The sequence below is a fragment of the Schistocerca cancellata genome, chromosome 12 (assembly GCF_023864275.1).
Source record: "Schistocerca cancellata isolate TAMUIC-IGC-003103 chromosome 12, iqSchCanc2.1, whole genome shotgun sequence".
Classification (NCBI taxonomy): domain Eukaryota; kingdom Metazoa; phylum Arthropoda; class Insecta; order Orthoptera; family Acrididae; genus Schistocerca; species Schistocerca cancellata.
In genome coordinates, this window is record NC_064637.1 from 14,464,185 (window position 1) to 14,608,363 (window position 144,179).

At 41.1% G+C, this 144,179-nt stretch overlaps 1 protein-coding gene across 2 annotated transcripts; it reads left to right on the forward strand.

The window, feature by feature from the left end:
• The first annotated feature begins 19,457 nt into the window (after positions 1-19,457).
• LOC126109805 (uncharacterized) lies at positions 19,458-88,498 on the forward strand. 2 transcript variants are annotated; one of them, XM_049914865.1, is made up of 6 exons: positions 19,458-19,577; positions 35,079-35,220; positions 51,581-51,702; positions 63,860-63,981; positions 74,240-74,310; positions 87,266-88,496. In XM_049914865.1, exons 2-6 carry the CDS (start codon positions 35,094-35,096, stop codon positions 87,388-87,390), a joined length of 567 nt encoding a protein of 188 aa, XP_049770822.1. In that variant the 5' UTR covers positions 19,458-19,577; positions 35,079-35,093; the 3' UTR covers positions 87,391-88,496. The 2 variants fall into 2 exon arrangements, with proteins under 2 accessions (XP_049770822.1, XP_049770823.1); XM_049914866.1 differs by having other exon boundaries at positions 19,464-19,573; positions 87,266-88,498.
• Positions 88,499-144,179: the final 55,681 nt, after the last annotated feature.

Consider the following 144,179-nt stretch of genomic DNA (forward strand, 5'->3'; position numbering starts at 1 on the left):
TGCAACAACAAAGTAGAGCTCCAGAATTTACTGAGTTCCTACAATATTATATCGGTAGTTGACTTTCCTACTAGGATCACACCTGACTGTCAATCTCTGGTAGACAATATATTTTTAGATGTAAGTGTATACCAGAACTGTCACACTGATCTTAAATGGCATATCAGACCATCGTGGACACCTCCTCACTCTACATGACTACAGACCTCTCAATAAAACTTCCTGGAAGGCAATCAGACTTATGAACAAAGAGTCCCTGGAAACTTTTAACCATACGCTGCAGCATGAAGACTGGAATTCGGTACACAGAGTAGATGACGTTGATACAAAGTTTCACATATTCATAAATGAATTCCTATCCTGCTTTGAAGAAGCTTTCCCCAAAAAGTTTGTTAGGAACAATATTTCCTCACCCTTAAAGAAGCCACGGATCACAAATACTATTAGAGTGTCATGTAAATGTAAGAGGGAACTTTATATTGCAACCAGAGGGTCCAGGGACAGAGAATTAATCAGCCATTATAAAATGTATTGTAAAATCCTAAAGAAAGTTATTCAGACATCAAAAGCACTGTATTATGTAAAAGAAATTGATAACTCCAATAATAAAATGAATACTGTCTGTCAAATACTTAGCAAGGAGACAGGGAACAATAAAAAAAGACCTGTAGAAAACTTCAAAATCAAACACAAAGGGAATCTTGTGCAAAATCCTGAGATCATAGGTGAAATATTCAATAAACATTTCCTGTCATGTCTGAGCAAATATGCTGCAAGGGTTCTGTGAATGTTGCCTTGATCTTTTTGCAAAATGCAATCCCTAACAAAATCATTCAAATGCATATTAGACCTATTACAGTATCAGAAATTGAAAGAACAATTGACTCCATGAAAACCAAGCACTCCTGTGGAGTAGACAATATTTCTAGCAAATTGTTAAAAAAACAGCATTGTACTTCTGTAAGCAGTATACTGTGTCATATTTTCAATGCCTCTTTGCAACAAGGAATTGTTCCTGATAGTCTAAAGTATGCTGTTGTGAAGCCTCTCTTTAATAAAGGGGAAAAACTGACGTTACAAATTTCAGACCAATATCTCTCCTGGCTGTGTTTTCAAAGGTACTAGAAAAACTTATGTATTCTAGAATTTTAGAACACCTACATAAAGTCAATATCCTTAGCAAACATCGGTTTGATTTCCAGAAAGGTATGTCAATTGAACAAGCGATATATGTCTTTATAGATAAGGTTTTGGAATCTCTAAATGAGAAAATGGTGACAACAAGGTTATTTTGTGATTTATCTAAAGCCTTTGACACTGTGAACTGCTGAATACTATTACTGAAGCCAGACCATCAAGGAATAAATGGTGTAGTAAATAACTGGCTTCAGTCATACCTGACACATAGGAAACAGAAAATAGTCTTAGATAAGTCAGATAATTTGTGTGGTGGAATGATTTCATCAGAATGGAGAGACATAAATTGTGGAGTGCCACAGGGCTCTATTCTTTGTTCTTTACTGTTCCTTTTATTTATAAATGATTTACCTTATTCTACCATGATGCAGTGTAAATTTACCATCTTTGCAGATGACACGAACATAATGGTTAATGGTCATAAATGGGAAAATGTTCAAGAGTCTGTTAATATTATTCTTATAGATTTAATGAAATGGTTTACTGCAAATGGTGCTTCACTAAACCTTAGTAAGACTAATTATATTCAGTTCACACCAACTGCCTAAACTGAGGAAGAAATGACTGTTAAATATGCCACACAGGTCATAGAAAGAGTGGAAGTAACAAAGGTTCTAGGCATGAAGATTGACTGTAGAGTAAACTGGTCTCCCCACATTTTAGGTCTTTACAAGAGACTCAGCTCTTCAATTTTTGCAATGTAAATCATCTCTGACAGTGAAAACTTAAGCATTAAAAAAGTAGCATACTATTGTTACTTCCATTCTTTTATGGCATATGGAATTATTTTCTGGGGAAATCAACCACTTGCAAAGAAAATATTCGTTGCTCAGAAGTGTGTTGTAAGAATTATGTGTGGTGTAGACTCTATATGCAGTTGCAGAAGCCTATTCCAGAATCTGGGAATTCTTACAACTACTTCTCAATAGATATATTCACTTATGTGTTTCATTAGTAAAAACACTCATTTATACAAATGTAACAGTGAATATCATTAGCGCAACAGAAGAAGGAAACACGATTTCCTCAGTGAAGGTAAAAATTTGAAGGTTGCGCAGAAGGGTGTACAGTACTCTGATATAAGGATAATTAATGCTCTTCCTCTAGAAATCAAATCTGAAATATCCAACACATCTACATTTAAGGAGCTTCTGAGGCAATTTCTTTTAGCCATATCATTTTACAGTTTCGAAGAGTTTATGAAACACAATGAGAAACTGCCTTAAAATAAAATAAGATGTATTATCATATAAATAGAACATTAACCTGTACATTCTTGTCACATATGTAACTCTTTTAGTGTTAACTGCTTATATTCAACTATCTGGGTTATATGACCTTTTCATATTTAATTTACTATGTTTTATACTTTGTAATCTGTAGGCCTAATGTTTCTCATTTCATCATATTGTGTTATGGATCATTGTAGTAGTTAAATAACTTTCTAATCTTTACTTGTAAACATAATGTATAAGTAAAAATTGACACACACTACATCCTTGTGAAATTCTCACAGTTGGATCCATGGTGTAAGAAATAAATAAATAGAAATACTGGGTCTTGAATACCAAATTGTGAAAGTGAGAATTTTGACAATGAAATGCAAAATTTTGAAGTTCTAAACCAACTTACATTCAGTGATGAAGCTGTAAGTGAAAGCGATCCTTCAAGTGAAGAGCAAAATGTGCTGGAAACAATAGCTGATGATGAAGTTATATGGGAGCAGTTTTCAATATACAAAGGTTTAAAAGAGTTTTGTGATGATACAGGCGCTGACACTGAAGGGAAACTACCTTTTCGAGAAAGTAATTGTAGATATGAAGAATGACTATAGGACACCCAATATCTTTCAGAAGTATATATGTATCTAGTCATTGTCAAGAAACTTAAACTTGTCAGCAAACACATGCAGATTTAGATTCAGTGTTGCAAGAAAGGCTAGTCTCTCTCTCTCTCTGACTCCGCACCCCCCCCCCCCCTCTCCCCCCCCCCCCCCCCCCCCCCCAATCACCAAACATACATGAGGAGCCAGAAGTAATCTTTCACGGAATATTGGCTTTCACACCTGGTGTTTACTTTACTAAAAATGTCTGGGTTGGGAGGTCATGGCCAAAATATTTGTCTCCAACTGCAGGAGACGAGACATCTTTGGAGGTTGACGTTTCTCCCCCAAAGATGTCTCCCACAGTCTAACAGTAAGAGATGAGATGTCAGAGATTAGTTTTATATACGAACTGTGGCCCCGAAATTTTAAGTAAAGCATCATTTTCATCCAATGTCCCAACTAGTAGTTGGAGATTTTGGATGAGCAAAATAAATATTATCATGTGTGGACCTGGTTGCAGCATGAATTACCATTGAAGGTACGAAGAAAATCTGCACCTCGAATCTTGGGGTCCAGCCGCTCTGTGTAGCAGCCCCTACAGAGAGAGCATCAAGTCTCTGGTCCCTTGTTGCAATCCTCATCATAATTCTGTAAAACAAACCTCACCAGCTGCTGTTATCCGAGCCAGAATGGGCAAACATTCTTGAAGAAGTTGTTGTTCTTACGCATTACTTTTCTTCCTGTTTTGTGACAGAGAGAGGCTTCTGAAAGGAATCAGGTTTTCAACAATTCAAACAGAAGTCACATCATTTTAAGGTAGCGCCCCTGCAAGAGACAAAAAAATTAGAAAGGAACAAAAAATTGAATGGACAAGTGTGCACCATTTTAAGCATAATCTGGGAAGCATATGGTCATCTTTTCTTATTCATAAGCTAAAAATTCTTTGGCTTGTTAAGGAACAATATTTTTTCAATGTTTGCTCCTGGAATAGAAAAAACTGTGTAATAACTATTCAACACATAAGGTGAAAACTTTGAAGCTTCTGCTCCCAACTTAAGTAGCTTAAAAAACATAAAAAATTTCTAACAGTATGCATGAAAAGCAGCACACGCTGTTCTTCATGCCGATGGTAGTTATTGCAAAGATTATTTTAGTTATGAGTGAGAAAATTGAGAGAATTCTATCCATTGGTGTACCAGATGTCTAGTTATTAGCATTTTTTAAAATAGTGGAAGTAAGTTCTTAATTTTGGTTGCCTGGAAGTCATATTAATGTGCCGAGAAGTAAGACTGACATGAAGTAGGGCAGTGGTAGTTGTGGCATTGTGGTTGGTGGTAGTGTGGGGCATAAGATATATACTATAACTACTACATAGTTCAACCGAGAGGTAAAGAAGAGGTGTCACATCACTTAAACTTCCAGAAGTATATTCTGAATGTCTTGAGTCAAAAAATCTAATATTCTGGCTATTCTGTGAATTTATCTTCCCCATAAAGAACAAAGAAAGTGTTGGGTAATGCAGAGGAGAAAACTTCTTCAATTTGACAGCAGCAGCTAATACACACTACAGCCATGTGTCTATTATGTCCAGTGTACTCTATTAAATAAAATCGTCATAAATTCTGAATGGTCTGTGTTAGGTTGTTCAATATGCACAGTTGGCCACAAGACATGATGGCAATTAGTATGTGCATTCACATGCGCCTTGTTGTCATCCATTTGCACGTGAAAATGTCACTGTACAGCATGCTTAAGCTTATAGCACTTATGAAGGCCTACTATGCAAGCAACGACAACCCAACTGTAGTTCAAAGCAAGTTTGTGACCGAGTTCAAGCTGAAGGCAACTGGTCCGAGTGTGCTAACAATCAAGAATTTGATTCGGAATTTTGAGAGAATGGGTAGTGTTCACGATGACAGTGTCAATCATCCGTAAAGGGTGAAAACACCTCGATGAGAAGACACGTGCTGTGTTTCAGACAAGCCCCAGGAAATTGAATAGACGAGATACACAACAGGTGGGAATCAACTGGGAGACACAGCGACAAATTGTTGATGAAGACCTGCATTCCTTCCCAAAAAAGATTCAAATCCATCAGCCATTAAGCCCCAGGATCACGGAACACTTGTCGTGTTTTGACATCACTATTGTCCACAGAATTGACGAACTGGAGTTTGGTGTGAATACTGTTCAGTTTAGCGACAAAGCCCACTTTCATTTGGACGGGTTCGTCAGTAAGCAAAACTGACAGCAGCATCGACTGCATTTGGGGGACTGAGAATCCGCATTTCGCAATCGAGAAGTATCTGCGGTGTGCAATGTTCAGTCACAGAATAATCGGTGCAATATTTCTCAATAGTACGGTGATTACCGAACGGTACACGAAGGTTTCGGAATGTAATTTCATCACCATTATCTAAAGTGACACTGATTTTTTGACAAGATGTGGTTCATGCAAGATGGAGCTCGACTCCATCGATGCAGGAGTATGTCTGATGACCTGTGGAGCTCTTTGGGGTTGCATTCTGACTCTGAGGTACTCAGAGGCCACTGGCACGAGCATCGATTGGCTGACACGTTCTCCAGATCTGAACACGTGCAACTCCTTTTTGTGGAGGTGTATTAAAGACGAGGTGTACAGCAATAACACCGACACCACTGCGGATCTGGAAACAGCCATTCGGGAGGTCATCGACAGCATCAATATTACGACACTTCGGCAGGTCGTGCAGACTTTCACTATTCATCTGCTCCACATCATTACTAATGATGGCATGCATATCAAACATGTCATAACCTAAATTTGAATATCTGTAGTGGTGTTTATATGGTCAATAAAGTATGTGCACATCATAGGTTTTCTCATATAGTTCAATAATTGTCACCCTGTATTTGTGGCCACGTAATGTGTTTGGCTTATAACTTTTGCAATGGCCAGTTATGAAGTCATCAATGAAACTGATTGCTAACAGGCGTGTAAGAAAAGCATAGTTAAATGTAAATCAACCTTTAATACCACACTTGTGACTGATTGCAATGCTCAGGTTATAATCCTTATAAGTAGATTATTGATTTGATAGTTGAAATAATGAAGCATTATCGAGACTGAAGAAAACAGTTGACTGTATTGTGAACAGTGCATGCTGTGAATTCAGTTCATAGAGTTTTGACAGTCTGGATATCACGACCCCTAACCACAGAATTGTTCGTGACAAACTTTATTCGAACATCAGCTGCACTGTAGAACATGGAAAGCAACACAAAAAACTAAATGTGCTGTTACATAAAATAAAGGGAGCCCATTGACAGTGTAACATCACTAAAACATGTACTGATGAAAGAAAAAGTGAAATTTCTTCTGTTCAAGATGGAATCTTCAAACATCTTTACTTTCAGATACAAAAAACACCTCAAAAGAATGTGTAGCATTATTGTGTGAAACTTAGAGGAGCACCATGAGAGTGTCACAAGCAGCTGTTAACAATGTCATGTCAGAGAGTCAGTACCAAATCAGCTGCCATGTTATGCAGACCTGACTGATTTTTCTCAAACTGACATCCTGAAGACTGGATTTTTTCACATTCACTGTTTTTTTGGTGTCAGGAGGAGGCAAACACAAAAGGGTAGGCCTCTGTTAGTTGCCGGCAGTTCAAACGTATGGCAAATGGTGGTACCCCTTACGGAAATGTCAGCAAGGGGCAGGAAAGGACACCAGGTGCACTCACTGTGTGTACCTGGAGTCTCATTCAACATGTTGAAGAGACTATTCCAGCAGTCATTTATGGATCAGGATGCAACTAACTGCACATTGTGATGCACATTGGAATAAATGATGCCTGTCGTCTGGGCTCCGAGGTCATTCTTGGGTCATTCCGGTGAGTGGCAGTGGGGGTTGAGAAGACCAGACTTGTGCAGGAGGTTTCAGTGAAGCTCACAATTTGCAGCATTGATCCCAGAACTGATCATAGCCCTTTGATTCTAAGTTGAGTGGGAGTACTGAACTAGAGATATCGAAGGTTCTGTGACGAGCTAGGCTGTGACTTACTGGACTTGCACCATAGGATTGAAAACTGTAGGGTCCTCCTAAATGGGTCATGTGAGCATTACACATCAGAGGCCACTACTCAGGTAGATGATAACTGTAGTGAACCCAGAAGTATCAGTATAAGGCTGAAGAAATGCCTCCCAAAGGTGACAGTATTAAAATCATAATGCTAGGCAAGCAAAGCATTTGCAACAAAATGCTAGAGTTTGAAGTGCTCATGGAAGGTGCTGAAGCTCACATAATACAAGATACAAAAACCTGAAATTGACAGCAGTGAGACTTTTGGGGAAAATTGAAGTGTATCTCAAAAGAATAGGCAAACGGGTAATGAAAGTGGTGTATTTTATTGCCCACTAAACTCATCTTCTTATGTAGCTCAAAACTTTAGAGAAAACCTCCATTCACTTGTATGTCAGTTCCCCAATCATACTATAATTGATGGCGGAGACTTTAATCGTCCAACAATTAATTGGAAAAATTACAGTTTTGTTAGTGGTGAGCATGATAGGACATCCTGTGAAACATTACCAAATGCCTTCTCTGAAAACTATATAGAACAGATAGTTTGGAAACCCACTCATGATGGAAATATATTGGATCTAATGGCAACAAATAGACCTGACCTGTGTGATGATAGCCACACTGAAACTGGTATCAGTGACCATGATGCAGTTGTGAAAACAATGATTATCGAAGAACAAAGGACAACTAAATCATGCAGAAAGATGTATGTGTTCAGTAAACTAAATAAAAAATCAGTAGTGTCAGAGCTAAATGAGGAACTCGAAATGTTCAGCACATGGGAGGAGCATGTAGAGGAACTCTGGCTCGAGATTAAAAGACTAGTTGACCAGGCACTGGATAGATATGTACCCAGTAGAACAGTATGTAATGGAGGGGGTCCCTCCATAGTATACAGTCACTGTAAAGAAAATTCCAAAGAAACAGAGATTACTGTATAATAGGTGTAAAACAAAGGATACGGCTATAGATAGAGAGATACTGAATTAACTGTGTTTGGCTGTCAAGAGCAGTATGTAATGCCTGCAGTGACTATCATAGCAGAATATTATCAAATGATCTTTCACAGAACATGAAGAAATTCTGGTTGTTTGTGAAGGTCGTAAGTGGCGCCAAAGTTACTTTCCAGTCTCTAGTGAAAGAGACAGGAACTGAAACTGACAGTAGCAAAGCAAAAGCTGAAATGCTTAACTCCATTTTTGAATGTTCCTTTACATAGGAATATTCAGGAGAGTTGCCCCAGTCTAATCCTTGTACCATTGTAAAGACAAGTGTGATCAGCATTGGTGTCAGTGATGTTGAGAAACAGCTGAAATCGTTAAAACTGAACAAAACTCCAGGCTCGGATGGAATTGCTATCAGGTTTTACTCTGAATTGGCAGCTCAGTTAGCCCCTATTCTAATTATAATCTATCATAGATCCCTTGGAAAAAGAGCTGGTCCATTTCTTGTAAAAAAACGAAGGTCACATATGTCTACAAGAAGGGTAGTAGAAGTGATCCACAAAACTATTGCCCATTATCCTTGACATCAATTTGTTGTAGAATCTTAGAACATAATCTGGGCTCAGACACAGTGAGGTATCTTGAACAGAATGATCTTCTCAATGCCAACCAGCATGGATTTTGGAAACATTGATCACATGAAAACCAACTCTCACATTTCTCACATCACAAGCTAAAAGCGTTGGAAGGGGGTGCACCCAGGTAGAAGCTGTATTTCTTGATTTCCGAAAAGCATTTGACTCGGTACTTCACCTACACTTATTGTCAAAAGTGCTATCATATGGGATATCAAGTGAAATTTGTAATTGGGTTGAGGATTTTTTGGTGTGGAGTACACAACATGTTATCTCGGATGGAGTGTCATTTTCAGATGTAGAAGTAACTTCAGGCATGCCCCAGGGAAGTGTATTGGGATCTGTGCTGTTACTGTTATATACTAGTGATCTTGCAGACAATATTAATTGTAAAATCAGGCTTTTTTGATGATGCATTCATCTATGATGAAGAACTATCTGAAAGAACCTGCATAAATATTCAGTCAAATCTCGATAAGATTTCAAAGTGGTGCAAAGACTGGCAACTTGCTTTAAACGTTCAGAAATGTAAAATTGTGCACTTCACAAAACAAAAAAGTGTACTATTTTATGACTATAATATCTTGGAGTCGCTGTTGGAATTGGCCAACTCATACAAATACCTGAGTGTAACACTTTGTAAGGATACGAATTGGAATGATCACATAGGCTCAGTCGTGGGTAACTTTGGTTTATTGGTAGAATACTGTGGAAGTGCAATCAGTCTACAAAGGAGATTGCCTATGAATCACTTGTGTGACCAGTTCTAGAATATTGCTCAAGTTTGTGGGACTCTTACAAAACAGGATGAACACCAGATACTGGACGTATGCAGCCAAGGGCAGCATGAATGGTGACGGGGTTGTTTGACTTATGGGAGAGTGTTACAGTAATGCTGAAGAAACTGAACTGACAGGCTCTTAAGGATAGACATAAACCATCTTGAGAAAGTCTATTAACAAATTTCTGGAACCAGCATTAAATAATGCCTCTAGTAATATACTAAAATTTCTTATGTATCAGTCACATAGGAATTGTGAGGACAAGATTAAAATAATCGCTGAATGGACAGAGGCATTCAGTCATTCTTCCCACACTCTATATGTGGATGGAATGGGAAGAAACCTTACTAACTGGTACAGTGCGCTGTACCTTTTCCATGTACAGTGTGGTTGTTTGCAGAGCATAGATGTAGAGGAAGATGTATACATTATTACATTTTCTTTTACTGATACTGCCATGTTCTCACATACAGTATAAGCTATCTTTGCAGCCAGTGGTAGTAATTATAGTGTAATAGATGTAAGTGCTTTCAGCATTGAGGGTGTAATAGAACTAGCAGCAATTAATTATAAGTGAGGGAAAGAGAACTTAATTATTATAGGCCTATATAGACCTCCATCTGGTAACCTAGATAGTTTCTTTGATGTTCTTAATGACCTGCTTGTTGACATTGACAGTAAACACTGCAATAAAAATGGCTGGGTTAACATAATACTAACTGGAGACATAAACATTGACATGCTGTCCAGTGACTCTGTATCTAAAAAACTGATGCTAATACTAGCTCAATTTAACTTAACATTTCTGATAAACAAGCCCACTAGAGAGGTCAATAGTGTAAAATCATGCATTGACAACATTATAACTAACATGTCCCACTTCACATGCAGTGCCTCAGTTTTGAAGATTGCCATTACTGACCACCACGCAGTACAGGTATTGATAGAAGCTGAAAATCTTCATGTCAATAGAAAAGAGAAACAATATGTGACAAGAAGAATCACCAATGACGACAATGTTAAAGATTTCAACAGTTTGCTGGAAAGTTTACAATGGGGTGAAAAAAACAGCATTACTTTCACTGATTTTTCATCAGATTTTTATTATTGCTTCAATGTCTCATGTCCAGAAATGACCTTTACAGTAAATGACTGCAAAAAGATACAAAAAAATAACTGGATAAATCATGCAGTAAAAACAGCAAGAGAGAAACTTAGACTTTTCCAATATGCAATGACAAATAATAACAATAATAATAGACTAAAGGTAGAATTTAAGAACTATCAGGATTACTATAAAGATCTTCTGCTAGAAACTAAAAGTAAATATGTAGCCACAATGTTAAGAAACTCTACTAACACAGGTTTAGCTGTTTGGAAAGTAATGAATAGCTTTAGGGATTGTAAGGACAGATCAACAAGTGATTTTACTATAAACCATAAAGGGCATATCATGAAATGTCAATGTCAGATTGCAAATGTTTTTAATGAGTACTTTTCTTCTGTTGGAAAATCTGTCAATGACCATTTTAAGAATCTTCAGCATAGATATAGGGGCATTCCAATCAAACAAAGCATATACTTGGCCCCAACCAATAACAAGAAAGTCAAAAACATTGTAATGTCATTAAAAAATACAAAATCAGAAGGCTATGATGGATTGTCTATCAGTCCACTGAAAAGATGCATAGACAACATATCTGATGCCATGGCCACAGCAGTAAATGATGTAATTGCATCAGGTTGTTTCCCATGTAGTCTAAAGATAGCACAGGTAACCCCGATTTACAAGAAAGGTGATAAATCTAAAATTGAAAACTACCGCCCCGTCTCAATCTTACCTGCATTTTCTAAGGTAGTTGAGAAGTTATTTATACTAGACTAATGACATTCATGAGTCAACACAATTTAATATTTGAAAATCTACATCTACATCTACATTAATACTCCGCAAGCCACCCAACGGTGTGTGGCGGAGGGCACTTTACGTGCCACTGTCATTATCTCCCTTTCCTGTTCCAGTCGCGTATGGTTCGCGGGAAGAACGACTGTCTGAAAGCCTCTGTGCGCGCTCTAATCTCTCTAATTTTACATTCGTGATCTCCTCGGGAGGTATAAGTAGGGGGAAGCAATATATTCGATACCTCATCGAGAAACGCACCCTCTCGAAACCTGGCGAGCAAGCTACACCGCGATGCAGAGCGCCTCTCTTGCAGAGTCTGCCACTTGAGTTTGTTAAACATCTCCGTAACGCTATCACGGTTACCAAATAACCCTGTGACGAAACGCGCCGCTCTTCTTTGGATCTTCTCTATCTCCTCCGTCAACCCGATCTGGTACGGATCCCACACTGATGAGCAATACTCAAGTATAGGTCGAACGAGTGTTTTGTAAGCCACCTCCTTTGTTGATGGACTACATTTTCTAAGGACTCTCCCAATGAATCTCAACCTGGTACCCGCCTTACCAACAATTAATTTTATATGATCATTCCACTTCAAATCGTTCCGCACGCATACTCCCAGATATTTTACAGAAGTAACTGCTACCAGTGTTTGTTCCGCTATCATATAATCATACAGTAAAGGATCCTTCTTTCTATGTATTCGCAATACATTACATTTGTCTATGTTAAGGGTCAGTTGCCACTCCCTGCACCAAGTGCCTATCCGCTGCAGATCTTCCTGCATTTCGCTACAATTTTCTAATGCTGCAACTTCTCTGTATACTACAGCATCATCCGCGAAAAGCCGCATGGAACTTCCGACACTATCTACTAGGTCATTTATATATATTGTGAAAAGCAATGGTCCCATAACACTCCCCTGTGGCACGCCAGAGGTTACTTTAACGTCTGTAGATGTCTCTCCATTGAGAACAACATGCTGTGTTCTGTTTGCTAAAAACTCTTCAATCCAGCCACACAGCTGGTCTGATATTCCGTAGGCTCTTACTTTGTTTATCAGACGACAGTGCGGAACTGTATCGAACGCCTTCCGGAAGTCAAGGAAAATGGCATCTACCTGGGAGCCTGTATCTAATATTTTCTGGGTTTCATGAACAAATAACGCGAGTTGGGTTTCACACGATCGCTGTTTCCGGAATCCATGTTGATTCCTACATAGTAGATTCTGAGTTTCCAAAAACGACATGATACTCGAGCAAAAGACATGTTCTAAAATTCTACAACAGATCGACGTCAGAGAGATAGGTCTATAGTTTTGCGCATCTGCTCGACGACCCTTCTTGAAGACTGGGACTACCTGTGCTCTTTTCCAATCATTTGGAACCTTCTGTTCCTCTAGAGACTTGCGGTACACGGCTGTTAGAAGGGGGGCAAGTTCTTTCGCGTACTCTGTGTAGAATCGAATTGGTATCCCATCAGGTCCAGTGGACTTTCCTCTGTTGAGTGATTCCAGTTGCTTTTCTATTCCTTGGACACTTATTTCAATGTCAGCCATTTTTTCGTTGGTGCGAGGATTTAGAGAAGGAACTGCAGTGCGGTCTTCCTCTGTGAAACAGCTTTGGAAAAAGGTGTTTAGTATTTCAGCTTTACGCTTGTCATCCTCTGTTTCAATGCCATCATCATCCCAGAGTGTCTGGACATGATGTTTCGAGCCACTTACTGATTTAACGTAGGACCAGAACTTCCTGGGATTTTCTGTCAAGTCGGTACCTAGTATTTTACTTTCGAATTCACTGAACGCTTCACGCATAGCCCTCCTTACGCTAACTTTGACATCGTTTAGCTTCTGTTTGTCTGAGAGGTTTTGGCTGCGTTTAAACTTGGAGTGAAGCTCTCTTTGCTTTCTCAGTAGTTTCCTAACTTTGTTGTTGTACCACGGTGGGTTTTTCCCGTCCCTCACAGTTTTGCTCGGCACGTACCTGTCTAAAACGCATTTAACGGTTGCCTTGAACTTTTTCCATAAACACTCAACATTGTCAGTGTCGGAACAGAAATTTTCGTTTTGATCTGTTAGGTAGTCTGAAATCTGCCTTCTATTACTCTTGCTAAACAGATAAACCTTCCTCCCTTTTTTTATATTCCTATTAACTTCCATATTCAGGGATGCTGCAACGGCCTTATGATCACTGATTCCCTGTTCTGCACTTACAGAGTCGAAAAGTTCGGGTCTGTTTGTTATCAGTAGGTCCAAGATGTTATCTCCACGAGTCGGTTCTCTGTTTAATTGCTCGAGGTAATTTTCGGATAGTGCACTCAGTATAATGTCACTCGATGCTCTGTCCCTACCACCCGTCCTAAACATCTGAGTGTCCCAGTCTATATCTGGTAAATTGAAATCTCCACCTAAGACCATAACATGCTGAGAAAATTTATGTGAAATGTATTCCAAATTTTCTCTCAGTTGTTCTGCCACTAATGCTGCTGAGTCGGGGGGTCGGTAAAAGGAGCCAATTATTAACCTTGCTCGGTTGTTGAGTGTAACCTCCACCCATAATAATTCACAGGAACTATCCACTTCTACTTCACTACAGGATAAACTACTACTAACAGCGACGAACACTCCGCCACCGGTTGCATGCAATCTATCCTTTCTAAACACCGTCTGTGCCTTTGTAAAAATTTCGGCAGAATTTATCTCTGGCTTCAGCCAGCTTTCTGTACCTATAACGATTTCAGCTTCGGTGCTTTCTATCAGCGCTTGAAGTTCTGGTACTTTACCAACGCAGCTTCGACAGTTTACAATTACAATACCGATTGCTGCTTGGTCCCCGCGTGTCCTGACTTTGCCCCGCACCCGTTGAGGCTGTTGCCCTTTCTGCACTTGCCCGAGGCCATCTAACCTAAAAAACCGCCCAGCCCACGCCACACAACCCCTGCTACCCGTGTAGCCGCTTGTTGCGTGTAGTGGACTCCTGACCTATCCAGCGGAACCCGAAACCCCACCACCCTATGGCGCAAGTCGAGGAATCTGCAGCCCACATGGTCGCAGAACCGTCTCAACCTCTGATTCAGACCCTCCACTCGGCTCTGTACCAAAGGTCCGCAGTCAGTCCTGTCGACGATGCTGCAGATGGTGAGCTCTGCTTTCATCCCGCTAGCGAGACTGGCAGTCTTCACCAAATCAGATAGCCGCCGGAAGCCAGAGAGGATTTCCTCCGATCCATAGCGACACACATCATTGGTGCCGACATGAGCGACCACCTGCAGATGGGTGCACCCTGTACCCTTCATGGCATCCGGAAGGACCCTTTCCACATCTGGAATGACTCCCCCCGGTATGCACACGGAGTGCACTTTGGTTTTCTTCCCCTCCCTTGCTGCCATATCCCTAAGGGGCCCCATTACGCGCCTGACGTTGGAGCTCCCAACTACCAGTAAGCCCACCCTCTGCGACTGCCCGGATCTTGCAGACTGAGGGGCAACCTCTGGAACAGGACAAGCAGCCATGTCAGGCCGAAGATCAGTATCAGCCTGAGACAGAGCCTGAAACCGGTTCGTCAGACAAACTGGAGAGGCCTTCCGTTCAGCCCTCCGGAATGTCTTTCGCCCCCTGCCACACCTTGAGACGACCTCCCACTCTACCACAGGTGAGGGATCAGCCTCAATGCTGGCAGTATCCCGGGCAACCACAGTCGTAGTCCGATCGGGGGATGCGTGGGACGAGCTGGCCGTCCCCGACAAACCCCCATCCGGACCCCCACAGTGATGCCCATTGGCAACAGCCTCAAGCTGTGTGACCGAAGCCAACACTGCCTGAAGCTGGGAGCGAAGGGATGCCAACTCAGCCTGCATCCGAACACAGCAGTTGCAGTCCCTATCCATGCTAAAAACTGTGCAAAGAACGTCTGAACTAATCTACAGAGAGCGCAAACAAAACGACACAAAATTGAAGCGGTTATTAAAATACAAGATTGCCTAGTAAATGCAGTAATGCTGCCACTTGTGCACTGCTGACACACTGCTCGGCGTCGGAAGGAGACTACGCGATTTAACACTATTCGAGTACTAAAACGTGATGCTACAACTCTCAAATACTATAATACGCCCGAAATTTATGAATTAAACAATGGCTTTATGAAAAACAAGTCAACATCAGTAGCAGCAGCACAATTAATAGACAAAATAATGACAACCACAGAGAACAAGGAGTATGTAACTGGAGTGTTCCTTGATCTAGAAAAAGCTTTTGATTGTGTCAACATCACCATATTACTTGACAAGCTGTGGTACCTGGGTATCAGAGGAACTGGCTATGAGCTAATAAAATTGTATATGAGCAATAGAAAACAATTTGTCTTGCTTAAAACAAACAGTGGGTCTTACAAATCTAAAATTACTGATATCAAATATGGGGTGCCTCGAGGTTCTGTCTTGGGACCTCTTCTTTTCTTGATTTATGTTAATGATATACAGTATTGTTCTCCTAACTGTACAAAAATATTGTATGCAGATGACACATCAATAGTGTGTAAACACAAAGACTATGAGAGTCTGGAGGTACTGTGCAACAGTGTAACTAATGCAATAGTCATGAATATAATAGAGGGAAACATTCCACGTGGGAAAAATATATTTAAAAAGAAAGATGATGAGACTTACCAAACAAAAGCGCTGGCAGGCCGATAGACACACAAACAAACACAAACATACACACAAAATTGTAGCTTTCGCAACCAACGGTTGCCTCGTCAGGAAAGAGGGAAGGAGAAGGAAAGACAAAAGGATATGGGTTTTAAGGGAGAGGGTAAGGAGTCATTCCAATCCCGGGAGCGGAAAGACTTACCTTAGGGGGAAAAAAGGACAGGTATACACTCGCACACACACACATATCCATCCGCATATACACAGACACAAGCAGACATTTGTAAAGGCAAAGAGTTTTTTTTTGTCAATAGTCAAGTACTTTAATGAAAGCCATCTAAATGTAAGTGCTTCAAAGATTGCAATGAAGGAATTTAACACAAGGAAACAAATAGAATTTGACATGAAATTATCCATAGGAAATGACATTGTAAAAAAAGAAAAATGGACAAAGTTCTTGGGAATTACAATCCAGGACAGCCTCAAATGGGACATGCATATTGATTCCTTAGCATGTAAGCTGTCGAAGAATGTGTTTACTATAAATATGATTAGCAAATATTGTAAGGACATGTGTGTACTAAAAACTGCTTATCATGCCCTATTCTCATCAAACTTAAACTATGCTGTAGAAATATGGGGTGCAACAACTCAAGCCAACCTAAGTACATTATTAGTACTACAGAAAAAAGTTATCAGAATTATTTGTGGTGCCAAACCTCGAGAATCATGTCGGAATCTGTTCCCAAAATTAGGTGTGCTTACCATTATAGGTGTATACATATTGAAAGTTATATTGCTTGTGAAAACAATAAATCAAAATTTCAACTGTGACCTGCACCAGTACGATACAAGGCAAAAGTTCCGATATCATGTAAATAGCCACAGAACAGCTTTATATGAAAAAAAAAAATGCACTTCATGCTGGGCTGAAGCTAGCCAATGCCCTACCAAAAAGTCTCACAACCCTTCCTACTTACAAATTAAAAGATCAGCTAAAAAGAATTCTAATTGAAAACCCTTTTTATTCCCTAGACGAGTACTATATCTGTATGAAAAGTGCTTCATAAATATGTCAAGCTCATAGTTTTAAGTAACCTACAGCTAATATAATGATGATAAAAACAATATTTGTAATATTGTGATTGTATACTACCAAATGTAAAATCCATCAAAATGTAGAATTTATTAATGCAAACAAATCTTTAGTTTGTAATTTATAAACTGATGTATTCAGAAGAATAATCTGTATGATGTCCTGAAACTGTATTATTTCTAGGGATTGTATTTGATTATTCAATGCAGAATAAATATTATTATTATTATTGAGCATTAGTGGAGGAAGTTTTGAGCCTTGTGCTACAACATGTTTTACTACTTGAAAATCAGAGTAAAAAGTTTCCATTGTATTCTTTACCTTTTATCTTAATTCTACACTTTGTTCTTTGTTTTCCACAAGTGGTTTTATTAGACTGGCTACTTTCCCCCGATACTATATTTATGCAATGGCACACACAGACAAAGGATTTTGAGGGAATTAGGAATACTCAATAAAATTTCTTCTTTTCTTCCAAAGGTCTGATTATGTGTGTCATCAAGCTTGCTACTGCTGTTTTTGTACTGTTTCCTTTCGTGAATCCATGTTGCGCTTCATCCAGGACATCCTTTTTCTAATAATTTCGTAGCTGTTCCTACAGTTTTTTGATAAGGTAGGTGTAACTTATATGTATGTTCAACAATGGAAAATCCAGGATGGAATGTAACAATATTATGAAAAGGATAGTTGCTACTCACCACATAGTGGAGATGCTGAGTAGCAGATAGACACAAAAAAAGGACTGTCAGAAAATGAGCTTTCAGCCAACAAAGTCTTCATCGGAGATGAAAAACACACACTGGCCAAGAGCTCATTTTATAACAGTCCTTTCGTTGTCCCTATCTGTGACTCAGCAGCTTCACTATATGGTGAATAGCATCCTTTTCATAATATTGTTATATGTCTATATTTTCAGGATCCCCCTTGTTACTGACTTTATAAATCAGACTACCTTACTCTTTCCCAGACATGTTTGAAACAAACCTCTTTCTGTTACCAGGTTTACTTTGAATGTCAGAGCCTTTGCTAGATAATGTGAGCAGTATTTGCTTACTTTTGCAGATATTCTATCTATGCTCTCTTTATCATTTGTTAGTAATCTCATAATAGTTTTAACTTGGTTGATCTGTTGCAAATAGGAATAGGCATTCTGTTATTTCTGGTTAAGCTATACTCCTTTTAGTCAATGCTTCATTTCATTTCATTTCATTAGCTATTACATCTATAGCTATAGTATGCTAACTACTGTGAAGTGAATGGTGGAGGGTACATTCCACTGGACCAGTTATAAGGCGTTTTCCTATTCCGTTCAGGTATGGAGTGTGGGAAGAATGATTGTTTAAAAGCGTCTGTGTGTGCTGTAATTAATCTGCTCTTGTCCTCATGATTCCTTTGGAAGTGATATGTTGCGGATTGCAGTAAATTCCTAGAGTCATCTTTAGAAGTTGGTTCCTGAAGCATTGTTAGCAGATTTTCTCAGGACAGTTTGTGTTTATCTCCAAGACTGTCCTAGCTTCTGAACTGTATTTACATAATACTTATTTAAAGTCGAACACACTTCACATGGGTCAGTCAGTTTGTTCCCTTGTGCTGTAAGTACTACGTCCCCACTTTATGTCTTATTTAATTCATTGCTTTTTGTATTTATGCGTATGGAACATATAACTAACCAGCCTATCTAAGAAATATTTTATGAGGTTCCAGTTTATAATAACGATATTTTCTAGCTGCTATATTCATTTTTTTTTTTTTTTTTTTTTTTTGTATCCATACATTTCACAGTGTGCCTGAGTATTAAACATCCCACACCTTTCGTTCAGATCTAGCTTTCATGATTTCTCTGTTGATCCATTTCTTACTGTGTCTTACATTTATGTTTCAGGGGACCTTTGGAAAAGCTGTGTTTATGAGGTGACTTAAGGCTGAGATGAAAGTTTTCCACCTTTCTTCCACATCATCGCTACATCAGGTCGTCTGAATTGAGTAACATTCCAAACATTACAGTTTTGGAAAAAAAATCTATAAATTGCTACCTTTATCCATTTTCGACATTTGCGCGCTGCTAATATGGCTTTACTACAATTAGATAACGTTCAGCTCAGAGCTATGTATTCATATATAATAATGATAATAAAGTAATATTTTTTAAACGAAAAACATAATAGCTACGAAAACTTTCCTCCAAAATTTGTCCACAAATGATAATGTAAACCATGTATTGGCATTTTTTATTTAACCAGACTACAAAACAGGCAAAATGGCCAGAGAGAATGAATTCATTTACAACATTTATGTGTGAGGCTGTTTAATTTGGCGCCATCGCGTTTATTTTGTTTACGATAGACGCTTTATCTGTGGTCGTTCCCGTGAGCTGATAGGTCGCTGCTCAGTGGTCGCAGTATGGACTATGGAATATATGGCGGTATTTACGTATTAAATGATCAACGCTGACACATTCGCGCTCAGGCTCTACAGTAGTCAGTAGGTAAGTTTCATAATTATGACACATATACCACAGATTTTATTTTCTGGTTAACGAGTATTTGCATTTAGCAGGACTGTGAGTAGTTCGAAAGATTCCTTCGTTGTATGATTTCTGGAGGGTGTCAGACCCGAAAAACTAGAGTTAGAGGGTTAGTGCCAAATAACGGAAAAATACCTATGGTTTAAGAAGTTTTCTGAAAGAAACTAATAAATCTAGTCTTATAACATACAGATTTTGGCCCCAAAGATACCTCAGATGACAGTCCTACAACTTCGCGATATAAAGGAGGAGATGTTATTCCTTGAAATACACATGCATTGGAAAAATTCTGTATTCTGGACATGCACGTTTTATTGAAATTCACCGTACATTACACCTCCTTTATCGTGTTCACATTAACTATATAATAAATTTTCAAATGATCACCTTCGCTTACGTTTATACGTTGTTGGCTGCAGAGGAACTCACTCGACGTGAAAAGTGAAATGAAAGTGTTTCTGGCAATGATATTTAATGTTATGGCCGTATCAGTATCACTATAATCCTTCGAATAAATTAAAATTACCTGCTCGAACTTAAGTGGGAGTTTGTATATTATAAACTGGTATTCGCGACTGACCAATAACAAATCTAAATGTTTGTGTTCTGAGAGGGAACCCGTTTATATCTTCAGTAAACGATGTTTTCTAATAACATGCTACAGTTCGTTGGGATTCAAAATTACGTTAAGATTTCGATTTGTGCTGGCAGAGTGGAAGACAGATTCTGTGTGTTAACTGTTCATATATTAAGACGGAATACAATGCAGTCATTCTATTTTAAGACATTGTAAGGCTTTAGGTCTATATCATACCAAGCTACCAATATAAGAAGGAAAGAAATTGCGGAAATAAGCCTCTAAAATTAAGCGGTTAGATTTTGAAAATGAGTCTACTGGCTGTAAATTCTCACCCATAAAGAACTTTAATCTTTTTCATAATAAATTAACCTTATAAAATGCTGTTAATAAAGTTTCTTTAAAGAAATATCAGAAATTTCTTGAGACTGGTCTCACCTTCATAAATGACACCTTTGGTTAAATTAAGGTTACTTTGTTATGTAGACTTGCAAAGAGGAGCTCCTTGAGGATGACAAAAATTTTGAAATGTTATCTCTGTGTATTAGAGGACTGACTTAGTCACAACTACTTCGCCATTCTGGTTTTCTTTGCATTTCTGCCTGTTTGCCTTCTTATTACTGCCAGTAAGACTTCAGTTTTCAATTGTGATATTTTTCATGGAAGTCAGTCAAGTTCTTGTGTACTGTAAAAGATGTGGAGCTGACATTCATTAATGGGTTACATAAAGAAAATGTTGGGATATTTGTTTGCATTATTTCACTGATTAAATGATCATGTATGTCGGGGGGGGGGGGATATATAGAGAGATAAGCTAATTTAACATTTAATGTTAGGGATACAGCTGAAACACATTTAGCACATGTTGTCATTATGTTATTAGCTATAATCTGGATATTTTTCAATTTTTTTCCAAATTATTTTATCAGGACATTGATGGCTACTTTAGAACATGTTCAATCATGTGAGGACCATTGTCTTAATAGTTTGAGTTGGTTATGTTTGTAGATCTTGCCTTGTTGTGTTTGATGGTCTCTCTCTCTCTCTCTCTCTCTCTCTCTCTCTCTCTCTCTCTGTCTCTGTGTGTGTGTGTGTGTGTGTGTGTGTGTGTGTGTGTGTGTGTGTGTGGTTTTTTCATATCAGTAGTTATAGTTAACCTATATAGGTCAAGGGAAATGACAGTTTCTAATTTTCGTATTTTTATATGCTGGTATAGGTGTTTCGGTATTGTCAGCTGTGGTCAAGGGACATGTCGGATTCCAATTTCCGTAGTTTTTGCTGTAGGCGTTGGTGTTTTGGTATTGTCAGCTGCCATTGATCTATATAGGTCAAGGGAAGTGTCAGATTCCTGCAGATTGTGTAATTATTTTTTTGTTCATCTTGTGTGTTTTGTGATTGTGTTTTTTAGCTTGTCCCCTCCCTAAAACCCCCAATTACCTGCGGTTGTCCCGTTTGTTTGATTGTATTTTTGGAAGATGTTACTGTCTTATTTATATATATTTTCATGTTTGTTGCCGTGTGTATGTAGTGATATCATAGGCGCCATATTGGAGATGCTTAGAATAGCCATTTCCACCATATTGATGACATCATGGGTAAAAGCAGATGGGTGGAATCTGACACTTGCATATTCGCCTCTTAATCATATATAAAAGTGTCTGCTGTCAAGTGAGATACCAGTTTTCATAGGAAGTTCATTTCAGTATGCTTAAAATTAAACACAGTCCACAAAGTATTACACACTGTCAAACTTTTCCTGTAAAGACTAGAAAGAGCTGTCCAAAAGAAAAAGTTTAATCAGACCCTCACTGACTGATTTTACGTAAACAAGTTTATTGTATTTATACCTGTATGATTGAATAATGTACTGTTTTTTGTCCTATGCTGAGAGTTTTGTATCTTTGTGAAGATCACATTTACTACTTGCATTGCGATATTTATTTGGTAAATTATACTATTCTTGTTGACAAAGCACATAAGTGAAAAAATGTACTGGCATTCATGGCGAGCTGTTTGAATAAATTTGTGCAAGAGTGTCTAGGGTAGATTCTACTCATAAATCTGATGACCTCCATTGGTGCCATAAAGACTTTGGGAAAAAAGTCATTTTTAAATGTTTAATGTAAAAGCTTTGGTGCCAAACATTTAAAGTCTTTTCTTCAACATTTGAGTGCTGCAAGATGTGCCATACTGAAAACTTCTTTAAAGACTTTGTTTACCCGTGACTGATTTCACTAGAATATGATGTCATACATCATAAATATCCAAGGTATGCAGCTTTGATTGTTTGCAAACCACAAAGAGTTGTAACTGAACAAACAGCTTCTGCTGTCGAATTAGTCTTTTTCATAGGTTGAGGATGTGGACTGACAGTTGAAACTGAGTGAACTGAGGCTTGTTAACACTAAGGACAGATGATTTGAAGTGAAGTGAACCAGTCTTGAGCTTCATTGAATATTGTGGGTGAAGTGTTCTCTAGACTGCAGTTGGTTGCTTTGTCAACCATAATGGTTGTGCTGTCTGCAAATAGGATAAAGTGTGTTTTTGGCTCACACACAATGGCAGCTCATTGATAAAGATTAAGGATAGGAACCCTACAGTATATGACACCTCACTGTGCCCAAGTCCTGACAGGCAGGAGCTATTGCAGAATTATTTGACACTGCCTTCTGCTTGCTGCCCTCTTGACTCGTGCCACGTCCCTGCTGTGCCTTATAAGCCATAGTAGAATTTTATTACGGATATTACATTTCTTAAGATGGTCCATAATCCTCTTGTACATAAACTTAGCCAGTATTTGAGGATGACTTGTTAGCAATGGAATTGGCCAGTTGGAAGCCTCAGCTTTATCACCTCTTATGAAGAATAGTTCGACAATTGCATATTTGAATCCAATAGGAAGAGCACCTTGATTTAAAAATTCATAAAATATTTGGCAAAACTCTAAAAATAAATTAATAGCAGTGCTGTAGTACTTTGATACATTGTCCACACCAGTGCTATTTTTGTTTTTCATTTGTGTTATCACCTTCCCAACCTCATTTGTTGTGATGTGGTGTAGCCCTACTGCATCTGGCTGATTTTGTTCTCCACAGATTTTTGTAGAAAGTTCACAGCATCAACCACAGACCCTCTACTATCAATTTCATGAGCTATTGTCCAAAAATTGTGATTGAAAATATTGCCAACTATTTCATCATCTACCATGCTACCATTATGATGCACTTCAGTTGTGCCTGTATCGCGTGAACTTTACCTGTACTCCTTTTTTGCCGTCATCCAAATTGTTTTTGGTTTTTTTATTTGAACTGTTGGTTTCAGATTTAATGAACTTCCTCTTCGGTCCTTTAATCACAGTCCTTAGGATACTACAGTATAACATTTAGAGCTCCCTATCCTATGGTTTATCAGACTTGCTGAGTGAAGTATAAAGCATTTTTTCTGCTGTTTTGATTCCCTTAGTGGGCCACTGTTTCCTACACAGTTGCAAACAGGGTAACACATTCATACGTAGATAGGTTACAGTTATCACTGCCGTTTTTATCCTTTTTGTGTGTCCCAATCCAACTCCTCCAAATGCTTGTTAAAGGTTTTCAGACCTTCGCTATTGATTAATCTAAAGAATGAATTGATAAAACTACTTTTGCTATCAGAGCTTACATCGTGCGTTATCAACAGCTGGCTGTTACATTCAGAAAGAGCATTTAAAATTTGTCTTACACTTATGTTACCGATTCTGTTATTATGTACAAAATATCTTTGTCACTCTTGTGAAAAAGTCAACTGTCCTCAGATTAAAAGAGCTCATTACACTCTCAGAATGTGTCCTATCATTATTGCAGGTAGGAAAGTTTACATTAAAATCACCAGGCGTGTTAATTTCCTTGATTCTTGAGAACAATGGTTAAGTAATTCTGCCTGCTTGAAAAATATACTCAGATTGACCATTCATTTCATATAAATGCTACTTTACATATTTCTCCTGGAATATTACTGTTTCCTTTGAGAGTAACTATCATGCTGACCATTTTACATGTTTCTAACTGCCTTTTAAACAACATTTTTCTCTGCGAACTGTTTTAGTGCTGGTGTCTTGCATTTGAAAAATTATAGTGTGTCTTTCAAGAGAATTTAAATTATTTGTCCACTTTGTTGTAAGAGTTATGCAGTGCATTCTTCAGCATACAAAATTGTTCATAATATGCGTAGTAATATACATTGGAGATTTGTCTATTGTACTGGGTGGTTGTAATTAAACTTCCCCTATTTAACATGCTATAATGCGGAAACTAATTACCATACGAGTACCAGGCTTGGTGGTGTTAATGTCCAGAGTTTGAGGTGCATGATTTCCATGTGTAACAGTGCAACTGTCCTGAAGCAGCTTGCACCGCAGGACACACAACGAGGTGTTGACTTTGCTCTTCTCTTTCTTGCAAGGGTTGAAGTCGACAAGGGCTAGTCGTGGACCATCGTACGGACAGACGAAGCTCATTTTTCTTTTATCGTACGAGGTGAACACACAGAATTGCCGGTGTGGGGATCTTCACCACCAGTCACTGTGCCTGAAGTTCCTCTGTATGGTAAATATGTTACCATATGGTGTGGCTTCCCAGCTATGTTAATCATTGGCCCATACATTTTTGCAAAGGCTGGTGCTCAAGGGCCAAAGATGTGCAGTGTGGCTGGCCAGCATTACTGCAGTATGCTTCACCAGTGTCCCCACTGCACATCACTCGTAAAGTTCACCTGCTTCTCTGAAACACATTTGGAAATGATCGAATTATCAGCCAATCGTTTCCAAATGCTTGGCCGACATGATCACCTGATCTCACTCCTTGCGATTTCTGGTTGTGGGACTACTTGAAAGATAGGATTTACCAAGGAAACATCCACACACTTGCTGATCTGAAGTGCAGCATATCAAGAGAGATAACCGGCATACTTATGGACATACTTCGTTCTGCTTTGGAGAATGCAATCCTGTGCTTGCAAACTCATCTGATGTGCACCATATTGAGGCTCTTCTGTAGCAATAACAGTTCCAGTATGTAATGGTATAATGTACCGTAGCACCACATTAAGTGTTTCAGTTGCATTGATTCTGCATTATTTCTCTTCCCCATGTCCTCAACATTAATGCTACCAAGTTTGATCCTCATTTATGTGTTAGTTCCTGTGTTTTAATGTGTTAAGGGGTGTAGGACGTCAAATGGGCCGACTTGGAGCAGGAGAGGCATCACGGGACATTTTAATTTCCAGTGTCTATACTTTTACAAATAAATTCATAAAACTTTGTCAGCATCACTAGGCAGGATTCAGGATTCACACTCGTTGCAATGGAAGTTCGAAAACATAACGAAGTAATTTTTTTTACATGTCAAATTTCATCATTTTTTCACTTACTAATTTGTTGCTATAGGTAAACTTTTCTTCATATGTTAGATTCTTTCTTCGATGAATTTTGCGCACCATACATTCCATACTTACAGATGTACGAAACTCTAGAATTTATTTAATTTATGAAAAAAACGAATGAACTATTATATTTAAAACGTCATGTTTACAAAAAACACAAATTTTATAGTTAATTACCTCAATTTTTACCACAGTTTTTAATAGATTTGGAAAATTTTAGAGTTTCATACACCTGTAAGTATGGTTTGTGTAGTGTGCAAAATTCATCGAAGAATCTCTCTTTCTTCTGAAGAAAAGTGTACCTACAGCAACAAATACTGCCATTAGTAAGTGAAAAAAAGATGAAATTTCACATGTAAAAAAACTCATTTTGTTATGTTTTCGAACTTCCACTGCTATGAGTGTGAATTGTGAATCCTTCCTGGTCATGCTGGCAGTTTTATGAATTTACTTGTAAAAGTGTAGACAGTGGAAATTAAAATGTCCTGTGGTGCCTCTCCTGCTCCAAGTCGGCCCGTTTGACGTCCTACCCCCCACCCCCCCCACCCCCCCTCCTTAAATAGGGAAAGTTGAATTATAACTACCCAGTAGACAACATATTTTCTTGATTTACCTTACACAGTTTTAGCTTTTACAGTGAAAAGTGCTCATAATATGAAGCGAACATATACATTGAGTTACTGTACAGTTCAATCCAATCTGTTACCACAACCTTTTTCACATTTGTTGGCTTCACCAACTCTCAACCAGTGTTACCTTCAAACCTAACCTAGATCTAGTGATGTGCTATGTATGTATGTATGTATGTCACGACAACCATGACTTAAATGGGAAAAAGGCACTATAACACTCCAGCCTTCTTTAGAAAAAAGAAAGTAATGTGTTTATTTCATGCTGTATCTGTTTGGGTGTTCCTGAAGTGTACAGCTTGTTAGACACTGTCCAGCACAGTGGTGTGCAGTTGGCAACTGGACACCCCCCCGCCCCCCATATGTGTCCTGTAGACAACCTCCTGGTGGAAGCTGGTGTCCCACGAGGGAGTGATGGTAAGACGACACCAGCAATTCTTGGCGACTATGCAGTCACAATCTGTCAGATGCCTTTCCATCAGTGTTACTTCACTGTTTCATAACCAGCTGTTCTGACTGCTTACAAATCACCCAAAATTGATTAGACCCGCTGAGATACGATTGGAGGCTCCATGTGAGGACCTCCAACTGGTGCTCTTGTCTGTGTGCACGGAGTTCCCTCTCAACATACCCTGTGGTGAGTACCCAGTACTCCATTTTAGATGATCCTCTTCTGTGTCCCCTAAGAAAATTGTTGACCCTACCTTCCTCAGACACCTATTCTGTTCAGTTCTCTGCAGTTACCCAAATTAGACTTCCATCTACACAAATGGATGAAAAGTTTGTGACAGTTTTGGTTGTGCATTTGCATATGCAAGGTGGCATGCAAAGCACTTTCTGCCACATTCATGCAGTGTACACATGGGCTCTGCAGTACAATACAATAAAATTCTCTCCACAAAGGACATTCTGATTTGTAGCGAGTCTGTGAGCATGTCGTAACTCAGTGCTACCACATAAACTTTTTGGTCACTAAGGTCCAAGACCAACCAGTTAACCTTCACAGTTCCAGAACTGGACTCTTCTGCAAGTGGGGTATTCTGAGAAATGTACATGCTGACAAATTAGCTAAATTAGCAACCACAGAAGACATGAGCCCACAGTAGCCAGACATACAAATAAAACATCAAATTTTGGAAATCTGGGATATGGGATGTCAGGCAACCACAACCCTCTACAAGCTGAGAACAAACGAGGTGACCACCAGGGCCTGGTATACTTCACTGCAAGCCTCTCACAAATCTACTTCCAGGTACTCCATGTCAGTGACCTCAGTAGTCATTAGATATCGTGATTGTGAGAGAGCAAATTGGGGCACTCCGCAGAACTCAGGGACTTGGAACGTGGTCAGGTGATTGGGCGTCACTTCTGTCACATGACTGTAAACGAGATTTCTAGGCTCCTAAACATCCGTAGGTCCACTGTCTCCGATATGATAGTGAAATGGTAATGTGAAGGGACACGTACAACACTAAAGTGTACAGGCCGACCTCGTCTGTTGACTGACAGAGACCGACGACAGTTGAAGAAGGTCGTAATGTGTAATAGGCAGACATCTAACCAGACTATCACACAGGAATTCCAAACTGCTTCAGGATTCACTGCAAGTACTATGACAGTTAAGTGGGAGGTGAGAAAACTAAGATTTCATGGTCGAGTGGCTGCTCATAATCCACACATCACACCAGTAAATGCCAAACGACGTCTCACTTTGTGTATGGAGCGTAAACATTGAATGATTAAACAGTGGAAAAACATTGTTTAGAGTGATGAATCATGGTACACAATGTGGCAGTCAGATGGCAAGGTGTGGGTATGGCGAATGCCTGGTTAACGTCATCTGCCAGCGTGTGTAGTGCCAACAGTAGAATTTGGAGGTGGTGGTGTCACGGCGTGGTCGTGTTTTTTGTTGAGGGGGCTTGCACCCCTTGTTTTTTTGCATGACACTATCACAGCATAGGCCTACATTGATGTTTTAAGCACCTTGCTTCCCATTGCTGAAGAGCAATTCGGGGATGGCAATTTCATCTTTCAACACGATCGAGCATCTGTTCGTAATGCACAGCCTGTGGCAGAGTGATTCCACAACAACAATATTCCTGTAATGGACTGGCCTGCACAATGTCCTGACCTGAATCCTACAGAACACCTTCATGACGTTTTGGAACGCCGACTTCGTGGCATGCCTCACCGACAGACGTCAACACCTCTCCTCAGTGCAGCACTCTGTGAAGAATGGGCTACCATTCCCCAAGAAACCTTCCAGCAACTGATTGAACATACTCCTGCAAGAGTGGAAAGTGGAAGCTGTCAAAAAGGCGAAGGGTGGGCCAACACCATATTGAATTCCAGCATTACCGATGGAGGATGCCGTGAGCTTCTAAGGCATTTTCAGCCAGGTGTCCGGATACTTTTGATCACATAGTGTATCTTAGTAATTCTGACTACAGTGACTCTTGTTACGAGATCCTTCAGTGACCGGATACAATTTTTAGCTAGCTGGATTTTGTTTCAGTTTTGACCAACTGACTGAAGCTGCTGTCACAGAAGTCTTCAACAACGACGTCAAGGTCACAGGTCCTGGAGCTGCCAGTTCTAGATGTTTTGCTTGTTTGCAACACCGTTTGGATGATGATGACTCACATGTTTTCATTGCTTTCTTGCATGCAAACACTAACAGCATGTGAATTCTTACTCACCTTAACAGACCCACTACATTGAAATTGGTGAGAGAACTTGCATGTAGCCTGTGAATGTTTGTTCACTGTTAGCCGAAATCGACATGAAAAACGTATGTCACTATCATTCACTTTGTTTCTAAGAATAGTAAAAAACCTTTGCCTTCTGTGCAGTTGTCGACCTTCCTCTGTCAGTCACCATTTGAAATAAATGCTATGGACCTACGATGTTGCATGCGCAATTTCAAAACTGATAACTCATTAATATAGCTTTTGTTGTTCCAGCCTTCAGTTGGAAGGTTTGTCTGATGCAGCTGTCAACAGTAGTGTATTCTGTGCACTCTTTTCATCTTTGCATAACTATTGCATCTACATTCACTCTTGTCTATTCTTGGTCTCTCACTACAATTTGTAGCCCCACACTATACTCTGTTACCTAATTGACTATACCTTGATACCTCGGGATGTTTGCTATCTACTGATCACTTCTCTTAGTCAAGCAGTGCCACAAATTTCTTTTCTCTCCAATCCGATTCAGGTCATCTTCTTTAGTTCCGTGATCTACCCATCTAATCTTCAGTGTTCTTCTGTTGCACCACACTTTAAAATCTTCTGTTATCATATTCTATGTACTGTTTATTGTCTGTATTTCACATCTGCATAGGGCTACACTCTAGACAACTGTTTTAGGACAACACTTCGTAACAGTTAAATTATTATTATTGTTGTTATTGTTGTTATTAGTGAATAAGTGCATTAGATTACTTAGATGTGGGCATTTCTCTTCATCTGTGCCCGTGTTTGTTTCATTCTCTCCTGTGTACCTGCTTTCTCACTTCAGAGCATGTTATTCCAGTCTTCTTCTTTGGTTTTTTCATGTGGTCAACTTGCCATTTGTGAAATTTGGGTCTGAAGATCTGGCATTTGTGAATATTTTCTGGAGTAATTCCTGCCAAATTCAGGTCAGTTTTGATCTTAGCAACCCATTCCATTGTGTCTATTTTGGCTTTGCTCCTGTTCTCGTAAAAGAAGACAATTTGTTTTGTTAGTTTGTCTGGGTTCATTCTTCTAATGTGTCTATAGAATTTTAACCTGTGTTTCCTAATTTCATTATGGGTATTTGTATATTGTTGGATTTTCTGATTGCTTCTGAGTTGGTATTGTTCATGCGCAAGTTTTGGGCATAGAATTTTTCTTAAGATTTTGCGTTCCTTTTTCTCAGTGTTTTGCTTGCATTGTTTTCTCATTCCAAATTAGTGTTTCTAATCCAAAGAGGCTTTCTGGTTGAATTACCATATTGTAATGTCTTAGTTTTGTGTGCTTGGAGAATTATTTCTTGTTGTAGATATTTTGGATGAGTCGGTGTGCAGTTCCATCTGTCGGCATCTAATTTTGTTTACTTTTGTTCTGATTCCATTTTCCTGAATGGTTTCACCAAGATATTTAAATTGTGGAACTCGTTTAATTTTTCCATATTTTGTCTCCATGAATTATGGGACTTGTTGTTTCAAAATATATCTGCTGACCGACTTTTTGTGCAGTTTCTTTCTGCATCAAGATCTTCATCTACACTACACCTACATACATATTCTGCAAGCCACTATATGGCGCTTGGCAGAGGGTATGTTGTACCACTACTGGCCTTTCCTTTTCTCTTTCACATGCAAGTAGAGCAAAGGAAAGAAACTGTCTCTATGCCTCCATATGAGTCCCAATTTCCCTCATCTTATCTTCATGGTCCTTTCGCAAAATGTACGTTGGCAGCAGTAGAATCATTTTGCAGTCAACTGTAAATGCCAGGTCTCTAAATTTTCTCTATAGTGTTCCTCAAAAAGAATGTAGCCTTCCCTCCAGGATTTCCTATTTCAATTCCCCAAGCATCTTCGTAAAATGCAGTCTTCTTTACAGATGAACCACACTTAACTAAAATTCTCTAAACAGAATCTGACAATTCGGCTTCCCTACTACAATCTTTACATGCTCATTTTATTTCATATCACTTTGCAACATTTTGCTTAGATATTTGAACAACATAACTGTCTCGAGCCTCACACTTCTAATGCTGCATTCGAACCTTATGGACTTGTTTTTCCTACTAATCTGCATAAACTTACATTTTTCTCCTTTTAGAGCTAGTTGCCATTCATCACATCAACAAGAAATATTGTCCAACTCATCTTGTATCCTCCTACAGTTCTCAATGACGACACCTTCCTGTATGCGCATGACGTAATAATCCTCATAGAAGCTCTGACAGCTATATCCTTAGAAATAAACAGATTTTACTCACAACCTATACCAGCAACACAAGGACCAAGAGGACAGTCGAAATGAGGAAGTTCCTGCTTTTTCAAGCCAAAAATGGGAAAATTACCACCAGAATCAAGACATACTTGTGATGAATTTCGAAAACCTCTCCGTAATAGCCATGGACATAGAACCACTAACGCCAGTAGAAGACATAATAGCAGCCATTCTGACTGCTTTAAGACACGTGATGCCAGGACGAAACAACATCGTACCTGGAGATCTCGAGTCATGTTTTTCCAGTCATGGCCAACTTTCGCTTCCCAAATGTGAAGAGCAGAGTAAAAGCCACAGCAATTAAAGCCTCATGGCAGCAAAATAGCCATGTACTAAGTCAGTAGACAGAAGAATGGAAAGAATTTGAGAACCACTTAAAGGGAAATGACATTGAATCGGCTGCCATAACCCTGGCAAAAACGATTCAGTCTGTCCTAATGTGCAATCCCAAAAGGAGAGTGCAGAAATGGTTCGACGAAGAATCTTATGGAAAAAGAAAGATCACCCTCCGGGCACTACATACTGCAAAATCCAGCCAGAGCCTAGAGGATGTAAAATCCTACAGCCAAATCAGAAAAGAATACAAAAATCTTCTGAAGACCAAACAAAAGAAATGCATGGAACAGGAAACAATCAATATGGTGGAGGAAGCCATAGAGGACCCATACTTAGCGTTGATGCTACGAAAAGCTCAGAGCAGCGGACAAATAGATACAGTTGGGGAAGAACATTTCAGCAATATTCTCAACATAGATAAAACCAGCACCGCATGTGAAATGATCAGTATGGAGACAGACCTAACGGAAACTAACCCCTTCATAATGGAAGAGGTACACGGGGTAACATAATCTCTAAAACACAATAAGGCTCCAGGCCCTGACAGAATATATAATGAACATATCAAAAGTTCAACTAGCCTACTGCTCGAACCAATAATAGATATATGAAACTTGTGTCTACAAGAGGGCAACATACCAGAAATATGGTGGACGTCGACAATTAAGATGCTATTTAAGGGGAAAGGCAACCAAATGGATCCAAACTCCTACAGCGGAATTGCCCTGGAAAAATGCACATTGAAGATACAAACAAGCATTAGCACAAAAGTGAGTTTTTGAAGAAGTAGACCAGACGATCCCATAACAACCATTCAGATTCCGGAAAGGCAGAAGCACACTACACACTATTAGCAACCTAAAAGACGACAGAGGAGGCATTAAGACATCGCCAAGGAAAATTCCATGCAGTCTTTGTAGATTATACCAAGGCCTTCAATAAACTAAACAGGCACATACTAATCTCAAAACTAGAATTAATAACAGGGAAAGATAAACTTAGTGTTGATCTATAATATGCTGATCGCTAACTTCATTCAGATCACAGGTGACGTAAGTACGTCGAAAACAATAACACAAACCAATGGCGTATTGCAAGGGGACCCAGTAAGCCCTGTACTTTTCAGTAGTGCCACATTCGATGTTGTACAGAAGATAAGACAAGAAATGGAGGACATCAAAACCTACATATATGCGGACTACGTGGTCATCGGATCAAATGCCAGACTCAACTGCAAAGAGTAACGAAACAACTCAAGACGTGGGCGCAGGAGATCAAAATGGAAATTCACACGGAAAAACTGTAAAGATGACATTCCGTAACGGAGGTCGAGAAGCTGTGGAGGACAGAATATTTCTTGGGATGAAAACAGCCATGGCCTTGTTCACTGCAAAAATAGTTCCCATCACAACTTATGGAATAGATCTCATGTGGGGAAAGTTGAGTCTGTAAGACCTAAGGACTCTGGAAGCAGTTATGTCATGCTTCTTGAGAGCCGCTCTAGGTGTTTAAACACACACAAAGTCGATGCTTGTGTACGAACTCGCCAGGGAACCCTTTTTCATAGAGGAACTGCATATGAGGCTCACATCCACCGACAACTCGAATAAACTCCTACATGAAAGGGAGAAGAGAAGAAAAGGGAAATTTGCCTGTGACGGTTACCATGTGACTAGCTGGAAAAGAGAGAGAGAGAGAGAGAGAGAGAGAGAGAGAGAGAGAGAGAGAGAGAGAGTGTAAAATCACTGATAGAACTCTGTAAATAACAAACAATGTGAACACAGAAATGTGATGAACTTATGCAGAACTTGGACACATATATTCTAATAATAATATAAACTAAATAATGTATATGTATTGGCTGACAAAAAAAAATCAGGTATTTATAATGTGTGTACACTATGCCTTGGTAATTACAAAATATAAGGGGCTGTCAAATAAAAATGAGACAGATGGAAAAAATTTAAGTAAATTGTTTATAATTTCAAAATTAATTACACTATGTGATGAGACAGTCAGTGCTAGCATGGAAAAATGCCTAAAGAACCATGATACATTCATGCACTTCTTTGTCCAAAGCAAATCAACAGCCAAGAGTATCTTCTTTCAGGGTTCCAAAAATATGGATTATAAGTGATTTTAAGGGTAATGATTCACTGAAGTCCCACAGCAACACCCACACTAATATCGGTTGTACGTAAAAGCCTTTAAGATACCTTTTTATTTCTTGCAACACTAGCCGTTTTTCAGACTTGTAGTAAATTTCTACCAGATTCTCCTGTGCCACAGCCAGAGCATCATTAGAAGTTTAAAACATTAATTTTGTTTCAGCAATTTGGAAAAAATTGTAAACTTTACTTCTAGTACCCCTATGTAGGTGGCATAGATACCAAAATTTGTTTCATGTAGAATAATTGCATCTAACAGACAACTGATTATCTTTCTACAGTTCTTAAGTGTCTCGCAGTGTTTTACGAAAAGCGTAAAAATTCTGAACCCACTCATCAAAAATTGCCATAAGCTGGTAATTGATAATAGATACCTATGTTTATATTCATATGTATGGGTCTTAGAATTTCAAACTGCCTTTTCTTTACTGAGCTTATTTTGACCTTGTTTGAGATTTTATTAAAATTTATCTGGTCACTGGGAGGGAGGGAAGGGGGGGGGGGGGCGGCTATCATGAGGCCTTCAAGATTTGGAAGTACTCCATGACCAGAGGCCTGGGGCAGAGTGCACACCACCACGCCCCTTCCCATCTCCCTAGCCCAGCACTGCCTCGGCTCCATTGGACAGACTCAGTACTGACTGTAATGCACTGATTTGCTGCATTTCATTTTCTTCTTTGAGCCTTGCTTCAGCCTGGATTAGAATGATGGCAGAGTATGACACTGAAAGGAGGTGAACACTTTGCATCAGTGCACTTTGCATTATCCTTAATAATACTGTACAGATCATAATATCACAGAGTAGCTTGTTACTAGTATGTCGCAGAGTAGTGGTTATAAGTGCCATGAGCAATTTTTTGCATGCACCCAAACTATGGATTCTCTGAAAACTATTTGCCACAGCGGTGAAGTTAACGAACTTGAAATTTAGTTAATGAATGATGACTCATACCTACTACTCTGCATATGTTTTGACTTTATCAGTTTTGTTCTGATAATGTTGAAGATAATAAGAAACCGGCCAATAAACTTGCCATTTAGCCAGAAAAAAAATCATTTTGTAGAATGTTTACATGTTTCTGATATTTCGCGATATCTTGCCTAAATTAGAAATAATTTTGGACTGCAAATACAGTTGACTGCCTCTAAAATATGCAGTACTTCATATATCAAAACATTTGTTTGTCAACATTGATATATATTTGTCATGCATTTTACATAATACCATGGATAGCAATAATTTATTTCTAACACAATGTTGGCATATAATTTGAAGCAGAAATACTGATATTGCAATCTGTTTAGTTGTCACCTCTTTATGTGTAAAATTTCCTCTTTGTATTTTATAACAGCTGCACTGCCTCAATATGGCTACGACTGAAGTGAATGGAACTGCAGATTGCTCCGAAAAGTGCCAGAGCCTGATTGCTCGTACTTTCGAAATACATGAACAGTTTTTAGAAAGAGAGGCCAATTTGATGAAGAAGCTCAAAGGTATTTATTAACTAGTTTATTCTTTTGTGAAGTGAAAGCTTTGAATATTGTTATTTTCACAAAAAATTCTAATTCACACCGCAAAACATAATCAAAACTAATGAAATTCTGACAGTTTATCAGCAAAGGAACGGCATTGTGTTGAGCCATTATTTCCAGTAGTTTCCTACGTGCTGTGTACGGGTGAAGTTCTGGTTTCCTGTACCAATCAGTATTTTATGGACTCTGGAGTCCACTCAAAAGAATGCATCTGGAAGAGTGCTGTCCAGCTTTAAGGATTTAGATTCTTTCATAGTTTCCCTAAATTGCTTTAGGAAAATGCTTGGATTGTTTCTTTTAAAAGGATGCAACCTATTTGCTTCTGATATGTGGTTATGCTCTGCCTCTAATCACATCACCAACAGTCTGTACACCCTAATATTTCTCCATTTCTGTGCATCTAGTATTGAAGTTGGTCCATTAACCTAAATTTGCACTTAGCCACAAATACCAGGAGCCTTGTCTGAGAGCAGCAAACAAAGATGGCGGGAGACAAGAATGGGGAAGAGATGATAGCACAGAGGGGCTGTAAACTGTTGGTTGGATGGTGTGGGGACAGTATGTTAACATAGGTTGTGGCCGAGATAACTGCAGGAGCACGGAGTGTATTGTAAGGATAACTCCCATCTGCGCAGTTCAGAAACGCTGGTGGTGGTGGAGGGGAGGAACAGCTGCTCAGGTAGTGAAGCAGCCATTGAAATCGAGCATGTTCAGCTTGCATGTTGTGCCACTGGGTGATCTACTTTGCTCTCGGTCACAGTTTGGCTGTGGCTGGTCATCTTGGAGGACAGCTGGTTGGTAGTCATCCCAATATAAAAGGCTGTGCAATGATTGTGGCAGAGTTGGTAAATGATATGGCTGCGTTTGTAAGTAGCTCGGCCCATGACGGGGTGGGATAAACCGGTGACAGGAATGGAACAGGAAGTGCTGGGTGGGTAGATTGGGCAGATCTTGCACTTGGATCTTCCACAGAGATATGATCCTTGTGGTAAGGGGCTGGGATTGAGAGTGGCATAGGTACGGACTAGGCTGTTTTGGAGTTTGGGAGGGCGACGGAACACCACTTTCAGGGGAGGGAAGTATCTTGAGTAGGATGTCCCTAATTTCAGGGCATGATGATAGGTAATCAAAGTCCTGACAAAGGATATGGTTCAGTTGTTAAAGTCCGGGGTGGTTCTTGGGGATGGTAGGATGATTGGGGGGGGGGGGGGAGAGGGGGGGAGTGGAAATGGCATGGGAGATCTGTTTGTGGACTAGGTCTAGGGGATAGCACCTTTCTGTGAAGGCCTCGGTGAGACCCTCAGTACACTGAGCAAGGGAGTTCTTGTCGCTGCAGACACTCGATGCTTAGGTGGCCAGGCTTTATGGGAGGAATTTTTTGGTGTGAAAGGGATGACGTCTGTCAAAATTCAGCTACTGTTGGTGGTTGGAGGGTTTAATGTTGACAGATGTGCAGATGGAGCCATCAGAGAGGTGGTCAACAGGGTAGGTAGGTGGCTCACTGAAGTGGATAGGAGAGGTGACGATACGGTTGAGAAGGATTGATGGTAGGGTGTCGTGGCCCTGCGTCCAGATCATATCGTCAATGAACCTGAACGAGACCAGGAGTACAGCATTTTGGAAGGCTAGGAAGGTTTCCTCAGATAGTCCATTATGAGTTGGCATAGGAGGATGACATGCAGGTGCTCATGGTTGAGGCACGGATTTGTTTCTATACCTTCCCGTCAAAGGAGAAGTAATTGTGGGTTAGGATGAAGTTAGTAACGTGTATCAGGAATGGGATTAGTCTGAAGGACGTTGGGAAAGGTAGTGTTCAATGGTGGTACAATCATTGGCGTGAGGGATGTTGGTGTATAGGGTATAGGGAGTGATGAGTAGGTATCCAGGAGATAAAAGGGTGGGATAGTAGAGTCGGTGAAGGAATTGGTTGGTGTCTTTGACGTAGCAGGCTAGATTACGGGCAGTTGGTTGGATGTGTTGGACAAAGAGGGCAAAAATTCTTTCAGTGGGGGCACAATAGCGAGACACAGTGGGGTGTCCGGGATTGTTGGGTTTGTGGATTTTTCAAAGCATGTAGAAGATGGATGTGGAGTGTCATAGGGGTGAGGAGGGAAATGGATTCAGGGGAGAGGTTCTGGGAAGGGCGTAAGGCTTTAAGCAGGGATTGGTGGTTGTATTGGACTTCTGGGATGGGATCATTCTGGCAGAGTTCATAGGTAGAGGGGTCAGATAATTGGTGGAGACCATCTGTCATCTAGTCACTGCAGTTCATAACGACAGTGGAACCTTTTTCTGCAGGCAGGGAGATTAGGCAGGATTTGTTTTGAGGTTGTGTGGCTATTCTTTCTTCTTCTTAAAGGTTGATAGTCTGAGGAAGGGACCTGCGGAACGATGGTGATGCTACGTTGGAGGTAAGAAATTCCTGGAAGGTGACCAGTGGTGTTTAGGTGGGATACAGGGGGGAGGGGGGGGGGGGGGGCGGCTGTATCACAGTTGGATGGTGGAATGGACTGGAAGAGGCAGCGTTCAATGTTGTAATTAGGGTGCTTTTGGTTGGAGGGATTAGGGCCAAAGAAGTGCTTTGGTTGCAGGGTGCAGGAGGAGGAGAGTAAAATTTGAGGCCTTTGGATAGGACTGAAACTTCTTTGAAGCTGAGAATTTCAGCGGAAGGGTTAACAACAATGTTGCGTTAATGTTTGGCTCTGGATTTGGTGAAGAGTTGGTAGGCAATTATGGGGGATGTGACAAGTTGAAAAGGTCGGCTAGGCAGATTTTAAGTGCTGTGAGGGTGGAGGAGGAGGAACACTGTGGGTAGGATAGTGGTGCCCAGAGGTGGCAATAGGATGTCAACAGGGTGGATAACATATGGTATGGTGTGTGACATGCTCCTCTAGGTGTTGGAGAGCAAAGGATTCATTTACAGAGATGCAATTTATGGACTAGGGATTGCACACTTATTTGCTGCCACTCCCTCCAAACAAAACCACCCTGACTCTAACATTGATCCCTGCCTCCTCTAGTTCATACCACCAACCAACCATGATATACCCCCCCCCCCCCCACCCCCCGCCCCCACACCCACACACACCTAAACACTACTAGTCACCTCCAACTTAGAATCAACATCCTTCCCTAGGTCCTCCTCAGAACATCAACCTTTCAGAAGAAGAAAGAATAGCCACACACAATCTCAAAACAAATCCTGCCTAATCTCCCTGCCTGCAGACAAAGGTTCCACCACTGTTGTTATAAACTGCAGTGACTAGCTGACACATGGCCTCTGCCAATTGCGACTCCTCCAGCTATAAACTCTGCCAGAGTGATCCCATCACAGAAGTCCAATACAACCTCCAATCCCTACTTAAAGCCTTACACTCTTCCCAGGGCCTCTCCCCTGAATGCATTTCCCTCCTCACCTCTACGACACCCCACACATCCGTCTTCTGCATGCTTTGAAAAATCCACAAACCCAACAATCCTGGACACCCCATTGTGTCTTGTTATTGTTCCCCCACTGAAAGAATTTCGGTCCTCATTGGCCAACACATCCAACCAATTGCCCGTAATCTAGCCTGCTACGTCAAAGACACCAACCACTTCCTTCACCGACTCTCCACTATCCCCACCCTTGTATCTCCTGGATACCTACTCATCACTCCCAATACCCTATGCACCAACATGTCTCATGCCAGCTGTTGTACCACCATTGAACACTAGCTTTCCCAATGTCCTTCAGACTCTAAACCCATTCCTGATACACATTACTAATTTCATTCTAACCCACAATTACTTCTCCTTTGAAGGGAAGGTATAGAAACAAATCCATGCCACAACCAGAGGCACCTGCATGTCATCCTCCTATGTCAACCTGTTTACAGGCCATCTGAGGAAACCTTCGTAGCCTCCCAAAATGCCAAACCCCTACTCTGGTTCAGGCTCATTGATGATATCTTCATGATCTGGACTCATGTCGGAGACTCCCTATCTTCATTGCTTCACTACCCCAACACCTTTTCTTCCCATCCAATTCACATGGTCCTCTTCAACCCAGCTCACCACCTTTCTAGATGTTGACCTCCTCCTCTGCAATGGTTCAGCCACACATCTGTCAACATTGTACACAACAGTACCTGCATTTTGACAGCTGTCATCCCCTTTCACACAAAAATCTCTCTCCCATAAAGCCTGGCCACCTGACAAGGCGTGTGTGCCATGACAGGAGCTCTCTCGCTCAGTATGGTGAGGGTGTTACCGAGGCCTTCACAGGCAGGTGCTATCCCCCAGCCCTAGTCTGCAAACAGACCTCCTATGCCCTTTCTCCTCGCACCCTAAATTGTCCCACCACCCCGAAGAACCGTCCACAAAGGAGTGCTCCTTTGTCAACCAGCACCACCCTGGACTGGAACTACTGAACCGTATCCTTTGTTACGGCTTTGATTAGTTATCATCTTGCTCTGAAATGAGTGACATCTTACCTGAGATACCCCCCCCCCCCCCCCCCCCCTCAAAGTGGTCTTCTGTCGCCCACCCGATCTCCAGAACATCCTAGTCCATCCCTGTGCGCTTTCCAATTCCCAACCCTTGCCACAAGGATCGTACCCCTGAGGAAGACCCAAGTGTGAGACCTGCCAAATCCACTCACCCAACACTTCCTATTCCAGTCCTGTCACAGGTATTTCCTAACGCATCAGGGACAAGGCCACCTCTGAAAGCAACCATGTCATTTATGTCATTTATCAGCTTTGCTCCAATCATGAAACAGCTTTTTATATTGGTATGACTACCAACCAGCTGTCCAACAGGTTGAATGACCACTGCCAAACTGTGTCCAATAGTACCGTAGACCACCTCTTGGAACAACATGCAGCTGAATGTAACACGCCGGAGTTCAATGGGTGCTTCACTACCTGAGCCATCTAGATTCTCCCCTCCACCTCCAGCTTTTCTGAACTATGCAGGTCAGAGTTATGCTTACAACGTATTCCTGGCCTCAATCTATGGTAACATACAGTCCCCATGCCCTCCACCCAATAGTTTCCACCCCTTCTCATCTCCCATCCTTTTTGTTTGCCACCCTCTCCCAATGCACCTGCTCATCTTTCCTCGCTCCTCTCCTTTTTCACTTCTTCCCTCTCCCCCCCCCCCCCCACCTCCCTGCCCCCACAACTTCCTGACACTGCTTCTGTTGGCATTCTAGTTCCTGCACACTCCGGCAGACAGCGTTCGTCTCTCTCCCGCCCGTACACTATAGTCACTTCTCCTTCCCCACTCCGTCCAGATAGCTGCTTACATCCCACGTAATAGTTGCTTTGCGGCCTGAGATGCGGGAGGTGGTGGTGGTCATGTGTGTATATGAGGTGTGCTTGCTTGCGTGTATGAATGGTGTATGCTTCTCCTTTGCTGATGAAGGCTGTGGCCGGAAGCTGTAAGTAAGTTTCTTTCAATTGTGTCAGTCTGCAGCTTTACACATCTTATTTACAGTAAGAAGCGATCTAGCTTTTCCTACATTGTTGATTAACCACAAAGGGGTTACAGCAGCAGATGGCAGAGCTTCAATTGTGCATGCTGTCTAGTCCAGCTAGTGGCGGAGCAAATGCTGCCAGAGGTCGCTGGCCCTGTGGACCTGTTTGCCTCCGTCAGCCACACGATCACAAATAGCTCCTCTAGTGTCTCTGTGTGGCCTGGGTACTTAGCGCAGTGCAAAGCCGCTTCAGGTCACCTTCCGTTAAGCTCTGGGCCAGGTGCCAGCTGCATCCACGGATCTTAAGAGTCCTGACTGGAACCTTCACTGCGTACGATGGTGTGCCACACCCGCCATTGCCAGTCAAGGGAACTGCCAGTGTCTTTCACGATCATCTGGACTTGGCTTCTGCATCAGAGGTGATCGGGAACTGGGTATCGGCTGTCGACCTTAACTGTGTTGTTCATTCTACTTTTGAGTTAATATTAGAATTTGACTGTTTCATCATTATAACGTTCTGTGGATGCATGTAAATTTAGTGCGAATCACAAACTTTGCAATCTGTTGTAGTGAGTAACTTTTTTCCCAAAGGAGGAGTGTTTTGGTTTATGTACTTTTCGGTAAAACTGCTGTGCATTGAAACTTCCTGGCAGATTAAAACTGTGTGCCGGACCAAGACTCGAACTCGGGACCTTTGCCTTTCGCGGGCAAGTGCTCTACCAAATGAGCTACCCAAGCACGACTCATGCCACGTCCTCACAGATTTACTTCTGCCAGTACCTCGTCTCCTACCTTTCGAACTTAACAGAAAGTCCCTAGTTCGAGTCTGTCTGGCACACAGTTTTAATCTGCCAGGAAGTTTCATATCAGCACACACTCCGCTGTAAAGTGAAAATTTCATGCTGTGTGTTGTTTACCTGGGCTCTGTTTTCATTGCACCTCAATCAGTGCAAGATTTACCAAGTGATAATGAGAAGATGGTCTGTAAATCAATATTTTCACTTGTTTTGTGCCCCAGGTATACAGTGTCGGTATGCATACAAATCCTATGTTGTGAAGACCATGGTAGTAAATTTTTGCTCCACCATGCCTAACCCTTCCAGTGTTGCTACCCATATGTTGCTCCTACTCCAGGGCATGCAACAAGCTGTGCACGCTATGCTGGACAAGATAGTGACAATCATCACAACCACATCCAAACACTGTGATGTCCAGCTGGTTGTCCTGCATCAATTCACTGTGAAAAGATTCAGAGGGGAATTGTTGTCATTCCAAGTGTCGACCGGAAGATGAGCTCTGGGAAGCTATGTGGTCAGAATGGAGCAACTGTTCCTGGCCCATGGTATTACAGCTGACACCCAATAGTATGCATTACTTTTAGCCTATGCAGGTCTGGAAATTTATCTGTTCTTTCAGGAATTCAACCATGAAGTGGAGCCCAATGCCCTCCCATACAATTGCTTAAATACTTTTTACTAGAATATTTCAATGTTAAAGTGCATGTTGAGGTGCCCCGCAATGTTTTTAGCAGCCACGAGCTTTCAACAGGACCGTGCCTACTTGCGATCACTGATTTTGTTCAGATTTATATTCTCTAGTCTTGTGTTCTGCGTCTTCGTTCAGTGCTTGTGGTTACACCAGAACCTTCCTTGCCCCCTCCCCCCAAAAGCGACAGACTGTTGTCGTGTGGGGAGTGGGCCCAGTGTCAGGCTGGAAGCTGATTGCTGCAGCCGTACCCTGCCATCCAGCCTGCGCTCTGGTGAAAACGACCAGAAGGGTACGCATCCACCTCCTGGTGCCATGAACCAGATGAAGGCGGAGACTGCTGTGGTGTGGGTGGGTCCAGTTCTGTCGGTAGGACAAGGAGAGGTGAAGGCTCCTTCTCCGTGGGGTCGTCCCGTGTTGTTGTGATGACACCCTTCGGTGGCTGCAGTGGCCTGCTCTCCTCTGGACCCGTTAATCTGGGAGAAGAGAGACTGAAAAATCATTGGGTACATGCCAAAGATGGTGATTTTGATGGTGGCACTGCAAGCTATCTGAACCTAAAAGAAGATACATACAAGTCGACAGACGACAGACAATCTTGGTTCGCGCCCATGGTCTGCTGTCGCTAAAAACCCTGTAAAAAAAAAAGAAGAAAAAAAAAAGCAGCGCGAAGCGATACTTGAGGCTTTCCTTTGGCACCGGATGCTGAGGAGGGTGGAGCAGTGTCCAGTGGCCGTGGCCGTGAAGCAATTCTGCCGGCGATGGCCCATCTCGTGGGTGCGAATGATGTGAGGTGAGAAACAGTTGCAATGCTTGATCCCTGGTGTGTGTGGAGCAAAGTTTGGCCTTCTGCTGTTGAAGGTTGTGACAGAACATTTCTCTCTGCTGTTTGACTGCGGATGGAACAGTGCACTAGTTACATGCAGTATTCCAATGAGTTCACAGAATGTTTGAAAATTTGTTCTCAGAGTTTGACATCGGGTACAATGTACACGATCACATCACGCAACATAACATAGCACCGCAAGCACATTTGAGTGCCGTGTGGCCTCTCGTCGGGTAGACCGTTCGCCTGGTGCAAGTCTTTAGAGTTGACGCCACTTCGGTGACTTGCGTGTCAATGGGGATGAATTGACGATGATAAGGACAACACACCACGTAGTCCCTGAGCGGAGAAAATCGCCAACCCAGCCAGGAATCGAACCCGATCCGTTAGATATGACTTTCTGTCCCACTGACTACTCAGCTAACAGGGGCGAACTGCATTTCCTTGTCATACCCTGTAAATCTGTTACCCACTCGCGATAAGTGTGTTCTGACTGTTTTTCGCAATTGAAGAATTGATACCTAGCTGCTACCACATTCCCTTGTTGTTCATAATAGTTTGTTAGTGAGTCTACCACTGCATCGTAAGCAAGTTCACACGGAGTGGCATTAGGAAAGAGTTTTTGAATTAATCTGAACACTGCACTTCCTACCGTGGATAAGAGATAGGTATGTTTCACAGAACCTGCAACATTGTGGGCTAGTAAATGTGCCTCAAACTGTGATATCCACTTGAGCTATTGCTCTTCTTGGTCACTAAAAAAGGTGGTATAGCAGCTGTAGTAGGTGGTGCTTGTTCCGTCGGGCGCACAGCATTGGCGAGTAGCTGCTGCATCGTGTTGAGTAGTGCTGCGATCTGCTGCGTCTGGAACTGAAACATGTGCATTAGCTGTGTTGCATTTAACGCTTGCAGTGCGGAGCCTGAGCAGGGGGGCGGGACAGGATTTGTGGGCATGTGGGAAGATACAAATGCAAAAAATATACAAGGGAGGCAGTCTAAATAATGACAAAATCAAAGAAATATTCTGCAACACCCGCCTGAAAACACTGATTAGCAAAACTGACAGGAAACTGTTAAAGCAATGAAGTGCTCCTGCAAAGTAAAGACTGAGAATTAAGGAGCCAGCACAATATAAATGAAATTCTGTGGCCACTGGGCAGTGGGTTCGGATGAGACTCGTCGCCAGTTGTTGGGTCCTGCCCACTCGTCTCGTGTAGGGTGTCTAAGGGATGCTGCGTTCTCGGAATGCTATGCAGCAATTCGAGCAAATAACATTAGTAGTTTCATTTCTATAAATCATATCTACAATACTTAACTTTAATGTACGAAGGTGTCTCAAGCGATGGGTGACGTGCGACATAAATCAGAGTCCTGGCTATACGCAATGTTCAAACAAGCAATGGATATGGGTCACTACAATCTGATATCGCAGCACTCTCTGCTAGGCCGTGTTAATGCTGTCCACTAATGTCTGAATACTCAGCACTAATGTCCGGCTGAGGCTGCCAGCAGCGACACTTATATTCACTTCTTGCAGGTGTCGCTCATGTTGTGGTGCGGTCCTCATCGGCGCACAATTGGCCGATGTCATTTCACTGCCTTCTCCGGTCTTGTGTTCTTTGTCTTCATTCCGGTGCTTGTGATTATGCCAGAACAGTTCGGGGCTCTTCCCAGTGTGTCAACCACTGCCTGGGAACTACACTAGTATAAATAGCTCATGCCTTGCCTGACCCATGCCAAAAATGCTACTTTTCTAAATGTTTACCCATGTACATAAACGATAAATTTGGATGAAATTGATGATGACGAGTAGGCATGATGATCCCCTTGTGAATGGACCATCTTACAGGGAGAGAATAGCCAAGTTGTGGGGTTTATCCCATGACTATCCGTTCTAGTGCACTAAATGTGAACAGTCGTACAAAACTTCCCTTGTCAAAGAAATGGTTACTTTACATTCACCAGGTGGAAGACTTCGTAATGACCACCTCAAGCATGAGGGTCCCCCATTAGACTTACCTCCCCATAATTAGGGCTTTTGAACAGTCTGTACGGTCATCAGCAGCATTACATGACACTTCGCAAGTGCACGAGTTGGGAGACTTATCACCTTTTGAGCTCACCCACACTACAGAAATTCTCATGACACATGCATAGCTACAGCAACGATACTATCAAAGTGAAAGGACAGTTTTGGCTTGCATTCAGTATCATTCCACTGTTTTCATGCCAAACATCTTGCTGGTAAGCATTTAAGGAACCACAAACATCCTTGGTTTGAACCTTTTTAATACTTTGGACTCGGAAGTACATGACTCCACCAAAAGCATTCAGCTGCCGGAGGCTAGCTCATACTTTAGCAACTTCATTCCAAGTACAATTCAGTCATGTCACCCCCCTGCCAATAGCCATTTCCTGTTTCTTCAAAGTGTGGAATGTTCTATTCGTTCTCTGGGATGAGCTATAGTCAGAACTACAGCGCATCTAAGGGAAAGGTAGTCTCAATGCAGTCCCAGCAGTCGGAGTGGTATTTTGGAAAAGCCAATTCACGGTCAACGTACAATCCGCCACAAACACCTATCCAATTCCAAAAGTGGATGACATTATGGCATGTCTTGCAGGAGGCAAGATTTATTAGCAGGATGCTATCTTTCAGCTCCCTCTGAAAGAAGCATTATAGAGCATTCTGCTCGTTGACATTCCTTTTGGACTATTCCACTATAACAGGCTTTCTTTTGGTGTTTCCAGTGCTCTGGCTATTTTTCAGTGGTACTTTGAACAGTTGATGTCCAGTGTACCCGGCATAGCAAACTATCTGGATGAATTCTAGTCATTACGTTGATGTCCTTTAACAAGTGTAACATTTTTTGTCCCTCAGGTGTCGTATCTTGATCATGTTCACAATGCTTAAGGAATACAATCCACATCATACTACATTTAAACAGTCCAGTAACTTTGAGGACATTAAGTAATTACAATTTGTGCTTGGCCAACTTAATTATTATTGCAAGTTTGTCCCACATACCGTGGTCATATCGGAACCACTCCATCAGTTATGTAAAAATGTAAAATTGTGGTCTTTGATCCAGCAAAACCTTTAATTGTAGCAACTGATGGTTCTGATTACGGCTTCGGTGCATTGTTATCTCGTATAATATATGGTGTGGAACATCCTATTGCATTCATATCCAAAACTCTAACACAGGCACAATGCAACTACAGCCAAATAGAAAAGGAGGCCGTGGTTGCTGTGTTTGCACTAAAGAATTCCACAATTATGGCTGATGTTTCATGTTATTGACTGAACATAAACGTCTTTTACCATTATTGAAAGCAGACTCAAATATTCCTACCACAATGGCGTGTCTCCTCCGGAGGTGGGCATTGTTTTTCTTAGCTACTCGTACGACATCAGATATCGCTCGACAGCTCAGCATGCCGACACTGACATTCTCTCCATATTGCCAAATGGACACGACACACTTTTTGATTTGAAACCAGAGGTCTGTTGCCAGATGGACAAAGAACCTGAAGGAGGTGTAGCCACCCTTCCTTAAGGTGCAAAGTTCATTGCCCATCACTGACTGGAGGACCCAGTTATCTATCTTCACCAGTGGGGCCCTGGCAGTGGTCACTCATTTATTAGGACAGAATGTGGTGGAAATATGATTAAACAATGGCTCTGTGTGTCACAAGCATCTGGTACACTGAGGATGGCTAACAGATGGGAAAGAGTTGGATCATCCAGAAGTCCAAGCATTCTGGCACAGGTGCCACAAGTTCTCTATCCTCATTAGAGCCCTCTTGCTGCAAGGGGAAAGTGGTCAAACCTGCACTGTGATACAGTTTGCCTTGTGGCACAGTATACCATCCCTGAACATCAGAGACACTGGGGAATAGTGCTCATGAAGAGGCTGGCCCTTCGTTCTCCACAGGACGACTCCCAGAAACCATGGCTACTGTTAAAGGGCATCAATTCACATCTTCTGAATTTACCACTTTTTGTGCTTCTGACAACATTGCCGTAGTGTGCAAAGTGCCTTTCATTCCACATCCACTGGATTAGCAGAACATTTCGTATGTGCATTCGAGTCACAGTTATCAAAGCTGCATCCCCTTCCTGATTTAGATGAAGCCCTCACTTTGTTTTTGGTATCGTATTGCGCCACAGGTCAGTACGGCATCAGCCCCCCCAAAAAGCTCCACGGATGATTGTATCGGTCCAAACTCTCCGACCGTCAACATACAGGACCTCCGTTTCTCCATTCGTGGTCTCGATTCCAATTTCATTCTGTCAAAGATGATGTATGGGTATTGGTTTTCTCCAAAAATCTTCACCAGTGGGGCCCTAGCAGTGGTCACCCATTTATAAGGACAGAATGTGGTGGAAATATGACTAAACAATAGCTCTGTGTGTCACAAGCATGTCAACCAGGTGTGCTCACAGAAGACAGTGACACCTCCTAGCATTGGATTGTTACGCCCTTGGGTTCCAGAGTTGGACAACAGCATTTCTCAGATAATAATGCCGCTATTGCGATGTGTCATGGCTTAAGGTGTATGTGTACGTGCAGTGTGCAAAGTTTGCCCTCATCTAGTCTATAAGGTAGTTTCTCACTGTCGTCGCCATAAATCCGTTGTATCGCATAATGGACCAACCCTGGTCTGGAAATATTTTTACGAAGTGACGTAGCAGTAATAGACAGTGTTTCATTTGCTTTGAAAGATTAAAGATTTGTATACCATTTCTCTGAGACAGTAGAAGAGGAAGGAAATTAAAAACTTAACAACTCATTCATAGTATACAATAAAAATAGAAAACAGCTGTCTGTGATCTGCTTGTAGCCCATGAAAAGGGACAAATTAACATGAAAAAAAGTTCTGCAACCCCAGTTTTCACCCTTTAGCACTGACTATTCACAATGCCCAGTGCACGATCCTCAATTACATAATTCTTGAGGAGGATTTCAAAAATTAGAATCAGTATGAGAATACCGGTGATTTTTTTTGTAGTATTCAACCACTTACCACTCTTTGAGAAAATACTGAATGACAGACAGACTCAGTTTTCTTTTATTTGCTTATTTAATTTAATATCTGACGGATCAGCCCTCTACCTGAGTAGGAGTGGATTTTTAGTCCTCGGTACATGAACACGGGCTAGTAGGGGGCAAAGTTGAGAGGAGCACCCACTTCTTTGGAGTGTGGGGTACTGTCACTGGTAAGGATTGGATGAAATCGTTCTCACTGAAGTGGACCAATGAGCTCGCAATGGTGCAGCAAACCGTGCAGCTCAGAAGTGTCCGTGGTCTCGGGGGCAAAACTGATGGGTGGACTGTACTGTATTAACGGCACAAGACTACAACGTAAAGGAATTTTTGGTGGTACTCGATAGCACTGACATGTTAGAGGCAGATCGGAGAGATGTAATAGGACACAATTTTACGATAAGGAATGGCAGAAGAAACTATGGAAACAACTGAATCCTTAACAACTCCCCCTGTGCCGTGCACCAGGATTTTTTATGCAAGTCCAAGATGTTGCACCTCAGTTCTTTAAACAATGGATGTAGTCCAGCCTGAGTGGCAACGCAAGAAGGCAGAGAGGTTTTGTGTAATAGCATCACTTCCGCAGAAGTGACTTGTTATCCCCTCCCCCACTGTACGTACTCAAAGCAAACCTTTGATGAAAAATCGTGCACACAGCATCGTCAGAGGCCAGTACCAAGTGTGCCACTGATGGTGACCAGAATGGACTTTGCCTGCCAGAACATGAGAACAGAAGGCAAAGTCAACTCATTTTGAAGGGTTACACCCACCCACTCAATCAATCTGCAGGACAGAGCAGTGATGTCTAGAGCTCCACTGACCATGTGGGTGGCAACCATTGTTGCAGCTTTACCTGATATTGCAGCAGAGAGGGGCTTGCTAACAGTGGGTCGCCCAACAATGACATGACACGGAAGTGGCACCGTGTTGTCTTTTCAGGCGAGTCCTGTTTCTGTGTACAGCAATATCCACTTGTGGATCTTCAGAGGAGGATGGGTTTTGCTGAATTGCATTCGTTGTCCTTATGCAGGACAGGCACCTGGTGCGACTGGTGAGGAGACTCATTGAGTATACAACACAAACACCTCTGGTTTTCGTACCTGATAACTTGCACAACAGCTCTTACATTTCTGATTTTTTAAGGTCAGTGCATGTGTCCTGTCTTCAGGGACTCCATTGTCTTTGAACAAGATAATGCGAGACCGCATGTTGTCTGTGCTGTCATGTTCTCCAGATCTTACCCATTGAAAACATCTGGTCATAAGTTATAGAGAAACTGGAACTTCACCATTTGCCCCTTTGTTTGAAGAACTCTGGAATAGAGCTGTAGCAGTGTGGAATGATGTAACTGTATCTGTCATACATGCTTAGTTTTACTTGTTGCCCAGCTGTGGTAAAGCCATGGCTGCTGCCAGAGGACCAGGTCTGTGTACTCAATTTCACACCCTCTACCTCTCCAGAATTCCTACGAATGTTACGTTTTCTTTCAACAATACTGTGTGTGCGCAAGAGGACAAATTCTGTTTTATAAAAAGATAACTATTTATCAAACATGACTGTTTCATGTATGAAAAGGTTTTTCAGAGGCCACTACTTATCGCAGAATTTGACTACTTAAATTATTTGATGAATCACGTAAACCTCATCTTCAGATTACAGTAGTGATACAAAAACATTTTTTTATACTAACAAGCAAAGCTGTTAAAAGTATTCCAGGCATACAGAAACATTAAATTGAAAATATAAAACACTTTTAATATCTATGTGTACTTTTGTTAAATGTTTTTGCATTGCCATTGTAGGCTGAAGATTAAATTTATACTTCCTCTGTCAGAAAACTTCGATGACTTTAATTTATTTCTGAGTTTGCAATACTAGAAAGGAACAAATGTTGCTTTTATGCTACCTGGTATGTATGCGTCCTTAAAATGACCTCAGTCATGTTTCTGTCCAAACTCGGTAGGTAGCAGGGCTGTGCTTAGCAAGACACTGTTTGGGTTCTCGAGTTAAGGTGACACAATGGATGCTGATCGTAAGCAAAGAGGGAATATTAAGTTCTGTACTAGGCTCTGAAAAACTCCTAGTGAAACATGAAAAGTGATTAAGATTAAGCAAGCATATGCAGGCGAGTCACTTTCGAGAAGTGGTGTTTTAAAGTGGCACACAAGTTTTTTTGTGAAGGCAGAGATTCAATGCAAGATTATTCCAGAGTTGGTCGCTCGTCTACAGCACATTCCGATGCAAACATAGAGCGTGTAAGGCAGTTATTGCAAGAAGACTGCCATGAAACTGTGCGTGCAATATGAGAAGAGCTAAATTTGAATCACGATATGTGTCGTAAAATTTTATGCGAAGATTTAGGGAAACGGAAACTTAATGCAAAACTTGTCCCTCACACACTAACAGATGAACGAAAAGAGAAAAGATGAAGAATTTCTGCTGAACTACTGGATGGAGACAGATTTGATCCCACATTTGTCAGTGATTATTGCTCAGGATGAAAGTTGGTGCTACCAGTATGAGCCTCATGCGAAGTGTCAAAATGCTGAATGGAGGAATCTTGGATCACCAGGAACCTTCGAGAACATAGACAGTGTTTATAGCATCCTTTCCTAGTAAAGGATTAGTTCACCATATGTTCCTCCAGGTTGAGAAGTGAACCAAACTCTTTACATCAAAGTTTTGAAATGTTTGCGACAAGCAGTTCAATATCGCTACCCAGATGTGTTGTATTTTCAGGACTGGTTCTTGCTGCAATACAATGTGAGACCCCCTACGGCTTTATCTGTTACTGAGTGTCTGGCCAGACATTCTGTTTTTGCCATCCTACATCTGCCATTTTCACCCGACCCCTCACTTTTTGATTCTTTCTTGTTTCTGTGAGTGAAAAGGCGGCTGAAAGGAAAGCTTCATCAAGATATCACAAACATCCAACGGCCTGTGACAAATGAGCCTAGAAGCATTCCATTTCAAAATCTCCCTGCTTGCTTCCAAGACCTCCAGAAACATTGGCAACTGTGTAGCCTATAGATAGCCAAGGGAACTACTTGGATAGGAGCTGGGCTCATCACTTGGTAAGTGCAATTTTCTATTTTTTTAAAAAAAGTTCTGGAACTTTTCGGAGAAAGGAAGTGTTTTGAAATATGTGGCTTCATTAAATTATTTAAGTAGCCAATACATCTAGTGACTGGTCGTCATCTATCAAAAACCTTTTTGTAAGATTGTTTTTTTTTTTTTTCAATCTTTCCTGATGCAGAAATTGTGATACTGAGCAGCGTATATGAATAAATGCAACCATACTGATATTGTTTACTTCCCCTTTACACCTGCATTGACTGAATCCTTTTGCATCACACCTTCCCTGTTTACTGCTCTCACTTCTTCCTCCTCCTCCTCCTCCTCCTCCTCCTCCTCCTCCTCAACCCATCGTGCCTATCCCATGGATAAAGTGTTGTTAATTCATCTTAGTGTAATATGTAATATGAATAACTGGTTTAACAGAGCTGGAAATGAAGGTAAAGGAACAAAAGGATAAACTTGGGGAGCTACGTGAATATCGGAAAGAGATGGAAATGAAAGAGAGAGAGGAGGATGCTGCAACAGATTCTTTAAAGCATGAGATGGTGAGTTTTTAATTTGATTTGTACCACATATTAAAAAATTTTACTCCCTGTTCTTGTACTGATAATGGGTCATTTCAAGACAGTGTGGTGAGTTCTGCAGTTGTAATTGAATTTTTATTTAATTTTAACTTCTAAGCCATTTATGCGATTGTGAATAGACACAAATGAAACATTTCAATACATAATCCACACTACTGCGTGTACAAAATTACTTCAGGATGCACGGCTATGATGGTGAGGCCCTTGCTGGAGGCACAGCACACATTTCACTAATCCCACGAGATCTGTAGCCACACCAAATGCACACAGTTGTCAAACATCACCCCCCCCCCCCCCCCTACCACCACAACACTTCCCACTTACTATATACTTTAATTTTAAGCGGTTTGCTGTCCTGTGTGATCTTTCATTGCACACTGGGATTTTGTGTTTGGGTTTATGCTCACAGGAATTATTATTTTATTTATTACTGGCTGTTACCTGCTGTTTTGCTCACTTATCAGTAGTTTTTTTCTGATGAGTGTTCGTGAGTAAGCAAGCTAGTAATTTTACAAAATTTCTGTGTTCGTAGTGGCGCAGAGACATACGTGTAAAAAACGTACCAGTTATGTGGGTACATAATGAATGTGTTTATATTATTTTACTGCATATCAAATCTGAAAGCATGCATTGTATTTTCTAATTATATTAAAACAGTGACTTGATTCATTACATTCCTGCAGAAGTATAAATTTTAGGGTTTTCTCTGGCCCGCCTAGTACTGGACCGACCATTCTTTCAAGTAGATTAGAAGCTGTAAGAGGTGCGTGACACTCAATGTCTAAAATGCGACGGACTTGTGACAGTTCTAATGTCTCTGTAGCTCTCGAGGCTGCCTGATGTCCAGCATCAAAGTTCTGGCGGACACGAGATTGCTCTGAGGTTCGTTGGATTCGAGTAACTTTCACAGCTCGAACTCACTTAGAACTATACACTAAATCAGCCTTATGTTTGCTCAAAGTGATACAACTTTCTAAATAGCCTTTGGTATTACTCAGGGTTCAATCTCTCTCTGTACCATTTATGATCAGAATAGATTAAAAGGTAAAGTCATGAAAATGTAACAGAGTGAGTTACTTTCACAATTAATAAAACTGGCATTAATACTTAAGTGTAGATTGAACATGTTCAGAATTAAATAAGCATTGTATTGATTACATTGAATCATGTTCCAACAAATTTCAGGCATGTAGCTGGTCATAGTTTTAATTCATTGCACAATATTTTGCCTGGGCACCTGCCAGTACCTTGAGGTGAGCCACGGAAGACTGACAAAGACTTGCTCTGTTCCACCCTATAAAATCTGATGAACTGTGACTGTGGCTACCAGTTGGTCAGTGCATGGAGCTCCATCTCCTCGATTTGTTCCAGTCAAAGACGACAGTGTGTGTCAGTGCCTGCGGCAAGCAGTAACACGGAGGACAGCTGAGTTTTGCGGTTCCTCCAGCGAAGTGTGGTCTGTCTGTCAACTTGAATTTTGGCACGTGCACAGAATGTGGGGCGCAACAGAACAAGTTTTCATCAATCTTAGATTGTTCACCTGAAGGTAACTGGCAGGTGCTCAGTTGAAATATCCCACAATGAATTAAAGTATGACTGGCTGCAAGCCCGAAATTTGTTTGAACGTGGTTCAATGTAGCCAATACAATTCTTATGCAATTCTCAACATGTTTAATCCATACTTAAATATGAACACCAGTATTATTAATTGCAAAAGTGACTCACGCTGATACATTTTCGTGTCTTAACCATTTAACCTATTCCGATGGTATTTGGTGTGGAGATAGGCTGATTTAAGAAGTATTGCTCTGGTTTGGAAATATTGTAGATCCAAGCTGATGCACAGAACAGTCAGTCGTAGTGGGGAAGTGGGTAGTCTCCAGGCGACCCGTGTTTATGTATAGTGACTTTGCTGTTTCGTTTTTGTCCATTGCTCTCACATCAAATAAAAACAAAATGAATTCTGTGACCGGGTGCTATCGAGTGAATTAAAATATGTTCACATAATTACGGAAGGCTAAAATTTGTTATTGGTTTCAGACTATATTATTTCCACCTTTCTGGCAGTTGAGCATCAATGGCCTTGCATAACAATGAAGTTATTTTTGTCAGTTTGCTAAAGAAATTTGGCTTTTATAAGTCTATTTCCTCTGAGGAAGACAATTTATTTGAAACGAAGTGTGTAATTCCACATTATTGACTGGTTTTAACTGTTCACTTAACTTCAAGTGCACGTTTTCGTTCTCTAGCACGTTTGGCATTATGCCATAATAAAGAGCCAAACATGAGATAATACAGTATTGGTACTCCAAGGAAATTTACATCCGTATCAGGACATGTGAATGTGCACTTTAAGCCGAATTATGCATTTTAGTATGGTTCACGAAATTCCGATGTTCTTGGAGTATCCTCTAATGTCTTGTTCCTTTTATGACATAATGTAAGATCTTTTAATGTTTTACACATACGAACTTTCAGGCTTCCTGAGTCATCGTAGCTGCACAAACGCGGTGACGCCAGTTGTCAGGTGCTCTCTGGCAACTGCTAAAATGAACCTATTTCTAACAGGTCACAGAAAATATTGCGAGTGATTGTTTGAAAAGCGTTAATTTCAAAATAAATTTCCTTTTACGCAAGATGGTCTATGTGTGAGAATGTATGGTGACTTTCTGAAATCACAAACTGTTGGACTCTCATTTAAAAAGTAAACTCTTTGAGAACGACCATTTAGAATAATTTTGAGCCCAGAAGATGAGACATTTTTCTCATTGTTAAAAAATTTACTGGCACATTTGTGTAATGTATCTTAAAGTGTAACATGCACAAAAAAGGATCAACATTATATGTGAAAGCTTAGCTTCTCGTGCAGCTTTTTAATCTTTGAGACTAATATGTGAAAGCTTTACTTTCCTTGTATTAACACTATGTATATTAATTTAAACCATTAATGTTTCCTATTTGTGTGTTCGCTCTACTTAAGTGATGTTCCTATTGGTTTACTACATCACGTGTCCTGTGCTCTGAATGTCCACTGTCATTGGCTGGCGAGATCACGTGACGTGAGCTGTGACTGGCTTACAAGAGCACATCACAATCTAGATTTCAATGCTTCAGAAAGTAACATGTTGCTGCACATCACACATCTTTCCAAAACGTGTTTTTTCCCCTGAATTTTGTTTCCTAAAGTGCCAGGAAATACTACGCCGGTGTATAAAACCATATCATTCCTTTGTTTGGTTAAGCTTTACAGTTTCGAGGAAAAGTATACTGTCACTTAACGTGAAAAAAGTGTATTTTCACCTGGGAGAAAGTTTATTTTTTACCAGGAAAAATCCGGGAATTTTTTCCTTGTCCATGTATACATCCTGCCATTCCTATCACATATGGAGCGCAGCAAAAATGACTGTTTAAGACACCTCTTTGCCCACTCTAATCAATCCAATCTTGACCTTGTGATCCCTACAGGAGCAGTAAGTAAGTGCTGCAGTTCACTGCCCCACAAAAAAAAGTGAAACATATGGAAGGCGTGGTCAGATGTTGTATATAAGGGGCATTAGAAAAGAAATGAGCTGGAGGCATAATTACAGAAACCAGTACCTGTATGTTAGAAGTATTTACCCTGGCTGTTCAAACCAAACTTTGTCTGCTGCTTTACCTACAACTGAGCCTATGTGACTGTTCCATTCCATACCTCTACAAAGTATTTGCATGTATTAACCAGTTTGAATACTGAGTCATTGATATTGTGGGCATATTGTACTACTTTTCTGTGTGAAGTGCACAATTTTACGCTTCTGAACATTTAAAGCAACTTCCCGTTCTTTGCGCTCCTTTGAAATCTTATCAACACATGACTGAAGGTTTGTGCAGATTTTTTCAGACAGTATTTCATTACAGGCATCCACATCATCTGCAATAACTCTGAGGTTACTATTAACATGGTTTTTGAGGTTACTAACATAAACTACAAACAGAAAGGGTCCTAAAACACTTCCCTACTGTACACTTTGCTTCCTCAGATAACGTCACCACTCAAGTTAGCATACTGTGTCCTCCCTACAAAGGAATCCTCAAACCAGTCACAAATTTTGTTTTATACTCCACGCAATCATTCTTCGATAATAAATGTATGTGTGGTACATCATCAAATACCACTTGGAAATCGAGAAACAATGCATCTACCTAATTGCCTGGATCCCTGGATTTCAGTATGTCATGTGAGGAAAGTGCAAGTTGGGTGTCACATGATCAATGTTTTGGGAATCCGTACTGGTTGGTGTGAAGCTGGTGACTCTGTTCACAATACCTCAGTACTTTTGAGCTCGGAGTATGTTCTAAGATTCTACAACAAATAGATGTCACGGATAAAGGACAAAAGTTTTACAAACCAATTCTTCTACCCTTCCGTTTGCAGCCCTTGTCTTCTCCCATCCATCCAGCAGAGTCCACGATGACCTGTGTGGTAGTTTCCACTTCCCGATCTTCCTGTCCCTCCCTCAGCATCACTCCCCTGGACACTTGCCCAGATGGACTCTCAACAGTGCTAAAAGAATACAACTACAGACATTCTTTCAGCAGCTGAGCTAGCAATCCCCTGTTCCTTAGTCCACCCTGATGGAAGACAGTACCTTGGTGGTCATAAGAAACCTGAGGCCATTAGAGATCATAGGCGGACTCTCCAACATCATAAGCGGCACCCATCAACGGAGCACATCATTGCCTTTAAGCAGCTCCATATTGGGTCCGCCACCTAATAAAACAACAGAAGCAAGAATGTTGGGAATGATACATTTCAGTTATCAGACCATATACCTCTCCTTCACAGGTTTGGACTGAGATCAGACATCTCTGCAGGTACCGAAACCTACAGGTGTAGCTTGTATAACCACGAATTGCACTATCTACACTGACCTAGATGCTGTTGCCAAACATTTTGCTCTGTATTATGCTCAAGCCTCAGCACCTGAGAACTATCAGCCTGCCTTTTCCGTTCTAAAACACCAGGTGGAGTGAAAGCAATTATCATTTACTACAACCCACTTTCAGCCATATAATGCATCGTTCAGTCAGTGGGAATTCGGAATTAGTCACTGTCATAGCTTACTGCCCTGATACAGCCCCAGGGCTATGATCAGGAACTGTCAGTGGATTGTCAGCATCATATCCTTCCCATTTTTAATTGCATCTGGATTGAGGGCAAATCTCCATCACAGTGGTGAGAAAGCATTATTGTCCCAGTGCTGAAACCAGGTGAACACCCTCTAAAAATGGAAAGTTATAACCCAATAAGTCTCACCAATGTTTTCTGTAAGTTGCTTCAGTGCATGGTGAGCTGGTTACTGTGTTGGCTCCTTGGGTCTCGGGGTATTCGGGCTCCATCCGGAGGTGGTTTTTCACCACGGCCATTCCACTACTGATAATCTGGTTTACCTGGAGCCTGCCATCTGAGCAGCTTTTGCCCAACGTCAACACCTTATAGCCATCATTGTCGACCTGCCAAAGGCTTATGACACCACCTGGCGACACCACATCCTTGCTACCTTAAACAAGTGGGGTTGGGCGCTGATGACCACGCTGTTTAGTGCCCGTAAACCTCAAAAACACACACAAACACACACACACACACACACACACACACACACACACACACACACACACACACACACACACGTAAGTGAGGTCTCTGAGGTCTGCTCCCAATTTTTATACAGAACTTCCTGTCATGCTGTATGTTCTGGGTTCGAGTTGGTGCTTCCGACATTACCCCCAATATCCAAGAGAAACTGGGTCCTGCAGGGTTCTGTATTGCGTCTCTCTCTCTCTCTCTCTCTCTCTCTCTCTCTCTCTCTCTCTCTCTCTCCCCCTTTCTTCCTTTCTTTCTTTCTATCTTTCTAGTAGCCATCAATGGACTAGCAACAGCTGTGGGGTCCTCAGTATCACCACCCTTGTATGCTGACAACTTTGGCCTCTACTATTGCTCCTCTAGAGTGGGTGTCGCCAAGCGTTGACTGCGAGGTGCCATATGAAAGACACAGGCATGGGTCCTCTCACATGGTTTTTGGTTTTCAACTGCCAAGAGCCACATCATGCACTTCTGTCTATGTTGTACCATTCACCCGTAACCAGAACTTTGCTTACAGACCTGCTACTCAATGCGGTGGAGACTTATCACTTTTAGGAGTGGTCTTCGATTTTTGGTTGACGAAATTCTCCATCTTTTCCAACTTAAGGCAAAGTGCTGGCTGCACCTTAATGCACTTCGCTGCCTGAATAATAGCAGCTGGGGTGCAAATTGCACTACCGTTCTGCAGCTTTACAAAGCTGTGATACAGTCCCATCTTGATTATGGGAGTCTGGCATATTGTTCACATCACTCTAAGCATTGCGGATACTGGATCTGATACACCACTGTATGGTTTGACCTGCACAGGAGCCTTTGGAACTAGTCCTGATAACAGGTTCTGCCATTGTGGATTATGCGCGAACAACAGCTTGTTATGAAACTTCCTGACAGATTAAAACTGTGTGCTGGACGGAGACTCAAACTCGGGACCTTTGCCTTTAGTGGGTGTGGTGTGCGTACTGTAAGACCTTCGGTACACACACCGTCAGATTATTTGACTTGTCACTCTAACGAAGTAGGCGAGTGTCAGCAATATGTCTCGTGGTTTTATCGTGGCGTGTTTATCTTCTGCCGTTAGGTCAGACAATAGAAATGCCACTTGCATGCTTAGAGTAGCAGGTTAACTGTGACCAACTTTAAACAGAACTTGATTAATTTTCACACACATTTATTAAAATAATAAAAAGCATAGACATTACATAACTTGTGATGTTTAAAGCTTTCCCGGCGTACTGATTGTTCCATAAAAACACGGGAGAACTGCCGGATATCAGTAACTTCCTGCCACGATATTTCGGCGCAGAGTCTTCTGGCCATCTTCAGGTGAATGCCACTGTAGTAGTACTGGCGAGTACGCGCTGAGCTCCGCTATTTAAAGCCTTCTGAGGTGACATTGCGCATGCGCTGCTCAGCGTGCGCGTTCATAACGGCTCCGTGCGCTGCGCCTCGCGCCCTCCACTGCGAAAGCCTGGCATATCGGTGTCAGGTCGATTTCCATCTTTATGCAGATAACTACGTCGACTACGAAGTTTCTCTATAACAGGATTCCAAGCAGAGTTCAGCTGATAACCGCTATCTCGATTGATGAGTCTCATTGTCAGACAATCTTATTTCCACAGATTCATTGATAATCGAGCTCCAAAAGTTTGATGTATGGGCCAAAATTTTTGTGTCGTTGTAATTCATGGAATGGTCTGTGGAAATACAATGTTCGGCGATTGCGGACTTGGTGGGTTGGAGAAGGCGAGTTTGCCGTTGGTGTTCCACAATGCGTTCCTGCGCAGTTCATGTTGTTTGCCCTATATATGATTTGCCGCATTCACACGGAATTTTGTAAACACCTGGTTTACGCAGGCCCAGGTCGTCTTTAACGGATCCCACCAGTGATGAAATTTTGGAAGGAGGGCGAAAGATGACTCTCACTTGATACTTTCTCAATATTCTGCCTATCTGTGAAGAAATATTCCCAATAAATGGTAGATAAACAGTCGACCTGAAGGCCTCTTCCTCTTCCTTGTTCCGTCGTTTGTAGGTCTTCATCACTCTGTTCACTTGCCTAGGTGAAAAGCCATTCTTCAAAAATACTTTTTGCAGGTGTTCCAGTTCCGCTTGAAGACTGTCGGCGTCAGAGATAGTATGAGCACGGTGGACCAAGGTTTTGAGAATGCCCATTGTTTGTGCTGGATGGTGGCAACTAGTGGCTTGTAGATACAGGTCTGTATGAGTGGGCTTTCTGTACACCGAGTGACCAAGTGTGCCATCACTCTTCCGTCGCACCAAGACGTCTAAAAATGGCAGACAACCATCTCCCTCTATCTCCATGGTAAATTTAATGTTTTCATGTACGGAGTTCATGTGACGTAAAAATTCTTGGAGACGGCCCAGACCATGAGGCCACACTATAAAAGTGTCGTCAACGTACCGCCAAAATACTGTCGGTTTAAAAGTGGCAGTCGAGTGCTCTCTCCTCAAAATCCTCCATAAAAAGATTGGCCACCAGGGGAGGCAAAGGACTCCCCATGGTGACACCATCAGATTGTTCGTAAAATTCGTTGTTAAATATAAAATATGTAGAGGAGAGAGTGTGCTCAAACAACGCTGTAATGTCTGCACCAAACATATTGCCAATGAGGTGTAATGAGTCCACCAGAGGCACCTTTGTAAACAGTGAAACCACATCAAAACTGACCAATAAATCACTACTTTGCAGTTGTAGTGACCGAAGTCGACTGATAAAATCACCAGAATTCTTTATGTGATGTGCACACTTGCCTATCACTGGTTTGAGCAGAGATGCCAAGAATTTTGCTAGGTCGTAGGTGGCTGCTCCAATGTTACTCACAATTGGACGTGATGGCACATTTTTCTTGTGGATCTTAGGCAGTCCATATAGCCTAGGTGGAACTGAACTGTTTGGTTTCAGTCTCTTGATGACCTCCTTCGGTAGAGAACTATTTGATAAAAGTTCTGCTGTTTTTCGCGCTACTCTACTCGTGGGATCCTTATCGATTTTGTGATACTTTGAATCACATAATAAAACATTGATCTTATTAATATAGTCATCCCTTGGTATGAGGACAGTAGCGTTTCCTTTGTCAGATTTTAAGACTACTGTATCCACATCTGCTCGTAAGTTACGGAGGGCTATCCTCTCCATGGGCGAGATGTTACTCTTCATTGGTGCATCCCTGGTCAATACACGGCAAGACTCTCGACGAACTTCCTCCGCTTCATCTGTATCAAGACGGTATACAGCTTCTTCGACGGCACTGACGAAATCCACTAGTGGCGGTGAAACAGGTGTGGGAGCAAAATTCAGTCCTTTTGCTAGCACAGACACAGTCGCGTCATCTAAAGTTTTCTCTGTCAAATTAAGCTGAGCAGCGCATGCGCAATGTCACCTCAGAAGGCTTTAAATAGCGGAGCTCAGCGCGTACTCGCCAGTACTACTACAGTGGCATTCACCTGAAGATGGCCAGAAGACTCTGCGCCGAAATATCGTGGCAGGAAGTTACTGATATCCGGCAGTTCTCCCGTGTTTTTATGGAACATTACATAACTTGATTCTGGATGCTGTTTACAATTGACAATCTGAAGTTCCTTTGGTCATGGTACGTTAATCTTATTTTCACATATCTCTGATACTTGACAAAGTGTCTAGTCATTTATCTTCATGGCTATGTACAGGAATATGGTAATCTTATTAGGCGCAGACTGAAACTTGACTATAGACTGGTGCAGACTGGTCACTAGTTATAATACCTGGAGCGTTCACGTATTATTGCGCGAGTGTGATCTGCGAGGAGAAAAGATTCTACGTTAGCAGCAATCTCATTGGCTGCGTTACATATTAATACGTGGCTCGGCGGAAGCAGAATTTGGTCCGTCTCTAAGACAGCGCCATCTCGTAGAGCGGAGACGGACGAGCACTGTGACTGCGCTGTCGTGCTTAGCGAGGCGCGCTCTAGTGGGAAAGTTGTGTACGCGCTGACTACGCGGAACTATGTACACAACAGTGGGCAAGTGCTCCACCAACTGAGCCACCCAAGCAATACTCAAGCCCCGTCCTCACAGCTTCACTTCTGTCAGTACCTCGTCTCCTACCTTCCAAATTTCACAGAAGCTCCCCTGCAAAACTTGCAGAACCAGCACTCCTGGTAGAAAAAATATTGGGGAGACATGGCTTTGCCACAGCCTGGGGGATGTTCCCAGAATGAAATTTTTACTCTGCAGTGGAGTGTGTGGTGATATGAAACTTCCTGGCAGATAAAAACTGTGTGTCGGACTGAGACTCGAACTCTTGACCGGTCCGGTCCTCACCCTACCTGCTCATTTACTGTTCTTCCCCCCTTCTCGCATGGTCTGTTAGACTTGTTTCTCTTTTGTGTCTCTGCACTTCTCTTGCCCTGTTTGTGTTCTTAGTATTTCCTAAGCAATTGTTTAGTGGGGTACATGTGGTAAGTGGTGGGTGTTGGGAGCTGTACATTCCCTCATTACAATCTGCTTTTGGGGCTTCCAGCTGCTTCTTAGGTGGGACATCTTGCCTGCCTCTTTCCCTGTGTCTCCCTTTCTTTCTTTTGCCCTTATCTCGCCCTTGTTGATGTTTCGTGGACATCGGGCTTTTCTTCCCTCGGGTTTTGTGTGGTAGACTATATATGATCTACAGCATAGAGACCCATCTGTCGAGGATAAGGGGACTGGTGATCTTGCAGTTTGGTCCCTTTAATCCTCCAGCCAGCCAGTCAACCAACCAATCAAACAGTTGGTGCCCATATAGGTTATACTTAAAGTAATGACTGCCAAAACAAGTGTCAGAAGTTCCTTTACTCAATTCGATTCAGAGAACCTAATGCATAATGAATTTTTTTTTTTTTTCACCGTCTTGTATTTAACTCCATATGCAACATGAAGCAAAGTTACTAGCATCATACGACAAAATGAAAATTTGCTCAAAATTTGGATTTGCCAAGAGAGGCAAATGTGTAAGAATTTTTTAATTTTAAAATTATACTCTCCAACTTTGCTGCCCAGACAAAAGGAGTTCTCTTCACTAGTAATTTTGTGAGATTTTTCATGGTTACTGTATAGTTCTCCATGAAATTTCAGTGGTAATAGGCTACACCAAGAAACAATTTCAGTTTTTTAACATTTTTCAGTGCTGGAAAATCAAATTTTAGTTCTACATCTACATCCATACTCCGCAAGCCACCTGACAGTGTGTGGCGGAGGTTACCTTGAGTACCTCTATCGGTTCTCCCTTCTATTCCAGTCTCGTACTGTTCGTGGAAGGAAGGATTTTCGGTATGCCTCTGTGTGGGCTCTAATCTCTCCGATTTTATCCTCACGGTCTCTTCGCGAGATATATGTAGGAGGGAGCAATATACTGCTCGACTCTTCGGTGAAGGTATGTTCTCGAAACTTTGACAAAAGCCCGTACCGAGCTACTGAGCGTCTCTCCTGCAGAGTCTTCCACTGGAGTTAATCTATCATCTCCATAACGCTTTCGCGATTACTAAATGATCATGTAACGAAGCGCGCTGCTCTCCGTTGGATCTTCTATATCTCTCTTCTATCAACCCTATCTGGTACGGATCCCACACTGCTGAGCAGTATTCGAGCAGTGGGCGAACAAGCGTACTGTAACCTACTTCCTTTGTTTTCGGATTGCATTTCCTTAGGATTCTTCCAATGAATCTCAGTCTGGCATCTGCTTTACCGACGATCAACATTATATGATCATTCCATTTTAAATCACTCCTAATGCGTACTCCCAGATAATTTATGGTATTAACTGCTTCCAGTTGCTGACCTGCTATTTTGTAGCTAAATGATAAAGGATCTATCTTTCTGTGTATTCGCAGCACATTACACTTGTCTACATTGAGATTCAATTGCCATTCCCTGCACCATGCATCAATTCGCTGCAGATCCTCCTGCATTTCAGTACAATTTTCCATTGTTACAACCTCTGGACACACCACAGCATCCGCAAAAAGTCTCAGTGAACTTCCGATGTCATCCACAAGGTCATTTATGTATATTGTGAATAGCAACGGTCCTACGACACTCGCCTGCGGCACACCTGAAATCACTCTTACTTCGGAAGACTTCTCTCCATTGAGAATGACATGTTTATGGAAGCACCCACCATACGAGCACCAACATCTGCCCACATCCTAAGTCACTTACCTCCAGCATAACGCTGTCACAACTACACAGAACACTGTTTTGACCATAACTGGCACTTGCAGCATATTTAGGATATTGAACAGGTGCCATTCATGGTCAGATACAACAGCACAACCAGCATGCTTGGCTGGCATCTGCATTTATGTTCAAGGATGCGTTTCTGGCAGTGTTTACATATTTGTAAGTGGCAATATAATGTTTGTCATGTGGCAGTATAATGTTTGTCATGTGGCAGTATAATGTTTGTCAAATCAGTGGTTGTTAAATCATACATATCTAGAAATACTATAATGTTGTTCTTTGCAGAAACTTTTAAAAGACAAGAATCACGAACTTGAAAATAAGAGAGAGATGCTGAAGAACAAAATAGAAGCGTTAAAAAATTTTCAGCCATCGGCTGAGGACGCTGCCAATTTACAGTTATGTCGGTAAGTTTTCAAGGTGAAGTTAAAAACTTTTTTTTAGGATCTCTAAATGCTCTGAGAATTCAGTCATGTATGTCTTTATTTATTTATTTATTTATTTTTACTTTCAAATTCAGTTACATCCTTCAGGAGATCCCTTGGTTTTTCAAAACAAATATCGGACAGTTGCTACCGTTACATTAATGGCAAACAGTGGCAGATAATTTTACAACAGTAATAGACTTGAACAGTGATACAAATTATTGAATGAGTAAAGTAACCACCCACATAAGACTGAAATTATTAGTGTCTCTGTGTGATCCACAACGGTTTGTTGAATGAATGAATGAAAAGGCGACTCCAATTGCTTTGTAGAACTTTATTCAGTCCAGAACCACTTTCAGCTTTCTTACTAATCCGTTCTCAAGTGGGTCTGAAACTGCTATACATATGATAGAAGTATACATGTATATGATTGAAGATGAAAAAACAAAGCTTACATTTGTTCATGTAATGCACACTTAAAATTACTCTGCAAATTTGTAGCTGTATCAAAATGGTATCTAGACGTTTGTAAATATGCCCTGTAAGCAGCCCACAACACTTTCAAGCTATACCAAAAAACACTTTAGTTCCCTGTAGGTCAACTTTTGTCACAGTAGGACTATAATTCTTTACTTGACCTGGACACTGGAACAGTATTGCATTTTTATTAAAAAAATGTTTTTACCCTCTTACTTCTACTGCCTGCAAATTTGAATATGTCCAAATATAAAGCCATCTCTCACTGTGTGATCACAGAATATACCAGTAACCTGTAATTTATTGTCAAACAAATTAATTACATCCTTTCTGTTTAAGTAAATAACCTTCTCAGTGTTGGAACTCTTCAGAAACCAAAACTGTGACTTTCACAATACATTATTTCTGGTTAGGTGGTTAAGAAACCAACTTTTCTTACATTTTTGAGACTGCTAGCAAACGTTAAACTGCACATAAGTTTGATGGTATTTCTTTATCTCCTTTGTTATACAGATGGTAAACTTAAGCATATCTCATCCAATCAGTAAATTTTCTGGTGGTAGACAAGTAGTTACACAAATAACTTAGTATGTCACTAAACTTGGAACACTAATTAACTCTGCTGATACTTTATCATAACCACTAGACATTTTTTATTTCAAAAATTTTATACTGGTTATTACTTCTTCTAGTGTAGAGAGAGCCACATTGAAGTTACTAGAGTTATTAGTAATGGCTACTGTGAGATGTTCAATGGCAGCATCTATTCAATGTGAAAACCTTATCTTATCAGCAATAGTTTATTAAATGTTTGTTAAAAAGTTGTGCAACTAGCAGTGGAGTGTGCACTGAAAGGAAATTGTCCGATAAGAATTTTCCTGCCAGATTAAAACTGCGTGCTGGACCAAGACACGGATTCAGGACCTAGCCTTTCATAGGCAAGTGTTGTACAGCCTGAGCTACCCAAGCATGACTCGTGACTTGTCCTTGCAGCTTAAAGTCTACCAGTACTTCAGTCTTGAGTTTGAGTCTTGGTCTGGTACACAGCTTTAATCTGCCAGGAAGTGTCAGTTTTGCAACTCTCCACACATTTGCTACCAATATTTCATTTACTCTTAATACTATAAACTATTTCACTCTCCAAAATGTTGGGTTCAGGAAACGGATTTATATAAAAAGACAGTGCAAGACACCAACATGGCAATATATGCCATCACATATTTGGTCTGTATCATAATTTATATCCAGTGTACTTGAAAATAACTTCCGGCAACATTTTTGTAATCATACTGAGAACACCCCCCCCCACCCCCTCCCCATGAACCATGGACCTTGCCGTTGGTGGGGAGGCTTGCGTGCCCCAGCGATACAGATAGCCGTACCGTAGGTACAACCACAACGGAGGGGTATCTGTTGAGAGGCCAGACAAACGTGTGGTTCCTGAAGAGGGGCAGCAGCCTTTTCAGTAGTTGAAAGGGCAACAGTCTGGATGATTGACTGATCTGGCCTTGTAACAATAACCAAAACGGCCTTGCTGTGCTGGTACTGTGAACGGCTGAAAGCAAGGGGAAACTACGGCCGTAATTTTTCCCGAGGGCATGCAGCTTTACTGTATGATTAAATGATGATGGTGTCCTCTTGGGTAAAATATTCCGGAGGTAAAATAGTCCCCCATTCGGATCTCCGGGCGGGGACTACTCAAGAGGATGTCGTTATCAGGAGATAGAAAACTGGCGTTCTACGGATCGGAGCGTGGAATGTCAGATCCCTTAATCGGGCAGGTAGGTTAGAAAATTTAAAACGGGAAATGGATAGGTTAAAGTTAGATATAGTGGGAATTAGTGAAGTTCGGTGGCAGGAGGAACAAGACTTCTGGTCAGGTGACTACAGGGTTATAAACACAGTCAAATAGGGGTAATGCAGGAGTAGGTTTAATAATGAATAGGAAAATAGGAATGCGGGTAAGCTACTACAAACAGCATAGTGAACGCATTATTGTGGCCAAGATAGATACGAAGCCCACACCTACTACAGTAGTACAAGTTTATATGCCAACTAGCTCTGCAGATGACGAAGAAATTGAAGAAATGTATGATGAAATAAAAGAAATTATTCAGATAGTGAAGGGAGACGAAAATTTAATAGTCATGGGTGAATGGAATTCGAGTGTAGGAAAAGGGAGAGAAGGAAATGTAGTAGGTGAATATGGATTGGGGCTAAGAAATGAAAGAGGAAGCTGCCTGGTAGAATTTTGCACAGAGCACAACTTAATCATAGCTAACACTTGGTTTAAGAATCATGATGGAAGGTTGTATACATGGAAGAACCCTGGAGATACTGACAGGTTTCAGATAGATTATATAATGGTAAGACAGAGATTTAGGAACCAGGTTTTAAATTGTAAGACATTTCCAGGGGCAGATGTGGACTCTGACCACAATTTATTGGTTATGACCTGTAGATTAAAACTGAAGAAACTGCAAAAAGGTGGGAATTTAAGGAGATGGGACCTGGATAAACTGAAAGAACCAGAGGTTGTACAGAGTTTCAGGGAGAGCATAAGGGAACAATTGACAGGAATGGGGGAAAGAAATACAGTAGAAGAAGAATGGGTAGCTTTCAGGGATGAAGTAATGAAGGCAGCAGAGGATCAAGTAGGTAAAAAGACGAGGGCTAGTAGAAATCCTTGGGTAACAGAAGAAATATTGAATTTAATTGATGAAAGGAGAGAATATAAAAATGCAGTAAGTGAAGCAGGCAAAAAGGAATACAAACATCTCAAAAATGAGATCGACAGGAAGTGCAAAATGGCTAAGCAGGAATGGCTAGAGGACAAATGTAAGGATGTGGAGGCTTATCTCACTAGGGGTAAGATAGATACTGCTTACAGGAAAATTAAAGAGACCTTTATAGATAAGAGAACCACTTGCATGAATATCAAGAGCTCAGATGGAAACAGAGTTCTAAGCAAAGGAGGGAAAGCAGAAAGGTGGAAGGAGTATATAGAGGGTCTATACAAGGGCGATGCACTTGAGGACAATATTATGGAAATGGAAGAGGATGTAGATGAAGATGAAATGGGAGATAAGATACTGCGTGAAGAGTTTGACAGAGCACTGAAAGACCTGAGTCGAAACAAGGCCCCCGGAGTAGACAACATTCCATTGGAACTACTGACGGCCTTGGGAGAGCCAGTCCTGACAAAACTCTACCATCTGGTGAGCAAGATGTATGAGACAGGCGAAATACCTTTAGACTTCAAGAAGAATATAATAATTCCAATCCCAAAGAAAGCAGGTGTGGACAGATGTGAAAATTACTGAACAATCAGTTTAATAAGCCATAGCTGCAAAATACTAACACGAATTCTTTACAGACGAATTGAAAAACTAGTAGAAGCCGACCTCGGGGAAGATCAGTTTGGATTCCGTAGAAATGTTGGAACACGTGAGGCAATACTGACCTTACGACTTATCTTAGAAGAAAGATTAAGGAAAGGCAAACCTACGTTTCTAGCATTTGTAGACTTAGAGAAAGCTTTTGACAATGTTGACTGGAATACTCTCTTTCAAATTCTAAAGGTGGCAGGGGTAAAATACAGGGAGCGAAAGGCTATTTACAATTTGTATAGAAACCAGATGGCAGTTACAAGAGTCGAGGGGCATGAAAGAGAAGCAGTGGTTGGGAAGGGAGTGAGACAGGGTTGTAGCCTCTCCCCGATGCTATTCAATCTGTATATTGAGCAAGCAGTAAAGGAAACAAAAGAAAAATTCGGAGTAGGTATTAAAATCCATGGAGAAGAAATAAAAACGTTGAGGTTCGCCGATGACATTGTAATTCTGTCAGAGACAGCAAAGGACTTGGAAGAGCAGTTGAACGGAGTGGATGGTGTCTTGAAGGGAGGATATAAGATGAACATCAACAAAAGCAAAATGAGGATAATGGAATGTAGTCGAATTAAGTCGGGTGATGCTGAGGGAATTAGATTAGGAAATGAGACACTTAAAGTAGTAAAGGAGTTTTGCTATTTGGGGAGCAAAATAACTGATGATGGTCGAAGTAGAGAGGATATAAAATGTAAACTGGCAATGGCAAGGAAAGCGTTTCTGAAGAAGAGAAATTTGTTAACATCGAGTATAGATTTAAGTGTCAGGAAGTCATTTCTGAAAGTATTTGTATGGAGTGTAGCCATGTATGGAAGTGAAACATGGACGATAAATAGTTTGGACAAGAAGAGAATAGAAGCTTTCGAAATGTGGTGCTACAGAAGGACGCTGAAGATTAGATGGGTAGATCACATAACTAATGAAGAAGTGTTGAATAGGATTGGGGAGAAGAGAAGTTTGTGGCACAACTTGACCAGAAGAAGGGATCGGTTGGTAGGACATGTTCTGAGGCATGAAGGGATCACCAATTTAGTATTGGAGGGCAGCGTGGAGGGTAAAAATCGTAGAGAGAGACCAAGAGATGAATACACCAAGCCGATTCAGAAAGATGTAGGTTGCAGTAGGTACTGGGAAATGAAGAAGCTTGCACAGGATAGAGTAGCATGGAGAGCTGCATCAAACCAGTCTCAGGACTGAAGACCACAACAACAACAACTGAGAACAAAATAAGAATACGACAGTTGCTGGCAGTTATGGAGTCATTCCATTAAATCTTAGTTTACTATCTTCTACTAGCTGTCAGTTCCTAGTCCACTGCTCATTTCTGGCTTTCTCATTCACTCACAACATACCTCTTTGTATAAGTGCATAACATCAGTACTTTAGTAAATTTGAAGTTTACTCTGTGAAGAGCAGCATTCAATAAAAATAATTTACACAGCATGAAGGACCAGCAGTGATACGTATGAGTGTGTTGAAAAGTAATGCCTCCAAAAATTTTTTGTTCTGTTCTCAAAATCAGTGGATGTATTACCTGCCATTCATATTACTCAGTAGCTGATGCAAGTTGCAAATCTCTGCTGCTAGAGGGCTATAAATTGTAGTATGTTGGTATGTAATTTAACTATATCACGTAACTATCAGACCCTCAGAAAACTGAAAGCACGAATTCGAAGAGTTTGTCCACACGTGAAGCATCCTCTCCTTCAGTATGACAATGCTGCAACAGTCTGAAGCCTTGGATTCACTGTCATTGATAATCTTCTGTACAGTCCTGACTTGACCCTATCTGATTTTCATCTATTTCTAAAGCTTAAAGAGGATTTTACGTTGATAGGGATGAAGTGGTGCAACAGAGGTGTGGTTGTCGCTGTCAACAAAATCAAACACTGTACCGTGTCAGGGAGAAGAGAAGTTTGTGGCACAACTTGACCAGAAGAAGGGATCGGTTGGTAGGACATGTTCTGAGGCATCAAGGGATCATCAATTTAGTATTGGAGGGCAGCGTGGAGGGTAGAAATCGTTGGGGGTGGCCGAGAGATGAATACATTAAGCAGATTCAGAAGGAGGTAGGTTGCAGTAGGTACTGGGAGATGAAGAAGCTTGCACAGGATAGAGTAGCATGGAGAGCTGCATCAAACCAGTCTCGGGACTGAAGACCACAACGACAATACCCTCTTCATCTAATTCCCAATTCGTATGCCAGCATTTACCTCACAGTAGATTACCGTCAATCTACAATTCACCACTAAATTACTGTACTACTCTCTCATCTGTCATCTATTTCACTCTACAAACACATGTCCAACTGTGATCATTGTTCACAAAAAAAATCTGAAAATTAACTGCAAAGCATATACTTCCCAAACTGACAGCAAATATCTTGACAGATTAATAAAACAACAATATCATTCTGTGAGAGGTAATACAAATTAACAAGCTGTTTTAAAACTTTATGGCACATTAAAACTGTTCAGGTCTGAGACTCAAACACAGAACTTCTCCCACCTACTTCTATTCTCCTGCAGAGCGCAAAATTTATTTTGGAAATGAAGCGGCCCTCTGAACACACTTGTTTCACATACATTTTAGTTAGGGCAAATAATTTGCAGACTGTCACTGGCGGATGCAATAGATCACGTCTAACGGCGTGTGCCCACTTGCACCTACACACTGATTACTACAGTATTAGTAAGTATCCCCCCCCCCCTCGCTTCTTTAAAGAATTGAATGCCCCTATATTAAATGCCTTCAAACATTTGATTACTTTACAAATGTGTTAATGTGTTACATATTTGACATTAAGTACGTAAGCGAAAAAGTTTAAAAATGGTTTGATATTATGTTTAAAGTCACCAAGTGCTCTCGTTATCAAATATTGATTGAGTATAGCGTGAATAATTTGAACTCCACTTTAAGCAAAAGATAGAATTATAATGTAATAAATTAAACAATCTTTAGATGACTGTATTCTCGTGACATCATTAGATAGTCAAGATTTTCAATCTACCAAACTTTTATCTTTTGGAGAGCATTTCTCCACAAGCCTTGTTTTTTTTCCATCTTCAACCCTATGTATGTAAACATCTGTATGTGTGTTGTAGTTCCAGATCCACTTGAGAATGACTAAACAAAAAAACTGCAAATGCTAGTGGACTAAATAAGGTTCTACAAAGCAATTGGAGTGGCCTTTTCATTAAATAAGACTGAAATTGTTGTTAATCCTTCAGAAATATCCCTCTTATCCCTAAGCAACCAATAAAAACACACATATGTACACGCATCACGATATTATCCTAGTGCTACAGTGTAATCATTATTATGAGGTGTGTCAGTTTGAGTGGGTGAGAGGAATGAAGGGTAGGAAGGGAAGGAGGGAAGGGTGGCTCTTGGCTGGGAGGGAAGGGGTATAAACAAAAAAAAAAAAGATACGAATGTGGCACTGGTAAGCCTGCTTTGGCACAGGGGAAGTTGCTTGTGTCACACAGTGTACTGATTTCAGAGGCAAGGGATAGAACACGGGAAGATGGAGATTGCAGTGAGACCAGTGTGAACTGAGAGGCCTTACGACAGGGGTGGATCACTTTACTCTGTTGGGGACTGATGACCATAGATGTTGAGTCCCATAGTGCTCAGAGCCATTTGAACCATTTCACTCTGTTGAAAGACATTATCAGGACTCTTAACAAGAGTTTTAATCTTTTGTAGGTCGTTGTTGATTGCTCAGTACCTCAGCTATACTGTGAGATTACCGTAACTCATTCCATTACTTTTTCCCAATTTCCAACATTATATTAGGCAATTTGGACTTAATCTTCATGTTTACACATTTATTTCCCAACACAGTCACCTTCGCAAGGAACACTTTTCTTCCAACAAAAGATCAGTTGGTTGACACTGACACGGAACAGTGTTTGATTTTGTTGACAGCCACAACCACACCTCTGTTGCACCACTTCATCCCTATCAACGTAAAATCCTCTTTAAGCTTTAGAAATAGATGAAAATCAGATAGGGTCAAGTCAGGACTGTACAGAAGATTATCAATGACAGTGAATCCAAGGCTTCAGACTGTTGCAGCATTGTCATACTGAAGGAGAGGATGCTTCACGTGTGGACAAACTCTTCGAATTCGTGCTTTCAGTTTTCTGAGGGTCTGATAGTTACGTGATATAGTTAAATTACATACCAACATACTACAATTTATAGCCCTCTAGCAGCAGAGATTTGCAACTTGCATCAGCTACTGAGTAATATGAATGGCAGGTAATACATCCACTGATTTTGAGAACAGAACAAAAAATTTTTGGAGGCATTACTTTTCAACACACTCATACGTATCACTGCTGGTCCTTCATGCTGTGTAAATTATTTTTATTGAATGCTGCTCTTCACAGAGTAAACTTCAAATTTACTAAAGTACTGATGTTATGCACTTATACAAAGAGGTATGTTGTGAGTGAATGAGAAAGCCAGAAATGAGCAGTGGACTAGGAACTGACAGCTAGTAGAAGATAGTAAACTAAGATTTAATGGAATGACTCCATAACTGCCAGCAACTGTCGTATTCTTATTTTGTTCTCAGTTGTTGTTGTTGTGGTCTTCAGTCCTGAGACTGGTTTGATGCAGCTCTCCATGCTACTCTATCCTGTGCAAGCTTCTTCATTTCCCAGTACCTACTGCAACCTACATCTTTCTGAATCGGCTTGGTGTATTCATCTCTTGGTCTCTCTCTACGATTTTTACCCTCCACGCTGCCCTCCAATACTAAATTGGTGATCCCTTCATGCCTCAGAACATGTCCTACCAACCGATCCCTTCTTCTGGTCAAGTTGTGCCACAAACTTCTCTTCTCCCCAATCCTATTCAACACTTCTTCATTAGTTATGTGATCTACCCATCTAATCTTCAGCGTCCTTCTGTAGCACCACATTTCGAAAGCTTCTATTCTCTTCTTGTCCAAACTATTTATCGTCCATGTTTCACTTCCATACATGGCTACACTCCATACAAATACTTTCAGAAATGACTTCCTGACACTTAAATCTATACTCTATGTTAACAAATTTCTCTTCTTCAGAAACGCTTTCCTTGCCATTGCCAGTTTACATTTTATATCCTCTCTACTTCGACCATCATCAGTTATTTTGCTCCCCAAATAGCAAAACTCCTTTACTACTTTAAGTGTCTCATTTCCTAATCTAATTCCCTCAGCATCACCCGAGTTAATTCGACTACATTCCATTATCCTCGTTTTGCTTTTGTTGATGTTCATCTTATATCCTCCCTTCAAGAGACCATCCATTCCGTTCAACTGCTCTTCCAAGTCCTTTGCTGTCTCTGACAGAATTACAATGTCATCGGCGAACCTCAAAGTTTTTATTTCTTCTCCATGTCCAGATGTCATAATCAGCAATGTTTCGAGAGGACTTGTAGTTTGCAATTGTCAGAACCAAGAATGAGTTCGTCAGGGAAGCGTAACTTCCATGCTGCGCAAAATTGAGAGGACCACTATCACGGCCAGATGAATTTGACAAGCTTTGAGAAGGTGTGAGAAAAGATGTGCTGTACACTATAGCTTGTGAGAATAAGCCACCTGAGAAGTCGTATGTTATGCACTTGGCTGAAAGCAAGGACACAGTGTCATACAGTCACACCTTGTAATCACAGTCTAAACACAATAGAATTGGTATAGGAAAATATTGAAAGGCGTGTTGGGGCACAACACATCAGGGGACTTGAGGGCTCTTAAGAAAAGTTCCTTCCAGTTAGTTACTGCCAAGGGTCGAGAAGGATTTTGGAGTAAAGGGCAGAAGTAGAGGAAGAATAATAGGTTCCGCTGTTCAGCACCGATAAAGTCAAAAAATAATTGGCACTTGGTGTCGTCGAAATTGCTGTCGATGAAATCATCATAATACGGCCACATCTGCCATCAATGAAATCATAAGTATAACTACATCTAATGTAAGTGATTCATTCTCTTTCTGTTGTATAAGTGTATATAACTATTGCAGTTAGGATCTTTATTGAATATGTCAATACATAAGGTGATTTCAGCTTCGACTGTGAAAAAAATTTAAGTCATCTTTACCTCCATGCGTGCTTTTGGCTTTTGCGAAATTGTGAAGTACTGGAGATAGGCAAGGCTGCCCCCCCCCCTCCCCCCACCTCTTGGCTTCTTACCCTGCGACAATCTATGTGGGGATGGGTGCGCTTTCTCCACTCCCTGCAACACCCTCTGCAATCAGCCTGCATACAATTAACACACAGTATCTCTCTCAGAATAACTTAAATGGAAATTAATGACTGTAACTGAAATTTTCTTGAGGTAATTAGCCTAGATCACTTGCTTGCAATTATTTGTTTGTTCACAGGCTCAAATACCAGCTGTACAAAGACATAACTGGAGTGCGCTGGAATTATAAAGGTAATGCACCTCAGGGCTGTATCCTTTAATGGAATAACATATTTCTTCTGATTTTGATTTACAGTGATGTTCAGATGAGTTAAGAAAGCATTCACTATAGCATGTAGCACCATCTTTTACTATTATCATGTATTATCATGATTATTATTCATCATGCCGTGGAGTCTGTGAAACATGTTTTGGAAGAGACAACCGTTCAATTGCAACCACAATTTGTGAAGAACAGTCGTGCACATACTACATTTGCTCAATATGATGAAACTCATTTGACTTTTGGGGCCATGTAGAAACTTTGTGAAGAGGTGATTAAATCTCTTTCATGTAATGGAAGAGTGATTAAAGTAATGTCCTGTTTAGATGTACACATTTTAAGTAGGTGGACAGACAAATGCACATGATCTACCAACAGGTTGTGATTCTGTTGTGTTATGAAGAATGTTGACATACAGATTAAAGTGTGTTCTTTTCTCATTCACAAGTATTTGCCTTACAATAATGTTGCTATTAATATTAAATATATCTCACTTTTTGAGTGACTTACACTTTGTCATTTGTGTGTACTAACCAGTTCCATAACTTCATAGTCGAGGAAGCAGTCTTTTATAGTGTGAGCATGTATTAGATATGTTGTGCACACGTGTTTTTCTGTGCGCCCTATGATGCAGGGCTAGTAGAGTACTCGGCTCTGTATTCCTCAGTGAGGTAATAGCTTTGATGGGAATATCATTTCACATATTGTTGTTGCTTTTGAACATTGAATTGTTTGCTCTTATAATCTAAACTAGGCTATTGCTGTCAGGCGATGCTGTTAACATTAAGACTTGACCCTGGTGGTTGTGATTTTACCCAAGTCAGTGTATTCATAGTAAATTTGTCTCATGGTGGGCAACTGAGAGCTCAATGCTCAGCATCAGAATAGAAATTTCTCATGTGTCTGATCACCAAATGTACAGAAATCTCGTGTGATTTCCACTTGGACTGCAAATACAAGGGGTAATGGCACCATGGTTGCATACCTAGTTGAAGTATTGCTGTTGTTGGGATAAGGCTGGTACCTCTAATTCAGTTACCCATCAGTATACTTTTTGTCCCAATATTTTAATAAACATGTTTTAGGCAGTACATGACATTTCGACACACTCGGTATGCATTTAATTTGTGGGCTCAAATAAAAGTCAATTGTGAGTGTCATATTCATTTTGTGAAGTATCATTTCTTTCTTCCTTTATATTTCAATAAATACGTTGCTGTTGTTGTTGTTACTTCACTTTGATCAGTTACCTCATTTCTGACTTTTGACGTGCTACTACAAAACTTTCCTTCATGCATAACATATGCAGTAGTAAACAATTATTTCATTAAGCCCCTTACGTAATTTACAGCTTTTCATTTTGCTGTGAATGTTACAGTGGCCATATGACAATAAAAGTATTGCATGGTTGCAATTGTTGCAAGATTTTATGTATGTAATTGTTTTAAAGTTATGCGAGAAAGGAAGTAAGGTCACAGTTTTTGTTACTTTAGAAGCCATTGGAGGCAGAGTAACAGTACTAACAATATTATTAAAACGATTGTTGCTACTAACCATATAGCGGAGATCGTGAGTCGTAGGTAGGCACAGTGAAAAGACTGTCACAAAATAAGCTTTTGTCCAACAAGCCCTTTGTCAAAGATAGACAAAACACACACACACACACACACACACACACACACACACTCACACTCACACACACACACACACAAAACTACTACACAGTACTGACTTAGTCAGGTATGATACTGAATTAAAGTGGGTCTGCCTTCTTGCAAGAACACAATTTTTGTTTTGGTTTGTTCTGTTGCAGGAAGGAGATTCATTATTATTTTCTGCAAGCAGGGAACAGTGCTTCAAATTTGATTATAATAATAGTCGGATATGGATAGGTGAACTTGATTGTGGCCTTGCTTAACAAACCATCCTAGCATTCACATGACCTGCACATTATGGTAGAATAACAGTCTACCACGGAGAACTTCTGCTTTATGTTTAATTGGGTTTAGTTTTAATAGTGTGTAACATCATGGCAATTCTCATATATAGTAAAACCTGCTTTCAAGAAATTCCTAAACCTAGGAAAATTTAGCTTTTAAGTATATCAAACCATTTTTAAATTCGGACCTATTTTTGACAAAATTTCTAAAATTTGTTTGTGGCTATTTTTTATTTTTTCAAACGTAACACTATAATTGTAACAGTGAGTGCCACAGTTCACAGCTGATTCTTACTGTCAACATCTTAGTGTTTTGGTCGATAATTTTGTGCCTCATTCTCCTAGTAATTGTGAGTTTACTGTTAATTCATAGTCTACAATGAACGCATTGCGTTATGTTAAATAGTTCCCTGACCGTCAGGATATGAAGTGCGTACTTGATTTTAGTCTTCAAGTACACTACTTTCATTGTAGAATATAGATGATATTTCAAGAAAACAATCAAAAACTGGCATTATTTCTTTTCTACAGAGAAATTTCCTAAATTTGGGAACATAGTACTAAGTTAAGATGATCAATCAGAAAGCAAGAATATATGCAGCAATTTCCACTCAGATTTGCATGCTGGACTGTAACATAAGTCACATTACGTAGTGTTACAAATGTTGGCATACAGACTAGTTTTGCAATAGCACTAAACTCTTTAACTGCATCCTTATAAAGTGCATGTTTAAACTTAAGACTGTAAAAACAATTGTTTCAGTATTTGTGTCAATAGAGTTGCTGCTGCAAGTTACAATTCTTTGTTTAATTTGTTTTGCACATGACACATTTTGGGTGAAGTTTACTGTTGTCAAGTGTGGGTTTTCTATTACATTTTTATGAGTTAAATGTTATGCTTGCTGTGTGTGAAGTACTGCATTGTTCTAGAAACAACAAGCAACAATTTGTTGTTATTAATGTTTTACATTAGATCGATATTACGCAGCAAAATTTCTGTCACATTTCCAACAATCTGTAGGAGAAGCATAGTCAGTAGCGATAAATTTTCATGTTTTGAAAATTAGATTTGTTACTGTGGTGCATTGAAAGGCCTCCCTGCAGTGGAAACAAAAATAATTTTTTTTGTAAACACTTGTTGCCGGTTTTGTAAAGACCTCAATGCTACTGTTGTGGAGGCCGAGTTGACATTGTCGTTACGGAAGGCCGAGTTCGTGAGTTTGTGAAATGGCTTCTGGTGCAGTACACTGCTAAGACAATTTTTTTTCTGCCACTATTTCACAGCTATGGCGTACGGTCACGTAACAGGATAGGACAACGTAGTTTCTACAACACTCCAACAGTTTGTAACAGTCACACAAGTGAGTTATAAAGGTTTACTTATCTTTGTGACTTGTTGAATAATGGAGTCTGCAACACTGCTTGTAATATAACAAAAAAGGCCCTCAATGGCTAAGTGCAAATAATAGTAAGTAAACTTCACAGTACATAGCAAATGCAACTTACAACAATTGTCTGTTGACTTCTAAGAGTTCACTAGACAGCGTTCCCTGTCTAAGTCAGCTCTGGACGAGGATCTATAACCGTGTAGGCGAGAACTGCTTTTCTATCTTCCGAGTGGCCTTCTGTCTGTTGTCGTCCGGTCAGTGGCGGATTGTACTCGGCTGGCAATTGGCTGAGGCGAATTTGATGTCTTAGTCCTCAGTGCTGCCTGTGGTGCTGGTGAAACTCTCAAGAGTGGCGAGTGTCTACGGCACTTGTACCAGCTCGCATCATTGTGCCTGTGGTGCTTTTCTCTGGCTGTGTCTTGTTCAGAAGACACAGCACTCCTCCTCCCCAAACCACCACACCATTGTCATGTACGGCTGAGCACCGTATCGACAGTGAGGAGGCGGCACAGGTGTCGGAACCGTTGTCGGAGCGGCGACCGTTGCTGTAGCCGATGCCGAGTCGCTGCTCGCACCCTGACTACCGTCTCGAGATCGCGAGGGAACACCGGCCGAAAAACGATGCGGAAGGTGTGTCCCGGCATCCGTTGTGAGGGCATCTTCTCAATGGCGTGAATCCGCAACGGCATCTTTCTAACTGGAGGCCCCTCGGTAGGCCTCGGCACGGTGCTGACCCGGCAGTGGTAACGTGGCAGGTGCTGCCGGACATCTGCTAGCAGGCAAATGCGGTGTCAGATTGATGCCCGTCGGCTCGAGGTCCGAAAACAGCATTGTGTGACCCCACTGTGAAGGGTGGTGCTTGGGTTGTGTCGACCAGGAAGCCGAGGAAGCTGTGAACATACAAGAAGTGGCAGAACTTTGCAAGCGACAGAGGCGAATTTAATTTTGGTGCCGCTTCTGCAATTCATCGGGACCTCGAATCTGAAACGTGTGTGAACCAATTGGAGTAGTAATGATGCCGCACTCCCGTGACTTCTTTCTGACATAGATTCTGTAAAACACATGTTGGCTAATCTGGTATGTCGGCTGACTAGAATCTGTAGGTTCCAGCTGCAGCAGGGGTTGGAGCAAATGCGAGAGTGTGCGGTGGCATCGCCCGTGTAGCAAATCTGCCAACGAAGGCCCGTTGTGGGGCTGAGAGTGAGAAGTGGACAAGAAGTGAAGCGAGGCTTGTTCGCATCGATGATGCGAGCAAAGTTCGTCCGTTTGCTTTTTGAACGTGCGAACAAAACGTTCAGTCTCACCATTTGTTAGGGATGAAGCAAATGTAATAATTGAGATTTCCCTAAGCCAGATTGCAATTCTTTTACATTCTGAGGTGGTTTGAGATCATGTATTGCTTGCAAATGTGCCTGTGTCGGATGAACAACTCGAGAATTGCAGCCAGCAACTACAATATTGTCCCTGTAATTTGTACATGAAGGCACAGAAGTAGTTAGCTGTTCTAGGTAGTGTTGAAAAATGGCAGGTGCTGATGTGCTACTGAAAGGCAAACAAAGGAACTTGAAAAGTCCTAAATGTGTGTCGAAGACACAGGTAGGTGTTGCGAAGGTCAGTTTTTGAAAAATAGCGACCTGTGCCTAAGTGATCCACGAGTCTGTCACATCGAGGTAATGCATAACTGCCTGAGGACTGACAGTGGCTTTGAAGTCAGTACAAATCCTAATTTTTCCTGATTATTTGCGAATATAAACTACTCGGGAAGACCACTGACTTGCAGAGATGGTACGATTATGCCATTATTTTGCCAGTGAGCCAGTTCTTTCGCAACCTGTTCACAAAGTGCTACAGGCACTGCACATACTGTGAAAAAGCGCGGCTGGGTGTTGTCTTTAAGCATGATGTGCGCTACAAAGTTATTGGCTTTACGTACGCCAGAAGCAAACAGTTTTTGAAAGTCGTCACAGAGCTTAGCAATACTGTCACTTGAATTGAAATGAGACATAGCTATCACATAGGCGACAGTGTTTAGTTCAAACAAGTAGAGACCAAAAATATTAACTGATTGTCTACTTCGTAGAACTTGAAAGGAAACCGTCTTCTGCAGATTGCGATATGTGGCTACAATGTTCAGTGTTCCTATCACTGGAATGTTCTGACCATTGTATTCTGTAAGCATATTTTTAGACTGACACAGTTGTGGTTTGCCTAACAGTTCATAAGTTTCATAGCTTAACAGGGACACTGATGCACCTGTATCTAATTGAAGTTTGACCATATGGCTTGGAATCACTAAAGGTACATACAATTTAGGAGAGAGATGTTGTACAGGGGAACTATTCCAGAATGAGATTTCCACTCTGCAGTAGAGTGTGCGCCGATATAAAACTTCCTGGCAGATTAAAACTGTGTGCCGGACCGAGACTCGAAGGTAGGAGGCGAGATACTGGTGGAATTAAAGCTGTGAGGACGGGCCGTGAGTCTTGCTTGGGTAGCTCAGTTGGTAGAGCACTTGACCACGAAAGACAGAGGTCCTGAGTTCGAGTCTATCTGGCACACAGTTTTAATCTGCCAGGAAGTTTCAGGGGAACTATTGATTGTTCTGTGGGAGCAAGCTGTTCTGAATTTACAACATGCACTTGCATAGCAGGGAGCAAGTGTTTCACATTGTGACCCGAGGACTTTGTCTTTTTAAGCAAACACTTTGTACATGTCCAGTTCGGTGGCAGGAGTAGCAACTGGCTTCAAGTGGCTTGGCATGACAGGCAATCTTCACGTTTATGTGCTGAATAGCATTGGGGGCAAGATTTTGCACCACACTGTTGGTGAGCGAAGCACTGCTTGCACTTAAGCTGTTGACATGTTACGATGTTCTGTCTGTGAGGCTGTTTGTGTGCTGTTAAGTGTGGCTGTTTACGGGACCACGTAGCACTGGAGCTATTTGCACCTTTCCGTTCTACAGCACAAATGTTACCAGAGTGCTGAAAACTGTCTACAGCAAAATCACAAGAGCCGTGGTAATTAGTGATCTGTAAAACCTGCTCAAGAGTAGGATTGGAATATTTCACAATCTATTCTCTGATCCTATTGTCTGTCACATTCTGTGTGATTGTGTCCCTGATAATATAGTCACTGTAATATTGTCCACATTAACAAGACATTTTTATCACAGCGTAAGTGATAAAAGATTTTGTTGAAGCATTGTGCCTCCCTTTTTGTGCTAAGGATAACCTTAATGTTGAGTAATGAATGTAATTTTTTCCTTCTGGTACTGTAATTTTGAACTATAGTGGAGGGAATAAAGATACTGTGAAGCCATAACCAGACTGACCAATTCCTTAAATAGGTGGCTAAAGGACGATTGTGGGTGAATACCACATATTATTCTTATGGCACTTTTTGCGCAATGAAGACTTCCTTAAAGATCAGTTACCCCACAACATTATACCGTATGACATTATTGAACGAACCATTTCTTCTGTTTCTGTTTGTATGCTTGGATTGATTACAGTACTAGTGCCATCTGCAAAAAGAACTAATTGTTCTTGTATACTAGATGGAAGAACCTTTACATATATGAGGAACAGTACTGGACCTAAGACTGAACGTTGTGGAACCCCATACATGATTTCTCCTCGGTCAGAATCATGTCCTTGGACTATATTGACTTACTAAGTACAACTTTCTGTATTCTTTTAGTTAGATATGGGATCATCCTGTGGTTGGCTATACAATCAGTCTCATAAAATGTCTACCTAGGAGAATACTGTGATTCACTGAGTAAAGTGCTTTTTGGAGGTCGCAGACAATACCAACCTGCACTGTTTTATTATTTAATGCTTGTAAAATATGGTGAGTGAACTTGTAAATTAGCATTCTCAGTAGAACAACCCTTCTGAAACCCAGACTATGATTTTCCAAGGATACTGTTGTTGCTAATATTATTCTAGAATACACCAGCTTCTCAAAAATTTTGGAGAATATTGTCAGCACTGAAACAGATGAGTAGTTATTGATATCTCTCTTAGCATCTTTCATTAATAGGGGTTTAACAGCACCATATTTCAGTCTCTGTGGAAAAATGCCTTGAGTTAGGGATACATTACATATTTCAGGTAGGACTGGTTTTATTACAGGGGAACAGATTTGTAGTACTCTACTGGAAACACCATTAAAACCAGATGAACTTTGATTTTTGAGAGAATATATAAGTTTATTAATTTCAGAAGGAGAAGTTCTTGATACACTCACGATTGAATTTTATGGAAGTTACATTTTCGACACACTGCTTTGATTTTGCTTCAGAACTGTTTGTCCCTATGCTTTCTGCCACATTTCAGAAATGGTTATTAAATACGTGTGCTACAAGTGACTCATCATTTACAGCTCTTCTCTTCAGTCCAATAGTGATGATGTCTTGTTCTGTGGCTGGTTGCCCTGTCTCTCATTTCACTCCATACCATATAGCTTTAAGTCTGTTCGAAGTACTGATTTCTGATGTTATGTGCATGTTCTTTGATTTTTTAATAACCTCTCTTAGTAGTTTTGAGTAGGTTTTTGTAGTGTGCAACTACTGCATGATCTACTTGTTCTTGCCAAAAGACACATTACCATTAAATGAATTTGCAATTGTCAATGAAGACAACCATCAGCTGTAGAATGAAATGACAACAATGAAAATTTGTGCCGGACCGGGACTCGAACCCAGATTTCTTGCTTATTGCTAGTAGTCGCCTTTCCATTTGGCTATCTGTGCACGACTCATGGCCAAACCCGGACTTTCGTATGTCGCCAACCGTGCGACTGTAACCTGTACTCGTACATCCATTATATATATATATATTCCCATACAGGTCAGACATTGTATTTGAAAGTGGCTTGCCTGGTATCAGCAGGTAAATACAACATTGCAGTGCCTGTGTTGTTCTGATTATGATGCAAAGGAACTTTGCATCATAATCAGAATAACACAGGTACTTCAAGATCGTAGATGCATTTCCCTTTTCCTTTCACACGATACTTTAATTCCTCTAGTGATTGATGGTTTTTTGCAGGACTGTTAAGTGTCTTTTCTGATTAGCTTGTGTGGGAAGCTATTTTCAAAGAATGATATGAATATATCATGGAATAGATTAAATTTTATGTTAGCATTTGGTTCATTACAAATTACCCCCATGTCATCTCGTCCAAACTATTCTTTAAAACATTTATCAGCAACCAAATAAATAAAAATACTAAAAGAATGTACAGAAAGGATTGGCCTGCAAATCTCTTTCCAGCAGTCTGTCCCCTGCAAATCTCTTTCCAGCAGTCTGTCCCCTGCAAATCTCTTTCTAGCAGTCTGTCCCCTGCAAATCTCTTTCTAGCAGTCTGTCCCCTGCAAATCTCTTTCTAGCAGTCTGTCCCCTGCAAATCTCTTTCCAGCAGCCTGTCCCCTGCAAATCTCTTTCCAGCAGTCTGCATTCTTCTGCTCAAAATTACACACAATGTGCCAAGATAAATGGAGTTACATATTTCAGATAGCTAGGTGACATCCTTAAACCTGCAGAAGTAGGAAAGGTCGTACAGAAGACTCTACTATAAAAAATGAAGAGAGCTAATAGCAAAACACAAGATGTATATAATAAGAAATGCATATCCTGTCAGTCCAAGGTCAGACACTACAACATAGTGATCAAGTCTGAATTCTGTATGCAAGTGTGACATTAACACTGCATACAGAAAGCAAGATGGAAAACATACTGAAGGAAGAATGCAAAATCGTGAGAGAAATTCTTGGTCTAAAGTTAACCTAGCAGCAGATGTCAGAAAAAGGTTAAAATTTTACACACACATCAGCACACTACCATCAACATACTCACCAACAGAATTGTGACATACAGACAAGGGATCAAGTCAACAATTCCATGGACCACACTAGTCAAACTTGACTTAGAAAATCACAAATCGATCCAACAGAAATTGAAGACAGAAACATTATACAGAGACAAAATATACAAGTTGAATGTTAGGTCAGAAAATGCACTCCAGAAGAAACCAGGAACAAAGTGCACTGAAGGTAGAAAGACTCCACGGAGAAAAAAACGAGAAAATTATGGAAAATCAGGCAGAATTCTTTGTATGAGCCAACAGGAGCTCTATGCAAATAAGATGTGGAATCTTCTTCCAGGATTGATATGCTGTGTCAAATTTTGCCTCTTACATTAGACAAAAATCTTTAACTTTTATATTTTTAATGCATTTCTTTGGCTACTTTGAAGTTAATGCAATAGATCATTGAAGACAATATCATGATTGACATAGGACAGTCAGTGTGATTGCTGTGGCCGAAGTGACACACGTGAATGTACTTTGTCAAATGCAGTCTAGAAATATAGATATCAACATCAGTCACATTTTTATTAATATTTACATTTTCTGTGGATACCATTAGCAGTCCACATAGGCACTGGGCATCAGTATTCCTTGTTGCTCGTTACCTAGTATCAATGCTGCTACCCCCCAATAGCAGTCCATCCCAGTTAAAATTGTTGGGACCTACTGTCATCTCCAGATCTTCTTGGACTTTCCTCTGGAGCATGTGCATCTCTTTAACAAGCATAGAACTACTTTTAAAGTTGATTACCTGACCAAATTCCTTGCCATATTTGGCAATTGTGAGTTGTAATGGATGATTTAAGCCTTTGTGACATGGTAATTTGTGTTGTGGAACCTTACTTCATCTGTATAAGTATCATTACAGATAAAAACCAACAGCTCTGTGTTGTTTTCCTGTATTGTATTGAAACAAGTTAATTTTTTATCTTCTGAATGCTAGAAAATACAGCTGAACTTCTCTCTTTCTGAGTTTCCTGCCATATTCAGTAATGCAACTGGTGCAGGGCAGAATTGCAATTTGGTGTCGTGTCCTCGACCTGCTTTGATGTTGATCAAATTTCTACTGATTGCAGTGTAACATATCCATTAGCCATTAGTGTCTTCCTCAAGAACCAAAGTTCCTGTCCTATATGTTCGACATCACTGATGTGATACTCATCTGGGCCATGTCCCAAGGACAGCCAAATTTTCTGCAAGATGGTGAGTTGAGACCACATGCAGATATGTTGATGTTGTTGTTGTTGTCGTCGTCTTCAGTCCAGAGACTGGTTTGATGCAGCTCTCCATGCTACTCTATCCTGTGAAAGGTTCTTCATCTCCCAGTACCTACTGCAACCTACATCCTTCTTGCCTCAAAAAGTTGAGGTTCTGAAAGCTGTACTACATTACATTTTCTGCTAATATCTTGCAAACAAGGACATCTAGAGCTGCAACGTCAGTGTCAGTATCGAACAAGGTGGACTCAGGTTTGGAAGGACTGGTGTTCAAATTTCTGTTCAACCATGAGATGTAGATTGTCTGTGGTTTTCCTAAATTTTTAAAGTAAATGCCAGGCTGGTTCCTTTGAAAAGGCCACAGCCAACTTCCTTACCAACATTCCCAAACTCAAGCTTGCACTCCCTCTAATGACCCCATTGTTGACAGGCAATTAAATCCTGATCTTCCTTTTAATATTGTCAGTCTCCTCAATTCTTAAGGTTATGTTGAGGTGACTGCCATTTACATGCTTGTCGCACCCTTCATGCTATTCCTTTCCGTATTCCAGATCATGAGAGTGTTGTTATGTACCAGATGGCTGGCACTTATTCAAGAACACATAAAGGAACACTTTGGAAACACAAACATTCTTGCTGCAGAAGATAAGGGAATCTCATGCCGTGCCTCAATAATTTTGTTTTCCTACTGGCTACTAGGGACTCTGATACTTGGCACTGATGTGTGTTGTTGATCGCTACTTAGAAAATGTAAATATCAACATAAGCAAGAACCCAAGTTTACCAGTTGCCCCTCAATTACCACAGTGGCAGTTAGTCACGATGCAGCTACATTTTCGTATACCATCAGCAATTAACAGCCAGTGAAATGCAGTCTAACATAAACAAGTGGGGTTTGTGTCTAATATGAGGGAAGTATTTACCAAGAGTACAGCAGTGCAGCATAATTAGCCATAGAAGAAGACTCCAACATCAACATCAAAACATTGGCCATCTTACTGTGTTAGGCATGTTTTTCTTTAGTTCATAATACAAAAGGTTTGGATAATGATTTATCTGTTCCTGTATTTTAAAATGGATTTAAAAAAGTCTTGACTGCAATAAAATATTTATTTGTAATGGTGCTCAGTTGAGCAGCAGACATTTGTGGGTCAACGACACCTTCTCCATTCACTGCCACCACTTACCATCATGGTATAAATTATCTGAAGATGGCCTCATTCTGACTGAGACCAGTTACCATTATACATAAGTATTTTACTGCAACCAAGACTGTTTTTAATCCATATTAAAATATTTTAACTAGGCTGCTGATTTTCTCTAAGAGAAATGTTCTAAAAATTAAATTACTCATTCCTGTATTACAAAACTGTTCAGCTGTTTCCTGTTCTGTTGATGGTTATAGAGCTTTGTAAGCTATCAGTTATCAACTATCAATATCATCTTTTTTGTGTAATTTCCTTTTCTCTCTATAATTTTGTACTTGTTTGGTGTAGAGCTTAAACTGCCTCTGCAGTTAAGGTCACTAACACATACACGTGTGATTGCACTTGACTCGAGAGGCTGATACTTTCAAGACCTAGTGGTATAAGAATTTTTCAGTGGCTCCATTTGGCTGGCACGTGCACGAGTCCTATAAAAATTATGCCAACATCCTGTATTACATTACAAACTGATCGGCAGTGTCCTATGGAGTGAAGGTGATGTGTCTGTCAGATGCAAATCTTAAAATCGGTAATATCATTGGAGCTATTCAATTACAGTAGGCTATATGCTGAGCCCTGGTTTCATCTTCTCCTTCCCCTTCATCCATATCAATACAAACACAACATTACTCTATACAAGCACTTCTCACAGTTGCCAACACAACACTGATATACACTTCATAACAGGTTGGAGGAAGACAGCTACAAAACACTTCCACTAGGATCTCACCGAGCGAGGTGGCGTGGTGGTTAGCACTCTCGACTTGCATTCGGGAGAATGACAGGTCACTTAAGGGAAATGCTACGATGGTTCCTGTGAAAGGGCATGGCTGACTTCCTTCCCCATCCTTCCCTAATCCGATGGGACTGATGACATCGCTGTTTGGTCCCCTCCAGCGAATCAACCATCATCTGCTAGGATCTTGTCCAAGATGACGATGAATGATTCCCGCGTCTGCCCCCAACACTCATGTCACGAGTTAGGGATTGACTTTTTAAGTGATGTTCACATTCTGTAATTTATTTGTTGAGCTGTTTGAATGTAAAAATGCTGATACCTGTATTGACTCTTCACTTTGTCATTGGTATGATATAAAACTCAATTTTTCTGCCTTAAGTCGCCTGCTTTGAGAATTCAGTATGCTGCGATTATAGCCTTTAAACATATTGGGAAAAAATCAGAGCGTTTATATGTGTGTATCATACACTGATTTAATGAGCTCTGGTAGGTATTTCGGTAAACTATCGTTAGATATTGTATATGTAAATTAAAACTCTTGCATGCTTTGTAGTGAATGTTTTCCTTAATTTTGCTTCAGATGTTGTGAATAAGAAGACTCACTATGTGAAACCATTTTCACAGGAATCTCCCAATGAAGATAAGTTGTGGGAGGAAATTGCAAAAGCCAGCACTGCAGACTGGAGTGCTTTTTCTTGTGAATGAATCATGAAACACCTTGAAAAATACTTACACTTTTATATTTCCATGACATTCAATATATTTTAGCTATTCATGTGTAAAGTTGTATATAGCCCACTGAATAAACTTAAACAACAGCTGAATTAACCATGTTAAACATTGCTGTTATCATTATCATCCAGCATTTTGTGCTGTTGCCCTAGAATGTTGCCCTTGGGTGACTATTTAGTCAGTTATTGGCACACTGGGGTCCTTTCCTGATTTAGTATATTGTTCTTGGAGGCACAGTACATCTAACTGCCACTCTTCTAACCTCACGCAATATGCTGCCACTTCTCATGGCATTAAACTGTCCTATTTTTATCTCCCATTATGGATGATGGGTATGTATTCAACAGTTTTGCCCTACACATCTGTAATCCCAATATGTACAGCTGTGCATCACACATTGCTTGTATAACATATCTAAGGAGTATGATTCCATGCACAAGTTACTGGGTTTGGTCTTCTTTTTGTAGAACTATTTAATGCAGTTGCATTACAGATCTGTGCTGGATAAATTTACTGTAATATTAAATAAGTAGCAGAATGTACAGATAAGGAGTGCAAATGAGAGAATCTTGTTTTTCTCACACCACTTTATAGCAGTAGCCCATCACCAAGATTACAGGCCATAGGCCTACTTAGTGACAATAACCAATGTCTGTCAGTACAAGAATGTTGCACATATCTTCAGTGTGAAGAAGCAGTAGCATTAAATAAGTATAGAATCACTATTTTCACAACCTGTCCTTTACTACCCTGCACTGCTACCACAAGTTATCACTTTAAAATATGTCACCAACTTAAGCTCAGCAACTCTCCTTCCCACCATAAAAAAAACTCTGCATTCAATTTTATCTATCTCAGTGAGGACTTAAGCTTCACACTGAAATATTTTTTTTCTCATTTTGTACAAAAAACATTGTTTCTGTAAGAGAGGGTGGTTAACCTCATGTAAATATTATTGTATCTAAAAGAAGTGTTAGTTTTCATCATGTTAAACAAAGCAGAATAATAACTGTATGTAGTTAAAAATTAAATTGATTTGTGAAAGTTTCCGAAAGAAAACTGTGTGGAATATACTTACTATCCATGTTGGCAAATCCAATTTTTATTTTTTATTAATTTTTTTATTTCAGAATTTTTTGTTTTAAAGACACTTTAGGGAAGCAAAGATGAATCGTACAAGCAAGAAAAATTAGAATTTGGAATTTAAATACTCTTGTAAGATTTCTGAATGCACTAGTGGCAATCTTCTAAACCTAAATGCAAACAAAAAATGCCAGATTAACATCTATAAATTCCCAGTTGCATCAGAGAGAGATTATTTAAAAAATGGAAGTTCATTTGTACTGTAGCTGAATAAGTTAACTGTCGTTATTATTATGTGTGCGAAGATCAATTCTAGCCAGCAGATTTTGTAAACATCACTAGGCACAGGTATTCCAGAACATATGGAATTGACATTATACTAGCATTTGCCCTTTTCAGGTTACATGGGAGGTGGCGGTGGTGGTTGTAGTAGTTGTGGTAGTGGTAGTAGTACTGTGGACAATGTTTTCACCAATCAGATGCAAATATAACTGTGCATGACATAGGTTGCAGTGCAAACCATAAAATATTGGAAAAGCCAACCAGTTCCTATTTTCAGCACACAGAGTATGATAACAGATTATTATCCACACTGTTTTATGATAGTGAAAGGAGTAAGGATGTAATGGGCTCTAGAGTTTCAAAATGTGATTCAATTCCAAGAAAAGAAAGAATGTATAAATTGCATCAAAGTACAGGTTACAGATTAGGTAAATTTGAAAAAAAGCTATAAAATGAGTAGAACCAGTTGATAAAAACTAAAAAAGCTATATGATGACTGGAAATTTCAGTTAATTGAAAAGTTACATCATGTCACCAAAACATTTATTAATAGCCTGTTAAGGAATGCCAGTGAAACATCCACAGCAATATGATGGTTTGTATAAGATAATGCATTTGCTTTATCCATTTATAAGAGTAGTTCCAAGTTGTACAAAACTGATAGTTCAATAGTTTTCACGTCTATCAGCACCTGTTTTCTTTGAGATTGGAATTATTATATTCTTCTTGATGTCTGAGGGTATTTCGACTGTCTCCTATGTCTTGCTCACCAGATGGTAGAGTTTTGTGAGGACTGGCTCTCCCAAGGCTGTCAGTAGTTCTAATGGAATGTTGTCTACTCCTGGGGCCTTGTTTCAACTCAGGTCTTTCAGTGCTCTGTCAAACTCTTCACGCAGTATCATATCTCCCATTTCACATTCATCTACATCCTCTTCCATTTCCATAATATTGTCCTCAAGTACATCGCCCTTGTATAGACCCTCTAACTCGGAGATCGGCAACAGACGGACCACGGAAGGTCGAACCTCGGACCGGCAAATATTCTTAAATACAATCAGACGTCCAACTAAGTATCCTGGCGCTAAACGTGTCTGAAAAACAAAAATTTAGTTGAGTAGATCAGCAAATGATTTAATTGAATCGATCAACTTCATTGTATTTTTGTTGGCGAGTAGCGCCTCCCACCACACGTCACTGCTCACTCGTTCATTTGTTATAAGAGTCTAAACCTGCCGTTTAGTCAAAGAGAGCACAGTGGGCGGTCGGTCTTAACTTCGTTTCGTCAATCGCATGCGGGCTGTGGAGCAATTATTCATTTGTGTTACAACTTGTCGTGTGAAAAACCTTTTCGTACGTACATACATACATACATACATACATACATACATACATACATACCTACATTAATAATGGGTGCTAAAAAGCGAAAATTGGACACTGAAAATATATTTTTGAGTGAATGGACTGAACAATATTGTTTTACACTGCCTGATAGGCTTCCAGCGGTTCCAGTTTGCTTAATATGTAATAAAACTGTCGCTGTTATTAAAAGTGGCAATTTAAAGCGACACTATGAAAAACTCGTCAGCGATTCCACAAAAACTTTCCTCTTGGCAATGAGGCTCGTAAAGAAAAACTACAGGTAATATAATTCTATTAGATAATGTATAAATGTGATGTGTATAACTGTTTTGTAAACTTATCTTGATAAAATTTAAATTTAAATTAGAGGAATATCTCACTTCTGATGAAAAAAGCACGAAATTGTTGGTTCGCTGCATGAGTGAGCAAGAAAAATCTGCAGAAGCAACGTTACGTGTGTGCTGGAAACCAAAAACCATTTTCAGATTCTAAAATAATGAAAGAATGTATGTTGGAAGTAGCCTTGGCACTTTTTGAAGAAATAAGGATGTTGTCGCTGCAATTCAAAGTATTCCAATGTCAGCAAGAAGTAATATGAGAACAACGGAAATTTTAGCTACTGGTATTAAAAGCACTCTGCTTGAACTTTTGGAAAAGGCACCATGCTACGCCATGTGACATTGTTGATGATGAACAAATGTCTATTTTCGTGAGATTTTTTGACATTGAAAATAAGATCTTCTGGTAAGAATTGCACGCAATATTGCCTTTGAAAGATAACACTTGAGGAGATTATTTATTCAAAGCTATTGACGAATTTATTAATAATTCCAACATTCGTTATGATAAAATAGTGTCACTTTCAACTGACAGCGCCCCAGCGATGATTGGCAAAGAAAAAGGTGTAGTAAAGAAAATCAGGGATCAGAATCCAGGTCTAATATCGTATCAGCGTATAATTCATCAGACTGCCCTTCGTGGAAAACTCAGTGCTACACTGAAAGAAGTAATGGACAGGTTGGTGCAGTTGATTAATTTTATGAGATCTCATTCTTCTCTTCAACACCGATAGTTCAAGAAGTTTCTTTCAGAATGTGATGCAGCCTATTCTGACTTACTGCAATACACCAATGTTCATTGGTTAAGTAAAGGTCAAGTTGTTGAACGTTTCTGGCTAATAAAGGAAGAAGTAACCTCCTCCTTGCAAATCTTGGATACGCAGGGAGAAAAAAAGCATAACAAACGAGCGCAATATGCTAGCTGTGGCTTTTCTGAAGGATATTCTGAAATATTTAAATGCGCTCAACGTAGAGTTACAAGGGAATTGGAACTTGATATGTGATCTGATGCAAAGCGTGTCTGCTTTTCGTCGTAAGCTGGATATTTTTGAAAAAGATATTTCAAGGCACGAATTTATTCATTTCCCAACAATTCTTGAGTATAAAAAAGAAAACTCTGAAGAAGACATTGCAGTGTTTGTAAGATTCCTGTCCGACCTGAGGGACAAATTTGCTTGGCAGAAATTTCAAGACTTGGCAGAAATTTCAAGACTTGGCAGAAATTTCAAGACTTGGCAGAAATTTCAAGACTTGGCAGAAATTTCAAGACTTGGCAGAAATTTCAAGACTTGGCAGAAATTTCAAGACTTGGCAGAAATTTCAAGACTTGGCAGAAATTTCAAGACTTGGCAGAAATTTCAAGACTTGGCAGAAATTTCAAGACTTGGCAGAAATTTCAAGACTTGGCAGAAATTTCAAGACTTGGCAGAAATTTCAAGACTTGGCAGAAATTTCAAGACTTGGCAGAAATTTCAAGACTTGGCAGAAATTTCAAGACTTGGCAGAAATTTCAAGACTTGGCAGAAATTTCAAGACTTGGCAGAAATTTCAAGACTTGGCAGAAATTTCAAGACTTGGCAGAAATTTCAAGACTTGGCAGAAATTTCAAGACTTGGCAGAAATTTCAAGACTTGGCAGAAATTTCAAGACTTGGCAGAAATTTCAAGACTTGGCAGAAATTTCAAGACTTGGCAGAAATTTCAAGACTTGGCAGAAATTTCAAGACTTGGCAGAAATTTCAAGACTTGGCAGAAATTTCAAGACTTGGCAGAAATTTCAAGACTTGGCAGAAATTTCAAGACTTGGCAGAAATTTCAAGACTTGGCAGAAATTTCAAGACTTGGCAGAAATTTCAAGACTTGGCAGAAATTTCAAGACTTGGCAGAAATTTCAAGACTTGGCAGAAATTTCAAGACTTGGCAGAAATTTCAAGACTTGGCAGAAATTTCAAGACTTGGCAGAAATTTCAAGACTTGGCAGAAATTTCAAGACTTGGCAGAAATTTCAAGACTTGGCAGAAATTTCAAGACTTGGCAGAAATTTCAAGACTTGGCAGAAATTTCAAGACTTGGCAGAAATTTCAAGACTTGGCAGAAATTTCAAGACTTGGCAGAAATTTCAAGACTTGGCAGAAATTTCAAGACTTGGCAGAAATTTCAAAGTTGTCTCAATTCCTAAAATTTCCTTATGAAGTTGATGCATTGGCAGAATGGACTGATGTGGCTGTTAAGTTGTTCAGCGTTTCAAAGTCTTCACTTCAAGTGGAGTAATTGACTTGCAAGAAGATATTTCTTTGCAGATGTATAAAACTCTATCCACTGAAGAGTTTTGAGGTAAACATGTTTCATAAAAATTTGAAAATTGTAGGAAAGTAACTATCAATCTGGCCACTATGATGCGAATCATCATTCTCAAAAATGAATTTTTCGAAGAACACATATCTGTCAAGGTTGACGGATACCCAGCTCGAAGACATTCTTCACATTTGCTGTACCCCTCATACACCGAACTTTACATTGACGGTCTTGAGCCAGCTTTTTAATTTCTCGCATTGAATATATTATAATATTAACTGAGAACTGCTTGTTTTACTTGGTTTACCCTTTTTTTGGAAACTAACTCATCTTGAAAACAAAATAAAAAACAGCCACTACGTAGCTCCATTCTATTAATGATAGACTCATTTGTATTCTTAATGTTCAACTTTATTGTGAAGCAATGGGCCAGGCATTAACATAGGACATCTAAGACAAAAACAAACATAAAGCGAAGAGTAAATGATTATGTGCACACTAGTCTTTGCTGTTGCCCCTGTACTGTGCACACGCAACTATTCGTCTGCATGCTCCCACACATCCCCCTCCCTGAAGAGCGGAGCTCCAGAAGTGTACAGAAACTTGTACCAGACCCTTTGCCCGAATTTCTGGCTGTACTTCCTCCATCGTCATATCTTCATCTGGTTTCCTGTCCTACCATCCGTTGCACCCTGCAGGGGCCCCTCGTCTTGCTGCAGGCCCGCCTCCTCTTCTTGTCTTAAATCTTCTACCAGTGAGCCGGCTGCACCTGGTCTATTGACACAGTAACACTCTTATCGTGAACTAGGATAGTCAAGGCCTGGTCCGTACGGTGTAGTACTTTATAAGGTCCCTTATATGTCGGCTCCAATGGAGTTCTGACTGTGTCGGTTCGCGACATTACATGCTAGCATTTGCTCAATCCTCGATGTACAAATGACAGCCTAACGCCATGCCGTGTCACTGGTTGTGGCCTAAGCTCGGCCAGTTGAGTCCTTACTCTCGTTAACAAGTACGGTAGGTCCGTCTCGCGTGTACTCTTCTGAAAAAACTCACCGGGTAGACGTAAGGTTTCCCCGTATACTAATTCCGCTGTAGATGCTCAGAGGTCAGGTTTGAAAACAGTGCGTAAGCCTAGTGACACTAATGGCAGTGCTGCTGACCAATTGTCGCCATGGCACGTTAACGCGGCCTCAAGTGTTCGGTGCCACCGCTCTACCGTGCCAATGCTTTCCGGGTGATAACTTGTGGTACGGTGACGGCAGAACCGGCACATTTGCCAGCTCCAGGAACAAGGATGATTCAAACTGATATCCTTGGTCCGTCGTGACATGTACCCGACATCCGAACCCTGCTGTCCACGTCGTCAAGAACGCCCGGTTGACTATCTCTTCTGACTTGTCTGAAATGGGGATTGCTGCTGCCCATCTCGTAAATCTGTCAGTTTCCGTCAATAGATACCTATAGCCTTCAGACATTGGCAATGGTCCAACAATATCCATATGCACATGTTTGAAACGACCAGTTGGCCCGTCAACTTTACCCACTGGCTTTTTAACATGGCGTTCCACTTTACATTGCTGGCAATCCAGACCAGTCTGCGCCCACTTCCGACAGTCTCTCTTAATTCCTGGCCACACGAAACACTCAGTCATTAATATTACACTGGCTCGGAGTCCCAGATGAGCCAAACCATGTAACCCTTCGAATACTTCCCGGCACAAACTCTACAGCACGAAAGGCCTAGGCCATCCCTGTGAGGTATCGCACCATAACTGTATTGTCTCACCTTCTGTACACAGTTTTCTTAACTTCAACCCGGTGGGCGTGCTCTGCCGAAAAACTTGCAGTTATGCATCATCCTTCTGCTCTCTCGCCATTGTAGCATACTTCACTGAATACTTTATTACTGCAACTCGTGAGAAGTAATCTGTCACCATATTCTCTGCCCCATTAATATGTCATAAATCAGTAGTAAACTGACTTATATATTCCAGTTGCCTGAATTGTTTAGGTGACAAAGAATACATACGCTTGCAGAATGCGAAAGTCAGCGGTTTGTCATCTGTAAACAATGTAAATGGTCCGGCTTCCACATAAAGCTGGAAATACCTTATGGCTGCGTAAGCAGCCAGCAGTTCTCTATCATACGCACTCCAATTCCACTGTGGGTCTGTGAGTTTCTCGGAGAATAATCCTAAAGCCTGCCAGTGACCAGCAGTCCACTGATGCAACGCTGCACCAATCGCCACCTGAGTTGCGTCAACAACAATAGCTAGCTTCACATTTTTCTCTGGGTGAGCTAGTAAAACCGCTTGCTTTAGGCTTTCCTTGATCTGCTCGAATGCACGCTGCATGCTTGATGTCCATTGTAGCTTCTAGTTTTTCCCGGTGTTCGTGCCCGCCAAACCTTCCGTGAGTGGCGCTTGTAAAGCCCCAGCTCCTGGCAGATGTCTGCGGTAAAAATTTAAAACACCTAGGAACCTCCGCAACTGTTGCAAATCTAACGGGCGAGGCATCTGCTGTAAGACCTAGACCTTCTCCTCCAAAGGACAGATGCCAGCTGCTGAGACTGTGTGAACCAGGTAAGTAACCCAATCTTTACGCAAACTGCATTTTGTGTCATTCACCACTACACCATAAGTACGTAACCTCTCGAAAACTGTCCGGAGGCGCTCTTCGTGGAGGGCTGCTGTCGCTGAGAACACCAGTATATCGTCTAAGTAGGTGAAAGTGAAATCTAGCCCTCGCAGCACCTCATCGATGAAACGTTGTCGTGTCTGTGCAGCGTTTTTTTTTAAACCAAATGGGATGCATAAAAACTCGAAAAGACCGAAAGGTGTAGTGACTGCTGTCTTTGGTATGTCATTGTCAGCCACCGGTATTTGGTGGTATGTTTTTTACAATCGACTACACTGAAACATTCAGCTCCAGCCACTTTATTTGTAAAGTCGCGAATGTTGGGAACTGGATACCGATCAGGTATCGTACGAGCATCCGACAAACTATAATCACCACAAGGTCTCCAACTTCTGTCTTTCTTCTGCACTAAATGTAAAGCCGAGGCCCATGCACTATCAGATCTTTGTATCACTCCCATATCCAACATCTCTTCGAACTCAGCTTTTGTGTCTGCAAATCTGTCTTGGGCCAAACTTCTCGGTCTGAGGGAGACCGGAGGCCCAGGCACAGTGTTTATGTGGTGAACTGTATGATGCGCCACCATGGCTATGGACTGTGCTGACGGTTCTCTAATTTGGCATTCTTCTGTCACTCCAACCGAACCGTGTACCTTCTCTGTGATTATTCCTACATGACCCTGCACCACCTGTTTTCCCCTTCTAAGCTGCGATAACGGAATTTTCACCGCAATACTGAATGCGTATAGAAAATCTGCTCCTAATATGCACTCTGCCACATCTGCAATGACAAAAGTCCAATGACAAATAATACTAAGTCCTAAATTCACTTCTTTGACACAACTACCATACGACATTATGGGCTGTTTAGTTGCAGTCTTGAGTCAAAACTATGTGCTGTCACTGAGGGAAATACATTTCTCATTTGGCCACGTGCTGACATCAGACCCCGTGTCTATCAAATAATAACAAGAAGCCGTCACATCCCGAACATAAAGTTGCCGAGATACCGTTAATAAAGAAACATCTGTACTTACAGTCTCCATGATTTACGCAGTGAGTGTGACTGCATGGTAGGATGCACTTTGAGACTCGTTCCCCGAATCGTTGACGGTACCAACACAACTGCTCCTTCCCAGCATCTCCGCTGTCGTCATGTGTCGGCATGACCTCCAAACCGGTAGCTCTCAACGCCTCCAACTGCCTATGCAGGCCTAGACGGGCTTTGAAGTTTTTGAAGTTGTGTACCAGTAACAGCGCGCTGTTGCTTACTAATCGCCGCCGCTTCGTATTCTTCAGTCATCGCCTCCACCTTAGCTATACTGAGAGAATTTGTTGGTTCAACCGCTGCATGAACCCTGTCGGCGAGTTGGAGTAGTGCTTGTATATCGTATCCGTCATTTGCTGCCACAGCTGCTCTTACTGCAGACGGAAGCAGTGCTGCCCAACCGGAATGAAGTGTAGTGTTCGAAAATTCGTTTTCCATCACGATTACATGTAAATGCCTCTAATATTCGGAGGGAATTCTGTCACCTCTACATTCACCTCGCAACACCAGGCAGAGTCTTTGATCTAGCGGTTTAGTAAGCCAACTTATTAAAAAGCCCTTCAGTGTTGTATATTGCTGCATTTCCAGTTGCTGTCTAATTATCTCTTCAACCAATATTGGTGCCCTGGCATCCAGACTGTTTGCCGCTATCATGAACTTTTCCCGGTCGTCAGTACCCAATTATGCATGAATGCCAGTTCTAACATGGAGAACCAAAGTTCCGGTTTATCGGCCAGGAACAGTAGCGGGCGTACTTTGATGTGTTGTTCCAGCGAATCTTCCTCTCGTATGTGTGTTCCGGCCGCGGATTTTGTCCTGGTAATATCACTGTCCCGCTCTGCTGAATCCATTCCGTGGTGTCGAACGTAGTTCCGTAATTCCCAAAACTGACCGCACAGCGTACCCTGCCGGTGTACTGATCGTGCTGTAGAGCTTCTGCCCTTTGGCGTATGTTGTAGTGTACCTTCATTGTCCTCCTCTGCCTCTTGCCGTTCTTGTTCTTTTGACTTTGGGGTCACCACTTTGTAGCCACTACGTAGATCCATTCTATTAATCATAGACTCGTTCGTATTTTTAATGAGCCAGACATTAACATAGAACACGTAAGACAAAAACAAACACAAAGCAAAAAGTAAATGATTATGTGCACACTAGAGTCTTTGCCGCTGCACCTGTACTGTGCACACGCGACTATTCATCTGCATGCTCCCACAGTACCTTTTAATTTTTAGTTTTTTTCTCGACCTCCATAAAAATTTTGCACTGAATTCGGTCTCCACTGAAAACTACTTGCCAACCCCTGCTCTATATACTCCTTCCACCTTTCTGCTTTCTCCTCTTGGCATAGAACTGGGTTTCCATCTGAGTTCTTGATATTCATACAGGTGGCTCTATTTTCTCCAAAGGTGTCTTTAATTTTCCTGTAGGCAGTATCTATCTTACCCGCTAGTGATATATGCCTCTACATCCTAACATTTGTCCTCTAGCCATCCTTGCTTAGCCATTTTGCCCTTCCTGTCGATTCCATTTTTGAGACATTTGTATTCCTTTTTGCCTGCTTCATTTACTGCATTTTTGTATTTTCTCCTTTCATCAATTAAATTCAGTATTTCTTCCGTTACCCAATGATTGCTATTACCCCTCGTCTTTTTACCCACTTGATCCTCTGCTGCCTTCACTACTTCATCCCTCAAAGCTACCCATTCTTCTTCTACTGTATTTCTTTTCCCCATTCCTGTCAATCGTTCCCTTATGCTCTCCCTGAAACACTGCACAACCTCTGGTTCAGTCAGTTTATCCAGGTCCCATCTCCTTAAATTCCCACCTTTTTGCAGTTTCTTCAGTTTTAATCCACAGTTCATAACCAATAGATTGTGGTCAGAGTCCACATCTGCCCCTGGAAATGTCTTACAATTCAAAACCTGGTTCCTAAATCTCTGTCTTGCCATTATATAATCTATCTGAAACCTTTTCATATCTCCAGGGTTCTTCCATGTATACAGTGTTCTATCATGATTCCTAAACCAAGTGTTAGCTATGATTAAGTTATGCTCTGTGCAGAATTCTACCAGACGTCTTCCTCTTTCATTTCTCCCCCCCAATCCATATTCACCTGCTAGGTTTCCTTCTCTTCTTTTTCCTACTGTCGAATCCCAGTCACCCATGACTATTAAATTTTCGTCTCCCTTCACTATTTGAATGTTTTCTTTTATCTCATCATACATTTCATCAATTTCTTTGTCATCAGCACAGCAAGTTGGCATATAAACTTGTACTACTGTAGTAGGCATGGGCTTTGTGTCTATCTTGGCCGGAATAATGTGTTCACTATGCTGTTTGTATTAGCTTACCCGTACTCCTAATTTTTTATTCATTATTAAACCTACTCCTGCACTACCCATATTTGATTTTGTATTTATAACCATGTATTCACCTGACCAAAAGTCTTGTTCCTCCTCCCACCAAACTTCACTAATTCCCACTATATCTAACTTCAACCTATCCATTTTCCTTTGTAAATTTTCTAACCTACATGCCCGATTAAGGGATCTGACATTCCACGCTCCGATCCGTAGAACGCCAGTGCTCTTTCTCCTGATAATGATGTCCTCCTGAGTAGTCCCTGCCTGGAGATCCGAATGGGGGACTATTTTACCTCCAGAATATTTTACCCAAGAGGACACCATCATCATTTAACCATACAGTAAAGCTGCATGCCCTCAGGAAAAATTACGGCTGTAGTTTCCCCTTTGCTTTCAGCCGTTCACAGTACCAGCACAGGAAGGCCGTTTTGGTTAGTGTTACAAGGCAAGATCAGTCAATCATCCAGACTGTTGCCGCTGCAACTACTGAGAAGGCTGCTGTCCCTCTTCAGGAACCACACGTTTGTCTCTGTCTCTCAACAGATACCCCTCTGTTGTGGTTGCACCTACGGTACGGCTATCTGTAACGCTGAGGCATGCGAGCCTCCCCACCAACTGGAAGGTCAACGGTTCATAGGGGGGGATGTCGTGCATGTGTATGCATAAGTGGTAAAATAAATAACATTGGATTAAATGGTACCTCAATTTGACACAGCATTTTGGAAAAAAAATTGCATCAATTTCTTTTTTTAATAACCCTAAGCAGGTATAAAAATATTCAGAATATTTCTAATTTGTTTGGAAAGTGTGCTGCATTACCCTATATCAACAAAAAATCTGTAAAACATATACATTATAAAAAGTGCCTGAAAGACGTAGGTGTTGACTTTTACGTAATATTGAGGTGGAAAAGTACCCTGTATCCTTAAGGGGCCATTGATTTGCCTCTGACGAAGCAGTGAAAGAAGCAGTGCATTGCTGGCTCACAGCTCAACTGAGAATCTTCTTTTATGAGAGCAGCAGGAAGCTGGTACGATGACGGACCAAATGTGTTGAACCGCAAGGAGACTTTGTCAAATAATGATGTTCTTGTAACTTTCCTATTTGATTACAATAAAATTTTAATAATTTACTTATCCTCAGATATAAATGATACGCCCTGTAGTATTACGGCTAAATCTAACATATTTCTGAAACTTCCTGGCAGATTAAAACTGTGTGCCAAACCGAGACTTGAACTCGGGACCTTTGCCTTTCACAGGCAAGTACTCTATCACTGAGCTACCCAAGCACGACTCACACCCCATCCTCACAGCTTCAATTCTGCCAGTACCTCGCCTCCTACCTTCCAAACATCACAGAAGCTCTCCTGCGCAGTAGACAAACTCTCATCCACAGAAATTGAAGCTGCATTTGAGATTATCTGGGCGAGGCTCACTATCACGGATGTGAAACATTACCGAATGCCTTCTCTGAAAACTACGTAGAACAGATAGTTTGGAAACGCACTCATGGTGGAAATATATTGGATCTAATGGCAACAAATAGACCTGACCTGTATGATGATGTCCACACTGAAACTGGTATCAGTGACCATGATGCAGCTGTGAAAACAATGATTATCAAAGGACAACTAAATCATTCAGAAAGATGTGTGTTCAGTAAACTAAATAAAAAATCATTAATGTCATAGCTAAATGAGGAACTTGAAATGTTCAGCACAGGACAGGATCATGTAGAGGAACTCTGACTCAAGATTAAAAGACTAGTTGACCAGGCACTGGATAGATATGTACCGAGTACAACAGTTTGTATTGGGGGAGGGGGAGACCTTCATAGTATACAGTCACTGTAAAGAAAACTCCAAACAAACGGAGATTACTGCATAATAGGTGTAAAACAAAGGATAGGGCTACAGGTACAAAGATACTGAATTAACTGTGTTTGGCTGTCAAGAGCAGTATGTAAGGACTTCAATGACTATCGTAGCAGAATATTATCAAATGATCTTTCACAGAACACGAAGAAATTCTGGTTGTTTGTGAAGGCTGAAGTGGCACCACAGTTAGTTTCCAGTTTCTAGTGAATGAGACAGGAACTGAAACTGACAGTAGCAAAGCACCATTTTTGAATGTTCCTTTACATAGGGAAAGCCAGGAGAGTTGTCCCAATTTAATCGTTGTACCATTCTAAAGATGAGTGTGATCAGCATTAGTGTCAGTCAAGTTGATAAACAGCTGAAATCGTTAAAACTGAACAAAACTCCAGGCCCGGATGGAATCGCTATCAGGTTTTACACTGATTTGGCAGCTCAGTTACCTCCTCTTCTAACTATAATCTATTGTGGATCCCTTGGACAAAGAGCTGTATCCATTTCTTGTAAAAAAGCGAAGGTCACACCTGTCTACAAGAAGGGTAGTGAAGTGATCCACAAAACTATCGCCCATTATCCTTGACATAAATTTGTTGTTGAATCGTAGAACATAATCTGAGCTCAAACACAATGAGGTATCTTGAACAGAATGTCCTTAATGCCAACCAGCACGGATTTTGAAAACACTGATCACGTGAAAACCAACCTGCACTTTTCTCACATCACTAGCTAAAAGTGTCGGATCGAGGCAATCGGATAGAAGCTGTATTTCTCGATTTCCGAAAAGCGTTTGATTCGGCACTGCACCTACACTTATTGTCAAAAGTGCTATCGTATGGGATATCGAGTGAAATTTGTAATTGGGTTGAGGGTTTTCTGGTGTGGAATACACAACGTGTTATCTCGGATGGAGAGTCATTGTCAGGTGTAGAAGTAACTTCAGGCATGCTTGAGGGAAGTGTATTGCGACGTGTGCTGTTAACGTTATATACTAGTGATCTTGCAGACAATATTAATTGTAATATCAGGCTTTTTTTTATGATGCATTTATCTACGATGATGAACTATTTGAAAGAAGCTGCATAAATATTCAGTCAAATCTTGATAATATTTCAAAGTGGTGCAAAGACTGGCAACTTGCTTTAACTTTCAGAAATGTAAAATTGTGCACATCACAAAACGAAAAAGTGTTCTATTTCATGACTATAATATCATGGAGTCACTGTTGGAATTGGCCAACTCATACAAATACCTGAGTGTAACACTTTGTAAGGATATGAATTGGAATGATCACATAGGCTCAGTCATGAGTAAAGCAAATGGTAGACTTTGGTTTATTGGTAGAATACTGTGGAAGTGCAATCAGTCTACAAAGGATATTGCTTACATGTCACTCGTGTGCCCAGTTCTAGAATATTGCTCAAGTTTGTGGGACTCTTACCAGACAAGATGAACAACAGATATTGGGGGTATGCAGCCAAGGGCAGCACGAATGGTGACGGGGCTGTTTGACTCGTGGTAGTGTGTTACAGTGATGCTGAAAAAACTGAACTGACAGTCTTTCAGATAGACATAAACCATCTTGAGAAAGTCTATTAACAAAGTTTCAAGAACCAGCATTAAATAATGTCTAGGAATATACTAAAATCTCCTATGTATCAGTCACATAGGGATTGTGAGGCCAAGATTAGAATAATCGCTGAATGCACACAGCCGGCCAGTGTGGCAGAGCGGTTCTACGCGCTTCAGTCTGGAACCGCGCGACCGCTACGGTCCCAGGTTCGAATCCTGCCTCGGGCATGGATGTGTGTGATGTCCTTAGATTAGCTAGGTTTAAGTAGTTCTAAGTTCTAGGGGACTGATGACTTCAGATGTTAAGTCCCTTAGTGCTCAGAGCCATTTGAACCATTTTGCTGAATGCACAGAGGCATTCAGTCATTCTGATGAAACCCTACTAACTGGTACAATGTGACGTACCCTGTGCCATCATGTTGTGGTGGTTTGTAGTCCACAAATGGTTTTATTAGACTGGCTACTTTCCCCTGATACTATATTTATGCAATGGCACACACAGACAAAGGATTTTGAGGGAATTAGGAATACTCAATAAACTTTCTTTTCTTCCAAAGGTTTTCATAATATTGTTATATGTCTATATTTTCAGGATCCCCCCCTCGTCACTGACTTTATAAATTAGACTACCTTACTCTTTCTCAGACATGATGGAAACTAACCTCTTTCTGTTATCAAGTTTACTAGGAATGTCAGAGCCTTCACTAGATACTGTGAGCAGTATTTACTTACTTTTGCAGATATTGTATCTTTTCTCTTTTTATCTCCATTAATTGGTAATCTCATAATATTTTTAACTTGTTCGATCTGTCGCAAATAAGAATTGGCATTCTGGTTAGTTTTTCAGAATCCGGGTTACGTTCATATGGCATTGTGATAAACAATGCTGAATGAGGAATTAGCTTAATTTTCTTTCTGATGTGCATGCTTCCATGCATTGCTTAATTATACTAATTAATTTGAAATTGTGTGAAAATATTGTGTTATATTCATATATACTGCCTCATGTGGAACATGTGGTCTGTTCTTGTATTAGAAAATAGCAAATAAATAAACTGATAATTACATAGCCAGTGTGTATATTGTTGTGACCATACAGTCTAATTTCAGCTACTTCCATAATTACAGAGACCCAACAGCTAGAAATATGGGCCAGATCCTCATCTGCTTAAGGGCTTTCTTGCATTTACTCACTAAACAGTTCTCGGAAACTGCTGATTTTCATTTTTTCATGCTTGAGATGATGATCAACACAGCAATTAGCAATAGTTTGTATAGTTAATAGATTAATAGGTCTAGACAATACTCACATCTCTAAATTGTGAGACTGTTATAGATGTAGGTCACTGGTAATCACGGTTTATCATTTACACTGAAATGTGTAACAAAACATTTGAAATAAATCACAAAGTTTCAGAATAATACCGTATGTTTTAATGTATTAGACTTTCACTCATAGTTCTTTTCCGTATTCTCTATTACAAACATAGGGCCTAGTCTGCTAGCTACAATACGGTATGTGGTGATGGCTACCTTGTATGACATTTCTCTAAATTTTCTCAATAGTCTTCCATGTAAAGAGCATGTTTGTCCAAGGGTTTCTCATTTGAGTTCATGAAGCATCTCCATAATACTTGCATGTTGATTGAGCCTATCAGTAAGAAATCTAGAAGACCACTTCTGAACTGCTTGGTTTCTTCCTTAAACTGACCTGGTGGGGATCCCAAAAATTCAAGTGGTACTCCAGACTGAATTGCATCAGTGTTCAATACAGGTGGGTTTCTCTCAACTTGTCGTCTGAGCGACACGCCCCTCATTCCCAGTCTTCCCAAATGTATTCATGTTCCCAGGGGAAGGAACTAAGAGTACAGAAAGCTAGAAATAGTTTTTTTACTCAACTGGTGTTTCCTCTAATAGTTCATACAAACCAATTTATAATTTTTAGAGAGCACCATCAGCTGTTCATATAACTGTAAAGTTAAATAACTCTTTAATATGAACATTACTGTTATCCAGTACATGCATCCTTAAGTCCAAACATTATGATTAATTATAGGAGGGGAGGCTAATGAGATACTCTTTTACTTTATATTTATTTTGGATAATTTACTTTAAATCATTCTCGATCACAATTTGAATATTTTTTGGTCATTGGTTTTGGCCACTTATGTGGTCATCTTCAGACCCATTGGCAGTGGCTGTTTGTGGAGTAGAACTCCATATGGCAGTAAATCACTGTTTCAGAAAAAAATACATTTATTTAATAGCTGGGGTTTCCAGTTTTCTGTCCGATGCCTGCCAGCAACCTGTTAGACTACAGGGTGTTAAATAAAGGAACAGTCATGGAGATCAGCACCATCCATCACGGATAAAAGTATGATTTTGCGCCAGAATGTAAATTTCCATTCTGAATCCCAGGCAGAGAAACAGACTATGCAAGTATTATGGAATTTAATTTCACAAATAATCCTAAATTCACACTTCTTATGAACACCAAATAAAATCAGGGGGTTAATGTATTGACATGAGAGTGTAAAACTCAAGGACAATGAGGAGGCTTCTGTAAGATGTCAAACTATCACTTTTACACAATAATCTTACTCACGTGGATAAAATGTTCTCTCATAAGATTCCACATTAAATCTGAATAGAATCCCATGCTTTTGATTGCTGCTTCCATCACTATTGTTAGGGGCCAGGTCTGACTGTCATAAAATTAATGAGGTTCACACTTATGCCCAGTGGACACAATGCAGTTGGCTAAATTACATCATGGAGAAAGCATATGCTAAAGCAACACCCTCTGCATCCATAGGTCACATTTTTGGAAGCTGTCCAGCATAGCTTGCAGTGCCATCACTTGTAATAGGTGGTGAACTATGTGAAGTTTTTCTCTGTAATTTTTCTTTCCGACGTGTGTGCTTCCATGCATTGCTTAATTATACTAATTAACTTGAAATTGTGTGAAACTATTGTGTTATATTCATATATACTACCTCATGTGCAACATGTGGTCTGTTCTTGTATTGTTGCTTGTCGTGGTCTTCAGTCCTGAGACTGGTTTGATGGAGCTCTCCATGCTACTCTATCCTGTGCAAGCTTCATCATCTCCCAGTACCTACTTGTATTAGAAAATAGCAAATAAATAAACTGATAATTACATAGCCAGTGTGTATATTGTTGTGACCATACAGTCTAATTTCAGCTACTTCCGTAATTACAGAGACCCAACAGCTAGAAATATGGGTCAGATCCTCATCTGCTTAAGGGCTTTCTTGCATTTACTCACTAAACAGTTCTCGGAAACTGCTGATTTTCATTTTTTCATGCTTGAGATGATGATCAACACAGCAATTAGCAATAGTTTGTAGAGGCTGTCCCACATAACTGATACCATACTCACACGGAATATTATAAATCCCTGGTACACTGAGCCTGAGAGTATGTTTGTCAGGTCACAACCTTTCTTTAATTTTCCTTGGTGACAGAAAGACTTATCTGATTCCTTGCCTGTTTACACTCTAACTTACCCATTGCACCACACATTGGAAGCCATGCTGTGTCTTTGTCCTCATGACTTGGCTGATGATTTCTTCAACAGAATTGACCTAATTTCATATACAGAATGTTTGTTTGGAGGGAGGGGGGATTGTGAAAGAGCAGTGGGAAGATGAGGAGGTATGGTAAAGGGTATAAGTAAAATAAATAGTGACTAAATGGTGGTGGCAGGGGGGTGGTTTTGAGTCGTAATAAATACAAATCCAGAAAAGATTATGTCACAGCATTATGACAAGACTATGGACTACATGTCATAGGCACGATCCCAATTTATATAGTAGTGTTCTATCTGAATTAATAACAAACATCACAAAGACCATCATACTACACCTAATGACTGCCAATATCAATCATTATAAGATGATATCCAAATTTACCTATTAGTGTTGACATTGATAGCCATCAAAACATAGAGGGTATTTTCTGGAGTGTAGTTCCACAATCAAACAAAGATATTCCTCTCTTCTGCTCTTATTTTGTACACCTCCATGCCTCAACCCTCCTTCCACTGACCCTTTAATCTGTGTTCTGCTTACATCTTTCCTTGATCATGAATGCTCACTTTACCATGTGCCCCTCCCCTGCGGGTTCGGGGGTTAGAATAGGCCCGCGGTATTCCTGCCTGTCGTAAGAGGCGACTAAAAGGAGTCTCAAATGTTTCGGCCTTATGTGATGGTCCCCTCTCGGGTTTGACCTCCATCTTTCTAAATTATTCCGAAGAGCGAGCCAATTGGGGAAGGGCGCCTTACGTGGTGCACTGTATCCGTCGTGCATTGAGACCTTTAGCCGGCTTTTTCGTCGTTGCAATGGTGTCCCGCTCGTTTTCCATCTCTTGGGCGAGGATACGTCCCTGGGTGCGATTCCCACGCTGCACTCTGCAGTGTTTCTTTTAACTGCGATGACGACCTTGGACAGTTTTGCACCTAAGATCCAGCACGGTAGCCAGTCCGTTGTGGTGGGGCCGCCATGTACCCTCTTGGTTGTGGCCCCCTGACAACACAGGGATCGCTCTACTGATGCCTGCGCCGTTAACTCCCCACGTATGCCAAGGAGTACATGCCCGTCTCCCTGGGGCATCAGGACTCCCGGCAATGGACATCCTGCCAGGTGGCTATTGCTGCGGCTGGGTGGCGCCCGTGGGGAGGGCCCTTGGTCGGAGTAGGTGGCATCAGGGCGGATGGCCCGCAATGAAGCGTGGTACATCATCTCTCGCTGGCGGCCAGCCGCCAGCAGTCTCTAAGCGTTCTTGGGCTCAATTTAATGCTGAAAAGTACAATCCGAAAACGTTCCCCTCTCTGGCCACGCCGTGGGAGGAGCGTAAGTCTCAGGATGGAGGTAATAGTTATTCGCCCCGATTCTTAGTATGTACGAGAGCTGATGGGGAGTCTTTTCTCTCCACAAAGCCTCAGTTCTTCGTCGAGCATTTAGAGGACAAGTTTGGGGAGGTGGAGGGCTTGTCAAAAATGCGCTCTGGATCGGTCCTGATCCAAACGGCATCCTCTGTCCAGTCACGACGGTTGCTTGCTTGTGACAAGTTGGGGGATGTTGCTGTTACGATCACGCCGCATAAGAGTTTAAATATGGTTCAGGGAGTTATTTACCATAAGGACCTTCTTTTGCAGTCTGATGACGAGCTGCGCGGCAACTTAGAGCGCAGGGGTGTACATTTTGTCCGGCGCGTTCATCGGGGTCCGAAGGACAATCAGATAGCTACCGGTGCCTTCATCTTGGCCTTCGAGGGTGATACGTTACCGGAAAAGGTCAAGGTGATGGTCTACCGATGTGACGTCAGGCCCTATATTCCTCCCCCAATGCGGTGCTTCAAGTGCTGGAAGTTCGGCCATATGTCTTCCCGCTGCACTTCCAGCCTCACATTTCGAGATTGCGGACGCCCGTCTCATCCCAATACTCCATGTGCCCCGCCTCCCATCTGTGTCAACTGCGGGGAGCACCATTCACCTTGCTCGCCTGACTGCAAAGTCTTTCAGAAAGAGCGCAAAATCATGGAATATAAGACCCTGGACCGGCTGACCTATCTTGAGGCCAAAAGGAAATATGACAGACTCCATCCTGTGAGAATGACATCTTCTTATGCAGCTGCTACGACAACTGTGCTAGCCCCATCAGTTTCGAGACTTCCAGCCAGCTCGATAAGCAGTAAGACTCCTCCTGCCCCCTTGCCCGTGGGGGGCTCTACCCAACCGGTTGCTCCTGCACCACCTACCTCAGGAGCAACCTCCTCCCACCTGTCGGGGACGTCCGTCCCCGCTTCTCAGCCGGAGAAGCGTCTAACTTCTTCGGCTCCTCTCGCCCGTAAGAGTTCCCTTGTTACCCTCCCTTCCCAGGGTTCCACCAGCAGGAAGGATGACGGCCGCCAGTGGCATAAGTCCTCACCAGCGTCCGGGCGTAGGGCTTCACGATCCTCCTCCGTCCCGGAGACTGAATTGGTGAAGCCTCCCCAGCCGGTGCAACCCAAGGTTCAGCGAGAGAAGTCCAAGAGAAAGACCTCTAAGGTCAAAGAACTTGCGGTGGCACCAACCCCACCGCACCTTTCGCGCTCTGCGTCTGAGGCTGAAGTCGAGATTCTAGCGTCCGCTGAGGACCTTGATCTCGCTGGTCCCTCAGACGCCATGGATGCCTCTCGTACGGGTACTGAATCGGTGGCAGTGATTGAACAAATGGCGTAAATTGCCTTCCCAGCCCTTTCACGCCATTCTCAGCCATGGACAATATCATCCTCCAGTGGAACTGCGGCGGTTTTTTCCACCATCTGGCTGAGCTCCAACAACTTATCAGCCTTCACCCTTTCTTCTGCATTGCTCTTCAGGAAACTTGGTTTCCAGCAATGCGAACCCCCGCCCTCCGTGGCTATCGGGGTTATTATAAGAACCGGGCAGCATATGAAAGGGTGTCGGGTGGCGTCTGCCTCTATGTCCTTCACACTCTGCACAGCGAGTCTGTCCCTCTCCAAACACCTTTAGAGGCTGTCGCTGTTTGGGTGTGGATGCCACAGGCTGTTACCGTCTGAAGTCTTTACCTTCCACCGGATGGTGATGTCTCGCAGCATGTCCTGGCTGCGCTGATAGCCCAATTGCCGCTACCTTTCTTGCTATTGGGCGACTTTAACGCCATAACCCTCTGTGGGGTGGGTCAGTGGCAACAGGTCGAGGCGCCACTATTGAGCATTTATTGGCGCAGCTCGATCTCTCGCTGTTAAATGACGGTCCCTCCACACACTTCAGTGTGGCGCATGGCACATACTCCGCCATTGACCTATCGCTCTGTAGCCCTAGCCTCTTACCGTCTGTCCAATGGGGTGTGCATGACGACCTGTGTGGTAGTGACCATTTTCCAATCTTTCTGTCACTGCCATGGCGCCACTCTTCTGGGCGCCCCAGCAGATGGGCTATGAATAAGGCTGACTGGGACTTGTTCTCCTCCACTGCCGCTATTGAGCCTCTCTCTGCTGATGACATTGATGCGGTGGTTCAATCGGTCACCACCGGCATCATTACTGCCGCCGAATCTGCCATTCCCCGATCTTCTAGGTCCCCTCGGCGGAAGGCTGTGCCTTGGTGGTCGCCTGAGATCGCTGAAGCGATTAAAGATCGCCGGCGGGCGCTCCAGCGTCACAAGCGACATCCCTCCTTAGACCACCTTATCGCCTTCAAACGGCTGCGTGCGCGGGCCCGCCTCCATATCCGCCAAGGCAAGAAGGAGTGCTGGGAGCGGTATGTGTCCACCATTGGCCTCCATGTCACTCCTTCGCAGGTCTGGGCCAAGATTCGACGCGTCTACGGCTATCGGACCCCTGCCAGCGTCCCTGCGCTCTCACTGAATGGAGCAGTTTGTACTGACTCCGACGTCATTGCCAATCGCTTAGCAGAGCATTTTGCTATGAGTTCCGCTTCTGCGAATTACCCCCAGGCCTTCCGCTCCATTAAAGAGCGGATGGAACGTCGGAGCCTTTCGTTTCGCACCAACCACCCAGAATCTTACAATGCTCCATTCAGTGAGTGGGAATTTCGCAGTGCCCTAGCTGCTTGCCCTGATACCGCTCCTGGGCCAGTTGGCATCCACTGTCAGATGCTGAAACACCTTTCAGTGGACTGCCAGCGGCGCCTTCTCGATCTTTACAACCGTCTTTGGGTCGAGGGGGTGTTTCCGTCGCAATGGCGGGAAGGCGTTGTCATCCCCGTTTTGAAACCTGGAAAGACCCCTCTGGAGGTGGACAGCTACCGCCCCATTAGCCTCACCAACGTTCTTTGTAAGCTTCTCGAACGGATGGTGAGCCGGCGCTTGAATTGGGTACTGGAGTCTCGGGGCCTTCTGGCTCCGTCTCAGGGTGGGTTCCGGAAAGGCCGCTCCGCCGCCGACAATCTGGTGAGCCTGGAGTCGGCCATCCGTACTGCCTTTGCCCACCGTCAGCACCTGGTCGCTGTCTTTTTCGACATGCGGAAGGCATACGATACGACATGGCGTCATCACATCCTTTCTACGCTTCATGGATGGGGTCTTCGGGGCCCTCTGCTGATCTTTATTCGCAATTTCCTGTCGTATCGTACCTTCCGCGTGCAAGTCGCAGCCTCCTATAGTTCCACCCACGTCCAGGAGAACGGTGTGCCACAGGGTTCTGTTTTAAGTGTCTGCCTGTTTTTAATAGCCAGTAATGGGCTCGCTGCGGTCGTGGGAAATTCTGTCTCTGCTTCCCTGTATGCTGACGACTTCTGCCTTTATTACAGCTCTACTGGCATTGCAGCTGTTGAACGTCAGCTACAGGGCGCTATCCGTAAGGCGCAGTCTTGGGCTGTAGCGCATGGGTTTCAGTTTTCGGCAGCCAAGACCCGCGTTATGCATTTCTGCCGGCGCCGAACAGTCCATCCTGCGCCGCGGCTTTATCTTGCCGACGAACTCCTTGCTGTGGTGGAGACCCACAGGTTTTTGGGGGTGGTTTTCGATGCCCGGTTGACTTGGCTGCCTCATATCCGGCAGCTTAAACAGGTGTGTTGGCGGCATCTCAACGCTCTGAGATGTTTGAGCCACATCCGCTGGGGCACCGACCGCTCTACCCTGTTGCGGCTCTACCAGGCGTTAATCCAGTCCCGTCTGGATTATGGGAGCCTGGCTTATGGCTCAGCATCTCCATCTGCGTTACGGGTGCTGGACCCAATTCTCCACAGCGGGATACGCCTTGCCACTGGTGCTTTCCGCACCAGCCCTGTGGACAGCGTACTAGTGGAGGCAGGTGTACCTCCACTGCGGTTCCGGCGCCAACGTTTGCTGGCCGCTTATGCTGCCCATGTTCTAAGCTTGCCCGAGCATCCAAATTATCGTGTCCTGTTCCCGCAGTCAGTCATCCATCTGCCAGACCGTCGGCCCTGGTCGGGTTGTCCGATCGCCGTACGCGTCAAGGAGCTTCTCTGCGGGCTTGGGTTTTTCCCTGTTCCACCTCCTTTCTGGGCGCCTCTGCGTACACCCCCGTGGTGTGTTCCTCGCCCTTGCCTTCGGCTCGACTTGGCACAGGGCTCGAAGGACTCGGTCCCTCCAGAGGCCTTCCGCCGCCGCTTTTATTCCATCCTGGCCACGTATCAGGGCTCTGGAATTGTTTACACCGACGGTTCGATGGTTGCTGGTCGTGTCGGGTATGCGCTAACTCTAGGGGACCATTCCGAACAACGGTCCTTGGCGGCTGGCAGCAGCGTTTACACTGCTGAGCTAGTCGCCATCTTTCGAGCCCTAGAGTATATCCGCTCCTGCTCAGGTGAGTGCTTCGTTATCTGTAGCGATTCTCTGAGCGGTTTACAAGCTCTCGACCAGTGTTTTCCTCGTTCTCGTCTGGTGATGGCTATCCATGAGTCCCTGCATACTCTTGCGCGTTGCGGCCGCTCTGTGGTCTTCGTGTGGACCCCCGGTCATGTCGGTATCCCGGGCAATGAACATGTAGACCGCCTGGCGAAAGAGGCCACGAGTAAACCATCTCTGGATGTTGGCCTCCCAGAGGCTGATTTGCGGGCAGTCCTCCGCCGGAAAGTTTTTGCGCTTTGGGACGCTGAATGGCGCGATCGGATTACACCCAATAAACTCCGTGCCATTAAGGAGACAACGACTGTGTGGCGGTCCTCCATGCGAGCCAATCGCAGGGACTCGGTTGTCCTTTGTCGGCTCCGCATTGGCCACTCCCGGCTAACACACAGTTATTTACTGCGCCGGGAGGACCCTCCTGTATGTCGCTGCGGGGCGGCTTTGACGGTGGCCCACATTCTGTTGGCCTGCCCCCTTTTAGCTGTGGTCAGGCAGACATTTGCGCTGCCTGATACGCTCCCTGCCGTTTTATCTGATGACCCTGTTATGGCTGCCTTAGTTTTACGTTTTATTAGGGCAGGGAGTTTTTATTCTTTAATCTGAGTGTTTGTTTTATTTTATTGTTTTGTGTTGATTCTGGCCTTTGGCCTATGATTTTAAACTGATCTTTTAATGTGTTTCTAAGTGGTTGGCTTTTCCTTTTTTATTTCTATGGTCGGCCAACCACTGTCACACTCTGTGTGGTTTTAGTTCGTTTTGTCTTGTCTTTGTCTCAGTTTCTCTTGTTCTGTATCGTCTGTGATTTATTCTGTTCCTCGTTTTTATTCTCTGTGGGTGTTCTTTGTATTTGGAAAAAGGGACCAATGACCGTAGCAGTCTGGTCCCTTTCATCCCCCAAACCAACCAACCAACCTTTACCATGTGCCGTCCACTCCCCCCGTCCCAATGACCTGTCTCAATGTTGACCCTTTGCCTCAAGTGATGCAATTGTATTACCGACTGCCACTCACCCTATGGTCAGGGCAGACCCACCACATCAGATACACTAGAAGGTGCCTCAACAGCAGAGCCTATGGTGAAACAAATAATACCTGAGCTGTTCCAAGCAATGCACCACTTTCTCCGCCACCATTACACCAGAATGCAGCAGCCTGAAGACAGCTGACCATAGTTAAAAGCACCTTCAGCCAATCATGAACTGCAGCCAGCTCCTATTGTGTCCAACACACACTATCCGTCCTACCATTTCTAAACTTAAGAATTAAACTATGAAAACAAACAAAAAAAGCTAAATATGTGACTTACTACTGTTTGACAGAGGCAGATGGCTTCTCCCCACTTGAATAACATTATATTGAATATATTGTGTGTTCTTATCTAAGTGCTGGAATAATTTAATAACCTGTTTATGCACTTTAAAGAAATTTCACCTTCAACTTATTATGTGTATGCGCAATACGTAATAGACTTACAGTAAGCCTCTATTCCCTGTTTTAAGTTTATTAATACCAGAGATTGCTGGTTCTCATTTACATAAGCTAAGATTAATTTGGAAGCCTCTCACCACATTCCCTTTGTCCCTTCCCTTTCCTCCGTCTCTTGCCCATATCACCTGTATTAATACTGTACTTTTGTTCCAATGTGATCTTTGTACTCTCAATTGTGATTATTTGTTTTCCTAAAGGAATAAAAAATCATTTAGCACAATGTACTGTTTTTATGGTTTTTCAGTTGATTTTTGTTAATTATCTGTCAAAATATGACATATGAACTCAGCCCTTCTACAACCAAGTCAATTAGTGGTATGTTATAACAGCTAATTATGTGACGGCAGAATGCTGTGAGTTGAGAGCTCCGAAGTTATGATAGATAACACTTGGCATGATACTCTGAAGTAAAGTTTTTTTTTCTCTGGTATGTTAACTTATTTGCCTATGATTCTAAGTACGCTTAATGTGTCATACGTATTTTGTGATGTTTCTGGACAGATATTCTGATGATGGGCAATGTCTGAAATGCATTACTAATTAATCATCAAAAGTGGCTAAAACATACTGTTGTTTGCTTAATATTTTCTGGTGATTTACCCATAATTATTTAATCCTTACACACTATTTCCTTTTGCATTTATTTTAAAAATAAAAGTAACTTCCTATACAGATATAATGGTACATTGTACATGGTATTCATAATTTTTTTTTCAATGGTCCTGCTAGTGTTTCAGCTTGTATTTATTTTTAATTGAATTATTAGAATTTTTTCAGTGTGTTCACTTAAATTATGAATAATTTAAAAGTACATAAAACATTAAACCATATAACCTGCTGAAATACTAAGAAGCACTTCCAGAATTTCTGTAGATTGGGTTAACACCATTATTCCGATCACGTTACAGAAAACTATCGAAACAATCATTTTAACTCTTTCACTTTACAATTTATTACTGTATTTGGTAGGATGAATTTGTATAAGATACATTACTTCTTGAAAAGCTGCTGGCAACCAAAACTTTTTTTATTGAAAATGTATGTACAATATTATGCAAGTGTTTATTTAGGCAAATAGTAATATTTAAATAAAGTGAAAGTTAGTTGTTTCCGTACGCTGCAAGATTTTGAAATATTTTCCAATTAGTTCCTTTATGCAATTTTCTAGTGCATCTTTACTTCAATGATACTTAGTCTTTACTTTCACTTGCCTCTTTTTTTCCATCACCTCAGTTAATTACCTTCATTTCTTTCTGTTACAAATGTCTGCCAAGTCATCTGGCGTAGCCTATCTAACCGATAACCAGTGTGGTGGGTTAATACGGATGCCAGGGAATTTTGTTTATGTTTAGATTGAATGCTTGTAAAATTGTAGTGCTTTAGGTGTGCATACTTTGCACTCTGAACTGTAAAACCAAGGGGTTGTGTTCAGAGCAGGTAAGTTTGGCACCAGACTGACCCCACCATACTGCTTGTAGGATTTCTCTAGCGAACTGTTTCCTGTTCCTATAGATTGAAACGATGTTATATTCACGTAAAGAAATGAAAATAAGATTAACCAGAACCTTTTGACCATCTACCTAATAGCCAGTATGTCTATCTTCGGCACGGATAACAGTGACGATGCGTATTTGCACGGAATCAGCGAAGCCTTGATAGGTCGCTGGAGGGAGTTGGCACCACATCTGTGCACACGAGTCCCCTAATTCTTGTAAATTTTGGGGAGTGAGCTCTGATGCCACGTTCAAGTTCAATCACATGCCAGTCTGTGAGATGGGCAAAATCAAGTGTGTCTGTATGATCACCCTGTGTGAATGAGTTCTTAAATGCAATATGTAAGACTTCTGTCTTCATTTTTCCCTCTTCTACAGAAAGTAACCAGCTACAACGCTGAGTTGGGCCTTTATCTGGATTATATAGCAACCATGACAGTAATTCAGAGTTAGGTGAAGAAGAAGAAGAAGAAGAACATGAAAACGAGGTAGAAAATGAAGAGGTGTTGAAAGAGGTCATATTTTGATCTAGCACTTACCAGGCATTGGTCCTGCATAGGTCTCCAAAGTTCTTGTTCTGAATGCAGCATCTGGTCATTCCATGTAATGGGTAATATTTTTGGAGAAATTCTTAGGGCAGTGAATGATTTTTTTCTTCTTTTTGTGAATCCGTCAGAGGTGGGATATAGGACTGCAGCTGGCTTCAAATTCTTGTGAAAAACCTTGTACCAAACGGCTGTTTTACTTTTTATAAATCCTTTACTATATGCAACTAGTTTTGGCATCCCATTAATCTTAAGGCTATACATAAACCACCAGATAAATATATCACATAGTTTGTCTGCATTATGCAGGTGCCACCAAGTTTTTTACTAGATTCCACGGACTTCAGACTGACGTGGACACCTCAGTCAACTAGTTATATTTCTGCAATTATATACATGGTATCCATTCTTTCAGACAGCCGAAAGAACAGTCACCATGCATACAATTGTATCTATACATAGCCTAGCTTGGCATTGGGGAACTTTCTTCAGTTCAGATGCACTCATACACTCAGAGCCATTTGCAGGAATATCTCATGGATACGGCGGGTGTCAAATCCCGATCCAGTAAAAATTTTCTTGTCACCATTGACATAGGTCAACACAGCAAGAAAGCATTTAATAAAATTATCATAATACTTTTATGTCAGAGGCATCCACATGGAACTGAAGGAGACATTCACAGAATTTAATAAAAAAACTGCTGGGACCTGCACAATACAGACCAACTATGTAGATATGTTTATCTGGTGGTTTGCATACAGCCTTAAGATGGCTGCCATTGGGTCACCAAAACTACATGCATGTAATAATGGATTGATCGTAGAAAAACAGCTGTTTGATACATGGTTTTTCACAAGAACAAATGAAAAAGTTCTGAAAAACCAGACTATTTCTCTAACAGAAAATACCTGATTGGTTATGTGTCATGCAATTTAAGGCATCTTGAGATTATCCGATTCAGCTTTCTTGAAGTAAAAATGTATTTACAATGATGCCTACACAAGTTTTTCTTGTTGTCCATCTTTTCTATAACCTTTGCAAGCTTTATAATAAAATTTGTATGAAAAGTTTACTGTCCTTGTTTACTTATCCTGTAACTACAGCTAATTGATGCATAACATAGTGCTATTGTGATGGGTTTACTCATATGTTAATTCAACCAACGGGTTTGGTTCTTAAGGTTTCAAGAAAATATAACATTTCCATATATTATGCACTAAATTATGGCGAGGAGTATGTGATTTTCAACATGCTTCACAAGTTTGATTTGAATTGCTTTAACCAAAGGAAACTAGTTGAACTTCTTGCACAGCCCACTTTTGTATATTATCCCTTCAATGTCACAAAGTTGCCAGCAGCCATGGCAGACGGCTCTGCTGGTGTTGGCCTCATAGCACTTACCACATTAAGTAATTACCAGACATTAACTGAATTATTGGGCAAAAACATTCCATTAAAGGAAAATTCCTCAGACAGACATTAGAATTTTGGCTGCACTTTTTAAACAAGACTTCTAGATGCATATACTTCATGCTCAAGGTCCCGAAAAGCTGTTAACACATCGACTGCAGTATTGTCACTAAAAGCCACACACCTGATGCCATATGCCTGGTGACAAAACATCCATCACCAAGCATGTCATAACCGACATGTTAAATATAGAAAATTAGACCAAGAAAGTCAGCAAAATAGATTTTCTGGAATTGTTTTAATATAAAAAATAACTGGAACTGAATAAACAATTTTCAGCTTGTCTAAGCTAATTTTGCTTTTTGACTTCATTCAGTTGTCAACTGGAAAACATTCGTACTGTAGGATTCTGGTGGATACTCATACTTTACCTGTGAAAAATAGCAAAACCATTTGAAATGACTATGTACAAAGTCAAATTAATGTTACAGTTTAGTAGATATTTCAGTTACATTTTGTTAACTATATGCAATAGGATAAATGAGTCAAAAGAAACACACAAACAGTGACATTTTCTTTATTTAGTACACTCGGATTTCCACATCACCCTGAGGTACCGAGTATGATGCGTTACTCATTTTTTTTACATGGCGAGTTTCCCCAGTAGGCCTATATACCATGACACCCTAACTTGCACACACAACTGTAGGACAGATAAATTTAATTCTTAGAGTATGTGTGATCAAAGCCAACATGTACACTCAACACTTCATTGTCAGGTTAGCACTAGCAACATTTGACTTTTCAGCCAGGGTTGGTTTACCAAAGAAACTTTTTGGACTGAAGTTCTGCTTGTTAGATGTTCGTTGAACTGGCATCTTCTCATTGCTGGCACAGTGTTGACCTTCTTTCTTGGAGCGAGAGTTAACAAGTGACAGCGATTTCTTCCCACAGCTTCAGAATTTGCTCACTATCTCCCGGTATGTCTAAATTGTTCCTTTTGCTAAGAGAAATCTGTTACACATGAAACTGGATTCCAATCTGGGTTCCATGCGTTGAGCGATACGAAAATAAAGAACAGTTTCTTCACAATTTATGGACAGTAAAAATAAGGTTTGTTAATTACCCATTGTGGATCACAATGATTGTGACTTAAATGTCTTCTGAGACTAGGGCGTTAATACAAATAATCCTTTCATGCGAACTGAAAGAAACTTTGCAGTACAACATTGCACCAGATTACTGAATGCACAAAGACCGAAATTCTACAGTTTTACCAGAAACGATCCTACTACTGAATGGTAAAAACTTATTATTATGCAGTGTTTCTTACCGTCCATTGACCGGAATACAATCTTTTCATCCGCAGTTCGAACCGTGTGCTTTTTCCTCCACATGTGCTCTCAAACTAGCCAATGTATTGAAGGAATAGCTGCAGTCGTCTTGTGGGCTCTACATCGTGCATTTTCCTGATGTGTGCGTATAAAGTTTTTCGAAGCTGGAATGTTTTATCGCATACAAAACACGTGTTGGAATCTGCCATTATAAACATAGGCCTAGAACACACAACATTGAAGTACTATAACAAGTTAGCCACACAATGTATCGACAGAGGAATGGCCTCGTTTAAAGAACAGCGCGTTTCAGAAAGTAGCAACGATCTGGATTGGCTGGTGTGGGAGACGACGTCATGGCACGACGTGGCCAATCAGCGAAGCCAATTCTTTGGCGTCCCCTAGACGCAAGTACCTACTTATGTGGTCCCAGTATGTACTCTGGAATATACGGCGGTATTTTCGTATTAAATGATCAACGTTGACACATTCGCGCTCTACAGTAAGTAAGTTTCGTAATTACAACACATATACCAAAGATTTTATTTTCCAATGCCAAATAATAGAAAAATACCTATGGTTTAAGAAGTTTTCAGAAAAAAACTAATAAATTTGATCTTATAACATACAGATTTTAGCCCCGACGGTACCTCAGATGACAGTGCTAAAACTTCACGATATATAGAGACAAATATTGTTCCTGGAAATAATCACGCATTGGAAAAATTCTGGATACGCACATTTTATTGAAATTCACTGTGCATTATACCTCCTTTATTGTGTTCACATTCACTATATAATAAATTTGCATATGACCACCTTCGCTCACCTTCATACGTTGTTGGCTGCAGAGGAACTCACTCGACGTGAAAAGTGAAGTGAAAGTATTTCTGATAATGATTTTTAATGTGCTGGCCTTATCAATCACTATAATCCTTCGAATAAATTAAAATTACCCGATCGAACGTAAGTGGGACTTCGTGTATTACCAACTGGTATTCGACTGAAGAATAACAAATTTAAATGTTTCTGTTCTGAGGGGGAACCCGTTTTCATTTTCAGTAAACGAAATTTTCAAATAACATGCTTCAGTTCATTGGGCTTTTCTCGTCATAATTTATAATGTGAGACAATGGAACTCCTCTTAAAGAGTTCACTAGGTTTCTGAAATAAGATACGATAACGTCCTGTGATATCCCAGATCTTGCTCTCTTTATATTCGCTGAACATTTCACAGTTCAGTGACATGACTGAGACAATACACACCTGGCATATTGTCTGTGAATCGTGACTGTTACTCCCTTCCTGTTGAGATACTGCTGTACTACAATTCTACTGTCTGTACTTCCAAGTGGAAACCCCCAATGTGCACATAGAAGAAGACCTTCCACAAGTCATTTCCCTTTTTTTCACTTAACACAGTTGACCTTAAATATTTCATTAATTTATCACCTTCTTTCACCCATCTTTGAAGTAGTATAAGGCACAGCATAAATTTCAGAAGATTTTCACAAAGCCGTTTCATTGTTCTTTCCTTTTATTTACTGCTTCATGCAAATAAGCTTCATTATAATTCCTTTTTCCTTTTGCTCTAAGCTGCTTTATGTATTTTCGGAGCACGATCCACTTTACGCCTGGAATTACAAAAAAGTCATGTTTGGCACAATAACTAATAGATAACCTAAGCCAAGAAGGTGAGTTTCACATACATTCTAGATGTAGTATTGCTTTGATAGAACTCAGTTGTAAAATAGATGTAGCTACTAACCTGTGGGCACTGTATCAGTTTGATTTTGTTGAAATCACAAATCTTAAAATGTACTCTAAGATGATAATTTCTTATGACACAGGTGACAAACATACAGGTCACAGTCTCCTGTGTAGGTGTCAGAGTTGGTGTTGCTCTCTCCTGTCACCTAGACGGCAGTGATGTAGTACAGTAATGTGTCTTTGATCCATTTTACCCCATTCTACTGTATTACATTCGTCGTCGCTGCTATTTGTAGGAATATCCGCGATTTCCTTGTCGTATAAAGTTTGTCCCGACACGGTAAAGGCTACACGAGCGAACGCTGTCGTCTCACCTGCAGCACAAAGAGCACTGGCCGACTGTTGGACTCGTAAGCAGAATGGGCCCAGGGAAGGTGGAAACTAAAGTCCTTTCCTACAGTTCAAAGAAGACCAGATAATGACACTGTTGTCAGAAATGCAGACAACAGCGAGTAGTTGTTTTATTGTGTACGTTTAGCTGCTCCCGAGCTTGGGCATATATGGGTGCCATTAGCCGTCTGGACTTCGTGCCCGCTGGGCGTGCATCTACACCTGTAGCCGTGTTGCCTTTCTACCTGCCAAGTGTACATGTACGCCTGTAGCCATGTAAGGGTTAAATTAAAATGAATGAAATGTGTTCAGAAATATGTTGTGATCTTCAGTCCGAAGACTGGTTTGAACCCCACCCCCACCCCCACCCACCCCTGCAGCACGAAATTGGTGTTCCCTTGATGTCTCAGAATGTTCCTATCAACCAATCCCTTCCTTCTTCTGGTCAATCAGCATTCTTTTCTGGCACCACGTTTTAAAAGCTTCTAAACTCTTTATCGTCCATGTTTCACTCCCATACATAGCTACACTCCAGACAAATGCCGTCAGAAGACACTTCCTAATTCTTAAATCTATATTCGATGTTAACAAATTTCTCTTCTTCAGGAAAGCTTTTCTTTCCATTATCAGCCTACATATTTTACATCCTCTCTACTTCAGCCATCATCAGTTATTTTGCTGTCCAAATAGCTAAACTCATCTATTGCTTTGTGTGTGCCGTTTCCTAATCTGAGTCCCTTAGCATCACCTGATTGGACTACATTCGTAATCCTTGTTTTGGTTTTGTTGATGTTCACCTTATATACTCCTTTCAAGACACTGTTAATTCTTTTCAGCTGCACTTTCAAGTCTTTTGCTGTCTCTGAGAGAATTACAGTATCATCCGCAAACCTCAGTTTTTATTTCTACTCCCTGAGCTTTAATTCTAGCTTCAAATTTTTCTTTGGTTTCCTTTATTGCTTGTGTGCATTTTACAGATTGCTGCATAACATCGGGAACAGACTACAACGCTGCCTCACCCCTTTCTCAACCACTGCTTCCTTTTGATGGCTCTTGCCTCTTGTAACTGCTGTCTGATTTCCGTACAGATTATAAATTGCTTTTGGCTCCCTGTATTTTACCCCTGCTACCTTCAGAATTTCAGAGAGTGTTCCAGTCAACTTTGTCAGAAGCATTTCTATAAGTCTACAAATGCTAGAAACACTGATTTGGTATTCCTTAACCTATTTTCTGAGATGAGTCATAGGGGCAGTTTTATCTCGCACATTCCTACATTTCTCCAGAATCCAAACTGATCTTCCCCCAGGTCTGCATCTGTCTGTTTTTCCATTCTCCTGTAAAGAATTAGTGTTGGTATATTGCAGTCAAGACTTATTAAACTGATAGTTTGGTAATTTTCTCACCTGTCAGCAAGTAATTTCTTTAGAATTGGAATTATTAAATTCTTCTTGAAGTCTGAGGATATTTTGCCTGTCTCTCCCAAGGCTGTCAGTAGTTGTGAAGGAATATAGTCTACTCCTGAGGTCTTGTTTCGACGAGTGTTGTCGAGTTCTTCTATCAGTATCATATCTCCCCTCTCATCATCTGTGTCCACTTCCCCTTCCATAATATTGCCTTCAGGTTAACACAAGCTTTTGGGTGTTCCATTTATCTGTGACTGCCTGTGCAATACAGTAGATGCTGGGCAGTGAGTGCTCCATTGCCTGGCAATCAGATGCCATGTCGCCATCTACTGCTGTGGTATGACATAACTACATTTAAAATACAAGCAAATAAATTTTGTACTCGCCCATGTCACGCAAGGAGGTGCTGGAGCTGCCTGCCATTATTTTCCACACATCTCTGACATCTACTCAAGAAATTATTAATCCCACAATGTAATTCTCTCCGAGATATTGAATTAATTGATTTACGGATATTATCCTCGAGGTCCTCTATCGTGTGAGGATTTGTTGTGTAAACGTTGTCCTTCAGTGCACCCCACAAATAAAAATCACAAGAGTTAAATCAGAACTTCTAGCGAGGTAGATATTGATACTAATCAATCTTTCCTCAAACTTGTCGTGAACTATGTGCAAAGAAATGTTGGCCGTATGAGCCCTTACCGAATCACCTCGAAAAATGTGAAGCTTGCCAATTGCTGTTGAAAAAATGCAAAGCTTCATTCTTTCACTCAGTTCGCTAAAAATGGTTTTAAAAAGTTGTGCACGTATCATTCACTTGTAAGTGTGTCATTAAAAAAAATTGAGCCTGTTATTCAGTCACCAGTAACTGCGCACCACAACCCCATTTTCTGATTATGAAGGGATTTCTCATGAAACACAATAGATCCATCTGCACTCCAGTGTTGACAGTTTTGGAAATTAACATACCCTTGTAAATAGAACCGAGGCTCATTTGAAAACAGAATGAGGTAGGGATCCATTTCACAGTCATGCACTTGTTTTAAAACCCATTCGCAAAACAACCCTGTGCGCAGATCATTAGTTCGAAGATCTTGTACTAGTGATACTTTATAGTGTCTTAGCCCAAGCAGCTTATCACCTCTTTGTACAGTGGTGCACAACATTTGTGTTTGCTGCGAAAGACGTCAAAGAGACTTTTTAGGGGAATTTTCCTGGTGTATGCAACATCGAGATGAGCTTCTGTCAGCACAGTGCATTGTCGTTTACACTTCTTGTCTTGAACACTTCCTGATTCACGAAATTTGTTCACTTATTTGTGAGCTGCATCACCACTCGAAACGCAAACTTCTGGAAACTTTTGTTCAGTCTCCGAACAGTACGGATGGAATCAGTAAGCACATATGAATCTCAAGTAATTGTGAAATTGAATAACTCGCTCTGCTCATTGTTGCGTTTGCAAACTTCAGTGTTATACTCTTGATGCCTGTTTCACTGCTTGCATGACACTGGCCGACAGGGTACGTATGTCTGTACGGCCTTCAGGCTGAAATCCACAAAAATGAACGGGGAGGGCATAGCGCTATCCCACGAGAGCCATTTGACCGGCAGGTGCAGTTTCCGGGGCCGGCCAGCGATACCCTGGGCAGGCAATCGTCAGATATATGGAACACCCTCTGTTCAAAATTTTTTTACTGACCTATTTCAATGGAGATTAAGTTAAACAATCTATCTCAGCATTTAAAAATGACTGGTCTGGATGTAAGTACAAACTGTGAATCTAAATGATTCTAAATCTCAAACAGTACAGGTGAAATTTTCTCAGACATATCAGCTAAGGATGATGAATATATGCTTGACTCCTTAATAAATGAAGTTACACAAAACAATAACACACAGCTGAAAAATAAGTCACAGAAGCCTACTCAAATGCGTGATCGTCAGTCACAGAAGGTATTTAAACAATTTTTGCGAAGTACTTTCGAGCAGGTCAACTGTTCAGATGGTCTGACATGCAAATTCTTTTGTTTCCACTCTACAGATAAGGGGGATGGCAACCGACATCTTGAGTAGGTAGCATTTTAACACGGAAGTAAAATGATGTGACATGTATAGACCGGCAGCTGCTGTGAAGTAAACGGTACCGACTGGCTGCTGTGTCATTCTCAGCCCATAGGCATCACTGGATGCGGATAAGGAGGGGTATGTGGGCAACACACCGCTCTCCTGGCCATATGTAAGTTTTCTAAAGATGTACTAAAATCCACCAAAAAGGTATAGTAACGCGTTCTTCAGATATTTCATTTTTAGGTATATTTGACCAACATATCGATGAATCTGTAAAATAAGGCTGAGAAGACAGCCTAACTACAAAACTCAGTGTTTTTGTTTCCACTGTGGAGCATCTCAGCAGGCTTATAATTAGTGTGTGTGTTTAGTAAAGGAATGTACAGTATTCATAGCACTTTATATATAGAAAATCATGTAACAGTAACTGACCAACAGGTCAACACAGAAATTTGAGACCACATGTAATCAGGAGGAACAAGACTTCTGGTCAAGTGACTACAGGGTTATAAACAGAAAGTTAAATAGGGGTAATGCAGGAGAAGGTTTAATAATGAATAGGAAAATAGCAATGCGGGTAAGCTACTACAAACAGCATAGTGAACGTATTATTGTGGCCAAGATAGATACGAAGCCCACACCTACTATAGTAGTACAAGTTTATATGCCAACTAGCTCTGCAGATGACGAAGAAATTGAAGAAATGTATGATGAAATAAAAGAAATTATTCAGATAGTGAAGGGAGACGAAAATTTAATAGTCATGGGTGACTGGAATTCGAGTGTAGGAAAAGGGAGAGAAGGAAACGTAGTAGGTGAATATGGATTGGGGCTAAGAAATGAAAGAGGAAGCCGCCTGGTAGAATTTTGCACAGAGCACAACTTAATCATAGCTAACACTTGGTTTAAGAATCATGATAGAAGGTTGTATACATGGAAGAACCCTGGAGATACGAAAAGGTATCAGATAGATTATATAATGGTAAGACAGAGATTTAGGAACCAGGTTTTAAATTGCAAGACATTTCCAGGGGCAGATGTGGACTCTGACCACAATCTATTGGTTATGACCTGTAGATTAAAACTGAAGAAACTGCAAAAAGGTGGGAATTTAAGGAGATGGGACCTGGATAAACTGAAAGAACCAGAGGTTGTACAGAGTTTCAGGGAAAGCATAAGGGAACAATTGACAGGAATCGGGGAAATAAATAGAGTAGAAGAAGAATGGGTAGCTTTGAGGGATGAAGTAGTGAAGGCAGCCGAGGATCAAGTAGGTAAAAAGACGGGGGCTAGAAGAACTCCTTGGGTAACAGAAGAAATATTGAATTTAATTGATGAAAGGAGAAAATATAAAAATGCAGTAAATGAAGCAGGCAAAAAGGAATACAAACGTCTCAAAAATGAGATCGACAGGAAGTGCAAAATGGCTAAGCAGCGATGGCTAGAGGACAAATGTAAGGATGTAGAGGCTTATCCCACTAGGGGTAAGATAGATACTGCCTACAGGAAAATTAAAGAGACCTTTCGAGATAAGAGAACCACTTGTATGAACATCAAGAGCTCAGATGGAAACCCAGTTCTAAGTAAAGAAGGGAAAGCAGAAAGGTGGAAGGAGTATATAGAGGGTCTATACAAGGGCGATGTACTTGAGGACAATATTATGGAAATGGAAGAGGATGTAGATGAAGATGAAATGGGAGATACGATACTGCGTGAAGAGTTTGACAGAGCACTAAAAGACCTGAGCCGAAACAAGGCCCCCAGAGTAGACAACATTCCATTGGAACTACTGACGGCCTTGGGAGAGCCAGTCCTGACAAAACTCTACCATCTCGTGAGCAAAATGTATGAAACAGGCGAAATACCCTCAGACTTCAAGAAGAATATAATAATCCCAATCCCAAAGAAAGCAGGTGTTGACAGATGTGAAAATTACCGAACAATCAGTTTAATAAGCCACAGCTGCAAAATACAAACACGTATTCTTTACAGACGAATGGAAAAACTAGTAGAAGCTGACCTTGGGGAAGATCATTTTGGATTCCGTAGAAATACTGGAACACGTGAGGCAATACTGACCTTACGACTTACCTTAGAAGAAAGATTAAGGAAAGGCAAACCTACGTTTCTAGCATTTTTAGACTTAGAGAAAGCTTTGGACAATCTTCAACTTTTATAGTCCTGTCCTCCTCAGTTGCGCGCAATATTACGGTATATTAATAATTTTTATTTATGGACCGTCTGACAGCAACTGAATAAAACACAATTTTAGTTCCATACGCATTTCGCCTTTATTTTCTGCAAGGCATCATCAGTGGCAGGTTGCGTGGACAATTTCCTACATATTACGCTCCTGTTGCATTTTTGGTGTTGTTCTTCTTCTTATGAACGCCAATTTGCGGTTTTTTCGCCATTCCACAACACTATGCACAGAACGCTTGTTTTAAAGCAATGTTTTGGTTTCTGTTCACGAGTCGTGAACAGAAATTGTAATTCTGTCAGAGACAGCAAAGGACTTGGAAGAGCAGGTGAACAGAATGGATGGTGTCTTGAAGGGAGGATATAAGATGAACATCAACAAAAGCAAAACGAGGATAATGGAATGTAGTCGAATTAAGTCGGGTGATGCTGAGGGAATTAGATTAGGAAATGAGACATTTAAAGTAGTAAAAGAGTTTTGCTATTTGGGGAGCAAAATAACTGATGATGGTCGAAGTAGAGAGGATATAAAATGTAAACTGGCAATGGCAAGGAAAGCGTTTCTGAAGAAGAGAAATTTATTAACATCGAGTATAGATTTAAGTGTCAGGAAGTCGTTTCTGAAAGTATTTGTATGGAGTGTAGCCATGTATGGAAGTGAAACATGGACGGTAAATAGTTTGGACAAGAAGAGAATAGAAGCTTTCGAAATGTGGTGCTACAGAAGAATGCTGAAGATTAGATGGGTAGATCACATAACTAATGAGGAAGTATTGACTAGGATTGGGGAGAAGAGAAGTTTGTGGCACAACTTGACCAGAAGAAGGGATCGGCTGGTAGAACATGTTCTGAGACATCAAAGGATCACCAATTTAGTATTGGAGGGCAGCGTGGAGGGTAAAAATCGTAGGGGGAGACCAAGAGATGAATACACTAAGCAGATTCAGAAGGATGTAGGTTGCAATAGGTACTGGGAGATGAAGAAGCTTGCACAGGATAGAGTAGCATGGAGAGCTGCATCAAACCAGTCTCAGGACTGAATACCACAACAATAACAACATGTAATCATGATTTACAGCCCAACAGAGAAAAGAAAAGCAATAATATCTGTGTAGAATGTAAAGAAAGGTATTGTGTAATAAGCTTTCTTACGGGGTCAAAGATAAAACAAATGCTTAGGTATTACAGAAGGGTAGTTATACTGTTGACTATTGGAAGTTACATATAAATGACAGAAGTGTTCAATATTGTTAACCTGATGTGATAAAGAGCACATTTAGTACTGTATAATGTAACATAGTACAATAAGCAATGTAGAAATGTAACTCTGTATACTTTGAAGAAATCTGTAATATAAAAAGCAACTTGAGGTGTTTTAACCATTACTGACAACTACATACACAGACCATCTTAAATATCAGTGCAAAATGTGGTAACCATTTTATAACTAAATAATGCGACATTATAAACGATGTGCATACTTTTCTTAGTTTGTGGTAGATTACCAATTACTATTGTCTACAGATGCATAAAAAAACAAATATAGCTTGATGTTGCAAATCAGGTGATCTAGAAGAGAATCATGCATTTTTCTTGATTCATGGGACCGAGTATGCGCGCTGTGGCTTGTGCTTTCTATGGAGAACGGAGATCAGAAAAAATTGATCTCTGTTTCCTTTCTTCAGACTGAATCTTGGGCTTCCTGCAAAAGTACAGTGGAAACTCGATTAACTGTCATCTTCGGGACTGTGGTCGTGACGGTTGAGCGAATAGACGGATAACAGGAACACTGTATTCCTCCAGAACATAACCTCCGTCAATTATTTTATGTATAGACACATATCACTCTCACAGTAATATAATAATATTTCGGATCAAAAACAAATTAAACACGATTGTCATAGCAAATAAAACTATTTATTACATGATAAAAACATCCGTACAGTAGCTACAAAAGTTGCAAAATACGTCATGTACAGTACTGTACTGTACTGTACTATAAACTGACAGGTGAAATAGTTTATCTAGCTTGGAAATAGTCAGTCAATTTCATCTGCCTTTTTGATGTTCGAGCTTTCACCGCGGCAATATTTCGTATTTTTCGGAGCAGTAGTGCCTGCATTGCATTAGCCTCTTCTTGACTTTCAAACCATTATATACACTTGGACAGCCTTGTTTCGGCCTCTGAATGGCTAATAGTTTGTTTTTCTTCATGGTTTGAACACTCGTCTTCGTCAGCCCCTCCTTCTTCTTCTTCGGTGGCACTTACGCTGGCAACAATTTCGTCATCACTCAAAATTTGAAAACCCCCATCCACTTTGTCACACTCTAACCACTATTATACTTCTTCTGATGTCAAATTTGTGCTGATTCGTAAATTATTGCACAAACTGACCATCTTGTCAACTCACACAGGTTCCTCCGACTCTTCACCTCTAGGTTGAGGCCAAAGTTTATTCCAGCCATTCTTGAGATTTGACACTGACAAATCACTCCATGCACTCGTAACATTGAAAATGGCATCTTTAATACTGTAAGACCTCCAAAACTGTTTTACAGATGTTGATTCATCAGATGAGAGCAAACTTTCAATAAATATTTTTCTATAACGGCGTTTCATGTTTTCGATGATTCCCTGATCCACGGGCTGTATAAGTGAAGTTGTGTTTGCTGGAAGGAAGAGACATGTTATGTTGCCGTCATCACTTTTCATTTCACAAATAGGGTGCGTTGGGGCATTGTGTAATAGCAATAGCGCTTTAATGGCAACTTTTTTTCAGCCAAATGTGCTCTAACTTGAGGTACAAATTGTTTGTGAAACCAGTCAGAAAAAATTGATTGATCCATCCAAGTACTCTTCTGGGCATAGTATTGTGCAGGGAGAGCATTCAAATTCAAATTCTTGAATGCACGAGGTTTTCTCGATTTCCCAATCACAAGTAGGGGTAGCCTATGTTTGCCGGTTGCATTTGCCCAAACCATAGCAGTGATGCGATCTTTTTATACTTTGAAAGCTGGAGCAGATTTTTCAGAGAGTGATGCTAATGTCTTTTGTGGTAAAGTCTTTCAATGAAGCCCAGTTTCATCACAATTGTAAACTTGCTCCCTAACAAGATTCAATTCAGCCATTTTTGTTTTATGTTGTTCCCGGAACTCAGCAATTACAGAGCTATCCACGCTGAGTTTTTCTCCACTGATACCAAGTTGGCGAATGCCGTGATGAAATTTAAACTTGTTGAGCCATCCGATACTTGCTTTAAAAGACGAGTCACCATCAAGTTTGTTGTTAATTTCAACAGCCTTGGCCATTATTATAGGCCCTGAAAGTGGAATCCCCTGACTTCTTGATTGTATAAACCATTGGTACATTGCAGTGTCCAATTCACCATATTTTGCAGGTTTCATTGTCTTTCTTGTTCGCACATCTCCATCCGTATTCTACATTGTTGACACACGTTGTTCTATTTTATCAGCATCACGTTTTATATCATTAACTGTCGTTCTTCCAATACCATAAATCAGCGCTACACTTGTCGCAGTTTTGCCCTTTCTTAAGCGTTTTATAATTTCAAGTTTTTGATTAAGTCCTAAAACAACACGTTTATGTTTTTCAGACATTTTATTAAGTCACTGTATCGCACGCACCTGCACTAAATACGATAGTGTAAAATATTAGTCAATAAAGCTTATTCAAGTGGAAAACACGTAACACGGCACAGCCCACTAGATACACTGTGACAGTCACAGTCTTCCCGCCGCAACTGGAAACCGATCCAGTGGTGATTGTTGACTCACAAGTGAGACAAAGACAAGAAAAGGGGGAGATGTGTTAGCACGTCAACTGAAGGTCATATTTTATGTACCATTCTACAGCGGGCGGATACATTCACTTCCCGCTATAATAGAGTAAATAAACAAAGTGAACACATCACTGCACCTTAGAGCAGTCTGTTATTACAGTATTATTTCACTGTTACAGCAGTGACGGTTAACAGAAACTGACGGTTTAAAGAGTCACGGTTAATCGAGTTTTTACTGTAAAAATAACATTCTTTTGAGGGGACTGTCCTATGAATACCAGGGAAAACCTTGAAAAAATTGTCTGTTTTCTAAACAGTGTAGCTCAAAGAATAAGATTTGTAAGCCCTTATAATGCTTACCATCTTTTAAGACATCTTTTGGAAACACATTTATGTCTAAACCACAGCTTTAGCTCCTACACTTTTAATTGTACTTTTTGTTGCAAGTGTAATAAACCATGCTAATTACGTATGTAAATCTTAGGTACACATTACTCAACATACAAAGTGGAAGGTTTATATTTTTCCTGTAAGTTCTTTACACTATTATCTTTAAAGCAGACTCCTGAAAAGATTTGTAATTAAAAAAAATTTAAGTATGATTATCAAAAATTTTGGAAATGAATTCAGAGCTTTTCTGAAAAAAGGCATTTTATTTTCAACTTTAAGTCACAAGAGTAGTGTACTTACCAGTTAAGCATATTTTGAGACAGTATATAACATTTCAGATCTCTATTTTTAATAGTTATTAGCCAAAGACTACCAGAACATGAACTGTTTAACTATCAGGGAATTGAAGTTAAAACTTACTTTTCTATTAAACTCGCATGGCACTAATACATCCCAGGTCCATAGTCACCTTGTTTCCTTTGTTGGTTCCCTCCTTCTCTTTCTTACACTACTTCTTATTACCATTGTCAGTCTACATTTTATATCTTCTCTACTTCGACCATCATCAGTTATTTTGCTCCCCAAATAGCAAAACTCCTTTACTACTTTAAGTGTCTCATTTCCTAATCTAATTCCCTCAGCATCAACTGACTTAATTTGACTAGAACCCATTATCCTCGTTTTGCTTTTGTTGATGTTCATATTATACCGTCCTTTCAAGACACTGTCCATTCTGTTCAACTGCTCTTCCAAGTCCTTTGCTGTGTCTGACAGAATTACAATTTCATCGGCAAACCTCAAAGTTTTTATTTCTTCTCCATGGATTTTAATACCTACTCCGAATTTTTCTTTTGTTTCCTTTACTGCTTGCTCAATATACAGATTGAATAACATCGGGGAGAGGCTACAACCCTGTCCCACTCCCTTCCCAACCACTGCTTCCCTTTCATGCCCCTCGACTCTTATAAATGCCATCTGGCTTCTGTACAAATTGTAAATAGCCTTTCGCTCCCTGTATTTTACCCCTGCCACCTTCAGAATTTGAAAGAGAGTATTCCGGTTAACAATTTCAAAAACTTTCTCTAAGTCTACAAATGCTAGAAATGTAGGTTTGCCTTTCCTTAATCTTTCTTCTATGATAAGTCATAAGGTCAGTATTGCCTCACATGTTCCAACATTGCTACGGAATTCAAACTGATCTTCCCCGAGGTCGGCTTATACCAGGTTTTCCATTTGTCTGTAAGTTAGTATTTTGCAGCTGTGACTTATTAAACCGATAGTTCGGTAATTTTTACATCTGTCAACACCTGCTTTCTTTGGGAGTGGAATTATTATATTCTTCTTGAAGTCTGAGGGTATTTCGCCTGTCTCGTACGTCTTGCTCACCAGATGGCCAAGGCCGTCGGTAGTTTTAATGGAATGTTGTCTACTCCCGGGGCCTTGTTTCGACTCAAGTCTTTCAGTGCTCTGTCAAACTCTTCACGTAGTATCATATCTCCCGTTTCAACTTCATCTACATCCTCTTCCATTTCAATAATATTGTCCTCAAGTACATCGCCCTTGTATAGACCCTCTATATACTCCTTCTACCTTTCTGCTTTCCCTTCTTTGCTTAGATATGGGTTTCCATGTGAGCTCTTGATATTCATACAAGTGGCTCTCCTTTCTCCAAAGGTCTCTTTAATTTTCCTGTAGGCAGTATCTGTCTTGCCCCTAGTGAGATAAGCCTCCACATCCTTACATTTGTCCTCTAGCCATCTCTGCTTAGCCATTTTGCACTTTTTGTCGATCTCATTTTTGAGACGTTTGTATTCTTTTTTGCTTGCTTCATTTACTGCATTTTTATATTTTGTCCTTTCGTCAATTAAATTCAATATTTCTTCTGTTACCCAACGGTTTCTACTAGCCCTCTTCTTTTTACCTACTTGATCCTCTGCTGCCTTCACTACTTCATCCCTCAGAGCTACCTATTCTTCTTCTACTGTATTTCTTTCCCCCATTCCTGTCAATCGTTCCCTTATGCTCTCCCTGAAACTCTGTACAACCTCTGGTTTAGTCAGTTTATCCAGGTCCCATCTCCTTAATTTTCAACCTTTTTGCAGTTTCTTTAGTTTTAATCTACAGTCCATAACCAATAGATTGTGGTCAGAGTCCACATCTGCCCTTGGAATGTCTTACAATTTAAAACCTGGTTCTTAAATCTCTGTCTTGCCATTATATAATCTATCTGATACCTTCTAGTATCTCCAGGATTCTTCCATGTATACACCCTTCTTTTATGATTCTTGAACCAAGTGTTAGCTATGATTAAGTTATGCTCTGTGCAGAATTCTACCAGGCAGCTTCCTCTTTCATTTCTTACCCCCAATCCATATTTACCTACTATGTTTCCGTCTCTCCCTTTTCCTACTCTCGAATTCCAGTCACCCATGACTATTAAATTTTCGTCTCCCTTCACTACCTGAATAATTTCTTTTATCTCATTGTACATTTCATCAATTTCTTCATGTGCAGAGCTAGCTGGCATATTAAACTTGTACTACTGTAGTAGGCATGGGCTTCGTGTCTATCTTGGCCACAACAATGCATTCACTATGCTGTTTCTAGTAGCTTACCCACACTCCTATTTTTTTATTCATTATTAAACCTATTCCTGCTTTACCCCTATTTGATTTTGTATTTATAACCCTGTATTCACCTGACCAAAAGTCTTGTTCCTCCTGCCACCAAACTTCACTAATTCCCACTATATCTAACTTCAACCTATCCATTTCCCTTTGTAAATTTTCTAACCTACATGCCCGATTAAGGGATCTGACATTCCACACTCCGATCCGTAGAACGCCAGTTTTCTTTCTCCTGATAACGATGTCCTCCTTAGTCCCCACCCGGAGATCCGAATGGGGGACTATTTTACATCCGGAATATTTTACCCAAGAGAATGCCGTCATCATTTAAGCATGCAAGCTGCATGCCCTTGGGAAAAATTACAGCCGTAGTTTCCCCTTGCTTTCAGCTGTTCGCATTACCAGCACAGCAAGGCCGTTTTGGTTAGTGTTACAAGGCCAGATCAGTCAATAATCCAGACTGTTGCCGCTGCAACTACTGAAAAGGCTGCTGTCCCTCTTCAGGAACCACACGTTTGTCTGGCCTCTCAACAGATACCCCTCCGTTGTGTTTGCACCTATGGTACGGCCATCTGTATTTCTGAGGCACGCAAATCTCCCCACCATTGGCAAGGTCCATGGTTCATGGGGGGGAGGGAGATTTAGTTACAGAATACATTCAGATGCTGCTGTTCCATGAGCATAAAAAGGTTTTGTGTGATTCAGTCACATGCTATTAGCGATGAATTAATTAATTTTACCATAAAGTTCTTACATTATTGTTGATTTTGTACAATTGGTGATAAAGGTATTTATTGCTCTAGATCCCATTTGACTGCATTTATCATGGAAAACTTTTTAACACTTTTACTAACATGTAGTACATTTCTCCCAAAACAAACTTCATAGTGCATGAACAGCCAGGTTTGAAAGCATACACAACGTATTTTTTAGGTCATTATTCATTGCTTATTTACATACATCGTATTTTAGAGGTCGTTGTCAACAGTGTTGTTGTTGTCACTTTCTAAATTAAAAGCTATGGCGTCTAGTATGTATTCAATAATCCTGTCCTTAACCTGTTACTCTCTTTCAAGTTTCTCTACGTGGGGGCAGTACGTATTTCAATAATCTTCAGTTATCGTTTCAAACCCTGTAACAATTGACAAGTGTTCGTATGTGCTTGTTTCTCGGTTATTGAAAAATTTAGTTTGGAATAAAAAATGGAAACTCAGAAAATTGCTGCACACCCTCATTCACAAACTGCAGTAACATCTTCACGCAAATATTTTGAAGAATATGTCTTCCGCTGACAAAATTTTTTGAGTTTTGCCCACGCCAGTTCAATTGGATTTATGTCACAGTTGTATGGTGGAAGTTGCAGCAGAATGTCTCCATGAGGTTCATGTAGTTTATTAATTTCAAGTACTTTGTCTTCAGGCTTCTCTTGTTTATTTAAATCAAATAATTTTATTTTTCTCATTGAAAAATCAGCTTCCATATTTTTTAACAACCACTGAATCATTTCCCTTTTATTCAAGGGCCTAGTTGGATCTTTGTTATGCATATTGTTGTGATATGAAGTGTCGTCCATAACAATAACACAGTTCGGTGGCAGAGTTGCAATTACTTTAGTCGATATCCTATTTGGAAAATTTCCATAACAGCCAAGGTCAACCAGGTACTACCTCCGAAGACAGCATTCACTTCACAAGTGAACTGCAGCATCAGCCCTCGAAACACATTTGGACCTCCAATAAGCTGCTGCTTATTGAATTGCCCAGCCAAGTCAATGTCTGTGGCTTTCAAAGCCTTGTACTCAGGCATCATGCACAGCCAACGGCGATGATAATGACATTGCGTAGGCATTGCAGAGGTACGTTAACACTAGTGAACATTGCAAGCCAATGCCCAGTGCAACCCAAGCCGATAATACAAGTATGTACATTGGTAACTGATATTGCAAATTGCATATGTTGTGAGCTGTTCTGTGGAACTTCCCTGTAAGATGACAATGATCTCTGTGGGGAGTTACAGCTTTTCTAACAGCAGCCCACAGATATGACAGTTAACCACATCACTGTATAATTTTTTATCCTCCAGATGGAAGTTACGACTCCTGATCATTATTGTCGATGCATACCCCTGCTAGGTTCGCATCCTCTTCTTGCTGCATAGTAACATCTACAAAAATGGAGAATATATGCCTCACACAACTGTATACAATGGAAAAAAAGTCTTAACGGCAATATATTATAAACTTACGTACGTTCTTGTTCTGCATTTCGGCTTCCCGATGGTAGCACAACCTCTGCAGCTTGCTAGCTTCCAGCTGCTGCTGCTGTTAATTTTAAAACAACAGTAGAAATGTTATGAGCACTTGTTAACATTTGAATATCTTAAGAGATGTTTACTGAATATGTAAACTACCACATACAGACTTTTGAGGTGAGACCTTCTTTTTACGTAATAATAGCACAACATTTTTGGCTTGCTGGTGACTTTGAGCTTCCAGCTGACGTTGTAATTAGGCCAACATTTTGGGAATGAATGCTGCAATAGAAAGAAAAAGAACTTTTATAATCACTTGTTATGAAAATGTATCACAGTTTTAAAAAATTAGAATATTTTGCTACAAAATTTTATAACTTGCAATTTGAACTAATGATATTTTTTTTTTCTTTTTCTTTTCTTTTCTTCCTAACACTTACATGGCAATTGCCCCAAGTTTGCCTGTATTCCACCACCACTGCCTGGCCATTTCATATCACAAGAATCACACAGACACAACTAGGCCCTGGGAAACACTGATGATTGTTGGTAGGGGGGGGGGGGGTTGGCTTTATATACCATTAAACTCCACCCTCTATTTTTGCAGATTACCAACAGGAACTCGGAATGCTATACCAGATAGGTATAATGTGCCGTCTTTTGTTCAAGCAGGCTTGGTGCAGGTGGCTGAGAAATGGAACATTGCTGTGAAGGAGAAAAAAATTCTGGGATAAACAGACAGAGGAGACTTTGGGAAAGATCCTTTATTTGCTGGCAAATGACTGCATGTGGTTGGAAAATTAGACGCAGCTACTCTCTTTAGAAAAATGCCCATTGTTCATTCTGGGACAAACAGATAACCTGGCATTTCTGACGTTTGCTGTATACCTGCAAATACATGCGGTTTTTTGTTAGAGCACAGCTGTGGGAGGAGGAAGCTAACCTTTGAAAATAAATCTGTTGTTCGTGGTAGACGTCTTCTGCCACGCACCTCCGGAACGGTGGTTCAAATTACAATTGTGTGCCGATTGCCTTCGACAGGTGCTCAGCTGCCAAACATCTGCAGACCCAGACCCCATGCAGCACCTGCTAATCTTTGAAAACAAATCTATTGCTCATGGTAGACGCACAGTGCAGCATGCCTTGGGGATGGTGGCTTACATTACAGTCTTCTGTAATGTTTCCAAAAGGAGAGGTTCAACAGCCATAAATTATTTTATAAAATGCATTTTAACTATCAGCCATTCGTTCGTCCCGTTAGTCATCTTCTGGTTTTGGTTAATAACCATCATCCAGGATGTAGGGTACAACACATTAGCTAAAAGCATCTCATATTCCTCTGAAGCTGAACAATATCGAAACTGTCCAGTGAAGTTTTACAACAATTTGCCTTAGAATACTGACAGTCATATCTTTTGTCAGACGGACAGACTGGAGAAACAAGATGAACAATACATTGCCGCAGGAGGACACCCCTCGCCTGACAGCCAAGACCACGCTGCACATTAAATACGCTGTTACCAGCACTGGGTGCAGCACCTGGTGAAGCGACCACAGTATATGAGGCTATCGGAAGATAAGTATGGGCATCTCTGTCCTGTCTAATGTAAATTATGTCTTCTGCAGTGCATAATTCCCCAATTTCTTGTCCTCTAAATTTTTCAGTTTTTGCTACCTATCCCTGTGTTATTAACAGTTTCTGTTAATATTATGTCCTCTGAATTGACAATTGAGTTTTACAGCAAAAATTTGATTTACTGCATTAATTCAGAATTCCCACCGAAACTCGAAATTCTCGCCAATAGCGTAGGAGGGGGGAGGAGGTCAGGGACTCGTGTGCTGGCTGGGGAAGACATGTGATGTCCTACAAGCTTTTACCTTCTGATGAACTGGAAGAAAACATTTTAGTGCATTCTGCACAATAAGGTTCAGTGTATGCGTATATCCCGAAATGTTTCCATTGTAAAACAAATAATGCACTTTTAATATTTGATGTGTTATCAGCCACAACTGCCAAAACTTTGTCAGTCAGAACTTAACTGCGAGGCCTCTAAGGGATGCTGACTGATTGGAAGCAGTATGTGGACCAGAGACTTGGGCATGTTGTAGCATCACAGACTGCAAAGTGAAGTCTTCAGTAACAAAATACTTTGTCACCTCTATAATAGCTTTCATTTGGGGCTGATTTCCAGCAATCCGTGGTCAGACAAACTGTCTTCACAGCTAACAGTTTGTCTCCCACTTTCACCTTTGCCGCTATTTATGCTGCTGGCAGCACTAAATCTTAAAAGTGTTTCTTTCTTGGGATTTCATAAGCAGAATTAAGAGCCCACACAAAACTATGAAGCCTCAAATCTTCAACAACTGAAAAAAGGCTGGAAGCCTTCAAGCTTTCAACGATAGCCTCCATAGTCATTGTCAGGAGCAACTGACTGTCTTCACTGCTGCTGTGGTGGCTATTATACAGGTTGTAATTGTTGACAGACCAGAATAACTCGAAAAATAAACTTCACACGAAAAATTATGTAGAATCCAAAGTTAATTATTTTCGAGGAGGACACCTGCTGCTTCTAAAATTAGCCCACCACCCCAGCCCCGTGGGAGGCAACATTAAAATTTTGAATGGGAACCCCTATTGTTTTTTTTTTATTGCAGAGTCAGATTCTACATAAAAGATTACGTACATTTTGTCTTAAACATTTCTTTCGATTCTTGGTATTTGGCGCTGTAATTAAAGAAAATCCATCTTCTCATTTTTGTGTGGAAAATGGCTACAGATAAACAAAAAATAGTTATTTACTTCGTAAATTTTTATTCGCTAGAACTAAAACTCTCCTCTCTCCCCATAGGGTGAGGTTTGAGGGAGTGGAGTTAATGTTACAAATATTGACCCAAATATTAATTTTTTTCTGCAGATTCGGATAAGTTTTGTTTATTTCGTGGTCATGAGGTCGCACAACTTTTAATTACAGTATCAAACAAATCATCTGACCAGCAAACTAACTAACTAAACATCATACTTACTAATGAGTGAACTCATTAACTCGCAGAGTAAACAAAGTAAAAGACTAACTGAGAAAAGACTAACCCACTCGCTAACTAAAGATGAGCGTATTCTTGTTTAAGATTTGGTGGTCCTGAAAAGGAAAAATTGCTTTCGTTTTACTGTTGATTATTTGCAAATACTTGCAAGTAAATGATACATGTATCTTTTCATCATTACTAACTTTTCTACAGGAGCGGGTATACAATGTAAATGGCATATTACTATCAACATCCTAGAGCTACTTCGGGTCTTCGGATCTATTCCACAATGCCAGGTCTTGTAAGCGATGACATCTCAGTCGGCGGATGATTTCAGTCCAGGAAGGGAGGCATTTTCACAACGAACAATGGCTAGGGTAAACCAAACACTATCAGAATTTCCAGTAGCAACGTCCAGAGTGAAATTAACTCTGCAGCCTCGGAAGAATATAGGTCCATTTAAAATTACTGCTTGAGTTGTTCCATTTCCTCCAAGTTTATTCTCGAGGCTAATAATATGTTTGTAGACGGGCGTGCGGTGGCGGCGTTGACGATACACACGTCGACTAGGCATAGTGCTTTGATGCTGTAGCAGATAGAGCTCACAGCGGGATGGTTCCGCTGGCGTGCAATACCCGCTTATATACAGAGCGAGTGACCTTGATTACATAATGCACTGCTTGTTTCCAGTGAGTCCCCTTGCACCTCATTTTCGGCCTGCCTGCTGTCCGTAAATCGCTGGCATCTCACCATTTTATGAAATCAAATGTTCAAAGTGATGACCTCCAAGTTTGATGCATTTATTGACTCATCTTGATAACATGTCAGGTGTAATTGCAGTGCAACCATCTCTTTTCTTTGCATCTTTTTGGGAATGGTAGGCATTTCCTGATAAATGCCGCATCTGCTGCCTGAACAAACCAGTTTTGTGCTTATGATGAATGTCCTGAACTTTGCTTGTACCCTTACCTTTTACAATCGCTATAAGTCAGTGAAACATCTTGCCTGTGACTAGTGGCATCAATGGAGGTATCCCTTCATCCAATCCTTTTATCTGCCCTGCGTTACCATGTGTGTCCTTTAATGTCCTACGCATAATCTCCATATGCATGTTGGTGTTGAGATCAGCATACACTCTATGAGAGTAGGCCCAACACTCCACATTTCCCTCATTGTGTGTCTTGAAGTATGAAGCAAATTCTGATGTGTAAGGGTCACTACAGAGCTTCTGCAGTGATTCCTGAAACATATTTATCACTGTTAACACTGATTTAATGAGCTGGTATGCCTCATTTCTTTTATCCAGACCTGCAGTTTTGATATTCGTTTTCCGCACTCTATCCACATCCCAGGTACAAAACCTTAGGAGCTCCCACTGTCCTAGTCCATGTTCTATGCAATATTGTACGACTCTGCCTAATCGGACATGAATACATTAGGGCAAATTAGTCCAGCCTGTAAGTTTAGGTTCCTTAAAAATGTGCTTCAAACATTATCGTTCTTCTTGTTTGAAATTAGAAAGGCACTTGGAAACTCTTGCCTGAGATCATGTGGTACTAAGAGAGTGGTCTCTTCAAAATCGTACCTGTGAAGGCAATAGGTTCCATCAATACAGATAAAGTCCTGCCCATATTTTGATAACATTCAGTGTTGTGCACTGTTCGTTATCACTATTACGAAATCTTCACTCGTCAAGACTCGATGTTCACTTGTTGATTCTTGTGGTTTATAGAACAACACACATGGATTCTCACTTTTGTTCATTTCTTTTACCCATGCATCAACACTGATAGCTTCATTTTGATGACTTGCCAACTTGGAGGAGAGATTATAACTGGCTGGAATGTAGCCACTATGTTAAATTTTTCCTTCGTCTCTTTTGAAATAAGAGGCATGTCCATAAAGTAAATTCTGTTTGGTTATGTAAAACAAATGTGTACCAATACAGGATAAATATTTATTGTACAATAAACTACAACTGTTAGACTACTTTTCTACATAGCTTTTTAAATTTTGTAGGCACTTGTCAGTGTGGCACAAGTTTTTGTATAACTCTTTCATAGAAGGTTGCTGCCTATGTATTCAACCATGTGGTAACACGTTCTTTCAGCTCATCATCATCGTTGAAGCGTTGACCACTAAGGACAGATTTTTAGGTGTGAGAAGAGATGGAAGTCACTAGGAGCGAGGTCCGGGCTGGATGGAGGATGATCAAACACGTCCCAGTGAGATTCCCGTGATAGTTGTTTGCTCACATTTGCTGTGTGAGATCGGGTGTTATCGTGGAAAACACCACCACCATTTGACAGTAATCCTTGGCGCTTGTTTTGCATTGCATGGTGTAATTTCTTAATGGTCTGGCAGTAACCATGTGCATTGAGTTATTGGGCTTCTGGTAAGAAATCAATCAGCAAAATGTGTTTTCTGTCGCATGACTTTTCGAGGTATCAAAAATTGCTTAGGCTTAACCTTCGTTGGGGGGTGAAGTGTGCCTCCATTCCATTGATTGCCGTTTTGTTTCAGGGATGTCGAACGATACCCAAGTTTCGTCCGCCGTGACTATCCAAGAAAGAAAACCATCACCTCCTTCATTGTAGCGTGTCTTCAGTTGTGTGGACCAGTTCGTCAGTAACCACAGACAGGTGTCCACTTCGTTCGTCATCGTGCACTTGATCATGTCTTTCATTGAACAGTTTGACCCATCTTCTAACCATTGAATCGCTCGTAGCGTTTTGTCCAACGTAGTTTTTGGAACACTGTATTCCTCAGCTATGAACCTTAAGCTTCTGCTACTTCTCCCGTACTCTGCAATAGCACTTTGCATCGCATTTTCATCATATTTAAAGAGTCCACTACTCCCTGCAGCTTTTTTATAGTTTCAAACCATGTCCCACTTCACCCCTGACAATGGCAATTATTTAAACTAATTAGTCTCACGAGTACATTAATGACAATAACATCACGACAATTTGTATACAACATAACCTCAATACTAGTTCTGTGACTGTAGGTTAAGCTCAGCATTACATTAATATTCTTTTGAGTGCTGGAAGAGGTTTGTAAGGACATTTTATAATTTAACCTTTTTGGCATGACAAAAAACCAAAATCAATCTGAGAAGCACTTACCAGCAAAATATGCTTCAAACACTATGTATCTGCTTTGTTAAACTTTGATGAATGAAAGCAAGTAGAGATTACTTTCAGAGAGAGCCACTTGATGTCAGCACCAACAAAATACCAATGATAATATAACTTCCCATTTCACCCTACATGTCCCACTACACCCCGTTCTACAGTATATGTGTTTATTCACGATTGACAATTATACATAGCATTATCACCCTAAAAGATCGCTTGCTCCATTTTTTAATCGGTAGAGCAGCAGTGCAGTATTTGGAATATAGCTGCATCTTATATCCCTCAAACTCTGCATGTATATCCTGCAGTGTTATCGGTGCATTGCAATAGTCTGGTATTCCATCAGTAAATTTAATTCCAACGTTTTCCAAACTTATTCGACGATAGCACAAGACTTTGGTGCTGCACTTATACAGTAATCTATATCTTCTATGTGAATGCTGGATGTGCGAAGCCAGTTAACGATATCAATGTATACAGCTTGAACTTAAGCGAGCCATCTATTTAGTCTTTCCATTGTAGTAGTTATCGCTGAGTGCAGATTGAACAAGTTATCATCTGTTGAGTGTTGCATTGAAATACTCTGCCCGTCGGCATTTTTAACTCGTAGTGGAGCATCATCATACTTTGATAATATACTTACAGTTAGGTCTCCTCGGTAGGTGTCCTGGTAGAATTGGGATGGAACATATTCCATAGTCGTATACCTCTCGATGTAAGCTTTTGCGTGACAGAGTTCATCCCACTCGCAGTCTGAAAGATGCACTTTAATATTTTTTGGCACATTTTCGAGCACTAACACGGCTGACACATCACCGTCTTGTGAAACTTCAATTCCTAGATGAAGACGTCTTGAACAGCTAATTGTTAAGGTATAGATAGCACGAGGCGGAAAGTAAAGGTGGCGATGCACTGGGGGTGGGTACCTTCTCATCCACACCAGTGCGGTTAGCCATCTGTTCTTGCACTGATGCTGGAATGTCTCTTGTGCTCGGCTCAATGGGCGGTGCATACAATGGAGTCCAGTACGGTGTTGCACCCTCGACAATATCGAGCGGCACAGACAATAGTGTCTCATTATCCTGATCCAGTGTGCTGTGAAGCTGCATCAGAGGTTCCTCCACGGCTGAGACCGCAACCACCGATGCCCCGGGTGCGGATCCCTGCAGGTTGGAACCTTTCGGGGATGGCAGGCTGGAGCTTGCCACCCCAATGGGAGTGGTTCCCGATGGGCTGGAACTCGCCGGTCCCGGCACGTTGGATCTTGCCGACTTGTGTGCTGATCCCAACAAGCTGGAGAGAGAACAACAACCATCAGCATCATATGTGGCTGCTACAGAAATAATAATAATAATAATAATAATAATAATAATAATAATAAAGCAAAGTTTATACTTTCGTGCTGCTTCCCCCTCCTGTTGTGTTGGGCTGACTGTTGCTTCATCATCCTGGCTGACTGACTGACAGTGATAGATTTTCAGCAGCATCTGTGCTCTCCTTATATACACCATACCTATGTCACGATACGGTGCTACTATTGGCTGAACTGCACGATCACATGACCTATCGCGGCACCCTCCAGCGGTGAACTCCCAAACTAGCTCAGTTCTTTGGCCTGCTGGATCGGAGGCAGTTGTCTCGTGTGGGGTGACAACTTAGGTGTAGGTTTTAGAAATGACTGACAGTTCCAGCAGAGACAGATGTTTCCGTGTGTTGTGTAATGCATCTTTAATGCGTCTCTAAGCAAAGCATGGGAGGCTATGCGTGCAGTGCTTGGCTGTATGCTTACAAAACGTGGCTGTTAATCTCCTCCCGGTCAGACATAAATAGCTGTTCGATAGAACACATTCCACACAGCCGTGTGGATGGATTGGTGGAGGGGAACTCGATGGGAATGAGCAGTTGCTCTTCAGTGGTATATATTGCGTATACGAATATTTTTCCATTGAAGCAAACTGACGTCAACTGCCCGCCTCTTCCGTTTTGGGAGAGTGAGTACTTCATGTGGAATATCTCGATAGTTTGCTCGTGCACATGAGTGTGTATTGGTTAAGATGTGCATCTTGGCTCCGTCCATCTGCATTGTCGCAATCTGCTGAACTGAATTCTTCTGCTTCTTTCTCCTACACTCTTCCATTGTCATTCTCTTCCATACCTCATGTAGTGAACTGTGGGGTAAAGTCCTCCTCTGTTTGTGTACATGTAATGCAGCTATTGAAAGCTACTCTTTCCTTCACGTTCATCTCAATGATCGAACACATCACGATGGTTCCACGACAACAGCTCAGAAAAGACTGAACGTATGCCACCAATTCTGGTCGTGTGAGTGGAGAAAAAAATTCCCTCCCACATTCATATTTCCCACCAATTCCCAGGTTTGGGTAGTCTTTCTAAAATTTCTTTGTAGTAATATTGGTTAATTGTTTGTCCAGGAAGCACCCACTCTTTATGAACAATTCCCCTGGAATCAAAGAAGCACACAAGCACGCATTTCACTTTTGACTGTGACGTGAGCTGTTTTTGGTCTGGGTGATCCCTTTGAGCACCACTGCGGACTTTGGAGTTTTGTCTCTGGATCGTACTGAAAAAAACAACTAGCGACAGTATGGTGGGTGTTCGCAACACTGACAGGGGACGCGCAACACTGAACACTCACTTAAAACAGCACTATACAGGCGACACGGTGGCTAATGGGGTGGGGGGAAGGACCCAGACCGATGAGGGGGAAAAAGGGGGGAAGGAGAGGAAAGGAAAAGAGGGGATAGCCGACGGAGTGAGCGGACATAGAAAAGGGAGGGGGCTGAGTGGAAGCGAGAAGAAGTGGGAAAGGCAGTGGAGTGGAGAGCAAAAAGGACTTGGAGGAGAGAAAGGAGGCAGAGAGAGGGTAGGCGGGAAAAAAAACAGGGTGTAGGGAGCCCAAGAAAAGGACACAAAAAGGGAGGGGAGGGGAGGATCAGGATAGGAGGGATAAATGGAGGGAGAGAGGGCATCATCCGTGAGGGGGAGTTGTGACATCCCTTCTCCCCTTTTCTTGTCGCTGTTGATGTTGAGCCGCTACTGCTACAGCTCGGTCGGTGGAATGGAGACATGACGCGCAGTGATGGTTGTCCCCGTTGGATAACGTGGAACAGCACCTGAAAATCTCTAAAGAAAATTGTTCCTCGCGTAATGTATGGAAGTCCGTTTGCGAGTCCGCACAGTCTTCTCAGCGATGCGAACTGCTGATTTTAATTGTCTGTTATGGTTTTATGATGATTTGCTATGCCCGGTTAGTTA

Coding starts and splice junctions, on each gene's coding strand:
- LOC126109805 (XM_049914865.1), top strand. CDS start 35,094: ATGGCTACGACTGAAGTGAATGGAACTGCAGATTGCTCCGAAAAGTGC. Junction 35,221..51,580: donor TTTGATGAAGAAGCTCAAAG/GTATTTATTAAC, acceptor CTGGTTTAACAG/AGCTGGAAATGAAGGTAAAG. Junction 63,982..74,239: donor GCCAATTTACAGTTATGTCG/GTAAGTTTTCAA, acceptor GTTTGTTCACAG/GCTCAAATACCAGCTGTACA.